We start from the raw sequence: 144,179 nt of genomic DNA, 5'->3' as shown, positions 1-144,179 counted from the left end.
GAGGCACCACTTCCACTCACCCTGCAGGGAGCCTGGCCTGGCCCGATTCCCAGGTTTTTTGCGTCAGCCTTTGCTGTTTTCCCAGCCCCACCTTGAGGCCCAGTTCTGACTATAGACCTTCCTAGACCAAATTGCATGCTCTGTCTCTGATATGAGAACTGGATGTCACAGTGTAGTGTTGACACCCAGCCTCGAAGCCAGGCTCTCAGCTCTCCCAACACCTTTGTCCTAATCACAAGTCATCCTCATTGTAGTTATCCCCATGGTAACCATTCCTATCACTCATCTTCTGGCAGGGGAGCCAACTGAGGCCCAGGGACGTCAGATCCTCTGCCAAGGTCACCCAGGTGTGTACTTCTGGGACTGCCACTGGTCAGCCACCCGCTCCCTGAGGCAATCCCCGTGGGCTTCCCAACCTCGGCCTTTGTGGACACCCCCTGATTCACAACTACGGCTCTGCCAGCCCCAGCTCTTGGGTCCTGGCCAGCACTCAGAGTAACTTAATTTTCCTGCCTGACACAGCAGCTTGCCTTTGTGTCTCCCATTCCCACACCCACAGCCACGTGGGTTCTACCCCAAGGATTCTGGCTCCACCCAGCAGGAGGCCCCCTTCTATAGGTAGCCTGCCCCTCACCTGAGTAGGCACTGCCCAGAGATGAGGCGGAAAGAGAGGAAGGAGGGGAGGTGCAGAAAGAAGGCACCTACCATGGGCCCAGAAGAGAAAGAAAGGATGTTGTGGCCTCAATGTCCCTACCTCCGTGTCTCATTGCCAGGAACAGCTACAGACAGGGCAGTCCATGACACCTGCCCACAAACCTTCCTTTCCTCGTTCAAGTGACCAAGCTGTCAGTCTGGAGTTATGCTCTGCAGAGACACTCAAGTTCCCAAGCTCAAGGCCAGGGCCTGGGGGACACTGCAAGGTGGAGCAGGCCCATCTGAGAGCCCGAAGCTCTGGTGTCAGAGACTCACAATGCGATCTTGTGCTCCGCTTTGAAAAGTAAGGTGTCATGCCAGTGCAGTGACCTTTCACTGATATTTACTTGAGCTGCATTAAAACTGGGATATTTTCCCTTTCTGTTGGTGGCACATCCTGGAAGAACAAACAGCATTGCTTAAAAAAAAATTAATGCCTCAGTGACGGGGTTGTGTCATAAATCAAGTGTTACACAAGCCTTCGTTCCTAACAGATCTCACTGTGAGTCTAAGTGGCAACACATTGAATATTCAGTCATGACACATGGCCACATGGAAAGTCTGGCATCAATGAACAAAGAAGGAAGGAGGTTGTAAATGTGTTCCTTTATTTATGGAACAGCCAACACCATGACTGCCACACCTTTAGCTGCTCTGTCTCCTAGACATAAAAGCCACCCCGGGTTTGGGGTGGGAGGAGGTTGACCGGCTGTGTGACTGATGCCACAGCCCCCACAGAGCCAGGGGAACAGCATTTGGGGCTCAGACTTCTTGAATGGCAGGTGCTCACCCAGGGCTTCACCTGCCGGCCCCTCTGGCCCAGCTACTCAGCAGAGCCATTCATCCCCTGAGTATTGCATGAGCTTCCTTCCCTATCACCCAGTGGCACATTCCTCTGTGTTCATTTTTCATAGTGCCTGTCTCTGAAATGATTATTTGAGAAGCAGAGAGATGAGAGAGGGCATTCCCAGGCACAGGTTGGGCCCTCAAATGCCTGCAATGGCCTTCCAGGCAGGACTGAAGGTGGAACCAGAAGCTCAGTCTGGATCTTCCATAAGGGTGGCAGAAACCAAATTATTCAAGCCATCAATTGCTGCCTCCCAGGGTCTGCACTGGCAGGAAGCTGGAGCCAGTAGTCGGAGCCAGGTGTTGAACTCAGGTATTCTGATACAGGTGTCTTAACTACTAAGCCAGAGGCCTTTCCCTATATGTTTTTCTTCTTCTTCTTCCCACTAGATCATAAACCTCATGACAGCAGGGAGTTGGGGGTCTTGTTCTTAGCTGAATCTGTCCAGAACCCAGAACAATACCTGGCAAGAACAGGAGAAGGAACACATACATCGCTTGGCAGGCCCCAGTACTGTGGCTGGCTTACTCCTCATTAAGTCAAATGTCCAATATTGTTGGCATGGACAATGGCAGAGAGTCCAGCATCCCATTGTCAAGATATAGTAAACAGTTTCATTGAGAGTCCATCTTTGATCTGGAAGTAGAGATGCATACTACATTGTATCCTCACATCTGGATATGATACTCTTAATTACACAGTTACTATATAACCCCTTACATGAAAAGTCACAATACAAACTCAACAAAAGGAAGAAAAATAGAAATGTACAATGCCATGAAGTTAAATAACACGCTACTGGATACGATAGTCTCCATTACACAGTTACTATACACCCCTTTAAATGAAAAGCAACAAAACAAAATCAACAACAGGTAGCAAAAAAGAAATTAAAAACGTTATGAAGTTAAATAACATGCTACTGAATGACTAATGTGTCACGAAGAAATGAAAAAGAAAATCAAGAATCTTCTTGAAAAAAATGATTCAACTGTATGATCTATGTCAGTGAAGAATTTAATGAGAAAGTATTTTGAAGAAATGAAACTAAAACAAAACAAAACAAAATAGAAAAAAAATATCAAAATCCGAAAGATTTAGTTTCCACTGATCTTTGTTGGTGAGATGTCTCCATGTAGGCGACAAATAGATGAGTTTTCGTTTTTTAATCCAGTTAACTAATCAATGATGTTTGATTGATGCATTTAATCAATTTACACTCACGGTTAATATGAATGGGTGGTACTTTGTTCCTGTCATTTTAGCAATGGGTTGTTCATTGTTTTGGTCTTCTGTTGTTATTTTACTGGGATGTTCTTCACATTTGCCTTTGGTTTTGTTGGGTGCTATTCCTCTTCTCTGTCAAGAGAACATCTTTAAGTATCCTGTGCAGGGCAGGTTTGGAAGAGGCATATTCTTTTAACTTTTCTTTTTTTTTTTTTTTTTTTTTTTTTTAGATTTATTCCATCTTTATTACAAAGTCAGATACACTGAGAGGAGGAGAGACAGAGAGGAAGTGGAGCTGCTGGGACCAGAACCAGCAGCCATATGGGATCAAGGCGAGGACCTCAGCCACTAGGCCACGCCGCCAAGCCCCTTAACTTTTCTTTACTGTGGAAGAATTTTATTTCATTTTCAAAGACAAAAACTTTGCTGGGTATGTTATCCTGGGCCAATAATTGTTTGCTTTTAGAATCTGGAATATGTTACTCCATTCTCTTCTTGCCTGTAGAGTTTCCTGTGAGAGGTCTTCTGTGAGTTTAATTGGCATTCCTTTATATGTCAGTTGATTTTTTTCATGTGCACATTTGAGGATCTTTTCCTTAGGCTTAATTGAAGAGAACTTGATTATCATGTGTTGTGGTGAAGAACACTTTTGGTCAACCCTGTTAGGAGTTCTGTGCCCCTCCTGGATTTTGTTTCCCAATTCTTTCTCCAGATTTGGGAAATTTTCCCTTATTATTTCATTAAATACATTTTTAAACCCAGCTTCCATTTCTGCACCTTCTGGGACTCCCATAACTCTTATATTTGGCCTTTTAATAGTGTCTTTCAATTCTTGAATACTTTTTTTGGCCTGATCCAGCTCTGCTTCCAGCTTTTTGTTTGCTTTCCCCTGGTGACAGGAAATATCTTCCAATGCTGAGATTCTTTCTTCTGCTTGCTTCATTCTGTTTTGGAGACTCTGTACTGTACTTTTGATTGGCTCCACTGTATTCTTCATTTATGATATATCAGCTTTCATTTGATTCATGTCCAGTGTGACATATTCCTTAAATTCCTTGAACACCTGCTTTATGTGCTTCTTGTTGTTGATAAGAAGTTTTATAATAAGTGTTTTGAATTCTGTATCCCCCATTTTCTCAATGTCTTCCTCAGTGAACTCTGAGGTTGGCACAGGGTTTTGCTCCTTTGCAGGGGAGTCTTCAGTAATATTCACTGTGCCTCTGTCTCATCTTTTCCTCTTGATCATTGTACTTCTGGCTATCAGATTCTTCTCCTTGGAGCAGGTATCTAAGCTGTGTCACCCACAGGTCTACAACTCAATTTTACTTATTGTGGTTGGTTCACCACTCTTTGTTTGCAGACAGTTGCGCCACTCCCTCCAGAGAGTTCCAGGTCTGGGTTCCTATGTTAGACTTCTACCATGAACTCCAAAGCCCCAGTTCTTTGCTCACCACTCTCCACCTCCTATGATACCATGCTGAGGTTCTGAGGCTGCACCATTGTCTGTACAACTTTTCTCCTACTTCTGGTTCAAACAGTTCCCAGAATTAGGGCGACACCAGGAATCCTCTATAGTTAGGTTGTTGTTGGTGCTGATTATGCCAGAACCTGTTGGCTGTTAGGTCTGAGGGCCACATGGACCTATTTTGACTTGTATGATGCCAAAGTTGGTATTATTTTTGCTGTGGGGCAGTGCAATGCACTGAGCTCAGTGAGTTCACTCCCAGCTCAGCACACATACAGCTGCTATTGTCCCTTCAGTCTTAAATTCTTTGCCACATTGTACAAAATGATGCCTGATGTGCCTCTACTAGAATTCTTGATCTGCTGGCTGTCAAGTCTGAGGGCAATCCAGACCTATCTTAAGTGGAACCTGTAGGATGCCAAGTTGTTGTAGTTTGCTGAGCCAGAAATGAGTTCACTCCCAGCTCAGTACATGTGCAGTCTTGTCCCATAGCCTTTGCCTCCCTACACAAAATGGTGCCCAATTCAGCTTGATAGGGCAGACTGGGCTGTGAAATCAACCCTGTTCCCACACTGCCGGTCTGGGACCTGCCATTCTGTCTCTGTTCCTAGTCAAATCAAACAGACCAGCAGGACGAGCAATTCTTTGTCTAGATTCACCTCCTGAACTCTTGGTGAATGTCCTTTCCCACCTTGTTGCTGGTGGAGTTCCGACTGCCAGTGGAGTTCAGTTCGTGGTGGTTTGCTGAATGCTGCTGGGGCATTGGTCACTGCAACACCACACCGTTGTGTCTGCTGCTTTCCTGTGTCTGTCAGTCTCCAGGTGCCACTCTGCTGTTGTTCATTCCTCTCCTATTTCCTGGAATATGCCCCCTCTGGTTCACACTGGCCAATGTTTCTCTGTCTGTTTAAGCATGTTCTTACCTTATTTCGCCATCTTGATTCTAAAGAATTTTTGCCCAACCTAAGATCCCAAATGTCCCATGCCTTTTTCTAGAAATTTTACAAGTTTCCCATTTGAGTTGATTTTAGTTCACATTAACATCCACCTGTCCCAGCACCTCTTCCTAGTCCTTCACTCATCGTTAGCCAGTTTCCACACATCTGTGCTTGAAGACTCCATGCCCAGTGCTCACTTCCCTAGGCAGGAAGCCCCTCTGTAGACCCTTAGGGTTCCTTCGTATACAGCTTTCTCTCTCATGGCTCCCCCAAACTCTCAGATCCATCTCCTGACTCAGACTGTAGGCTTTGCCTCAGTTTCCCCAGGCCACACTGCAGGCTGGAAAGCCTCGCAAGACAGAAAACTGGAGCAGAGGCATCCCTGGGCTCAGGAATCTCTTCCCTATCTGATCGCATAGCAGTGACTGGGAAGTCACAGTTTTTCTGCTGTCCCAGGTCTGGGGGAGGGTAATTCCTGTCCCTCAGACTTCATCTTGGCAGGAAGGTGTTGTGTAAGGGAGGTTTTGTTTTGTTTTGAGACTAAATATAAGGTCAGATTCTTTTATAAGCTCAATTTTCTAATCAAGTTCCAGGTCTGGAATTTTGGGGTAACAAAAGAGTCCACCACTGAAAGTCACATTACCCTGACTTTCAAGAAAATGAATGCCATTTGGCAAAAGCCTGGAATATGGTGCAGATGTGAGAGGGTCACACACACTCTAGTGGTTCCCTTCTCTTTCCTGGTGACAATCCTATTTGAATCCCAAGGAGAAAGCTCTCATGCAGCTACCAAGATGACTAAGCCACCAGCTACTGAAACCTTGGACTCAGGCATGCAGCATTCTCCCATGGAATGTAAATTTCAACAATAAATAATACATGTACCTGGACTCTATACCAATAAAGGAGACATTGCAAGTGGCACATCTGAGATAATACGAGTAGCATTTCACAATTCCTCATTGTGCTCGGTCTCTTGGCTCTACTCCTGACTCTTTGGCTCCCTTTGGTTGCTATTTCCCTCTGCTTCCTGCTCCTCTGCCATCAGGCCTACCACCGTTTCTCCTGCTAGGCCAGTTGGAGAGAGCCAGGGAGATAGAGGGGACACTTCCTCTTTGTCAGGCGTGTTGTCAGCTGGCTCCCCTCCCTCCGAGGCTGGCAGGTGTTAAAAGCTGTGTCCTTTTTTCATGGGCAAGAGTGGGTTCTTAGCAGACCTGGTCAGTGGATCTTGCCATCCCCTCAAGAAGAACACATGCTTATTCTTCTCTGCCAATGCCTGTCCAGGTCTCTGGGGAAGGACCTTCTCCCCCTTCTCCCCCAAGCCTGCACAGGGGAGGTAAAGGTAGGGGTCTGACATGGGAGTGTGTTGGGAGCAACAGCAAGGAGACCCCCAGAGCTGGAGACCAGCGTTAACTGCAGCATGTGGGATCTCAGCTGGATCCTGGATGGGATGGAAGGGAAGCCATGGGAGGGCTTTGATGGAAGGTCTAAAGGGATTAGATTCCTGTGTAGGGTGAAGGCTGAGCACATGAAGACAAGCAAGCTAGGGGCTTTGCACTCTCCGATGACCAAGCATGGCACATCAGACTGGGGGTCAAGCTGGAGGCTGTGAGTAGAGGACTTGGATTATGTTGAAGCTCAGAACCATAGAGAGCCACTTGGGAGTAGGCCAGACAGGAGAACTGAGGTTGACTCCAAGGACCTGGACTTCCACAAGCAGAAGGAATTCCACCTGGGGAAGAGACTGTGTGTTTGGGGTAGGTGGGCAGGGATAGAATCAGAGCGGAGCAGTGTGTATGGGGGTGTGGGTGGTTGGCTGGGGGGTGTTGGTTTCAACTTGCTAATGGTGAGATCCTGAGAGAGAGCCAAATGGCAGTCAGGCAAGCAGTTACATGCCTGGGAGAAGCACTTGGGCCAGCTTGATGTGAGCCACCCCGGGTACTCAAACGTTATAATGGGGCTTTTGTGGTTTGAGCAAGGATATGCAAAAACACAGGTGTTTGTGGCTAGTGAATTCAGTGTGAAACAACACTCACCCCGCCATAAGCCAGGAACACGTGTTGCTGTCTGTTAGCTGGCACTGCATGGGGCAAAGCGATGCTTCCTCCTGCACCAGGTGAGGTGACATCAACTCTTTCGTGCACCTGGTTCAGATGCTGGTTGCCATCACAACCCCACTTGCCAAACAAACAGTGCCTTCTTTTGTGAAAATCAGTGCTTTCAATATATTTCCAAACACCCTTGATTTCATTCACTAAGAATTTGTGCATCTATGTGGCAGATTTGTTGGGCATTAAGAAAGCAGAAAAGGAGAAATATCCTTGGTTTGAGTTCCTGCTTGGATAAGCAGCCTTGTGGTTGTATATGCCACATACCTACCTGTTTGATTTTTGGTGGGTAGATCCAGGGAAGGGATCCTTCTGTGACTAGGATTAAAGAAATAAAAAGAGTTGTGTGGCATGACTGATAGTGCATCTAAGAAAAATAAGAAACCCAGAAGAGAGGTCCCATGGCTGGAGGGTCCCTTGAAGAGGAGAGACGGAGAAGTGTTGCCAGGGCAGGGAGCAGGCAGAGAATGCAAAGAGAGTCTGGGGCAGCTGCTGCAAGGACAAGCATTGGGATAAAGGGCGGAGCCATGTGCAGCGAGGGCTGAACGTGCTGCTCTTCCGGGCGAGGCGCAACTCCCTCTGTGTCTCTACGGGCTATCACCATGCTTTTCAGCCTGCAGGAAGCTGAGCTTGTGCAGTGTGAAGAGACAGTTTCCAAGGGGAAAGCATGTGGCCCAGGTACATGGGCTGTGCTGCCACTGACCTGGGTCACTGCCAGGTCACTTACAAAACTCCAGAACAAGTGCTGCTTCCTGCTAACAGTCGGACAGGGACATTACAGGTGTTTGCGGAGAGGACATAGGCAAGCACTGGGGGCAGATGGTTAGCCAAGAGGGTGGGTGGCCCACCTACCTAGCCCCTTCCCAGCATTGCCTGCTGCCTCTCAGTGGGCCGCTTAGCCCAGCAGGCTGAGGGAGGTTGAGGGTAGAAAGAAACTCTCAGGATTTTTAGAAAAGCATCAAAACGAAACAAATATCAATGCATGTTCAATTATTCCCATAGAGAAAATACAAATTATTTCTGACCCTAGCTGATGAAAAATTCCTCTCATTTTCAATTGTATTAGAGAAATACTAACTGCTTTAAGAAGTAGACCAGTGGCAAGCATTTGGCATAGCAGTTAGAACACTGTTTAGGAGGCCTGGATCCCACATCAGCACCTGGGTTCAAGTGCTAGTTCTGCTTCGATTGCACCTTCCCAGTAATGCACACCCAGCAATGCTCAAGTACATGGGTCCCTGCTTTCCATGAAGATGGATGGGGGCAAGAACCTGAACTGAGTTCCAAATGCCTGGCTTCAGCTTGGCCAAACCCTGGCTGTTGTGGGCATTTGGAGAGTGAACCAACAGATGGAAGGTCTCTGTCTCTCCCTTTCTGGTCTGGGTTTACACTGCCATCTGGGGTCCCCGAGACTGCCCTTGTGTCTGCTGAAGTGGAAGGCAGTGGTGGGAGGATTCACAGAGAGAACCCGTGAAAGGATCACTCAGGGAAACCGCCAAGAACAGAGAACAGGAACCGCAGCATCCACAGGAACACCGTGGGGAGAGGGTTTAGCAGACTGTCATGTGCCCGGGCTACCAGGACTGCCAATAGCCTACAGCTTGGCTTGAATAGTGGTTAGAGAGTGTGTATGTGGTTAAGGCTGCATCAAAGAAACAAGACGAAGCTATACACCTGATATAATAATTACACGTATTCATTGTGAATTTTTCAATATCACAGAAAGTCGTCTGCTTCATACTTCCCATTTACAAGAGTTTTTCTCTTTTATTCATATGTGTGATCTCATTTATTTCTCTTAATACATCTGAGATGGAGGAGACACACATCTCTGCCAGAAACTCAAGCTCAAGTATATTGAATAACTTGCCTCAAACTGCCCAAGTGGAAGACATTAGAGTGAAGATCTGAATCCACTCTCTTGGTTGCTCACCCATCTTCATTCTCATCCCTCCAAAGTAGCAGCATTTCAGTTCATACTCCAACTGCAAAGCTTTACGAGTATAGTGCAGGCCCAGGGAAGCCCAAGAAACCCCTCACCGCTGTTCTAATGAGAACTCTTCTCAGTTCAGCTAAGCCTCTCTCGCCCCCAACATGCCCCAGGAGCTGTGGGGGTTGGGGAGACACACCAGCCACGCCATCTAACAGATTTTAGCTCACTGGGAGCATCAGGGAGTGGATGCAAGGTTGTTCATGTCAGAGACTGAGACAGGTGCAGTGCCAGAAATGTTTCCAGGTGGCGTTAATCTCATCCCTGGTATACATGGCCGCCATAAAAACCAAGCAGGGCCAGCTTGTTGCCTGGTTGCTGAAGACACTGCTTCTGTGTCTCCTCAGGTGATCTCTGCTTTCCTTCCACCCAAGCCCTGTTTCACAAGCCACAGGAAGCCTGGAGGCTTTGCCCATCCACTCCTTCCCCAGGAACCACGTGCTAAAACCTGGCAACGCTGCGCCTAATCACACACATGAGCCTGCCAGCCACTGGCTGCAAGCTGAGTGAGGACACTTCATGTCGAGGGCAAGGGGCAAAGGCTGTGAGATTTGCGCCTGATCAAAGGAGGAGGCCAGCCCTTGAATCCCACTGCCATGATCCTTACCCAGGACAGCATTCATAGCGGTGGCTGTGCCACTAACCCCAGCTGCCCCCCACACCTTCATGTCCTCATCTATGCACCAGGATGTCCCTGTCCTCCTGACCCAGCTGCTCAGAGGAGATGGTTGCATGTGGCACTGTTCTTGCCTGGCTCTGCATTCCTGCTGCCGCCAGGCTGGCTCAGAGCTCCCGGGCTTCATGTTCCCATGAGAGCCTTTGTTACACAGCCCTCTCAGGTGATGACGTCACGCTCCTCAAATGCTGGACTTGTCTATTTCAATATCAGGACAGGATGTCCTTACTCTTGGAGACCCCCAGAAGATCCATCTGGCAGGACGATCGTGTCACCCCCACACAGCCACAACAATGATGTAGCTAGAGCCCAGCCTTGTTTGATTTGTGGGCTGACTCCGCACGCAGAGGCGCCAGTTTGTGTGGCTACACCAAGTGCAAGTGGTGTTCGTGTCACTCAGTGGTTCAAGAGGCCCCCAGGGAGGCTGTGGAGACCAGGAGGCGAGAATAACCACAAGATAGAAAAAGCCACCAGGGCCACACCCACCCTGCCCTCAGAAAGACTTCTCTATACTCTTTGACAACTGATTACCTGTCTTTTAAAACAAAACAAAAAAATGAAAAAGGCCAGGGCAGGTGGTTACATTGCCCTAGGGAGGCCCTATCCAAGTGCCTGGTTCAAGTCTTGACTCCTCCCAATCAATCCAACTCAGCTGCACCCTGGGAGGCAACACGTGATGGCTGAAGTTCCTGAGTCACAGCCACTCACAGGCTGACCCAGCTCTGAAACCATGGGCATTCTGGAAAGCTAACTAGTAGATGACCCTGATCTCTTGTTCTCTTTCTCTCTTCCTGCCTCTCAAGTTGGAAATAGAAAAGTTTCAGGACAAAAGCGGCTCTCTGTGCACTAGGATACCCTCCAACGGATGAGTGTACCCTATCTAGACATCTCCTACTGACACCTCACCCAGGATCCTGGACTCTAGCCTTGGTGACGTGGGTAGCAGGTGACACCAAGTAGCATTACATTGCCCTACAATCTTGTTCTCCAGATTGCATAACTCCAGCCCTTTGAGTGAGGTGTTTCACCAACCTCCAACGTCACATGCCTCAGGTCCCACGTGGGCTGTGCAGCCACAAAGAGACTCAGGGAACAGGTGTCTATGCACCAAGGGCAGATACCCAGGCCAGAGGTCTACCATCCTGGGAGAAAGACATGGTCATTGTCAAGTACATCAGCAGGAAATGCTGGTATGACCTTTTAAACTGTGTAAATGCTTCTCTTGCTTTGTACCCAGGAGGGAAATGGCTTTGCCTTTTAAAAAGAGGGGTGGAGTTGGGGGAGTGCTTCTTCGAGTTGCAGATGAGAAATTTGGAACCACAAAAGGAGGCAGTGTTGCATGGGCAGAACCCACGTGCAGGCAACCTCACTCGTTTGCTGTCAGGATCACAAACTTCCCGCTGAGATGCACAGCCTGGCAGGGCTCCAAAACCTCTCCAGCAGCATAGCTGGCCAAGGAGTGGCGAGCCCTTGATTTTCTCAGCCAAGATGTAAACATTTTAAAAGGAGCCAAAGTGTGCTTGACCATGTGTGCTTGGAACTCCTGAGGCCATGACCTTAACCTGTTGTGTCACCTCTAGAGAGCCAGTTCTAATGTTAGCACAATAGATTTCCTTGGATCAAGGTGAACTTGGCTCGTCTGTGTGCGCCAGGCACAGTCTGTCCTAGATCGCTGGGGGTTGTGGTGGCTCTCTGAGGGTTGTGACGCTCATTAACCGCCCCCCCCCTCCATGGTACACATGCATCTCTTGATCTCACTGCTCCGATACTTGTTGATCTAATATGAAAGGTTTGTTCATTTAGTTCTCAGCTTTTTCATCTGTACAAAGGATGACTTCATTGGCCAAGATTTTTGAAAGCCCCGAAAGGCACAGAGAGCAGACATAGGAAGTCAGATGCCAGCGAGGCTGCCAGCCCACCTTCCAGAAAGATCCTGAACCCCATCTTGCTCTAAACTTTTGTGTTATACAGTAGGGTACATTTTAAGATGTATTTATTATTTATTCATTTATTTCTATTTCAAAGGTAGAGTCACTGAAAGAGAGAGGGGGACAGAGAGTGGGAGAGGTCTTCCACCTGCTGGTTTACTCCCCAAATAACCACCATGGACAGAACTGGGCTGGTCCAAAGCCAGGAACCAGGAGCCAGGAGCTTCTTCCAGGTCTTCCATGAGGGTGCAGGGGGAACCCAAGGACTTGGGCCGTTTTCTGCTGCTTTCCCAGGCTATAAGCAGGGAGCTAGATTGAAAGTGGAGCATCCAGGACTCAAACTTGTGCCCATGTGGGATGCCAGTGCCACAGGCAGAGGCTTAGTTTGCTATATCATGGCACCAATCCCTAAGCTTTCTGAGTTTGATTTTTTTTTTCCCCTCCAAGTCTGCTGTCACACAGCCCATCTCCGACATTGCACTCGGGCAGCCCTAGTTGTCCCAGGAAAGAGAGTCTGTCTTCCTGTCTCTCTTCCTCAGACTCCCCTCCCTCACGGCTCCCGGGGGCCCCTTCCTACAGCCCTGGGCTTTGTTCCCTTGGTCCCCTTGTCAAGCGAAGGTCACCCATGGGTCCCACCCCTCCTAGGCCTGTTCTTGGCCGGGCCTGGGCTTCCTGTGGCCAGGAATCCACAGCCCAGCCCTGACTCCTCTGGATCCAGAACAGGCCTTGGCCCTGGGCCGAGGACAACCAGCCACACACCCTTCCCGTGTGGTGCACGAAGCCCCAATGGCCAACATACTGCTATGCCGTGACAATGACAGTGAGGGCCAGGGGCAGGTTGGACTGGGAACTGCTCAGTCTTTCCAGTTAGGGCCCACATCTCTGCCACCTGTTCCTGCCAGTTCCTAACACACACCCATGCACACATGTGTGTACACACACACACACACACACTCTCACACAATGTTAGCCCAGAACCCGATCACTCGGAGCCTGAGGGATTTGTGATGTTAGGTTCTTTGAGTTCCAGAATTCCTACGCTCAACCTTTTCCCCTCCTGCCAGTCAGGATTCCTGAAGTTCCATCATTGGAGAGCCATTCCTTTTGTCCTCAAAACTCGTGCTCTTTGAAGACTTCTGCTCTCTCAAGATATTCTGTGCAGCTGGGGAAGAGCTGTTGTAGAACCCCAACCCCAAGGTTGACCCTGGGACGCAAGCAGGGGGACCCTGGGAGAGGACACAACCAACCAACCAACCCTCCACAGCCACCACAAAGCACAGCAGGCCTGCCTGAAGTGCGAACATGTTACTACTAACCAAGATGCATGGCCTTACAGAAGGTTCTCCCAAGAACACAGCACCAACCAGCCGACCGATCAAGGCTGGGGGCTGGGAAGGCTTGCTGAGAAAGTGACGCTTGGGCTGATCCTAAAGAATTACAGTTAACAGGTCTAGCACCGTAGCCGAGCAGCTAGAGTCCTTGCCTTGAATGCGACAGGATCCCATATGGGCACCTGGTCGAATCCCAGTGGGCCCCGCTTCCCATCCAGCTCCCTGCTTGAGGTCGAAAAGCAATCAAGGACGACCCAAAGCCTTGGGACCCTGCACCCATGTGGGAGACTTGGAACAGGCTCTAGGCTCCTGTCTTCGGATTGGCTCAGCTCCAGCTTGGGGAGTGAATCATTGGAAAGAAGATCTTTCTCTCTGTATGTCTGACTTTGCAATAAAAATCAATAAATCTTAAAAAAGAGAGAGAGAGAGAGAGAGAGAGAGAATCAGAATTAACTATGAAAAGGAAGCAGGGAGAGTGTTCTAGGGTCATGGAAACTACAAAGGCCCTGGGGTGGCAGGGAACCACCCAATCCTCCCCCAGGGACGTCTTTAACCTTTCATAGACTTTGAACTTGAAGGGGAATGTTGCCATATAAAGAGGTGCCTCCCTTTCCCTTTCCCGTTCCACTTAGCCCTGCTTTTAGTGCCCAGCCTCACAGAGGTGAAGGTGTTCCTGAGAAAAGCCTCAAAAAAAAAAAAAAAAAAAGAGGGGAAAAAAGCAGCTTGCAGACAGCAGCTTGGACAGCCACTTCCTGTTTGGTGTCTGTCACCATAAACCTTCCTAGCCAAATACATTAGCACAGGATGACATTTTGGAGAAGAGTGTAGACAAAACGGAAACAACCAAGGGGACAAACAAAACGCCGTCTGCTCTTCAGAGGAGAGGCCCGGCCGGGGCTCACTGGCAGGAAGGGCTAACCACCCCAGGACCTTTAGTCCCACTCTTGTTCTTAAAGCTTGAGGAGGCTGAGGCATGATGCCCAAGCTTGTCCCCTTCCTCCCTCTGGTCCCAGCAGAGCAAATGTGCCACCTTGTTCCACCAGGCAAGGAGCAGGGCAGCTGCCCCTGCCCTCGGCCGCCACTGGGGCTAAGGTCTTATCTCCTACAGCAGCAGCCCCGTCTCAGCCCTGGCCACTGCCTGGGGCTCTGGGATGGTGCTGGGTCCTCTTCCTGGAGCAAGGGATGCAGTCATTCTGGCTGTGTGTTACTCCCAGGATCAGAACAGAGAAGTACCAGACTCAACACCAGCATGGCACACATGACATTCTAGAATGATTTGATTCTAGAATGGTCTCCTGGATGACACCCTCCTGGTAACAAGTAAGCCATCTTGCAGGGGCCGCCTATCTGGCATTCAGGCCTGGGAGGAAGTGGCAAGCAGCGGACACCTGTGGAGCAAGGTCATCGGTGATGGCTTTGGCCAGGTTGTGCTCCCAGGAGCACTAACACGGCATGCTGGGCTCCACTGTGCCAGAGGTGACTGCTTGTCCTCCAAAAGCCATGTTCTTCCTCTCTCCATAATAACAGAGCTCTCAAACAATGGTTGAACACATACTCTGCCTAGCTTCCCTTGCATCTACAAGGAACATTTCACTAAGATCTGAACATGGGGGGCCCGGCGGCGTGGTCTAGCGGCTAAAATCCTCGCCTTGAAAGCCCCGGGATCCCATATGGGCGCCGGTTCTAATCCCGGCAGCTCCACTTCCCATCCAGCTCCCTGCTTGTGGCCTGGGAAAGCAGTTGAGGACGGCCCAAAGCTTTGGGACCCTACACCCGCGTGGGAGACCTGGAAGAGGTTCCTGGTCCCGGCATCGGATTGGCGTGTACCAACCCATTGCGGCTCACTTGGGGAGTGAAACATCGGATGGAAGATCTTCCTCTCTGTCTCTCCTCCTCTCTGTATATCCGGGTTTCCAATAACAATAAAATCTTTAAAAAAAAAAAAAAAAAAGATCTGAACATGGGAATGAGAGCAGAAATGAGGTTTCTCTTCCACTTGGAAATAAACAAGCCTATGCTTGACATGCTTCCTCTCCCTTCCATTGGATAGGATACAAATGTGATAACAAGAGCAAGAGCAGCCACTTTGCGCCACAGAGTCATCCTGCTGGGCCTGTGCTGCTCATCCCTGACCTATTAGTTTTTTTAAAAAAAACACATTTAGTTTGAGTCACTGTATTTTTGACTCTGTGATCCAGCATCTTAGACTGAACTCTGAGTAGTCTGCATAGAAATAAACATGATAAATCTCTATGTGGTATATATAGCATAGAGCATTTTTTAAAGATTTATTTATTCTTCTTGCAAAGTTAGATATACAGAGAGGAGAGACAGAGAGGAAGATCTTCCATCCGATGATTCACTCCCCAAGCAGCTACAATTGCCGGAGCTGAGCCAATCTGAAGGCAGGAGCCCAATGCTTCCTCCAGGTCTCCCACACAGGTGCAGGGTCCCAAGGCTTTGGGCCGTCCTCAACTGCTTGCCCAGGCCACAAGCAGGGAGGTGGATGGAAAGTGAGGCTGCCGGGATCAGAACCAGTGTCCATATGGGATCCTGGCGTATTCAAGGAAAGGACTTCAGCTGCTAGGCCACCGTGCAGGGCCCTTAATTTTATTTTTTATTAATGGTTACATGGTCGATCGTGGTAGGATAATCAAGGTTAACGGAAAATTGAGTGAACGTGTTGCTTCCAAATTTGCTATTTCTTCTTGTTATTTCTGGGGGAAGGGGGAGACACAGAGGAGGAAATCACTCATGACTTTCCACACATCCCAGGAATGAGGAACTGTCACCTCATATCAACCCAGAGTCTTAGTGTGCACATATTCCGAAGGTTCTGTCCAGGTGGTTTGGATAGATCTGGAATGTTGTCGATTTCACCGATCCAAAGATGATGTCACCCTCCCAATGTCAATTGGCTCCATTCACCTAGATTTTTTGCTGTCATCATTTGTTTGGGGTAGCTATCCAGTTCTGTTCTTCTTCTGCTACAGCAGCAGATGTGCAGCATACATTTTTAAAGTATAGATGACCTTAGTACCTTTTTTCCTTACTTGGGAAACTCATAAAACATGTTTTTCAGTGTTTCCAGAACTGTGACTTGGGTTCCACCCACTTATCCTTAAGTCATTATCCACTGAGGTTCATGCAGTACGAACTGCCCTCCCACACACACACATGAAAGAGCCTGTTTCTTTCCCCCAAGGCCCTGACCTTCTCCTCCCCCAGGCTGCGGAGCCGCACCCACCACACTGCCCTCACTGGGAGTCCAGACCCCAGATGCTCACAAAGAGCTGCCCCAGCAGTCAGCTCCTCAGTTCCAGCAGAGGCTGGCAATAAAGGTTACAGTGACAATGATGAGCCACTCATGTCCCGATGGGGGGTGCTGGCTTCCAAGAATTACTAAAAGCCAGGTCCAAGAAATGGAAACGTCATGCCTAGACAATCAGCCAAGGAAACCAGGCCTTGAGAACAGTGGCTAGGGCACCCCAGGACACATGTCCCCCAATCCCCCCATATGGGAGTGCTGAGCTCAAGTCCCAGGTCCGCTTCTGAGTCCAGCTGCCTGCTGATGCGCAGCCTGAACACTGTTCCACTGATAGTGGTATCAAAAAGAATACAAGACGTATAAATTTAACAAAATTCATGTAAGATGCATACTGTGAAAACCGTAAACCATAAATGGAAGAAATTCTAAACGATCTAAGTACTTGAAAGGCACTGAATGTTCACAAAATCCAAGGTTAATAAGGCTGTTAAGATGGCAGCAATCCCCCTAAGAAAGCCCTACGAAAATCGTTCTACCTCTTTAGCCAAAACTGATAAGTTGATACTAAAATGTGGAGATGCAAGAGACCCAGAACAGCCAAATTCATCTTGTGAAAGAAGGATTAAGTTGCAAGACTCAGACTTCCCAGTCCTAAACCTCGCACAAAGCTGCAGTGGCCGAGATTACACAGAACCGTGATGGAGTCAGGCATGAATCCGTGGGCTAGAGTGGAGGAAGCCCTAAAGAAACCTTTGTATTACAGTCAGTTGATTTTCAACAAGGTCACTAAAACACAAAGGAAACCTAATTGCTGGCTTTTGAAGAAACCAGTAAGCTTGTAAGGACAATCATATGTCACTTAATAATGACCACTGCGTTCTGAGAAATCCAACAGCAGGGGAATTTGTTGTGTGAACCTACGAACATAGGTGGTAGACTCCAACAATTGGGCATGACCTCTTGGTGCGATCGATGATCGATCGAGGGTTGCGGTAAATCCAAGATGTGGGAGGTCGCTGCTGGTGTTAACACAGCACACTGTTCCATAGTTGACCTAAAAACCACGATAAGACAGTAAGTCGTTTACAAATTTTATTTTTGTAACCAAATATTGCATGCTGTATTTTGTATGACTGGCAGTGTGATAGGCTTGTTGACCCTGAAATCACCTCTAGCAGGTGAATTATGCATCACACTGCCATTTTACCTGCCTTGGCTACAGTGCCATTCAGTTCTATAATTTATAGGTTGATCATTGCAGATGCACCCAATTGTCCATAGAAACATTGTTAGCAAGTGACAGTAGCTATGTTTGCAATTAGGGATACAAGCATTACAGATTTTATTTTTAAAACTTTATTTATTTATTTATTATTGGAAAGTCAAATATACAGATTGGAGAGATGGAGAAGAATATCTTCCATCCACTGATTCACTCCCCAAGTGGCCACAACAAGCAGAGTTGAACCAATCCAAAGCCAGGACACAGGAGCTTCTTCTGGGTCTCCCATGTAGGTATAGGGTCCCAAGGCTTTGTGCTGTCCTTGACTATTTTCCCAGACCACAAGCAGGGAGCTTGATGGGAAGTGGGACTGCTGGGACATGAGACATTGCCCATATGCGATCCCGACACATGCAAGGTGAGAACTTTGGCCGCTAGGCTACCGTGCCAGGCCCAGATTAGTTTTTAAATAGCTTTATCATGAGTAAGAAAATTGGAGCCAGTGTACTGGCACAGGAGGTTAAGATGCCACCTGCAATACTGGTATCAAGAATGGGCATTGATTCAAGTCCCTGTTTTTCCACTTCCAGTCGAGCTCCCTGACGCATCTGGGGAAGCGACAGAGGATGGCCTATGCACCCACATCGGTGATACAGAGGAAGCCCTCAGCTCCTTGATTTGGCCTGGTCCAGCCCTTACCACTTACCGTTTGGGGAGCAGAAGATTATTTCAGGCTCTCCCTCTCTCTGCAATGCAGCTTTAAATAATAATAATAGTAATAATAATAATAATAATAATGCCTGTTTGGTTTAGAGGAAGTTTTACAGACAGAAGGGATAAATGAGAAAGTCTGCTGTCTGGGTCATTGGCTTCTGCCCGCAATGCCTTCCTACCAACAGCCTTGCGTCTGGAGCCTGGCCCCACTGAAGCCACCTAGACAGCAGGCAGACAGCAGGCACCAAGGCCAGCATGTCAACTCTTTCTTACTGCACGCACTTTACATAAGTATCATAGCTTTGAATTCCTCCAGCCGCCCCACTTGCCTTTATGTCTAAATCCTGGGATTTCAAACACTCCTCATCTTTGCCTTAATGTGTACATAGAGTCCAAGATCCTTGCAAAAATGCCAAGATAGAAGGAGGGCAGAAACAGAAAGTTGACATCTAGCAAAACCGCATTCCTCAAAATTTCCCATTAGTCATCTCATGTCTTTCCCGCTAGAGCTCTGAATGCTTTCTGAAGCCGGCCATGCTTTTATCCAATGAAATCGGGTGTGGTCAGGGAGGGCAGCTGGAAGGAGGCTGTTGCTCCTGCTGGTGTAAGGAGGTAGATGGACTAACAGGCTGTTGGGAGGGGGCCCACTAGGATTGAGGAAAGGGGGGATTTCTTTAAGAGGGTGCAAAATGCACACTTCTCCCCAGCACCTGCCTCCAGCAAGATCAAAGGGCTGACCCTACTGCTCTCAGTTTCTCATGAGAATAGCAAGGACAGGGCCCAGCGCGATAGCATAGCGGTTAAAGTCCTCGTCCTAATCACGCCAGGATCCCATATGGGCGCTGGTTCTAATCCTGGCAGCTCCACCTCCCATCTAGCTTCCTGCTTGTGGCCTGGGAAAGCAGTCGAGGATAGTCCAAAGCCTTGGGACCCTGCACCTGCGTGGGAGACCCGGAAGAGGCTCCTGGCTTCAGATTGGCTCAGCTCCAGCCGTTGTGGCCGCTTGGGGAGTGAACCATCAGACGAAAGATCTTCCTCTCTGTCTCTCTTCTCTGTACATCTCCCTTTCCAATAAAAATAAATAAATCTTTAAGAGAGAGAGAGAGAGAATAGCAAGGACATAGTGGTAAGTTTTCAGCCTCTCATTAACACACCGTGCCTCCCCTCTGCTGGCTTTTCTGTTTACCATGGGTAGGCTAGAGGGGACTGCAGTTCCAGCCTTTGCGTAGGTTTTGTCCCCACCCTCTGATTGTGAACTGCTGTTCTGTTTTTTTCCCCAAAATTGTGCTTAAAGACTCAAACATCACAGCTCTTCCTCTCTTGGAGTTCCCACTCCTGGATGCTGCATCAGCAACAGGTTTCTGACTTCAGGAAGTCTTGAGTTGGTCCATGTCTTGTCCGTGTGGAAATTCTTCCTTCACATGACACAAGCACCAAGGTCACCTTTCATCACTGCTGTTTTACCCTGTCTTCCTTAGAGTGCCTGAGCTGGATTCCTGCCTGCGGCTTCCTGCTAGCGTAGACCCTACGAGGCAGTTCAAGTGATAGGTCTCCTGTTGTGTATGTGGGTGACCTGGGCTTCCAGCTGGCAGCCCTGGCTGTAAGGGACATTGGGGAGTGAAGCAGTGAATGGAAAACATGATCTTAAAAAAAATTATCATCTGAATTGAAATGTAATTGGAAAAATAACAGAAAAAGAAGGCTTACAAAACAGAGATTTCAGTTCAAATTTTATTTGTATACAAAAATATATTATAACGGGAAAAGCTTATCACTATTTCCAATTCTATATAATTAATTACAAATATTTTCATAAAAGCACTTTAAGTTATAAGAAAGCCATGTTTTAAAATACAACATTAGAGTGGATCAAGTGTTCTAACATGCTGCAAGCAGGCAAACAAAGTCAGTTTCACCCAGGCCAGGAGAGGGGTGCAAGGGCTGACTTGGAGGTGAGGTCATCTCACCCCCTCTGCCACGTCCGGGAGCTGGCTCTCTCAGGCTCTCCCGGCTCCCTGGGGCTCCTCTTTGATGGCCAGAACTCCTTGCTTCACATACCTGTTCACAAGCAGAGGGAAGGTCATCCACCCACCCCAGTCCTCAGTTCTATGCTAACCACATTACACAGCCACACACATCAAAGCCCCACGGCTAATGGCAAGCCTCCTACGCATGCGTGTCTGAATTAGTGGCACAACAAGGCGGCCCACGGCAACTTCCATGATCAGATGGGCTCAATCCACGGGTCAGACACAAACTGTGCTGCAACTGAACTCATCTTGATCAAAACAGGACTCGGGCTTTGGCTGGAGGAAGACCCAGCACATAAGAAAGGGAATAAGCAACTCTGGAGGTTAGCAGGAACTTTCTATCTGTTCTGAAAGTTTGCCTGAAAGAGTGGTAAGAGCTATTCTTAAGCAAGTGCCATTGGAGCTACTCTTGGATTTTACCCTGCCAGTTAGCACAGTCTAGTGTGGGAGTATTTCTTAGAAGAAATTAACCCTTTCCTTGAAAAAAATGAAAGGACCAGAAGCTCAAGTTGCTTGTCCTGGCTCTCAGTTCTATTCTGAAGCAGAACATGTAAGAGGGTGGTACGGGGCCCGTCATCCAGACCCCCTTATCATATTCCCATTGCAGTTAGGATCTTCATTCCCCAACATTCTTGTTCACCCCTTCCTGTCATGCCCACGGGCTGTGTGTTTAATCCAGGCCAGTTAGTAAACATTGTGGGTCTTTGGTGACAAGGTCTCCCCCATCAACACCCAGGTTTCTGAGTCCCAGCTGGGAATGGAAGCCCCTGGCTCATTGGAGTGAGGCAGATGTGGTCAAGGGGCTCGTTTGGTCTCTGAACAGCCTGGCAGGCCAGCACCATGGGAAAGCCGCTCCCTCCCCGGCTCCGGAACAAAGTGCCATTGTTCACCAGCGACCTGCTCCGCCTGCTCAGAGGGGCACACAGTCTGCTGCAAGGCGGGCTCAGCCTCCAATTTTCTTCCTGAGCCTTGGGGACCCTGTTTCTAAGCTTTATGATGTAACTCCCCACCCTGTGCAAGTGGGTGAGCGTAACCGCACTTCATCAAAGGTGTCAGTTGGTTCTCTGTTTGATACCCTTTCATGCCAGGCGTGTACTCACTTGCTAATGTTCTATCCAGATCGGCAATGAAGTCTTCCAGCTCCTTTGTGTCTCCTAATTTGGCTGTAAAACAGGAGGGCCGAGTTCAGTTTCCATATCAATGAAAGCCCCCAGACCCCAGGGTCAGGGAATGGGTATTTCCTACGGAAGGGTACCCGTCCCCAGTGCCTGCTCCCCTGTTTAGCTAGAGGAAATTTCTCAACTCCTGAAGACCGGGTCTCAACCACTCATTCTTTATTTTTTTCAAGACTTATTCATTTTTATTGAAAAGGCAAATGTACAGAGAGCTGATCTGAAACCAGGAGCCAGCAGCTTCTTCTAGGTCTCCCATGTGGGTATGGGGTCCAAGGCTTTGGGCTATCCTCTGCTAATTTCCCAGGCCACAAGTAGGAAGCTGGATTGGAAATGGAGCAGACTGGACTTGAACTGGCCTTCAAATAGAATGTGGGCATTTGCAGGCAAAGGATTAGCCAACCAAGCCAGCACACTAGCCCCTCAATCCTTCTTCTTTTTTTTTTAAGATTTATTTTATTTTTATTGAAAAGTCAGATATACAAAGAGGGGGAGAGACAGAGAGGAAGATCTTCTGTCCGATGATTCACTCCCCAAGCAGCTGCAATGGACAGAGCTGAAATGATCCGAAGGCAGAAGTCAGGAGCCTCTTCCACGTCTCCCATGCAGGTGCAGGGTCCCAAGGCTTTGGACCATCCTCGTCTGCTTGCCCAGGCCACAAGCAGGGAGCTGGATGGGAAGCAGGGCTACTGGGATTAGACCTGGTGCCCATATGGGAGCCTGGCGTGTTCAAGGCGGGGACTTTTGCTGCTAGGCTACCATGCCAAGTCAATCCCTCTTTCTCCCACCACCCTCCGCAAACCTGCCTCCATGAGAGTTGGGGGGAGTGGTGGTTGGGAGGATGGAGTTCCAGTTGCCTGGGATTTGAGTTGTCCATAAGAAGTAGTTGACCTGGCAGGGTACAGAATGGGCGGCTATACCTGCCTGCTGTGTGACACGTTCTTGATTCATCCCCCACAAAACAAAACGGTAGCCCTCAGAATTCCTCCACCAGGAAATGAAGCCCCCACCCCTGGCCAGAGGAAGGTGACAGAGGCTGCTGTTTCTTCCTGCACATCTTACTCTGTTCTCTATAACCCATCATGTGTGCCTTCCCTGAAGCACATGGCTGCATATTCTTATGAATTTAACCCCCCTCCCATATAAATGTTTGTAGATATCCCAATAAGTCTGCCACGCCAAACATTCTCTGCCCTCTTTAATTCCTCGGCCTGGAGGATCAAGGAGCCAAGCAAGGCACACCTTCCAGCACTCTCCAGGCTGCGCTGCCTCTGAAGGGCAGAGCACTAGCCGCTGGCCGGGGCTGAGGAAGCCTGGCAAGCAGCAGGCTCCCCTCTGGCTGCTCAGGGCGCTGTGTGGACAGGAGAATTTAAAATGTCTCTTTTGAGAAAAACAGAGGTTCTGTCTTAATGCCAGAGTAAAAAAAAAACCAATGGAATCTGCATATTTCTTTTTTAAAAGGATGTTCCATTTTTATTGCTTTCTGCAACTATTTTTAGCAAGGGTAACTTTTTAAGGGAAAAAAAAAAAAAGAAAAGAAAACCTTCCTTTTGTTCTCAAAAGGGCGCTTGTCCAGCACAGCAGAACATTCAGCTCTCTGGCTGAAAACACTTGGCCCCTTTCAAAAACCAAGAAACTGCTCATGCATCGTTAAAACCTTTTTGGATCTAAGAATATCACAGCAGAGACAACTAGGAGCTGCTATTTGGACTTACGACGGATCACTACTTGAATCACAATGACCACCCCAGCCAATGGCTAAATTGGTCACCTCAAAGCAATTGACTAGATCCCTAATGCAATAAAAATGAAATTCTAAAAAATACACTTTTGGCAAAGCAGCTTGTTTTCAATTCTAGAACCCATCAGCGTAGAAGGAACCCTAAGAAGGTCTGTCACTTGGCACAGGGGTGATGACCACACACAAGAAAGAACAGTCTAGAGCCTGCCAGGCCTCTTTTGCCCTGGGGATTCAGGTTGTCTGTCCCCAAACAATCTGCTTTCATTTTCGCACTTGTCAGAAATCTTGAGAAATAACAAATTCTCATCTGTTTGCTTTGCACATGTGGGAAAGACTGGCCAGCAAAAGGGGAAACAAATTTAAAAACAAACAAACAAGCCAAAAAACCTCACATTCCAACCTAGGAGCTTACCTCTCCGAGGAGGGACAGTGGGAGAGAGCGGGGCAGGGCCAGCATCTGTCGGGGAATTCAGCTTTTCGTCACTGAAGCTGAAGCTGTTTCTGTACAGCGAATCTGCACCTTTGGGGCAAAGAGAACACATTCATTGGAGAGAGCATGCAAGAGCAGACACCCTCAGCAGTCATGCTCAGCTGTGAGCCAGCAGGCTGGCTCAGAAAGCAGCAAAAGCTGCACATTCTACAGTCAAGAACACCCTGAAGGCTCTACCTTGCATCTTTCTGCTCCCAAATGACTTGAGACTGGGGAGTGTACACATACACACGTGTGTCACTGACCAAGCACACGCAAGTCCTGCACAACCTGCAGACTCCCTGCCAGCACACCTGCGCCTACCAGGCAGCATGGAAGGCACAGCCAACCCAACTTCATGATGGGCAGTGAGATTTGATTCTCCTGATTGAAGGCCTATATTTTCATTGATGTGAAAGACAAAGAGACAAAGAGACACAGAGAAACGAGACGGGGATCTTCCATCTGCTAGCTCACTCCCCGCAAATGTCTGCAACAGCCAGGACTGGGCCAGGCTGAAGCCAGGAGCTCGGAATTCCACCTGGAGCTCCCACCAAGGGGTGGTGGTGACCCAAGTAAATGAGCCATCACTTGCAGCCTTCTCAGGGTGTACCTGAGCAGGAAGCTGGCACTCAAGGCCGGCATGCAGGCAGCCCAGGCAGTGCTGCTATCACGGCCCCAAAATTTTATCTTTTTTTTTTTTTTTTAATTCTTTCACTTGAAAGAGTTACAAAGAGAGGGACAAAGAGAGAGAGAGATCTTCCTTCTGCTGGTTTGCTCCCCAGAAGGCTGCAGCAGCCAGAGCTGGGGCAGTCCAAAGTTGTGAGCCAGGAGCTTCCTCTCTCAGTCTCCCACATGGGTACAGATACCCAAGGACTTGAGCCACCCTCTGTGGTTTCCCAAGGTCACAAGCAGAGCGCTCTAACACAAGTGGCATCCATATGGGATGCCAGCACCACAGGCAGAGGATTGGCCTGCTCTATCACTGAGCTGGCCCTCTAAAATCTTCTCAATTTTCTTTTCACATGAACTTTCTGCTGTACCCTTGTATTAGTCACTTCAAGGGATTTTGCCATTCCTTCTGTTCTGATATTGCCCAAGACCAGAACGATAGCAAGCCAAGATCTTGGATTAAAACCAGCAGCCCTCACAGTCATACAATGTACAGGTAGACAGAATATTCACGCAGAACCCTCCCAGCTCCAATACTCTGATACTCTTCTCTTGAGTAGCACCGAGAGAAGGAAAGCAACCCAGGGACAGCCCCGTGGTGCAGCTGCCATGCAGAGCGCTGCCAGCTGAGCCACACACACAAAGGGCCCCAGGCAGCAGGCAGCGGAAGCAGGATGTGGCTACTGGGGTTGCAAGGGAACAGGCTTTAGCAGAGGCCCAAGCCAGCCACGGGATTGCGACCCTGGAGAGCTGGCCAGTGACCCAAGAGCTTTAGCAAGCTCTCCAGGTGAGACCAGGCCCCCCACTGCTCCCAGGCATTCCAGCACTGGAGCCCATTCCTTCCTGCCCAGCAAAAGGTGAAAATGTGCCGTTGGGCTCTCCTGAGCTATAATGGCTGGCCTAAGTCACTGAAACCACCTGTGCCCTGTGTAATAGGCAGCAAGGCTTTCGCACACGAAACTTTTTTGTTCTAGAGATAATTTGTCTTGATCCCAAAAAGCTGAGCAGGTGGCCCCCACTTCTAGGGTGGCTTCCTGGCCTGCCCTGCGGCTTGTCTGCTTTCCCCTAGGCTCCCCAGAACCCACTCCAACTCAGGCCCCCTAAAAGGATCACTATGGGGTTTCAGGCCTTTAGCAATGCTGAAACACTGAGCCTCAAGACTTTTTTATTTATGGAAAACTCCTACCCCACACACAGGGCAGGGGTCGTGCCCAGCGCAGACGCACGATGAATGCTCCTGCCTGTCACCCCATGGTAACCACGGGACTTGCCAAGCAGGAGGGGGTAAGATAAGGCGAGGGCAGACCAAAGAGTCACGTGAGGCAGGTTACCAGCCAGAAGGAAGGGACACATCCTTGGCACCTTATCTCAGGCTCTAAAGGACTCTGGGAGCATAGGCTCCGCCCCCCAAAAGCAGCCACCCCTGGTCTCTATCTCCCGAAGGCAGTGGGCACCTGGAGCCAGCTCCCATGCCACACCTCTCCCACACCACTGGGGCTTCTCCTACTACAGGGAAATTGGACAGCCATGTGTGCACATGCTCTGTTTACCTCACACAAGTGGATGAAGCACCAGTGTGTTGTCAAGAAAGGAGCAGTGTAGACATAGAAAAGGCCCATGCAGGGACTGGTATTGAGGCATAGCAGGTAAAACTACAGCCTGTGATGGTAGCATCCATACAAGTGCCTGTTCAAGTCCTGGCTGCTCCACTTTCAATCTAGCTCCCTGCTAATGTTCCTGGAAAAGTAGCAGAAAAAAATGGCTCAAACATTTGGGCCCCTGTACCAATATAGGAGACTCAGAAGAGGCTTCTGGCTTCTGGCTTCTGGTTTCAGGCTTCAGCCTGGCCCAGCCCCAGGTGTTGCTGCCATCTGGGGAGTGAACCAACGAGTGGTTCTCCCTCTCTGTGTCTCTACATAGCTCTTTCAAATAAATAAATAAATAAATAAATAAATAAATCCATTTTTAAGAAAGGACCCTTACAGATGGTAGGAAAGATGGTAGCAAAAAGACAATGCAGTGAGACTCAGGACGAGCTCAAGGTGGCTCAGGTGGCTTGGGGAAACTGGGAACAAGCATGAGCCACCATCTGTGGCTAACACCGCAGCCGACCCTGAGCCTGTGGAGCTCAAATGCCTCCTGGATACAAGCACTTTCCCCAAAGTCAGAAAATATAGACAAACTGACTTCTCCTTGACAGATACAGACAGCTGCAAACCCTCGGCGACTGTCCCGTTGCTAATGAACGCATGCTACTTCCACAAGGAGGGAAGAAGAGGGAAAAACACCAGTTACAATATCTATATATAAACATGCACAGAGACACGCCAACACGGCGTCTGCTCACTTCCCTCCTCCCTGCCCCAGCCACACACACACCCAGCTCACACCCTGGCTCGCTGCCAGGCTCCTCCTGTGCTCTCCTTCCAGAACGGGCACAGTCCAGGGCAGACCCGAGTCCAGGTTCCAAACTGCGTAACCTTCAACCATCAAGAGGAAATGAACCACCCCGCATGTCGCACCAGCCCGTGCTGTGATGTGGTACCCATGTCATTCATGACACATACAAAGCAGTGAGTTCCCGCCTCCTCCCCGGGGCTGTGTCTTGCTGCACGGCAAAAAGGCCAAGAGAGGACCATGGGGCCCTGTGTAAGTTCCTGACTCCAAGGAGAACAATCACTCAGGCACCTGTTGTGTGATGCCTGTGGTACTACCCATGTATCCTCAAGTCCCCAGCAAGAGGGAAGGGCAGCAGGCCCAGGAGAGTGAGAACATTGTGGAAGAGCCACAGCATCAAGGCTGGGGCCCGGGTTTGTTCCTCTCGCTCCCACAGTAGCGCAGCACTGAAGCTCCTCTCCATAGGCACTCCCCAGAATATGCATCCCAGAAAGGAGCTCCAACCCAGAGCCCCAACCCCTCACTCCTCTGCATCCTTTTCCCCAGTAGACTGTCTTTCTGTGAAATCTCATTAACAAACTGCAGTGAGCAAACTCTCACAGGGGCACATGGTAGATGAATGGGTGAGCAGGGGTCCACCACGTCCCTGGATTTCAATGCCTGGCTGAGTTATGGCTGATTCGTCTGATAAAACAACAGCGGTGTGTCATCAGCTGATAGCACAGTACTATATTATCGACCGCCCCAGTACCACATACTGCTATTCATAGGGATTCGATGATTTGGGGATCCTGGGCAGGTGGTGAGGCTACATATTTCAGGGTCTTACAACTTCTGCCTCAGGCAGCCCTGAAGCCCCGTCTTGCAAGCAGCTCACATCCCACTTGGAAACATCCTTGGAAAAGGCCCCTTGAAGTACTGCCACTAGGAATTTCAAATGCTGGGACCAGGTTTTCTAAAACGCCATCCAAGGGGGGAAAAAAAGCATGTTGAATGTGTAAGCTTCTCACCTCAGGAGCACTAAATGAGCTGGAGAAACTTAGCTAGAAAAACAGAGGCTTGTATAAAAGGTAGGGGTTGTGTTTTCTTCTCTCTCTCACTCTCTTTCCCCCCCCCTCCCGTCTGGAAGGTTGGGAGAAAGGTAATTTAGGGTTAGCACTGACAGGAAAACCACAGGCAGTAAACCTTGGCCAGAGTTCCCGTAACTATAGAACAATCCCTTACACTCAAAGCAAGCAAACTACAGTAATTCATGGACAAAGACAAAGCCTGGAACCTGGGTCTCTGACCACAGGTGATGGTGGGGAGCAGGGAGGCGGCATGCAGCACAGGGTGAAGGGAATGACAGACCTCTTCCCTCCCTGTCCCTACACAGGCCCAGCTCCCCACCTGGGACTGCTCCATCAGACCTCACAGTGACTGACACCTGTCACCTACTAGGATTCCTACCACAACACCACAACACCCTGTGGGCTCCTCCTGGCCTCATCCTCTCACAGCTTGAGCAAATTCAGGTTCAGTCCCAGTGACTCCCAAGCCAGATCTCCATCCCCTGTCCTGCCCAGCTCCCTATCCTGCTGGTGCCCTGGGTCCATAAGTTCCCCCATCTTAGGGCCCCACAGCAGTCTTAAGTCTTGCTCCTGCTACACCTGCCAGCTTCCCACCCCCTACAGGGGTCCCAGCATCTCCCAGTAGCCCCGGCTCACACACAGATGTGTCAAGTAGCAAATTATGTCCCTGCCAAAGGAAAACCGGTTGTGACATCTCGGTACATCAGCACTCCATAAGTTCACACCACCTGGTAAAGTTTGAGTGTCAAAAACTTTTCATAAAGCCAATCAGTGAGAATATGTAAGAATCTAGATATAATTTTATAGCTTAGAAAATCCTGAAAAAAATACATAGTATAAGAATAAACTCAAAACAAAAATACTCACCATTTCTAAAACGCCTCAAAGGACCACACTTGGAAAACTCCCTGAGCTCCTAACTGCATTGCCCTTCCACTGTGGAAGCTGAAATATTATCTGCTGGGGAGCCTGATGTTACCTGTTCGAATGCACATCTACACAAAAGGAACACTCCTTCTCTCCACTGCCATGCCATCCCAGTCCTTGGGTGAAGCCACCTTCCCTGGCTGCCTTGGTCCTGTCCACATCTCAGGTGGGTTTGCAAGTGCATGCAGGAAGGACCCTCTCCTCATTAAACAGCCATTCTTTTCTAATGAAATTCTGTCTATGTGGAAGAAGGGATATCTGCTTTAAAATCAAGCAATCTTAACTTTAGTTCTTAAATGCGATACAGAAATGTTCTTCCCAAATCAAGAAAACCATTTTGATCTGCCTTGAACAGCTGGAGCATGTGGCACATTGGGGACCCCAGCTTCTCACCAAATACTCTCCTAGTGGGCACTGGATCAACATCAGACCCCAGTGTGAGCATTCACATTCTCAAAAGCATCAGACAGACCAAATCTTTTCTTCCTAGTGGTGAGCTTCAAGGTGTTTCTAACAGCGCTTCAGGTGGCATCCTTTCCATTGTACAAGCTAGACAAGCCCAGGTCCCCCCATCATGCAGGGCCATGACAGGGCTTAGACCACCACCACGAAGAGACACCTTCAGACATGACCAGCCTCCGTCAGCACATCTGAGATCTGCAAGAACGGGATGTCAGCCTACAGCCAGGCCCCGGATCCCATTCCAGCCAGACATCCACAGTGAAAAAGTAAAGCCTTGGAGAGAAAGCCCATGAGCTTCTGCTGGGTTGTCATAAAGAAGAACAGTGCTGATCAGAAAGGACTGTGGTAGGGACCCGACAAAACCTGGGAACAGCAGAGATCACTAACAGTCACAGATAACAAGTCACAGTAGTGACGCCACACTACTGGCTGGAGCAGAAGTGAGCTGCTGTCAGTCTCATTACCGTGGTCCGCCCTCCGGGAGCTCTGTCAGGGGAGACTCGATGTCTCTCAAGCACATTCTTCTGCAGAAAAGCATTAGGTGGATACAAGAGTGCAACAAATATGTGCACAGCTCCTGGCAGCAGTCAACAAGCATGTTGTAGGCATCCTTAAGTCACTGCGTTCGGGACACACACAGCTCCTGCCAAGACTTTTCTACCCAGTCCTGTCAGAGGCAGACTGTGTATTTAAAGACAGACGTCATCTGAGCCTTCCTTATACCTCACCCAGGACTCCTCTAACCACAAAACCCAGGGTTAGTTTAACAGTTAACAAAAGCAGAAAGAAAAATACACACATACACCCTAAGGGAAAAAGCCCTACAGGCTCCCTCACCCACATCTCCCCTTAAACTGCTAGGAATGCTTTTTTAGTGCCTCCTTTCCCAACCCTCCGAAAACAGATCCCCACTCTGAAATCCCTAATGGGTCTGCTCTGCCGTCGCCTGGCTGAATGGGGCTGTGGTTTGGAAGAAGGAGCTGTTCTTGGCCATAAAGCAGCAGTGACAGAGCCTCTCGGTTTATTTTCCCTGCTCCCAAGAGACTTTGCATTGATGGACCACTTGCTCCAAGCCACGGGAGAAGCAGATAGATTTTCCTTTTGACCACTGATTGGTATTGAGACCAATTCCAAAAACAGTAAGGCATCTTGGGACATAAAAAAGGGCCGCTGTGCTCATCAGGATCCCAGGCCCATCTCTCCCACCCCCCAAAGCCACAGCGTGCTCCATTGCTCTGGCTGGGCTGCCAAGGAAACCCAGGTGAGTTTAGGCTTTGGACTCCAACCCCGAGCCGAGCGGTGGGCGTCTTCAGTCCCCTTCCAGGGATGTAGCTCTGATCCTCTCGCCCGTAACGGAGAAGAGCTCCAGATTGCAAAAAAAAAAAAAAAAAAAAAAAAAAAATCCAGGACATCCAGAGTCCAGGGTTGCATGTGAGCTACCTGGAAATTAGGGACCCCAGAATCACCTGGGAGAGTTTTTAAAGGCCTTTGAAAAACAGTGAACAATCCAGGATGTGAAAAGCAGATGCTTAGGATTTGCCAAATTCGCTGTGTGACACTGTTAACAGGTTATCTCTTCTTTCAGGACATTGGACTTCCTGTAAGAGCTGGTTTGTTTTGTTTTGTTTTTGCAAGGTTGCTGAGGGCCAAGAGCCTCTCCAGTAGCTTCCAGTGTGAGAAAGGTCACCCCACCCCCGGCCCATCTGCCTTCCCACCTGGGTGCCCGCCTCGGCTGCCTGCAGGCACAAGGGTCCTTTCTATATGACTGAGGCTGAACCTCCCACCGCATGCCATGGGGCAAGAGAGTCTGGGAGCTCGAGGCCAGAAGTGCAGCAAGTTGTTTCAAAAATTCCAAGAAGAACAGTTTAGGAAATAGCGCCTGGTTTCACAAACGGGTCAGGGCTGTGTCCGTCCCATTCATGTGGCACTTGCTCCACACATTCATAGGGAGAGGAGAGGGAGCGAAAGCGCTAGTCCCGGGACTCCTACAGGTGGCCGGTGGTCCAACTTGGCCCCAAAGAGCCTTCCTGGGTCTACTCCTCCCTCTCCTCCCTGAGACCCTATCACCGCTGCCCTCCCGGCTTCCAGAGAGGCAAACTGAGGCCAAATCCTTACTCTCTGTGTCGCTGAAGCCACTGCTGTCGCTGACGCTGGCGCTGCTGCGCCGCTTCATGCGCTCCAGGTGCTCCTCGTAGTGGAAGTGGCGCTCGTGGAAGGGCGACGCGAAGTCAGCCAGCACCGCATCAAACTCGCACAGCGCATCAGTCAGGTCGGCGGCCGCCGCCGAGTCCAAAGCCGGGGCTGGAGACAGGGGTCGGGGTGAGAGGAGCGGCGGTCTCTCCTTAGATCCTCCAGGAGGGGTCCTGGTCCTGCCCGAGAGCAGCCGCTGCCTCTCACTGCCTTCTCAATAGCCCTCCAAAGCGTGTTCTATTATCAAACCCATTTTACAGATAAGGAAACTGAGCCTGAGCCAGGGGAGCCACCCACCATCCCTCCGGCTATGCCGCCTGCCGGTTCTGGCGTTCGCTGTTTGGGACGCGGGCGGGCTTGCAGGCGGCGGGAAGATTGGGGCGAGATGCTCCCTAAACAGCCCGCCTCGGATCCCCAGCCCGGCTTGGGAAGAAGGTAGAACCCGGAAAGCGCGGGCGAAGCTGGAGCAGGTCCCGGACCGGGGGAAGATCGAAGGGCGCCCGTGAGCACGTTAAGGGGAGATTCGAGCCCTCTCTTGTCCTGCCCGCAAACTGGAGGGCGGGAGCTCTAAGGGACCCTCGGGATGGTCGCACTCACCTGCTGCCACGGCGGCCGCGGGGCTGCCCTGTGCCGTGGGTGGCTTCATGGCTGAGTGCTGCGAGCCGGGGAGGCCGAGCGAGGCCGAGGGCTCCGGGGTGGCTGGCGGCGCGCTCCGCTGTGCCGGTGCGCTCGGCCCGGTGCTCGCGCTGCACGCCCGCCGCCCGTCGGCGCCGCCCTCTTATAGCCACGGGCGGGGCGGGGCCGCGGGTCTGTCCCCGCCGCCCTCGGGGACGCCCCCGGACCCCGGGCTCCGCCCCGCCACGCGCCCGTCGGGTAACCGCGGGGCCTGGCAGCCCCGGTGACTGCCCCAAATATTTACCCGCCGCTGGCCCCTTGCGCCCTGACTACCCATCCCGCGGAAGTGGCTTTGGCGTCACCAAAGCCCCAAAGGCTGTGCCGCTTCCCGCCGGGCGACCTGCAATCAAGCCCATTTCACAGATGAGGGAGTTGAACCTGCCACCAGGGAAGCCACGCGGCTCCTGGAAGCAGCTCCGACCCTCCTTGAGCTTCAGTTTCCCCAGTCAGTCAAAGTGTGGGTGGAAAGAAATGCAGCCCACCTGTCCCCAAACCAGGGCTTGCTAAGGGGAAGTCGGGGTGGGGGAAGTGGGGAACTGACAGCCTGCGTGGGACAGCTGGAGCGGAGTTCGGGTCCCCAACCGCCATACCACCCCACTTCCCATCCGATTCCACTATGGACTTAAGAGGCTATGGGGCCCATGGGACACTAGAGGGGACAGGGATGAGCCACTGTTCCCGTCCCAGAGTGCAGGGGTTCAGGCCAGCCCCTACTTCATTCAGGAGAGGTTTGTGCATGTGCAGTGAGGAAGTGACTGCATAGACGCCACTGCAGCCCGGCGTGGGCAGTGTCCATGCCGACACACCATGGCAAGCGTCCTAGGTGTCACGTGGCCCAACCTAGCTGCCACTTGGCCCAGATGGTCATTGGGGTGAACGTGAGGAGCCATTCGGTACCCAGTTTGCACTAGCAAACGTCTCCAGCGACATGTGGCCAGCATCCAGGCGCCGTTAGCGAGCCCTGCGAGGGTCTCGGATCGCTCCTAACCCCAGGCTGGCCTCGGAGAGTTATGGAGGACCCAGACAGGCGCTGGTTTCTGGTCCCTGCACCCAGCGCAGCTGGGAGAGCAAGGTCTACTGTCCCCTGTTTTGCCAGTGAGAACATCCAAGGTACTCATCGGTCCAGGAGTTTACCAGTTGCGTGGGGTACAGAACAGCAGGTCTGTCTGGTTTCTGAGCCACTTTGGGCTCCACCACGCCCTGCTTGTACCGTTTAGTGCTTATTAGGGTGGGGGAGCCAAACAACTGAGAGAAGGTGGAAGGCAGCTAACCCTGGCCCTTGAAGCAACAGGGCCAGGCACTGCACCTGCCAGTCTGTTGCCCATCTCCCCATTTCCCTCAGCCTTTGCCGTGTCTCCTCTTCCCCTCCTTCCCTTCTGCTTGCCCCTGATACCTTCTGGTGATGCGCTATGGCCAATGAGGCAGTAGTCAGTCTGGGAGCTGAGGCCAGGGTGCAGGGAGGTAGACACCCCGGCCCGGTTCTGTTCTGATGGTTCCAGGTTCCTCTCGGCTAGAGTCAAGCTCATCTGCCAATGCGTCTAGAAATAGCTCCACTTTCTAGCACCCAACACTGGAAGGTTGTTTGACTCTTGTCAACCACACTTCCACTGTAGGGGAACCTGCTGGGCGAGAGGACCCAAGTTCAGGTGCTCTCTCCTCTGGTATGGTGCCACTTTAATTACAGAGGACTACTGCCCTCACTCTCTCCTCATTGTGAATGTGTTTTATTAGAGGATTCGATAATAACACTATGTTAAATGAAGTATAGAAACCTTGACTATTTAGTTTGGCAAAGTTTTTATGTCCCCATGTTTACATCTGATTACCATCCGCATGAAGCGTGTTATCATCTTGCTAGCAGAGCCCCTACGCCATTTTCTGATCAATAGCACTTGTTAACAACTGCTCTTCTGGATTCTGTCACCAAGAATTACTTTCTCCTCCTCTAGAATTCATTAAACAAAATCATAGCACCTGTGTTCTCTCGTTGCTGCCTTCCTGGCTTCACATAATACCGTGGGTTCTCCCACGTCACCGCAGCAGGTGAACCTTTGAGTTGTTCATTGTTTGTGACTTTTCTTGTACCTGTCTCCTTGTGTACATGGTTAAGAATCTTTGATATATTACTTTTAGGTGTACAGTAACAAAATTTTTGTGATTATGTTGGGTCATTGGCAAACAGAAAGCCTCTTTATGGATTTCTTTAGTTGACATCATCATTTTTCTTGAGTTTGTACCCAGAAATGGAATTTCAGCATCACAAGATGGGCATATGTTCCGTTTTCAAAGACACTTTCAGTTTTACAATGAATATGAGAGTTTGAGGTGCAGCCTCTCCATATCTGTGTGAACACGTGATGCGATTCGATTTGTTCATTTCAGCCGTTCTCCTGACAGTCCTCCTCACACCCTTCTTCTTCCTCCTCCTCTTCATTGTTTGGCTTTAATATACACTTCCCTAATAAGTAATTAAAGTGACCACTTTCTTGTAGGCTCAACCATCCCTTAATGAAATCACTAGGACAATACAAATAAATTTAAATGTCCTATGGTCTGACTTCCCAGTCCTAACCCCTTCTATCCCAAAGACAACCATGACCATAAATTTGGTAGGCTGGCTCCCAGTTCCTGTTTTCCTACTAAACTATACTAAATGGGTCCATTAAAAAGTTTATCATTTCTTTTGTTAAAGGTTTTTTTTTATTTGAAAGATACACAGAAAAAGGAGAGACAGAGAGAGAGAGAGAGAACTCTTCCACCTGCTGGCTTGCTCCCCAAATGGTTGCAAAGACTAGAGCTGAGCTGATCCAAAGCCAGAAGCCAAAAGCTTCTTCCAGGTTTCCCATGTGGAGTCAGGGGCCCAAGGACTTGGACCATCCTCTGCTGCTTTCCCAGGGAGCAGTAGCAGGGAGCTGGATTGGAAGTGGAGCAGCCAAGTTTGAAACTGGTGCCCATTTTGATGGGTGGCACGGGGTCTCTCACTGCTAACATGACTGCTACTCAGTGAGAGGCAAGGAGAAATGCCTTCCCCTCCTGCTGACTCTGAAATAACTGTCACACAGCTAGGTCCCAGAGGGTCATGGGGTCACACACAGATCTCCTCCCAGAAAGAGATTTGATGTGGCTTTTGATTTGATGAGGGCAATCACAACATCACGAGCTTGTAAGTCAGCCTTTTATCTTAAGGAGTGTCACCCAGAGGGGTGACTGCAGGCCCTGCTGCCCTTGAACCTTGTCCCACCTGCCTGTCCTCTTACTCCCACACTCTGCAAGCCATCTCATTCCCACTCCGGGTGACAGCATGTTTAAGCTTCTAAACATCTGTATGTCAAGATATGAATTTTGTCCTCAAATTTTAGAAGAATTGTTTGTTGTTGTTTGAGAGTTACAGCCACACACAGAGGTCTTCCACTCCCCAATGGCCACAATGAACAGGCCTGAGCTAGGCTGATGCTAGGAGCCAGAAGCTCCATGCTGGTACCTCCCAGGTGGGTGGCCAGAGTCCAAGCACTGGGTCATCTTTCACTGCTTTCACAGGCTCATTAGCAGGAAGCTGGATTGGAACCAAATTAGCATGGATCATAACTGGTGCTTGAATGGGTTGCTAGTATTACAGACAGTGGCTTAATCCACTGCACCACAATGCTGGCCTCTCTTCATATCTCTTGCATCCACTTAGGAGTTGGTGTGGCTCGTATTGGTCTACAGACAGCCTGATGTTGCCTAATCTCAGACTCCTTCATACTTAGTAATACTCAGGTAGGCCCATGGACTCCTGAAATAAATACAATACTCCCAGCTGGTTTTGCAATTAGGGTTGCTGATGTGTTTTCCAAACTTGACAAGCTTTAGAAACTATAGCTAGTTTAAGTTTGCATCTGTTTTTTTTAACATCTATTTTCTAGTATTTTAGAAATTATAAAAATATACCATGAGTTCTTATATGTGTTTAAAGTTCCTGCTGGATGATTTTATGAGGCATTCATAATACTAACTTAAACTTTACCAGGTGGTGTGAACTTATGGAGTGCTGATGTACCGAGATGTCACAACCGGTTTTCCTTTGGCAGGGACATAATTTGCTACTTGACACATCTGTGTGTGAGCCAGGGCTACTGGGAGATGCTGGGACCCCTGTAGGGGTGGGAAGCTGGCAGGTGTAGCAGGAGCAAGACTTAAGACTGCTGTGGGGCCCTGAGATGGGGGAACTTATGGACCCAGGGCACCAGCAGGATAGGGAGCTGGGCAGGACAGGGTGTGGAGATCTGGCTTGGGAGTCACTGGGACTGAACCTGAATTTGCTCAAGCTGTGAGAGGATGAGGCCAGGAGGAGCCCACAGGGTGTTGTGGTGTTGTGGTAGGAATCCTAGTAGGTGACAGGTGTCAGTCACTGTGAGGTCTGATGGAGCAGTCCCAGGTGGGGAGCTGGGCCCGTGTAGGGACAGGGAGGGAAGAGGTTTGTGTCATTCCCCTGAAGCCCCATGAGGCTGTCAGCACGCAAACCCTGAGGATGCACGCCCCGTGCCCCATGTTCCTGTACCAAATTTATATGAAGGAAGAGCCGCCCTGGCTTCCGACTCAGGCGCAGAACTCTGTCTTCCTTTTTGTCTTCTTGACACATGATAAAGTCAGTATTCGAGTCTCCTACCGCAGGAGGAAACTGCAATTCAAAGAGCCAAGCCTCCCCATGATCTGGCCCAGCTAATGGGCGGAGCCTGCGCACTACTCCGCATCTGTCTGACTCCCTTCCGCGACCCGCTCGCCCGCCACCTCCTGGACTCCCTCTTCCTCCACGTGGCAGAGGACACCACGGAACCCTCAGGAAAGAACACTTCTGAGTGACTTTTTCATAGGTTTCTCCCACTGTAACTGACATGCACCAAGCTGCACCGGTTTGAAGTGCACAACTTGATTCATTTTGACAGCAGATCAGGAGACAGTGTGTCCAGCCCCCCTCCAGGGAGATCCTCCTGCCGACTCTCATCTTCCTCCATGCCTTCCAGTCCCCTCCCCATTCCCAGGCAACAGCTGGCATCCTTTCTATTACCTCATCAGTTTGCATGTTCTAGGATTTTCTGTAAGTTAAATTATGCAGTGTGCACTCCTAAGATTAGTTTGAGATTTATCCATCCTGCCATGTGTATCGGTTGTTCCGTGTTTTCTCATCACAGTTTACCTTACAGCTAGATCCTAGTGTATTTACCTGCTCACCTGTCTGTGGGGATGAATTAAAGGAAGCTGATAGCCAATGATGTACAGATGGTGCTGTTTCTCCTGGGGAAACCGCTAGGAGTAGAAAGCCGGGATCATAAGGTAGCTGCGAGATCTACTTCTTCACTGTTAAAACAGCAAGGGCCTTTCATGAGATTTTCTCTTTTTTAAGATTCATTTATGTTTTTAAAGATTTATTTATTTTTATTGGAAAGGCAGATTGACACAGGGATACAGAGAAGAAGATCTTCCATCTTCCAAGTGGCTGCAACAGCCAGAGCTGATCTGATCCAAAGCCAGGAGCCAGGAGCCGCTTCTGGGTCTCCCACCTGGGTGCAGGGTCCCAAGGCTTTGGGCCATCCTCCACTGCTTTCCCAGGCCACAAGCAGGGAGCTGGAAGGGAAGTGGAGCAGCCAGGATACGAACTTGCAACTATATTGGTGTATGCTGGTGCATGCAAGGTGAAGACTTTAGCCACTAGGCTACCATGCCGGACCCTCATATGATTTTCAATCAAAATGTATTTCTCAACTTTCTACTGCCACCCTCTGGGACATGAAAGCAAAAAGGAGGCGTTCCCAAAAGGCTGCTCCCCATACTACATCACCTCTGCTTTCCCAGCCCCTTCAGCAATGCTCTCCATGCCCACCAGACCCACAGTCCGTGCACAAACCAGTAGAGCCATTAGTGCATGGTTGAGGGATGCCAGAGTCTTAGCTACAGACAGAACCCTGTGGAAGCCAGAGACTGTGGCCTTAACCTTGCCTTGCCATCTCCGTGGGGCCTGCTGTTATCACAGGAGAAGAAACGCATTTCAAAAGCTAGAAAGCAGTTAGCCCTCTTGCAGGTTGTAACTCGCGTCAGCAGGGTGTTTATACACTGGGGCCAGGCACGAGATAAGTGGTTAACTTGCCTGTGTTGATTGAATGAATGAGTAACTAGCACACTTATTCCTCTAATCAGCCACAGCAACCCTGAACATGCAGTGGGAGCATTCAGTGGGCAGAGCCTGGCAGCGCAGGATTCCAGCGCTGACCGTGCCCTTGAACCAGCTGCGTGCTTGCCTTGAACCTTTCTGAACCTGCAGCTACTGCAGTGAGATGAGAAGAGCCTGATGCCTTTAACTTGGAGACGCTTAAACAGGACAGCCTTCTGCCACAGATGTCAAACGTCTACATTGACAAACTTGCCTACAAATGCATTAGCAAATAAAAACATCCACACTGTGACATGTTAATGTCACCTTCCCAAAGTACAAATTTGCTTCACACGTGTAGCTCTACCCTGTTAGTGAGTTAGGAAGAACAAGTGTTTGCCAACTCTAGTAAACCAAGAAGCTGAGACACAGCGTAATTGTGTTGCCAAAGATCACCCGGAAAGTCATTTTGGGGCAGGGGAGCGAGTCGGGGTGTAGCCCCTCTTCTGAGGATAGGCAGCCCCTCTATCTTTGCACACGGACACACCCATGACACCCTGGCACTCCAGCATGTGGAGATGGCCTTTGGCAAGCTCTGCAGGACACAAATACAAATTTCTGCCTTGGATCAATGAGCATGGCTAACTATGTGCCTATTTTATAAGTAGTATTAGTTAAACCTTCTCAGGTAAGGACCACTTTGGTCCAATTCCTAGCTCCCTGCTATCACACTACAATAAAACTAACAAGCTACTCATTCAAGAGCGTATTCCCACTGTTACAGGAAGATCTAAGTCTTCAGAATGGGCCAAATGCTCATTTGAGTCTGCCCTCCCGCACCACCACCTCTGCTGCCCCCATCCCCAGCTGCCAGAATTTGTAACAGAGGAACATCTGCTTTGGTTTGGAGTTGGAGGTGGGGGCCATGACTGCAGACCTGAAGCAGGTAACGTGGGTTCTCTGGACAGTGGGCGTCCCATCTCATATTATCCCATCACACTGGACTGTTTTTAAAGATTCATTTATTTACTTATTACAAAGGCGGAGTTACAAAGAGAGAGAAAGAGATGAGGAAAAGTTGGATCCAATAACATGTTACATGGTGAGAAACATCTATGTGCGCACAGAACCTTCAAGCTCTCAATGCAATGGGGCCCAACAGCAGCAGCTGTGCGTTGGGTCGGCCCCAGCACCTGCGAGCATCACTAGCTCCAAGATTTTATTTTTGAACTTCACCGAGTAGGGAACAGACTCCACCACAAAGAGCAGCTGACTGAGGGGCTTGCCGAACATCTTGTCTCCAGTGGGCAAAGGTGCTTTGGGAAAACATCTGGAGTAGAGCAACTCAGAGTGGCTGCATGATAGCAACTTGGAGTCTGCACACCCTCTTGTGTTGCATAATGGAGCAGTTCTCAGACTTGAGGACACCTCAGAAACCCCTGATGTGTCAGAACACACTTGGCTGGGCCCTCCCCAGGAGTTTCTGACTCCGTGGGTGTGCAAGGGGCCCCAGACACTGCATGTCTAATGTGTTTCGGGGGGAGGGTGGCCAGCTGGCTCCTACTTTGAGAACTGTGAGTATAAATGATCTTAATTGAACAGATGAGTCTCTTGAGCATCTGAGTTCACTGTGATACTTAACAGAGAAAAAATATATATATAAATGTAAAGCAGATTTTATATTTATTAATACAAGTTCTTCCAAAAGTTCATACAAAATGTGTTCTATGTAAAAAAGACAGATTTCAACATTTTTTCAACAGATTAAACTTGTTTTCAATTCTATTTTCTTCTTTTTTTAAGATTTACTTATTTTTATTGGAAAGGCAGATTTACAAGAGAGAAGCAGAGACAGAGAGAAAAGTTCTTCCATCTGCAGGTTCACTCCCTGCGAGCCAATATGAAGCCCAGTGCCAGGAACCTCCTCTGGATCTTCCACACAGGTTTAGGGCCCCAAGGCCTTGGGCCATCCTTGACTGCTTTCCCAGGTGCACAAGCAGGGAGCTGGATGGGAAGTGGAGCAGCCAGGACACAAACTAGTGCCCATATGGTATCCTGGCACATTCAAGGCAAGGATTTAGCCACTGAGCCACTGCACCGGGCCCTTCAATTCCATTTTCCTTGGACTTTTGAAGTACTCTTTTATGTAGGAGTCTGCCTCTCTCTTGAAGCATATGTTGGCTTATATTGTTCTTTTAAAATCTGTGGCCAGCACAATGGTTCAATTGGCTAATCATCTGATTGCAAGTGCCAGCATCCTGTATGGGTGCCGGTTTGTGTCCCAGCTGCTTAACTTCCCACCCAGCTCCCTGCTTATAGCATGGGAAAGCAATGGAGGATGGCCTAAAGCCTTGGGACCCTGCACCACGTGGGAGACCCAGAAGAAGCTGTTGGCTACTGGTTTTGGATCACCTGAGTTCCAAACATCGCACCATTTGGGGAGTGAATCAAAAGATGGAAGATCTTTCTGACTCTCCTTCTCTCTGTAAGTATATCTTTACTTAAAAAAAAAAAAGTAAATCTTTTTTTAAAAAAGATTTATTTTTATCGCAAAGTCAGATTTACAGAGAAGGAGAGACAGAAAGGTCTTCCATCTGCTGGTTCACTCCCCAAGTTACCTGAACAGCCAATACTGGGCCAATCCAAAACCAGAAGCTAAGAGCTTCCTCCAGGGATCCCATGCGAGTGCAAGGTCCCAAGGCTTTGGGCCGTCCTTGACTGCTTTCCCAGGCCATAAGCAGGGAGCTGGATGGGAAGTGGGGCTGTAGGGATTAGAACCAGCACACATATAGGATTCTGGCCTGTGCAAGGTGAGGATTTTAGCAGCTAGGCTATCATGCTGGGCCCTTCACACTGCTTTCCTAAGGCATGAGGTTGTATATATATATCAGGCAAACAGGATCATACCTTATGTAATGTTTATAAACGTTACATGACCAATCTTCATGTGTTCAGGTATTGCTTCTTGTCATTTTAGTAGACCTGTGGGTAAACTGTATGTTTAAAAGGTTAAAAAATGTTAGATGGATTTTTTTAAAATTCCTGTTTATTGCTTCACCTTCTGCTGTTTCTTATTACGACCATTCTAGGAGCCAAAACTCTAGGCTCCTCCAGAACTGTTTCCTCGTAACTGCTGAGATGGTAGATTGCTTGGTCAAATACAATGTAAAATTCTAAGACTTTCAGTGCACAATTTCATAATATTTCCGCAAAGGTTATATACCAAATTATGGTCTAGCTTCCTCCAGAAGACAGAAGGCAGTGTTATCTGATTCACAGTTTCATTTAGCTAGTCTCCTGTTAACCAATATTCAGAAATACTCACACGTTACTCTGCTTTCCTGAGTATAATACATAAAATATTATGAGTTCACATTTTAGTAATATGATACAGAAGAAGTAACTCTTCTGAAATCTCCCCTCTATTAAACCAGCATCCTCTAAGATCTCCTTACAATGTGGTGCTGTTTTACAAAAGCATATCCAACTGACTCTGGGATCAGGAGATACAATGGCCTGCAGAGTTTCCCACCCTCTTTTCTGCTCTAACGTTCCCTGGCAATGCCCAGCACTTTGCTCTCGACCACGAGGGCCAGGGCTCTGCACAGCTATACCATGCCTTTTAGATTAAATCTGATTTTTTCCTTCAAGCACATGCTTTATTCTTATAGCCAACAGGCCGCAGAGTTCAGAGAGAGATCATGTTCTGTAATATTGAATGTCTTAAAAGTATGTGCCCATCTGTTCCAAGTCTGAGGGGAATCGAAGTGAGGCTTATCGAGTATCAGGCACAGTGAGTCAATTAATTCACCATTGCTGAAGGCCAACAGCAGGTAGCATGCCAGGGATAAACACAGTCTGAGAGTAAACTTAAAATACGTAGGAAGTATCCCACTTTCCTAAGATGTTGGATGTTTAAGCTTTCATTTTGCCTTTTTTAAGGTGTTAGTTTTCTCCGAACCTGCAGTAATAAGACCATAGTCACTATGTTTTTAAATTATCTTAATTTACCCTCAAAGATGCATTTTAAAATTAAGGCGATTGTCTCACCATCTTTGTGCTGGTTTTTAGTGTGTCTTCTGTGGAATGCCCATTTCTGTCCTTTGTCCATTTTTCTGTATTGTTTTATATCCTTTCCTTATTGATTTCTAGGAGTTTTAAAATATTTTATATGGACTGGTAAACATTATATGTCTTGTCTTGGTTTGTACGTTATCTTTTTACCTTCTGTAAGAAGACTTTTGGTGAGTATAGGTTGTTAATTTTAGCACAGTTACATTCACACTTACACAGTTACATACACGCTTTTATGTTTATGGTGGGCTTTTTTTGTGTTCAATGTTTAAGCACCCCCAAGATCTAAAGGAACTCACCCATATTTTCTTGGAGAAGTTGTAAAGTTTTACTTTTGATATTTGAGCTCTTAATCCATCTGGAGTTGGTTTGCATGTCTGATGTATAATAGAAATCTGATTTACTTTTTGTATGGATGACAATTCTTTTCCAGTTCCATTTATGGAATTCATCATAACTGATTCAAAAATGCAAGATCACTTAGAGATCCTAATTTACAACCATTTAATTGGCAAAAAGATTAAGAAATCCTACAATAGAAAGTGCAGAAGTGAATTGATGAGTTAGATAGCTTGCGCATCGCTGATGCAAGCATGAATTGCCACAACAGCTTTGAAAACTAATCCAGCATTGTCTTGCAAAGTTGAATATTCCCACAGCCTATAGTTGGCCCAGCATTCCATTCTTAGAGATAAACTGAAGAAAAATCAGGCTTGGATGCACCAAAGTCCCTTATGAAAATGCCCTCTGCCATGACATTCATCACGGCAGTGAGCGTGAAAGCTGAACCCCGAGAGTTCAGGAATGCGGACTGGCAGATTACAATGGATTTCCATGATGAAATATTATGCAGCTGTGAAGAGCAATGGATCACATCTATCCTCAGGAAGGTGAAATGGCTCTTAGGAACCGAGTGGATGAAAGACTCAAAAAAATATACACAGCTTGGTATATGCAATAGAGCCGAATGCCCATGCTCCCCCAAATTCCCCTATTATACAGTAGTGTTTCCAGATAGGGCCTGTGAGAGGCAATCAGGACATGGAGGTGGGACCTTCAGCAATGTGATTAGTGCCCTTGTGAGAAGACGGACAGTTAGCTCCCTTCCCACATAGGAAGATAGAGCAAGAGGGAAACTGGCTACCCTAAAACTCATCTCTACAGGCACCTTAACCCTGGGGACTTCTAGTCTCCAGGACTAAGCAAATAATGGACTACTGCTGTTTATAAACCACTATGTCTAAGGTACTTTGTTGCAGCAGCCCAAACTAATACTGTATCAAAAGTCACAATTACAACTAATCAGTTGTTTGCACACTGTTCATGCAATTCTTGTGTAAAAGGCAAATTTGGGTCTGTCACATGGAAGAAGGCAGAGGAGGTAAGACAGGAGTACAAAAATGTAAGCTATCAACCATCTGTTAGTTTTCCCATTGGCCAGCTGGTTCTCAGACGTTCCTTATCCTGTCAACAGATAAACACAACGGACCAAGCATGGGTCAAAGGTGAGAGTAGCAGGTGAAACGAAGTAATGAGGAGTTCCCCTTGCTGCACCCGAGGTCTAGTTGAAAAGCTGTCTGGGAGGTAACCAGCCCAGGCCCTTGGAGAAATGAGCCAGTCGTGAAATGAGGATGTTTAAAAAACAAAGACTGAAAAGCTGTTTGGTATCAGTAAGGTATATTAATAATTTAAAACTCCACACCTTAGTAAATTTTCACCAGTTCTTAAGAAGACGTTCTTTGGTAAACTGGCACCTGCCAAAACTCCATGTTCTTTTAGATCTGCTTGAACCACAGAGCAAAACAAATGAATAACTTCTCTACAGGAGGCCAGAGAATCCAGCGACCTAATACTACCCTACGTTTCTTCAAGGACTTCCATTATATCACAATAATGAGGTAAGGACAACATTATTCCCAAGCTCTGAATAATAAAAACAGTTTGCATTAGTTTTAGGATTTTACAATTTGTATAGCGATGAGAAAAAACTTCTGAGAACTTCCTAAAGCAAATTTGTTGGATGTATGCGACAAAAAAAAAAAAGTCCTAACTACCACAGCATGTCTGCTCCGCCAGCACAAGCCCCCAGCATCACCTGTTAGGAAGGCCTAGTTGGCATCACCGCTCACCTGGCGGCTGCTTGGGAAGGCAGCGTGTTGCCCAGCTGAAATCACTCAGCATTCAGGGCACACTCTCTGCTGTCGTTAGGTGCTCAAAGAAACCTAAAACCAGGGACCCTCCACAGCTCCCACAGGCCTCAGGGCTGTACCCAGGAAAGTTAGCCCAGTTGCACGCTAGCTGTCATCATCACATCTGGGGATAGCTGGGAAGAAACAATTTTTGCTAGAACGTTCCTTCAGCTTAGAGAACACACAAGCTTGCTGTGTGGTAGGTATGGTCTGCCGTATTGGTTGGGTTTGGTTTGCTGAACCGTCTGAGAGTACATTCTGCTTTGCTCTTCTAAGGCCACAGAAGAATACAGCTGGGAAATGTATAACAGGCAGAGAAACCCAACCCCCCTTGGGCCCAGCCCCCTCCTCCCTCCCACCCTGGGTCTCAGGTAACTGGCAAACAGCCCGCTGCCCTCAGCTGCATCCCTGGATCCCCTGGAGTGCTGTTGGAATCTAATCCCATCAGCAATGTTTAACTTGCATTCTCTTTTTCCTTAACTGTGATGAAATATTCATATAAAATTTAACTTATTTTGATCAATGTAATTGACACGTGAGGTGCACCTATGTGTGGGGTATATATGATGTTTCAATGCATGTGTATTTTGTGCCATGTCAAGTCGGTGGAAATGTATCTCCTCAAATACTTCAAGTTCTCTATGATGGAAACCTTCAAATGCCCTTCATTTTATATGGAGAAATATGCAATGCATGATTAACATGATCTATAGCAATCTTACTAAGTAACAGAAATTCTTCCAGGGAAGAAGTGATGTAAACCCTACATCCTAACCCCAGATTCCCAATCTCCGATTAGCCCAACCTGGATCACATCTTGCTCCTGGTGGAAGGTAGAGTCACCCAGCCTGCTGACCATGGCAATGAGGTGGATGGCACCTGCTCACCACTGTCTGAGGACTGGCTGGCTGGGAAAGCCAGGTTAGTTACTAAGGGTTCTTTAACATGCAAGTGTTCACACCTAGAACCCAAATGTCAAATCCATTCTTTTGAAAACATATCTGTTAAAGGCGTGAGCAGTGACTGGTCGGAAACAAACTGGCACTAAATAGAATGGCAGCCCGTGGCTGGCTCCCAGGGCTTTTGTCTCCATGTGGAATGAGGAGCAGACCCACCTGCTTGTTCATGGATGGAAGCACTCGGGGCATGAGGTGGCACATAAACCTGCCTTGTGCCGTCAGTTTGTTCCTTCCTGCCAGACATTGGCTCAGTGTGTATTTTAGATGGCTTGTTTTGCACTGTCAGCAGCTCTTATGCCAATCTATATTTTGCTGTTGTATTTTTAATCGGATTGAGTAAGGCAGCTACCAGCCCAGGTCAAGCAAGGGTTCATTTGCTTGTGACTGTGAGTCAGACACAAAGAAGGAAACATAGACAGTTTGTCTACAGAGCAGCACACGGGCTTCTCTGCACATCAGACTCCAGGTTGGAATTCCCCCAGCTTTTCAGACATCCACACTCCCTTCAGGTGTCTCTGCATCCACTTACTATTCCTGTGTCATTGTGTAACCGCTCTATTACACTGTAATTGACACATTTAACCTTTTAAGTATATTCGAGTTGTGCAACCATCATCATGATCTAATCTTAAGATGTGTCCATCCCCCACACAAGTCTCCACCCAGCAGCCTCTCTTCTCCTTCCTAATCCCTCCAACACACACATCCCATAGCCCTAAGAGCCGTGGATGTGTTTCACCTATCCATCAAGTTGTCTGCCACTTCTGCCTGATTTATTTCTTTTACAAATTTGTTGAGGTTCATTCGTCCACAGTACATATCAGTCCCTCATTGTCTTTCTTGACAAATAATATTCCATTCCATTTATTTATCACATGTAATTTATCTGTTCTTTAGGTGTTAGAAATTTGCAAGGATTCTACTCAGCAGTTCTGACAGATAATGTTGCTATAAACACAGTGTGTATGAATTGTTATGTGGACAAATATCTTGATTTCTCCAGGAAATTACGAGGTTAAGTAATAGCTCTCTGATCACATTGTGAGGAAGTGCCAAACTGCTTTCCAAAATATTCACATCATTTTACCACGCTCCCCCCAGCAAGCGAATAAGGCTTCCTGTTGCCTTGAAACTTTGCCCATCCTTTAGCATCTTTCTGATGCTAGCCATCCGAGTTAGCATAAAGTGGCGTGTCACTGCAGTTACCTTTTCCAGGTTTCTCCTGCTGGCTGACCTCTCTAGCATCCACACACGTGCTTGCTGATCAGCCTTTTGGATGCCTTCTTTGGAGAGAGGGCAGCTTACATCCTTTGCCTGTTTGTTAGTTGGACTCTGTCTCCATTATTGAATTGTACAGGTGCTTTCCATGTTGGGATTGAAGCACCACATCAGGGATACAGTCAGCGGATGTTCCGTGATTGTCTTTTCATTTTCTCAATGGTGTTTTTTGCAGCCCTAACTTCTTACTTTGGATAAAGTCTAGTTTATTTATGTTTTGTTGCTCTGCCTTTAGATTCCTACTGAAGGTCACAGAACATACTAGTATGTTTTCTTCAAGTTTTGTACTTGTAGCTCACATATCTGGGTCTAATTGTGAATTCATTTTATACAGTGTGAGAAATGGTTCTAACGTCATTTCACATATGATATATTTGGTTATTCCAGAACTACTTGGTGAACTTATACTTCGATTTTTTGTCTTTAATTCAACCAATTTTTTTACCTTAAAATTATGAATCAAAAATTTTATAGCACTATTATAAAGTAACACCAATATTATCTGCCATAAAAGCAGACACACACAAATAAATATTAACAAATAAAGCTATAAAATATTATTTAGAGGTATATATGACAGCTGAAGACTACCTCTGTTTGTTAAAAAGAGAGATGTGTAAATGCCAGGATGAAGTTGGGACCACACTAACTGGGCTGCACTTGGAGGGATTGTAAAGGAATCCGATGAAATCACGGTTGGTTGGTTGTGAGTACAGGCTGGGTCTCAGTGCCTGTTAGTGCAGGTGTCTCTCACTGGGTACTACTTCTCCATCACCAGCATTAGGAATAACAGGAAGACGCTGGCTGAGGAAGAGAGTCCCAGCATAGATTTTGCTGCAGTTTGACCATGATTTGCCTCTAACTCCTACAGACATTGAAACGCTCAAGTCATAAGCTGGTGGTGACAACCTGATGCAATGACGACTCTTCAAAGGTGAGCTGACTGAGAGGCCCCGCGGTCGCTGGTGGCTCACCCTCTCGCTAGAGAGTGGGTGATGTGAGCTTGAGTCTCTGCCTACTGCCTCTGCACTGGCTGCACTGCTACCGGCCTACAGCCTCACCAGACAGCCCCAACTGGCAGGGCCTGCCCTGTTCTGGCTTGGAAAACTCCAGAACTTAAAGCTGAAAGAAACCATGTTCATGAGTGACTTACTGTAGGCATTTAGTCTCAGTAACAACAAGCTGAATAAATGTGGTTTTCAGTCCCGGGCTCATCTCTAATTGCCTGTGTCTGGGCAGGCTGCTGCAGGTCGGTGAGCCTTGGCCTCGCCAAAACTTGTTCAGCTAAAGATAACCTGTTCCTAATAGGAGAGGATCCAGGACCATGCAAATGAAGGGCAGGCCAGTAGTGGATCCCACGCAGGAAAATGAGGCCAACTTGGTGTTCTTGCCACTGCCAGGAAAACCAAGACTCTGATATGTTGGCCATTTGCTCCAACTGATTTTTATTCAGTTCTTTATTCATTTTGTTCTGTTGTAGTAAGAACACAATGTGAGATATACTCTCTTTTTTAATCTGTTTTTTTTTTTAATAGAGCAGCAACTTTTTCACTTCTTATTGGAAAGTCAGATATATACAGAGAAGGAGGGACAGAGGGAAAGATCTTCCGTCTGCTGATTCACTCCCCGAGTGGCTGCAATGCTGGAGCTGAGCCACTCTGAAGACAGGAGCCAGAAGCTTCTTCCAGGTGTCCCAAGCGAGTGCAGAGTCCCAGGGCTTTGGACCATCCTCAGTTGCTTTCCCAGGCCACAAACCAAGAGCTGGATGGGAAACGAGGCCACTGGGATTAGAACTGGAGCCCATATGGGATCCCAGCCCAAGTAAGGCAAGAACTTTAGCCGCTAGGCTATGGCACCAGGCCCAAGATGTACTCTCTTAACATTTTCAATGTACAGTGCTATATTGTTGAGTTTAGGTGCAATGTTGTATGGGATACCTCTAGACGTTATTTATCTTGCTTAGCATATATTACACCTGTTCATTGTAACTCCTCATTTCTCCCTTCCTCCAACCTCTGGCACCCACCAGGGTGCTCTCTGATTTCATGAAGCTATTTTACATTTCACATATGAGTACAATCACGGATTGTCTCTCTGTGATTGGCTTATTTCTACCCCATACCAGTAATGGCAGTTACATAGATACTGCAAGTGTTGGTGAGAACGTTGTAAAGAAATCTGCATCCTTGGTCCTGTTGGTGGGACTGTAAAATGATGCAGTTGCCATGGAGAGCAATATGGTAGTTCCTAAAAAAAAAAAAAAAAAAAAAAGATTAAACTACCTGATGATTCAGCAATTCCACTTCCTATGTCTGTGCAAAATAATTGAAATTAGGATCTCAGAGAGACATCTGCGTTTATACTTTTACTTGGACCTCTTCTGGGTGACTGGCATCCCTGAAGAATGCACAGCAGTGGTCTCAGGAGGGATGGCTCCAGGTTGGGCCTCTGGTGCAACGGCTAGTCAGCAGCGTGGGCCACCTGCAAGTCCACATTGGAGTGCCTAGTTCGAATCCTGAGGCTTCCACTTCCAGCCCAACCCCCTGTCAATGCACATTCTGGTCAAGGAGCTGTATCTCTGTCCCCGCGTGGCAGACCCTGAGGAGGTTCTGGGCTCCTGGTTTCAGTTTGGCCCAGCCCTAGCCTTCTCGAGCCTTTGAGAATTGAGCCAGCAGATGAAAGATTCATCCTCTCTCTCTTTCTCTCTCATTCTCTGTCTCCACTCTCCCTGCCCTATGTGTGTACCTTTCAGATAAGATGAACAATACAGTGCTCGCTTCAGCAGCACATATACTAAAATTAGAACGATACAGAAAAGATTAGCATGGGACCTGCACATGAATGACACGCAAATTTGTAAAGCATTCCATATTTTTTTAAAGTTAACAATACAATCATCTTTTATGAAAAAGAAAGATGCATGTTTCTCTAACGAACTCTCCAGCCACCAGCTTGTATTCCAAATACGCATGTTCACCTTTCAGATTTCCTACTGTTCCACTTTATCTGGAAATTAAGATTCCTCTCATGTCTTCAAACAGTAGTTGACACCTGTTGAATCCTTCAAGGTAGTATGGTGCTACTGAAAATTATCTTAAGTTTGAGGTTAGAAAGAATCATCGACTTGGCTCTTGCCATGATTTATTATTCATCAGTAGAAGGTTTTTCTTTTTAACCTTCTCACTGCGCCCTCTGATGGTGATCTGGAGCAGGGTCCTGCAGGCTCCATGGACTTCCTAGGGCTTTTCTTCCCAGACGCCCAGTGTGATGCTCAGGGGTCTGAAACCCGCGGCTGAAAACCTGATGGTCACTGGAACGTTTGTGCGTCCCCAGCCCCCCAAGAGCAAATGATCCACGTCAGACTTTTCTTCCCTCGCTGCCCCCAAGAGCCAGTTAGTAAACGTTTACCAGCACTATATACCTTTTGGTATATAGTTGGCTGCTTTCTCTCGATTCTATACATTAATATGAAGATTCTGCTCTTGAGAAATCCCAAGACAGAGTGGAAGTCACAGCCCGGCTCCTATGACTTCAATTCTCTCCCACACTGCTGCCCGCCTCCCTTGCCTCCTCCTCACTCAACCCAGTCTAAGGGCAAGAGTGCTGGGTCAGGAAATGAGGTGCAAGGTGAACTGTCTATAACTTTTTAAACCTATACATATTTAAAAGTAGAAACCTAGCAAACAGAACTTCTAATGGACACATGAGTTCAACCTCACTTTAACTGCAGGGAAAGATCTTTTCCATCCACTCCTGCAAGTGCCCTAACAGGCAGACCCAGCCACGTGAAACCAGGTGCGCAGGATCCAGCTACCTCTCCTACCTGCGAGAAGCCATCTCCTTCCCAGGTCCAACAGCCAGGCTAAACGTCACACAGCATGTCAAAGGACGGCGAATGGCTGTATGAACATGGTTAGAAAAGGCTACAAATTTTTTCTTCAATGGCTTTAGCCAATATCGCACAATTTTCTTACAGTGTAAGAGTGTACAGGTTCCAGGCGTGATGCAATACCGGATGCTTAAAATCTGGAGTGAGACTGGAAGGTCCAAGGCAGGGGTCTTGGGTCTTTTTATTTATTTATTTATTTTATTTTTTTCATTTTATTGACACAGTTTCATAGGCTCTGGGATTTCCCCAACCCTTCCCCAAACCCTCCCCTCATATTGAATTCCGCCATATTGTTGCAGTCATGATTCCTTCATTGCGGGCATGGACCATGCAGAAAGGGTCTTTTTATTTTTCATGGCACCTAGGAGCTCAGAAAACAAAGAGTGAAAGAAACCGAAGTCAGAGCCTGTTGCTCTCTGTCGTTTGAAACACACACACACACACACACACACACACACAAAACCAGTGATCCTCCCGATTTCCTCCTAGTCTTTGAAGCTGCCGTGATTGCTACCCAGATCCACCCTGCTCCAAGCACATTAAGGGATCCCCCAGACTAGCTCAGGAAAGTCCTGGGTGAACATGGAGCCCAGGGGCAGGTGTGGGACACGGAGATTAAGGGGCTGCTTGGGACTCATGCATATCCCTCACAGAGGAGGGTTCTGCTTCCAACTCCTGCTGCCTGTCAATCCACACCCTAGGGGCAGCAGGAGATGGCTCAAATTCTTGGGTCTCTGCCACCCAAGTAGGAGAGGCAGATCAAGTTGTGCGCACCTGGCTTCAGCCTGGCCCAGGCCTGGCTGGTATGCTCAGGGGAGCCAGCTGCAGGCCCGGGCTGCACCCCTCTCCCCTCTGCCCCCGGTCAGAGGTTGCTATTTCGCATCCTGTAGATGAGAAACTTCGCATTTCTGTCAGCCAAAGGACTCTTCTGCTCAGCGGAGAATTTAAGAGACCGGAATCCCCTGTTGCTGTCCCTGTGGCCTCAGGCTGCAGGTGCCTCTTGTTTACTTGATGAGAACCTCGCTAATATGGTGCAGCGGGCTCCCAATTAAATCCTCTCCCCACAGAAAAGAGTGAGGACGAGCTGAGGGCAGCTACGATCCCCCCCACACACCCCACAAGTGACCTGGCTTTGCTTTGGAGACCAGCCGGCAGAAGCGAGGCTGGGAAGAGATGGTGTCAGGGTCACAGGGCGCTCATCCTGGCAACCATGTCCTGGCACTGTTTCACACTCCCCAGCAGGGCTGAGAGCTCAGTTCTGAAACTCTGGATTCCCATGTCATCCGTGAATCTGTCATGCTTTCTCTGAAACTAGACTTGGCTTCCAAACTCGGACAGATATGTGAGTCAGAAGTTAATAGTACCAAGAGGGTGGAAGCTTCATCTAATTGTGGTGTTTTAGAGCTGGCTAGCAGGAGGGCCCCAGAGCATGGGGGGGGGGGGGGCGTGCCCTGGAAAGGCGGTCCTCAAGGAGAAGGTTCGTTGTGCACTGGCCTGCTTCAGGCCCAGCTGACCTCTATTGGTTCCCTGGCTCAGCCAGGGCTTTTTCTTCCGTTCCCAGCGCTTCTTGCCATGCGCTGCTCTGCGCTCACGGGCTCGAGACTCTGCCAGCAAGATGCCGCCAACAGAGACCCTGCAGAGGGGGCTGTGCCATTTAGACTGTGACTCTCCCAAAAGGTGAGTGAAGTAAACCTCTCTTCTAAGGCAGTCTGTGTAATAAGGGAACAGGTTTGGTTCCTTCTGCTGGTTTGAAGGTGTGAGCCCAGCTTGACGCCATGGTGCCCGCATCTGTGCCTGGCCCTCCACGTTCAGTGAAGAGAGGGTTGCGGAGGCACAGCTCTGAGCCCACACTGGGCAGAACTGGGATGTTGTCATCTGCGTAACAAATGTGAAGTATGCGGCTTCCTGGCGCACAGCTCCCCAACCCCACGAAGCTCTGGAGCCACAGGTGTTTTGTATGTTCATGGAATGACGGGCCCAGGGCTCCTGGATGTCTTGGGTGGGGGTGGGGAAAGCAATCGAGAGATTAAAGAGTTGAAACTTTGAGTCCCGCCTGCCCCTTTAGGGAGAAGAGGGGTTGAAGGTTGATCTCTGTAATGCTAATAACGTAATCATCTGTGGTTGGTAATGGTGCCTCCCTGGGAATCAAAAAGGATGAGGATTTGGGATAATGAAGCAGGGTAGGAGGTGGGGCAACAGGAGAGGGCAGGCAGACCCCAGCTCACGGTCCCACGTTCCTTACCATAGATAGCTGCTGCTTTCTTCCTTTGGCTTTTTATCTGTGTCCTTTGCGATCAGCCCAGCGCACAGCTGTTTCCCTGAGTTCAGGAAGCCATTCTAGCAAATGATCGCACCCAAGCAGCAAGTGGTAGAAGCTCTAGTTAGAAGTTTGGCGTTAGAAGTTTGGCTGGAGGCCTGGGCTTGGCGGTTGGCATCTGCAGTTGAGCCTGTCTTGTAGACTAGCCCTGAACCTGTGAGATCTGATGCTGTCTCCTCATAGCATCAGAACTGGGCTGAAGGGTGAGACGCCAGCAGGTGTCAGAACTGGATCTGCTTGTGGGAGTGTTGAGTGCTGGAGGTTGTGAGTACCATTGCGTTGCAGCATCCACGAAGTATTGGTTCTAGAGCTGTCCTCAGCTGCCGAAACCTTGAACGCTTGGGGCTCCTACAAAATGGCCTAGTGTTGACTACAACCCATGGAATCTTCCTGTTTACTCTAAATCACCTCTTGGTTATTGATAATGCCTTTGGCACTGTAAGTACTATGTAAATAACTGCTACAACACTACGTTGTTTAGAAATGGTGATCAGGAAAAATTCCGCCCATCTTCAGTAAAGATGCAAAGTTTTCTCCAAACATTTTCAAGCCACAGTTGAGATGAACCTGCAAAGGAGCACCCACGTGAACACGGAGGGCTGGCTAGGGGAGAAGGAGGAGGGACTCATCTTGAGCCGGGAAAGGCACCTGGGGGATTGCAGACAGGGGCCTGCACAGGTGCCGACTCTTGGGGCCTTCTAGCTCGAGGCCGTACAAATGAGGGAGGACTCTGGATCCAGGGAAGCGTGGTCTGCCGGAGACGCTCCCTGTTGATTCCTCCCATACAAAACTCCTCAACTCAAAGCCAGCCACGCAGAGGTTTTTGGATTGTTTGGGTTTTTTTTTGTTTGTTTGTTTGTTTGTTTGTTTGTTTTTCATCTTGGCAGAGGGCAACATTAGCATCATGATACACTGGATCAGGGAAAATTGCATACAGCACATGGGAAGAATTCAATTTCTCTGAAACAAACATTCAAAACATTCGGAACATCAGAACATTCAGGCCCATGTATAGTCAATTTTTGAAATTTGTATTTTCCATGGTATATTTTTGTAGGTAAACTATAGTCCCATAGTAACAGTTTCAAGTTTAGCATTCTGCTATTTAAGTGTATCATAGCACTGTAGGTCTAGGCAAAGGTGGAAAATCTGGTATCATACTATTTTTAGCTGTTTCATTGAATTTTTTTTCAGGAGACACGTACTGCAACATAATCTTTCCTTCACAGTATGCTGGTCTCCGTTATGCAGTTCATCTATGAGAATATATGTATGTTTTGATTACCTCTATCTGGTTGATTTTGTACTTGACATAAAGGCTGTCATTTAAAGTTCCCAAGTTGAAAAGCTTGCCCTCTAGTGGAGAAACAACAAACTACACACACATCAGAATGAAAAAAATCTGCTAACCTGAATTTCCCATTGACCAGGTATGTTTAACCGGAAAATAAATACCAGGGAACAACACTTCTGGTGTAGGCCAGTGAGACAAAACTTTAAACATACCTAGGGCCAGACATATGGGCGAGATACCGTGTGATTGTCTAGAATCAAGACAGAAAGGGGAGGTATGCATGGTTCAAAGCTGAAAGGAACAGGTTTGAATTCTGGTGTGGGAAGCTGTGCAAATGGGGAACAACATATATCCTGATAGGTTGTGCCCTCTAAAATGAGGATGAAGGCAGGTCTCTCCCACAGGGTGATGGGAGGACGATTGAGAAATTCACCAAGTGCTCTGTGGCTGAGTGCTCCTCAGCCACGTTTTGTGATAGCTTCTGTTTTTCACACTCAAGACAAATCAAAGAAATAATGAGTGTCTGAAGTGATAGCTCTGCCAGTTACCCTAACCTCATTTACACATTCTGAGACGTCCTACTGTACTCCATAAACATGAGAGGGTTTCACTGAGTTCATAGAAGATTTGTGTTATGAAAAAACTATGCATGGATTTCAAACAAGTTTTGTACCAGGATTGGATGTTGTGGCATAACGAGTTAGCCCACCACTTGAGACGTCCACCTTCTATATTGGAGTGCTAATCTAAGTCCTGACTGCTCCCCTTCTAGTCCAGCTCTCTGCTAATGTGCCTCAGCAGGCAGCAGAAGGCAGCCCAAATACTGAATCTCTACTGCCTGTGGGGGAGACTCGGTGGTGTTCTGGTGCTCAGCCCTGGCATTGTGGTCATGTGGGGGTGTAAACCAGCAGACGGAACACTTCTGTCTCTCCTCCTTTTTGTGGCTCTGCCTTTCAAATTCATTCATTCATTTATTCCTCTTAAAAGAGTTAGAGACACAGAGATCTATGTGCTAGTTAATTCCCTAAATGGTCATAACAGTCAGAACTGAACTGATTCAAAGCTAGGAGCCAGGAGTCCCCATGGATTTTCTATGTGGATGTAGGGGTTTAAGGTGTCAAGTCATCCTCCAAAGTCATCCTCCACTGCTTTCCTAAGCTACAAGCAGGGTGCTGGGTCAGAAAATAAAGCAGCCAGGACCCAAATCAGTGCCTGTATGGGATGCTGGCATCACAGAGGCTTAACCAACTCCACCATGGTGCCAGCCGTAATTCCATTTTATCTTGACATCTTGAAATACATAAAATTATTATATCAATAAAAACTATTTTTAAATACAGAGGGCAAAAAGACCACCTCAGTGGCTTTAGGCAACTTCTAGTCAATAAATAAACATCGTCCAGTGACCAGGTAAAGGTGAGCCACTGCTGGCACAGACAGCTCGCAAGGTTTGAAAGGAGGCTTGTGTATGGATAGATGCCAAAATGATGCCCTTTCTGGGAAGAACTTTGAGACATCCATCATTGTCAAACATGGTAACCTAACTTGTAACTGTTTTATTTAAATTAAGATTTACCATTCAGTGCTCCAAATCCACATACAGCTAAAACTACTGGACATTGCAGATTAGATTAGGACAGATGGGAGATGGGTGGTTGGTACATAGGAACTTATTCATTGTCTTTACTTTTTCCCTTCTTTCTACCCTTTTTGGTCCAATTTTAGTATTTTTTTAAAAATTTCAACCAGCTTGTAATAATTACACACTTTGGGCCCGGCGGTGTGGCCTAGCGGCTAAAGTCCTCGCCTTGAACGCCCCGGGATCCCATATGGGCGCCGGTTCTAATCCCGGCAGCTCCACTTCCCATCCAGCTCCCTGCTTGTGGCCTGGGAAGGCAGTTGAGGACGGCCCAAAGCTTTGGGACACTGCACCCGTGTGGGAGACCTGGAAGAGGTTCCTGGTTCCCGGCTTCGGATCGGCGTGCACCGGCCCATTGCGGCTCACTTGGGGAGTGAATCATCGGATGGAAGATCTTCCTCTCTGTCTCTCCTCCTCTGTATATCCGGCTTTCCAATAATAATAAAATCTTTTAAAAAAATAATTACACACTTTATGGGCTGTGTTATATTTCACAGAGCATAAACCAAACATGCCAGGAAATCAGCCTTTTTATTTTAAAATGTATATTTATTTGTATGAAATGGACAAATTTCACTTATCACGATACAGGTTAAGGAGATTTGTGATATCACCACCATACCAACCATAAATCACTGGTTTAACATATCGTTAGACAAAGATAACACTTGGCAAGTAAAAAATAACAAAAAGTCAAAACTGTCCCTTGGGTATATAAACGAAGGCTGTGCACAATAATCCACAGAATGTCACTCTCACAGCTGGAGATGCCGTTGTTGTACTCTGTATTGTCACAGTTTAGGGAAAACATATTTGTCGGGGGGGGCGGTGACGGGGACTGGCTTATTTTCACTAAGCATGACGGTTTCCAGTTGCATGCATTTAGTTACAAAAGACAAGATTTCCTTGTCTTAGGACTGAGTAGTGTTCTGTGATATATGTATGCCACATTTTCTGTATCCGTTCATGGATGGATTGTGGGTGCATTCCACAAAGCTATTGTGAATTGAGCTGCTGTAAACATGGGGGTACAAGTAACTCTTTCATGTTATGATTTTATTTCGCCTGAGTACATTTCTAGCAGTGGGTTGGCTGGGTCATACACTAAAACTGTTTTCAGGTTTCTGGGGAATCTCCATTCTGTCTAATGGTTGTATTAGTTTACAGTTCTAACAACAGCGTATTAAGGTGCCTTTTTCTCGAAGTCCTCGCTAGCATTTATTGTTTCTGGTTTTTGGATGATAGTGATTCTAACTGGAGTGTGGTAAAACCTCAGTTTGGTGATTTTGTTTGCATTTCCCTGATGGCTAGTGAACCTAAGTATTTTGTTTTTCATGTCTGTTGGCCATTTGTATTTCATCCTTTGAGAAATACCTGTTCGTGCGTTCATGCCTTTGCTTTTTTCCTAGCTGGACTGTTGTTGCTAAGTTTCCTGAGCTTTAAGATCCTGTGAGTTGCCTGGTTTGCACACATTTTCAGCCATTCTCTTGGCACCTCTTCATTTTGTTGATGGTTTCCTTTGCGGTGCAAAAGCATCTTACCTTTATGTAATTCCACTTGTTTTTATTTTGATTGCCTGGGGTCCTTTCCAAGAAGTCTTTTTTTTTTTTCTTAAGATTTATTTTATTTGAAAGGCAGATTTACAGAGAGAAGGACAGATGCACAAAGACAGTCCATTATATTGTTACGAATAGTTCTATTATGAAAATTTTTCTTCAGCCATGGAACTGTTTCGATGTCCATAGTCTATTGGTTTTTATGTGTTTATTTTGTGTCGTTGCAACTTTACCAAGCTTTTAATAGTGTCTTAGAGGCTTTCATTTTCCTGTATTGAAAATCTACAAAAAGAAACAGCTTGGCTTCCTTCTTTCCAATGTGCAGCCCTTTGCCTCACCCCTCCCACTCCCATGGCTCTGGCTACAACTTCCAGGACTACCTTGAGTAGCGGGGTAAACCTGGGCATCCTCTGGTTCTGGGTCTGCGCCCAGCTTTCCCCATTAAATATGATGCTGGCTATGGGTTTTTATCTATAACCTTGATTATGTTGAGGAATTATCCTTCTTTATCAAATTTGCTAAAGTTTTTTTTAATTGTGAAAAGGTGTTTTAACAAATGCTATCTCTGCATCTACTGAGATAATCATAGTTTTTTTTAGCTTGTTAATGTGATATGTTTATTGATTCACATGTGTTGAACCAACCATCCCTGCATACCGGAGATAAATCACATTCAGTTCGAATGAATGATCTTTTTGATGTGTTGGATTTCATTAGCTAATACTTGTTGATAATTCTTGGATCTGTTTTCATTAGAGATACTGGTCTATACTTTCTTTGGTTTTTTGTTTTGATGTATCTTTCTGGTTTTGAAATTAATGTGATACTGGCCTCATAGAAGGAGTTTGGGAGGATTTCTTCCTTTTCGTTTGTTTTGAGTAGTTTGAAAAGAATTTGAATTGGTGGTTCTTGAAAAATTTGGAATTCAGTAAAGCCATCCAGTCCTGGGCCACACACACACACACACACACACCAGCGATGATGTGGGGACACACCAGCCCCTGCTCTAGCAGCAATCCAAACCTGAAACGAGTGCTGTTTGCTAAATTCTATGATCCTTGCTGTGACAGCCTGCCCCTTCCTGGCTCAGCGAGCTGCAGGGGTGTTTCTGCTGGGCACTGCCTCACTGCTGTGTTCATGTGGTCCCACAGTGTCTTTAAACTATCCACAGCTGTACTGAAACTTCAATTCACAGTGACTTGTGTGGACATTTCAATGGAAAATTTCTGTGGGCTAGAGCTGTCACACAGTGGCACTGGCATCTCATATGGGTGCTGGTTCAAACTCTGGCTGATCCGTTTCGATCGAGCTCTCTGCTAATGTGCCTGGAAAGGCAGCAGAAGATATCTCCACTGCTTTGGTCCCTACACCCACTTAGGAGACCCAGAAGAAGCTCCTGGCTTTGGTTCGGTCCCGTTCTGGACACTGCATTCATTTGAGGAGTGAACCAGTAGTGACTGGAAGGTTTCTCTCCCTTTCTCTGTAACTCTACCTCTCAAATAAATAAAATCCTTTTAAAAAAGATAGAGATTCTTTTTGTAAGATTTATTTTATTTTTCTATTGGAAAGTCAGATATACAGAGGAGGAGAGACAGAGAGGAAGATCTTCTGTCCTTTGATTTATTCCCCAAGTGGCCACAACAGCCAGAACTGCACCAATCCAAAGCCAGGAGCCAGGAGCTTCTTTCTTCCAGGTCTCTCCCACGTGGGTGCAGGGTCCCAAGGTTTTGGGCCATCCTTGACTGCCTTCCCAGGCCACAAGGAGGGAGCTGGATGCGAAGTGGGGTCATCGGGATTAGAACTGGTGGGATCCCGGGGCGTGCAAGGCGAGGACTTTAGCTGCTAGGCTACCACACTGGGCCTGATACAGATTATTTTAATCCATGAACAGGGTAGTATTTCTAATTTTTGTATCTCCAGTTTTTCACAAATTATAGTTCTCATTGAAGACTGTTTCACCTCTAATGAAATTCATTCTTACATGCTTTTTAAAAATTTGTACTGTAAATGTGATCTCTCCTTTTTCATATAATTAGCTACTGGTGTATGAAAATGCTACTGACTTTTGTATATTAAATTCCTATCCTGTGGCTTTTCTAAATTGTATTACTTGCTCTAATAGTTGTTCAATGGATCCTCAAATTTACTATGTATACGATCATGTCATCTGAATACAGTGGCAGTTTGATTCCTTGATTTACAATGTGAGTGGCCTTTATTTCTGTTTCTTGCTCGATTGGTGCACTAGGACTTTCAGTACTATCTTGAATACGAGTGGTGAGAGTTAGCATCTCTGGTTGCAAGTCCCAAATGGAAAGACTTCAGCTATTTCTCATTCAGTTAAAAATTAGCCACTGGCTTATATGTAGGTTTTATTGCTGTGGTACGTTCTTTATACCTAATTTTTTCAGAGTTCTTATAAAGAAATGCTGAATTTTATCATTAGATTTTTGTTCATTTTGTTGATACAGTTTATCACATTTATTGATTTGCCTATGTTGAACCATCCTTGCATCCCTGTGACACACCCCAGTTCATCTCCGGTTGACAATAATTCATGTGCTATTGGATTTGGCTTGCTAGTATTTTGTGAAAAATCTTTGCATCTGTGTTGTTCAGTAATGTTTTGTTGCAGTTCCTGTGTCGGTATGTTCTTGTCCAGTTCCTATGTCAAGGTGATACTGCTTTCATAGAGTGGTTTCCTCCAAAGAATTCTCTCCTCTCCTACATTTTTGAAATAATTTAAGAATTGGTCTTAAATCTTTAAATGTTAATGAGACTTCAGCAATGAATCCATCTTTGGGCCACTCTTGCTGAGACACTGTTGATTATTGATTCAATCTAACAGTTCCTAAATGGTCTGGTTGGTATTCTATTCTCTCATAATTCAGTCTTGGTAAGGTATATGTATCCAGAAATTTGTCCATTTCTTATCAAACTGTCTCTCATATGTTTTGCATTTCTGTTATCAAGTACAATGATTTTCTTTTCATGTCTGATATTATTTATTTGAATCTCTTCTTAATTTAAGGGGTTGTCAATTTTCCCTCAAAGAACTGACTTTTCATTGCATTGATTTTCTTTGAGGGGGAATGTATTTTCATAGTTGCTATAGCATTTATTTGTGATCTGAGTTTTACTCTGCAAGGTTTGGATTTGATTGAGTGTTTTTCTAGCTCCCTAATGAACAGCACAAGCACTTTGAGATTATTCTCCTTTTTTGATGTAGGTATTGATAGCTATCAATATCGTATTGATAGCAATACTATAAAGTTTGGTATTTTGTGCTTCCCTTTTCATTCATTGTAAAAGTCTTTCAATTTTCTTTCTTTATACCTTTGTCCATTGGTAGTTTAGGAGTAAGTTATTTAATTTCCATGTATTTGTAGTTTCTAAAGTTTTTTTTCATTGCATTATAATGAGAAGAAATATTAAATATTTCTCTTTAAAATGTATTGACTTGTATTACAGCTTTACTACTTGATCTGGAGAAATTTCATTGTGATTTTTGTTTGTATTTTCCTAATGAACAGTGATCCTGAGCAGTTTTTTCATGTGTCTACTGGTCATTTCAATTTCATCCCTTGAAAACATGCCTGTGCACATCCTCTGCCCAATTAATAACTGTATTATTTGCTTTGATGCTGAGTTTCCTGAGCATTTATGAATAGTGGATATTAAGCTTTTATCAGCATAACAATTGGTAGATATTTTCTACCATTCTGACTGTTGCCTCTTTATTGATTTCCTTTTGCAGTTCAGAAGTGTCTTAGCTTAATATACTCCCACTTGTCTATTTTTGCTTAAATTTTGGATTCTTTTCCAATAGGTTTTTGTCTGCACCAATGTCTTGCTGAGTTTTCCTGATGTTTTCTTCTAGCAATGTGATAGTATCAGGTCATAGGTTTAGAACCCAGGTCCGTTGATTGTTGTCTAAGGTGAAAGACAGGGCTTGTTTCACACATCTGCATGTGTAGATCTAATTTTCACAATATCATTTGTTGAAGAGACTGTCCTCACTCCAGCAATTTTTAGTTCATTTGTCAAAGATTAGCTGATTATGGATGTGTGGATTACTTTCTGAGGTTTCTATTCTTTTCCATTGGTTTGCACGTCTGTTTTGTGTCAGTACCAGGCTGTTTGGATTTTTTGTTTGTTTGTTTTTTGTATTTTGGGCTGTTTGGATTTTAACTGTCACGTAGTATGTCTTGATAATCTGCTGTTGTGATACTTCTAAGATTTCTGAAGCTATTCTGGGTCTCTCATATTTCTGTATGAACTTCAACATCATTTTGTCTGTATCTGAGAAGAATGTCCGCGGTAGTTTGATTGGGAATGCACTGAATACGTATGAATCAGTATGGGCATACTGATGATGATATTCCGTTCCATAAGCATGGAAGATATTTTTTTGGTGTCATCTATTTCCTTAATGTTTGGTAATTTTATTTATAGGATCTTTTACAACCTAGGTGAACTGTATTTCAAGATATTTAATTTTTTTAACTATTGTGACTGGTGCTGAACTTGCAAGTTCTTTCTCAACCAAGCAATTGCTTAGATATATGTGTAGTCTATTGATTTTTGTGTATTGATTTTTTTATTATATTTTTGACAATCTTTACATAGTTAATTAGGGTAAAAAGGTTCAAGGGCTATAGGAAAGTGGGTAAGACTATTATCCCCATATTGTTTCCTTCATGTATCTGAGGTAAATGGGGATATTGAGGGAGAAGCCCCAACCAGTCTCCCACCCACTCCAGGTTCCGGTGCGGGGCATGCTCCGAGATTCTTGCTCAAGTGGTTTTTTTTTTATTAATTATTTTGCATTATGTGACAGTTTCATAGGCTCTGGGAATCCCCCCACCCCTCTCCCTCCCCTCCCCCCTGGTGGATTCCTCCACCTTGATGCAGTATTACAGTTCAAATTCAATCAAGATTCTTTCCTTGCAAACATATACCAAGCATAGAGTTCAGCTACTTATTGTCCAGATAGGTTGAACAGTTTCTTGGGGAGACCATTTCTGGTCTGAAGTTAGAGCTGGTAGAATATCATCACAGTCAATTAAGAGTCCCAATATAACATCAACAGCAATTTGCAATATTATGGAATTGACATGGTTTTGAGTAACCAGTATGTTAAAAAAAAAAAAAAAAAGCAAGTCCTAACCACAACCTATGATTAGCCCATTGACATTTCAATTTTAGTTTACATACAGGATCGGCTGCTATATACCTTAAAATGGCTATAGGGTACCATTCAGCTGTCTCGTGTCTATTTCATTTTAGTATTTAGCCATTTGTTGTGTTGAAGTATAATTTTGCTGATCTTGGCAGATTTTAGGATAATCTAGACTGGCTTGTAACTCTAACAAGATATTTGTCGACATTTAAGGTGCAGAACATTTTTTCTGGGGGGGGGGGTGTGCAGGAAAATCCTCAACACCATGGTGAGGAGTGACTAATCTTTGTGTCCCACCCAGCGAGGCATGAGCCAATCCACGCCAGCTCTTTCCTGTCAGATTTCAAGCTCTGCTTTCTGTTGTTTGTCTATTTATTTTAGGGTTTTTTTTAGTTTGCTTGATTGTTTGTTTGCTGTGAGGGGTTTTCAAAGCGATCCCGATGATCATTGCGAGGGAGGGCGGGGGTCCAGAGGTGGAGCCAGGCTCTCGGACCAGAGAAAGCTCTCCTCCCTGGTCCCAAAGGACATTTATTGTTCTTCTGTTTCTGCGGACCGCTCAGGGCTTCTGGTTGTCTTTCTGATGACGTTGGTTTCTGCGCAGTAGTGTTTGGACTTCTTCCATCCCCTGCGGAAGCTCTGGTTGGGGGTGGGTGACCTCAGAGTACTCGGCCTCCGAGGGCATCCAATTCCCTGTGGCCTCCTTGGCAGTTGGGGTATAGTCCTTGTTGCTCGTATTAATAGTTTGTGGTGAAGGTCTGGGAGTCTTCATGGTTGGAATCCAAGCTTCCTCCTTACCACCTGCTCCACTCTGGAGTGCCCCCCTGCTCCACGCACATGACCTCCTGTTAAGAGGTTGTCAGGATTGCACCCGATTCCCCCCTCATGCATTGGTATAGTAGTTTTATTGTTGTTTAGTGCCGCTTTGAGTCTGTTTGATCTTGATATTGTACTTTTTTCTCATTCTTTTTATGGTCCTGAAAGATTTCCCTGCACTCCCATTACAGGTTAACATAGCATATTGAGGGTATAGTAGGTTTTACAGTTTTTCAATGTAGATCTTAAGTATTCTAACATTAATTGTTGGTTTATAGATTATATCGCGTTATCTTATTGCATTGGATACAGGTTGTTAGAGATTGCACTAATATTACAATATACAGGTACAATCTTCCAAGTTGTCATCTTTTCATCTCAGATTAAGGCAAACATGTGGTATTTAACCTTTTGGGATTGGTTCATTTCTCTTAGCATGATGGATTCCAGTCAGGCCCATTTGACCACAAAGAACTGCATTTCGTTTTTTTGGATAGCTGAGTAGAATTCCATAGAGTAGATGAACCATAGCTTTCTTATCCAGTCTTCTATTGATGGGCATTTTGGCTGCTTCCAGGTTTTTGCGATTGTAGATTGTGCTGCTATGAACATAGGCGTGCATGTTGGCTTCTTGTGTAGGAGATGTTTTGGATATATCCCTAGGAGTGCTATTGCTGGATCATATAGTATGTTGATTTTCAGTTGTCTGAGTATTCGCCAAACTGATTCCCATAGAGGCTGTACAAGTCTGCAGTCCCACCAGCAGTGGAGAACGGTTCCCTTTTCCCCACATCCTCGCCAGCAAGTGTTGGTGGTATCATGTATGTGTGCCATCCTTACTGGAGTTAGGTGGTACCTCATTGTAGTCTTCATTTGGATTTCCCTTATTTCCAGGGAACTTGAGCATTTTTTCATATGCTTGTTTGCCATTTGGGTTTGTTCTTTTGTGAAATGTCTGCCCATTTCCCGTGCCCATTTCTTGAGCAGTTTGTTCTGGTGTTTTGGTTTCTCTGGAGATCTTTGTATATTCTGGAGATCAGCCCTCTATCTCCTATGTAGTGTGCAAAGATCTTCTCCCATTCTGTAGGTTGTTTTCTTACTTTGTTGATTGCTTCTCTAGCTGTACAGAAGCTTCTTAGTTTGATGAGGTCCCAATTGTTTATTTTGGTCTCAATTTCTACTGCTTTTGGAGTCTTTTTTAGGAAGTCAGGGCCTACCCCTAAGTGTTGCAGTGTGTTTCCAACATTTTCTTCCAAAAGTTTGAAGGTTTCTGGATGTAGGTTTAGGTCTTTTATCCATTTAGATTTGATCTTAGTGTATGGTGAGATATGTGGGTCTATCTTTTTGTTTCTGCAGGCTATCAACCAGTTGTCCCAACAGCATTTATTGAACAGACCTTTCCATTTGCTTGGGTTGTTGTCTGTCTTTTTGTCAAAGATTAATTGACTGTATCTGTGTGGGTTTCCATCTTTTGTTTCTATTCTGTTCCACTGATCTTCCTCTCTATCTTTGTGCCAGTACCAGGCTGTTTTGATGACCACTGCCCTATAGTATGTCCATAGATCCGGTACTGTGATTCCCCCTGTTAAGTTCCTGTTCTTCAGAGTGGTTCTTGCTATTCGTGGTTTTTTGTGTTTCTGGATGAATCTGTGTATCATTTTTTCCAGTTCGATGAAGAATGCTGTGGGTAATTTGATTGGGATTGCATTGAATGTATATATTGCTTTTGGTAGTATAGACATTTTGATGATATTAATTTTGCCTATCCAGGAGCATGGGATGTTGTTCCATCTTTCAAGGTCTTGTTCTATTTGTTTTTTGAGTGTTTTGCAATTTTCTTCATAAAGGTCTTCTACGCTTTTGGTTAAATTTATTCCCAGATATTTCATGCTTTTCTCTGTTATTTTGAATGGTAGCTTGTTAGTTAGATCTTCTTCCATCTTGCGGCCGTTTGCATACACTATGGCTGTTGATTTTTGTTCATTTATCTTGTATCCTGCCACTCTGCCAAATTCTCGTATGAGTTCTAGGAGTCTTTGTATTGAGTTTTTTGGTTCTTCTATGTTAAGAATCATGTCGTCTGCGAATAGTGAAAGCTTGACTTCTTCATTTCCAATTTGGATTCCTTTGATTTCTTTGTCTTGTCTTACAGTTTCTGCAAGTACCTCTAGGACTATATTGAATAGCAGTGGTGATAGTGGGCAGCCTTGTCTCGTTCCAGATCTCAGTGGGAAGGGATCCAGTTTTTCTCCATTTAGTATGATTTTGGCATTGGGTTTTTCATATATTGCTTTGATTATGTTGTGGATTGTTCCTTCTATCCCCACCCTGGTTAGGGTTTTTAACATGAAGTGGTGTTGAATTTTGTCGAAGGCTTTTTCTGCATCTATTGATACTATTATATAGTTTTTGTTTTTCAGTTTTTGGATGTGATGTATCACATTTATGGATTTCCTTATGTTGAACCATCCCTGCATTCCCTGGATGAAGCCTACTTGGTCTGGATGGATGATCTGTCTGATGTTTTTTTGTATTCTATTGGCTAGGATTTTGTTGAGCATCTTAGCGTCAACATTCATCAGGGAGATCGGTCTGTAGTTTTCCTTCTCTGTTAATTCTCTATTCGGTTTGGGGATTAAGGTGATAATTGGCTTCATAGAATGAGTTTGGAAGAGCTGCTTCCTTTTCTATTGTTTTGAAGAGCTTGTAAAGGATTGGGGTTAGCTCTGGTTAGAATGTTTTGTAGAATTCTGTGGTAAAACCATCTGGGCCTGGGCTTTTCTTTGTTGGGAGCTGTTTAATCACTGATTCTATTTCTGATTCGGTAATGGGTTTATTCAGGTCTTCTGTTGGTTCTGGGGTGAGTTTTGGTAAGTGGTGGGAGTCTAGGAATCTTTCCATTTCCAAGTGGTTATCGGATTTGTTGGCGTATAGTTCTTTGTAATAATTTCTAATTATTTCCTTAATGGTAGTAGTGTCTGTTGTTATGTTGCCTTTTTCATCTTTGATGCTGCTAATTCTTGCTTTGTCTTGTTTTTTCTTTGTCAATCGGGCCAGTGGGGTATCTATTTTGTTTATCCTGTCAAAGAACCAGCTTTTTGATTCATATATTTTCTGAATGGTTTTTTTTTAATTTCTTTCTGATTTAATTCTTGTCTTGTTTTGATAATTTCTTGTTTCCTCTTGTTTGTGGGGTCCTTCTGCTGTTGCTTTTCCAGTTCCTGGAGGTGTGTGCTTAATTCCTGCATTTGTTGCCTTTCTTGGGCTTTGACGTGCGTGCTAATTGCAATAAACTTACCACGTAACACTGCTTTGGCAGTGTCCCATAAGTTTTGAACTTTTGTATCTGGGTTTTCGTTGGTTTCCATAAATTTTTTGATCTCGTCTTTAATTTCTTCTCTAACCCATTGTTTGTTTAATAGCATATTGTTCAGCCTCCAGGAGTTTACATGTTTCCTGGGACATTTTGAGTTGTTGATTTCCAGTTTCACTCCGTGATGGTCTGAGAAGGTACATGGTATGATTCTGATATTTTTGTAGTTAGTTAAACTTGCTTTGTGTCCTATTATGTGGTCTATCCTGGAGAAGGTGCCATGCACTGCTGAGAAGAAGGTGTAGTCTGTGGCCTTAGGATGAAATATTCTATAGATGTCTACTACGTCCAGTTGTTCTATTGTTTGTGTGAGTTCTGTGGCTTCTCTGTTGAGCTTTTGCTGCGTTGATCTATCTATTGGTGTTAGTGGGGTGTTCAGGTCTCCCAGAATTATCGTATGTTCATCTATGTCTCCCTTTAAGTCCAAGAGTAGTTGTTTCACGTAGCTGGGTGCATCCGGGCTAGGAGCATAAATGTTAAGAATGGCGATTGGTTCTTGTTGGATCCTCCCTTTCAAGAAGGTGTAGCACCCTTCCCTGTCCTTTTTGACGTTCGTTACTTTGAAGTCCGTATCATCTGAGAATAGGACTGCCACACTAGCCTTTTTTTCTCGTCCATTGGCATGGAATATTTGTTTCCACCCTTTCACTTTTGGTTTCCTAAAGTTTCTTCTGGTTAGATGTGTTTCTTGCAAGCAGCATATAGTTGGGTCCTGATTTTTAACCCAGTCTGCTAATCGGTGCCTTTTGAGTGATGAATTTAAGCCATTTGTGTTGAGGGTTAATATTGAGAAATTACAATTTTGCCGTGACATATGCCTGTGTTTTTGAAGTTGTTGGTAATTGATTGTCGTTTCTGTGGATGGACTTTATTGAGATCTCCCTGATTGCCATCCTTGCTTACGACTTGCTTCCTTTTTCTCTGGGAGTAGTGCATTTCTAAGGAGATTTTGTAGAGTTGGTTTTGTGTTGGCATATTCTTCTAATTTCTCTTTGCTGTGGAAGTATCTAGTTTCGTTCTCGTATACAAATGAAATCTTTGCTGGGTAGAGTATTCTTGGTTGACAGTTGTTCTCTTCAGTACTTGAAAGATTTTGTTCCACTCCCTTCTTGCTTGGAGTGTCTGTTCTGAGAAGTCGGCAGTGATTCTGATGGTCCTGCCCCTAAATGTAAGCTTCTCTTTGGTTCGTGCTAACCTTAGGATTCTTTCTTTGTATTCATTGGAGGGTAGCTTGATTACGACATGTCTTGGGGAGGATCGTTTTGGGTCCACCCTGTGGGGAGTCCTCTGGCCTTCCTGAATTTGGATTGGGTTCATGTTCCAGGTATTTTGGAAGTTCTCCTGCATAATTTCCTCAAGTACTGGTTGTATGCCTGTCTCTCTTTCCACTCCTTCTGGGAGCCCCATTTTCTGAAATTTGACTCCTTGATGTTGTCGTTCATCTCCTGGATCGTCTTGGTTGCCTTGTGTAGTTGTGACTCTAGTTGGTTAATAATCTGCCTGCTTTCATTCTGGGAATCTTCCAAGTCGGATATCCTGTCTTCTGCTGCTGTAATTCTGTTGGCTAAGCTCTCAACTTTGTTCTTCAAGTCTAGGATCTCGTTTGAGTCATTTTGTTTCTGTGATTATGTGGTTTTTAAAATCTTTGAGCTCGTCCCATCGTTTTTCATTGTCTCTGAAGAGTTTTATAATTATTTTTCTGAGCTCCTTATCAGAGATGTCTTCAATTTCTTCATCTGTAATCTCTGCGATTGACCAGGCTTTATGGTGGCTTTTTGGGGTGGAGCAACCTGTGTCTACGTCACTCTCTTATTCCGTCTCATATTTGTGGCCCAAGGTGTTTCTGGATTCTCACCCTTGACCTCTGTTGCCATACTGGGGGTCCATGAGCCAGTCCTACTCAGTTCACCTCCTGTCCTAGCAGGAACAGTGGCTTTTCCTGACTGGTCTTCAACCCATTTTGGTCCTTGCTGTTGGATGGTTCAGCCCAGCCACGGCTCATCCATACCCACATACAGCTCACACATGGCTCAGTAGGGATTGAGACCTAGCCTAGTCCATCCCACATCTACCCTGGTCCTCCAGAGCACCAGACGGTGTTGCAGTCTGATCCGGCTTGGTTTGATGTAGATCTTGAGTATTCTGACATTAATTGTTGGTTTCTCCTCAAGTGGTTTTGATAGTTCAGCAGTTATGAATCGCTGCCAATCTCGCCACTCCAAGCATGATGAGGTCATTGAAGAATCCACTGATTGAGACAGTCCATCATAGAGTCTCCGTTTGCCCAGTATTTCACTGCCAACATTGAGCTGCGGTGGTTGATTGACTTGTTCTGTCTTCTGTCTTTTCTTGGTTAGGGTTCCGAGTCCAGCATTCGATTGGGGAGATCTCAAAAGCAACTTTGTCTGAGGTGTTCCCAGTCCAGATTCTTGTATGTACTAGCAAGTACAGGGCCCGGCACAGTCCATTACCCCAATCAGCTGGTGGTTGGTTCTGTTTTCAGCCCCGACTTCCACAGGAACCAATGGGTGTGGTAGTCTAGCCTGGTTCTGCCCTCACACAAACCAGTCAGAGCTTCAGCCTAGTCAGAGCGACCCTCAATAACCCCACCAGGCCCACCCCCTACCCTGGTTTGCCAGTATGTGTAGCAGATTAGTCCAGTCTGTCCCACATCCCATTCGGCTCTCGTACATGTCAGTGGGTATTAAAACCTAGTTCCATCTAACCAGCTCCACTATGCAGCCCTCATGGATGTTGTGGGGTGCCTCTCTGTCTAGCCACCCCAGCCCCTGACCTAGTTTTTGTGCCCTCCCGTGGGAGTGGTAACCCAAGAGGAGTGGTAACCCAAGAGGGAGGAGCCCACTATTTCCCTTCCAGGCCTCTCCCACTCCCGGATTACGCACTCTCCAGGTGGTTCTGTGGTTTGACTTGACAGAATTAGACCCCAGTGCCAGCTTCTGCCACCTGATGCTGCAGCTAAGCCCAAACAACCCTCACCCACTCTAATTTTGTTTGCACCAGTAGGAATAATCAGCCCAGCCTGGCTTTTCCCTGACCTAGGCTGCATGAGGCACACAGGTGTTATAGCCCTGCTTAGTTTGGTTTGCCCCCATCCCAGCCCACGCTCTCCAGTGGGAGTAGCTGTCCAGCAAGGGAACCACCCCAACATTCCCCATGCCGGCTCCGCCCCTCCCTTCCTGGTTCTCTGGTTGGGCACTGTAGTCACATCCGGTACAGGCAACCTCACCTTGGCATTCCGTATTGTGCACTGGTTTTTGTTGTGACCAAACCTGGCTCAAACCACACTCTGTTCTGGTGCTTGGATTTGCCAATGGATGACGGGAACTGATTCAGCCTGGTCTGCCCCCGACCCAGGCCAAATGTATGCCAGTGGGAAACTTTCCATGGCCTGTTCTGGGCTGTTTCCTATCATGCTTCTTGCGCTTACCTGCAGGGTCTGTGTCCTGCCAGAGGAATTGCCCAGGCTCCTCCATCAGAACCTCTCCCAATGCCAGATTTTGTGCATACCGGGGGTCCATGAGCCAGTCCTACTCAGTTCACCTCCTGTCCTAGCAGGAATAGTGGCTCTTCCTGACTGGCCTTCAACCCAAATTGGTTCTTGCTGTTGGATGGTTCAGCCCAGCCACGGCTCATCCATACCCACATACAGCTCACACATGGCTCAGTAGGGATTGAGACCTAGCCTAGTCCATCCCACATCTACCCTGGTCCTCCAGAGCACCAGACGGTGTTGCAGTCTGATCCGGCTTGGTGCGTCCAGTCCCAGTCCACACTTGTGCCAGGGGAGACTACAACCGTTTCCTGATCAGAACACAGCCTCCATTCCAACCCACATACCCCTTGGTGGGAACCTCAATCCAGTTAGGGTGTCCCCTTAGCTCCCAACCGGGCCTGTTCCCAGCCATAGATCACACACACGCCAGTGGTTGCTCGGACTCAGCTTGGCTCAGCCCCTCACCTGTCCTGACCTCTGCCTGTGGCTTAGCATTACTGGCTCATGCAAACCAGTAGGTGCAAGACCTGTGCTCCATCCTGGTTTCTAGTTTTGCTTGTGGGGTAAGATTTGCTCAGTCCTGCCCAGTACATCCTGTTCCATTACCAAATTACACATTAGCCAACTGTTGGAGCTATTTTGCCCAGCTTGTCCGACCCCCAGGTCTGGACCACATGTTCACCAGCGAGAGCTATGACTCACCAGGGGAGTTTCCCAAGTTCCTCCATTTGATCCACTCCCAGACCCAGTTCTCATACATGCCATTGGGTTTTAGGCCAGTGCCCGGCGCAGTCTGACCTTCCATTTGGCCTTATGAGCTGGTGAACGTTACATCCAAGCCCACCCTACACCCTATTCAGGATGCATATTCAGGTGCTGCTGCCTTGACCAGTCCAGACTGTTGTCAGTTCCTTTACCTGTGATTGATGGCAGGCTCCTTGGTCACACCTGGCTTAGTCCATCACCACCCCAACTCTTGAGCTAACCAGTGAGGCTAGACTTTCCACAGGGTTTGGCCCACACATCCCCCACATAATCTACCCTCAGATATGGTTCTCCAGTGCTAGTTAATGTCATGGCCCTGCCTGATGTGACCTGTCTCCTGATCCATCATCATGTTAGGTAATAGGATATAATCCTGCTGGACAAGCCCCAAGCCTTAGCTTTTGCATGGACTGGTGTTCGGTGGTCAGCATTATTCAGTGATTACAAGTTCTTCAAAGGAAGAGTTACTGTCATTGGGAATCTTTAGAATTGATTCACATCCCAGAAGCACAGTGGGTTCAACCTGGAGCTACCTAAGTAGCAATTCAAAGAACCAAAACCCCAGAGCTCCTGGCCGGGTGGCCAGAAGGTGGAGCCTGGCGCCAAATGGCACACTGGCCGCCCAGGGACAGCTCACCATGTGCACGTGGTGGCTGGCGTCAGGGATCCGGGCATGAGACGCCCCGTCCTGAGACCCCCCCAGCAACCAGCAGGCTGCTGGAAATTCCAGCCCACAGGCCCAAGGTCACAGCCCTCCCCAGTCCCATCCCCCACCCAATGATGCTGGCAGGTGAGCCCTGTGCCTGCCCGGGCCCCATAGACTACCCCCTCGGCATACTCACCCCGAAGAGAGCAGCCCCCGGAAACCAGGCAGGCCCGGGAACAGCTCACCACGTGTACATGGTGGCTGTAGTCTCGAATTTTTGTGTATTGATTTTATATCTTGCAACTTGACCACTCTTCTGAGTCCCAGTAGTCTTTGGCAGCCTTTTCCCCCCTATTTTCAAAACCTTATCTCAAACAGGAATAGATTGACTTCTTCCCTTATATATTTGCATCCCTTTGATTTCTTTTACTTGCCTAATGGTTCTGGCTAACAATCCAGGACCACATTGAACAGCAGTGGTGAAAGTGGGCTTCCTGTCTAGTTGTACATTTTAGAGGAAATGCCTCCAAACTTGCACCATTCAGTATGATGCTGGCCAAAAGGTTTTTTAAAGATTGCCTTAATTGTGTTGAGGAATGTTCCTTCCATAATTGACTTGCTTAAAGGTGTGGTTTTTGTTTTTTGTTTTTCTAATGATGATTATATTGTTGATCAGGGTAGGAAGGATCAGGGGTTAGGGAAAAGTGGGTGCAATCACTGTTTCCAAATTTTCTATTTCTTCTTCTTGTTTCTGGGGGAAGGGATGAGATAAAGGGGGAAACCACACCCAGCCTCGCAAATGCTGCAGTACCCAGGGATGGGGAACCACCACCCAATATCAACCCAGGGTCCCAATGTGGTGCATGTTCCTAGGGTTCTGACCAAGTGGTTTGGATAGTTCTGAAATGCTGTTAATTTCGACAATCCAAGAATGAGGCATCCTCCTGATGTCCTTCAGCTGACATAATTGACCTCAAATTTCCATTCACCCAGATTTTTGCTGTCATCATTTGGCTGGGGTAGTTGTCCAATTTGTTCTGTTCTGCTACAGTACCAAATGGGCTGCTATATCATCCATGTGCATCAGGATCTGTGTCCACTGCACCGCCTTTTTCACTCACAGGTGGATCCAAAGACCCAGGCCAGGCGACCAGAGCCCCACCGGATCCCCTGCCCTTGGGGCTCATTAACCTGGCACCCACCTCACAGGTGGTCCCAAGGACCTGAACCTCATCTAATTCCCCATCACCAGGGTTCACAAGCCCAGTACCCACTGACCCCAGGCTGGCATGGCATGCCTCACCTCAGCATCCATTATTGTTTTAGGCAGTCTGGCTTAGTCCAGCCTGCCCCCAGTTCCAGCTCATGCTGGTGGGTGCTGCAGCCTAGTCCAGCCCAGCCAAATCCCTATCCTGGCCCTAATGTGAATTGGCTGGTGTTGCGGCCCAATGTGGCCACCCCTGTGCACTGTCCTGGTTCTTAGATCTGCCAGTGACTGTTATGAACTGGCCCAGCCTGGTCTATCCCCAGACCTGACACATATGTATACCAGCAGGTACGATAACCTGACATGGTCTGGGCTGCTCCCAGCCTTGGTTCTTACACTAACCTGCTGGGACTGCATCCTGAGTTACCCAAGCTATTAGGTCTCCTCCCAGTGGCAGATATCACGCACACCAGTGGGTTCTTGGCCCAGGCTGACTTTGTCCATCTCTTGTCCTAGCAGAAACAGTGGTCTTACTCGACTGGCCCAAACCCATTCTGGTTCTTACTGTTGGGTGTTACAGCCCAGCCATACCTGGTCCATACCCAGACACAGCTTTCGTGTGGTTCAGCGGGATTTGTCTTAGTTTCATGGTGGTCAGAAAAGCTACATGGTATGACTTTTTTTTTGTTTGTTTTTGCTGAGGCTTCATGAACTGATGAAAATAATGTGTATTCTGTAGCCTAGGAATGAAATAATCTCTAGATATCGATTAGGTTCACTTGATGAGCTCTGTTGCTTTTTTATTGATTTCCTAATTGACCTATCCATTGATGAAAATGAGATGTTAAAGTTCCCCATAACTATGGTATTGAAGTCTGTCTCCATTTCATATTCTTTCCTTTTGTTTTAAATATCCAGGCATCCTGAGATTGCATGCACATATGTTTACTATTGACACATCTTTCTGTTGAATTGATCCTTCACTCATTAAATGTCCCTTTCTTTTAAACAGGTTTTTGTTAAAGTGTATTTCTACTGACATTAGGGTGGTTGCCCTGCTTATTGTTTTCTATTAACATTGGATATCTTTTTTCCATCCTTTCGGTTTCAGAATGTGTGTATATTGGTTGGTGATATGTTTCTTCCTAAAGATTTATTTTACTTTTATTAGAAAGTCAGACATACAGAAAAAAGGAGAGACAGGAAGATCTTCCATCCACTGATTGACTCCCCAAGCAGCTGCAATGGCTGGAGCTGAGCCAGTCTGAAGCCAGGAGCTCTTCTGGGTCTCCCACGCGGGTGCAGGGTCCCAAAGCTCTTGGCCGTCCTCGACTGCTTTCCCAGGCCACAAGCAGGGAGGTGGATGGGAAGTGGGGCTGCCAGGATTAGAACTCGTGCCCATATGGAATCCTGGCACATGCAAAGCGGGGACTTTAGCCACTAGGCTGCCACACCAGGCCCAAGATGTGTTTCTTATATGTAGCAAATAGATGGGTCTTGGTTTTCTTCACCCATTGAGCGAGTTTGAATCTATTAATTGAAGAATTTAAATCATTTATGGTCAAGGTTTTTGATGAGTAATGATTTTGTCCTGCAAGTTTCCCACAATTATTCCTGTTGGCTTTCCATTAACACTATTTTTAATAACAGATTTTTTAATATTTATTGTTATTGGAAAATCAGATATACGGAGGGGAGAGACAGGAAGATCTTGTCTGCTGATTCACTCCCCAAGTGGCTGCAATGGCCAGGGCTGAGCCCATCTGAAGCCAGGAGCCAGGAGCTTTTCCAGGTCTCCCATGAGGGTGCAGGGTCCTAAGGCTTTGGGCTGTCCTCCACTGATTTCCCAGGCCACAAGCAGGGAGCTGGATGGGAAATGGGGCAGTTGGGAAGTGGGGCAGCTGGGACAGAAACTTGTGCCAATGTGGGATCCCGGCACATGCATGGCAAGGACTTAGCAGCTAGGCTACCATGCCGGGCCCCTTCCTTAATGCTTTTACTAAGATGTCTTCTGCTCTCACATAGTTGCAATGATTATCTTTCTTAGTCTCTTTGTGTAGCACATAGTTAAATATATCATTTGTAAGGCTTATAGGGTGCAAATTCCTTCAATTTGGTTTGTAAGGTTTTTATTTCACCTTCACTTATTAGATTTGTGGGTAAAACACTGAGTTGGCAATTTCCTTCCTTTAGGACTTAGAACATGACATCCCTCTCTCCTAATCAATAAGCTTTCTGATGAGAAATCAACTGTTGGTGTACTCGGGCCATCCTCTGAAAGTAACTGGCATTTTTCTCATGCACATTTTTAGAGTATCTTCTTGGTTTTATTGTTTCACCGTGATGTGCCATGCTGAATCTTATCTGGTCATGTCTGTCAGGCATTCTGTGTGCTTTCTATACCTGGATGTCCCCTATCTCTCCAAATTAGGAACATTTTCTGATATGATTACACTTATTATGATGCATTTATTTTTATTGAAAAGTCAGATATACAGAGAGGAGAGAGAGAAGATCATCCATCTGCTGATTCACTCCCCAAATGGCTGCAGTGGCTAGAGCTGAGCCAATCCAAAGCCAGGAGCCCAGAGGCTCTTCTGGGTCTCCCACACAGATGCAGGGTCCCAAGGATTTGGGCCGTCCTCAACTGCTTTCCCAGGCCACAAGCAGGGAGCTGGATGGGAAGTGGGGCTGCTGGGATTCAAACAGCTGCCTTATGGGATCGTGGAGTGTTGAAGGCGAGGACTTTAGTAGCTAGGCTGCTGTGTCGGCTCCAAGATTTATTTTTAAAGCTAGTCACACAGCAAGGGAAAGAGAGCTTTTATCCATTGGTTCACCCCAAAATGGCATCAATAGTCAGAGCTGAGCCAGTCAGAAGCTGGAAGCTAAGACCTTCCCCTTGTTCCCCTTTGCAGATGCAGGGACCCAAGGCTTTGGGCCATCCTCTGTTGCCCTCCCAAGGCCATTAATAGGAAGCTGGATTAGAAGTGGAGCACCTGAAACTAAACCAGCACTCACATGGAATGCCGGCACTGCAGGCCGAGGACTAAACTGTGCACCGCCACACCAGATCGAGGTTTTCATCTTTGACATATGCCTCTGTGACTTAGTGGAGTCTCTGCTCCTTCAGTGGATATTGAGAGGTATCCTGGGTGGGGTCAGACCTCTGGCCAGTGCTCAAGGGTGGGACAAGAGTCCGTGGTGACACCCATGTTGGGAGTGGGAGGTTTCCTCTAACTTCACAGCCTGAAGGGTATAATCACATCTGCTGTGATTACATCAGCACCTCTCTGCCAAGATGAACTAACCATCCAGGGTCAGCCTGCTTTCAAACTCACAGCACACAGGCATCTTACCTTTGAAGGGAACTGAACTACACAAAGGATCTGGACAGTCCTCAATGTGAACACAGAACCCCAAGCTTCTATAGCTGGATACAGCAACTGGCCAAAGGCCTGGCCACACCCTATTGCATAGTCACAAAATTCTGTCACAGGTTGTAGTCTCTTCTAGTCCCAGGGAACAGGGGATCCACTCTGTCCTACAAGCCTCCTTCAGCTACTGAAAACAGTGTCCTTCTCAGAACCAGCTGCCTGGTAGGGGTTGGTCAGTGCTCTACCTTGGCTTGATTAGTCAGGCAGTGTGATAAGATGAGGGGCAGGGGAGAGCTTTTTGAGTCTAAGCAGGCACCCTGCCTCCTTCCAGCCTTCCTGGCAAGACTCAGTCCAGATCCAGGAGCTGCAGATGTATCCAGTTACAATCCCTCAGTGATGCATGGGCTGCAGTAGCCTCTATTTGCCTCAAGATTGCATGCTGGTTGCTGGCTGGCATCTCCACCAGCTGCTGGCTGTAGGAGTCACAGCAGTTTCTGGCTCAGTGTTGCACATAGTATCTCCCTGCTCTACAGCACCTTATTTTTGTAGACTTATACTGTAAACCTCCTTTCAGCTGTCCATCGGGAATGTAAATACTTCTTGTGTTATCTCCTTATGGTCAGAATCAGCACATCTCTCCCTTAGTTGAAGTAATAGTGTCGACATTTACTGTGAAGATAGGAAAAGGTAATACTATAGATATTAGGTAAGACTAAAGAATTCTCCATTTGAACTACATTTTGAGTTTTTGATGTCACATTTTACCCTTCTTTATTGCCTCTTAACATTTTGTCTTCATAATGAAGATATAGTCGGTGTGCTGCACTATGGAAATTAGGGCATTGTGAATTTGTTCAATCAGTCTTGCCAGTGAGTTCTCAATCTCCTTTTTTAAAAAATTATTTTTAGGGCCCGGCGACGTGGCCTAGCAGCTAAAGTCCTCGCCTTGAACGCACCGGGATCCCATATGGGTGCCAGTTCTAATCCCGGCAGCCTCACTTCCCATCCAACTCCTGCTTGTGGCCTGGGAAAGCAGTGGAAGATGGCCCAATGCCTTGGGACCCTGCACCCGCATGGGAGACCCGGAAGAGGTTCCTGGTTCCCAGCTTCGGATCGGCGCACACTGGCCATTGCGGCTCACTTGGGGAGTGAACCATCAGACGTAAGATCTTCCTCTCTGTCTCTCCTCCTCTCTGCATATCTGACTTTGTAATTAAAAATAAATCAATCTTTAAAAATTTATTTTTATTGGAAAGTCAGACATAGAGAGAAAGGAAAGACAGAAGGTCTTCCATCTGCTGATTCACTTCCCATGTGGCCGCAACAGCCAGAGCTGAGCTAATCTCAAGCCAGGAGCCAGGAACTTCCTCCAGGTCTCCCACACGGGTGCAGGGTCCCAAAGCATTGGGCCGTCCTCAACTGCTTTCCCAGGCCACAAGCAGGGAACTGGAAGGGAAGTGCAGCAACCAGGATACAAAGTGGCACCTATATTGGATGCTGGTGCATGCAAGGTAAGGACTTTAGCCACTAGGGTACCACATCAGGCCCTCTTTATTTTCTCATTGCCTAGTGTCTCTAATTTGAAAAACTTGTCAGCATTCCTTGTAAGGCAGGAAAACTCCAGTCTCTTTAGTCTTGTTTACTAATGCCTTTGATATTTCTTCTACTCCTATCAGGAAACTCATATCCTGAACAGTGGTGTTGGCAGGCCCACTTTTCCTTCAGTGTTGAATGTCCATGCCTGTGAGCTTTCTGCCTGTCCTCTCCTGTCCATGTGTGTGAGCTTTCTGCTGAGGCCTGTACTTACATGGAATTGAGCAGTTTTTCTCTTGAAGCTCTGAAAATCCTGTTAAGCACTTTAAACCTGGCCTGTTGCTTTCCCGTATCTGGATAGTTGCATCCTTCTGGCTGGGAAATCTTGCCATCTCCATGAATATGCTTTCTACCCTATTTGCATTCTCGAGTTCCAGTTGAACCCCAATAGCTCAATATTTCCCATTTGTTATCGCAACTTTTCCACAAGCTTTCTTCACTTTTCATGGTTTTTTCTCCTTTATGTATTTTCAAGTAACTTTTTGTTCTGTTTAATCTACTCTGCTATTGATATCATAGTTTTTATTTTGTAACCTTTCAGAATAAGGATGCGATTTTTTTTTTTGAAGCATTTCCCTTTCAGTATGTTAGGAGCACTAAATCATTTGTGTCCCCTTGATGTTTTTCTTATTTTCATCTAGGTATCTTAAAATGTCAGTTTCTCGTACCTTAAGGTTTGATGTTTGTTGGTGTTAAGACACCTGCACATCAAAAGACTGGTTACTTACCTAGCTTCACTGATACCTGTTCTTTCAGAAGTGCTAAGCAACATGCTTGTTTTCTGAACTTGTGCTTTTCTGCTATGTTAGCACCAGATGGCGCCCTGTGTGGAGGACTGCTGAAGTTCACTTTCAGTGGGTGCACCTCGAATTGAGGTCTGTTACAAATGCTGTGTTGTTCATCTTGAACATGGACATGTCTTACAAGGGACAGTTTCTTCCTATGAGTCTTTCCTCTGGTGCTGCAGTGGGTATCCACACAACAAGTAACACTTAGAGCCTACAGCTTGCTAAAACACAGGCTAAACCCTACACTAGGTTTATCTGCTGCAGAAATGGACTCTCAGCACAATCAGGCCACCCCAAACAGCCGCAAGTGACACTGGCTTGGTTAGAAGTCTGACTGGGATCATGGGACCCTATGACATCAGGGCAAGTCCAGAGTCGCCACCCACAATCCTGGGGACGGGGACATTAGGATTTCTCTGGTGTTGGGTTTTACCAGGCCCAGTCTGGTGAATACTTCCTGCCAAAAGTTGCTGGAGGGATTAAGAGCAATCCCTCGGCTACCCAGAATGGCACTAAGGTAGGTTACAATCTGGGAGGTGCGTATCAGGCCTACAAGTAGCTGTCATTTGAAATATTTCTCTTAGCACAAAATAAATCACTGATGCCAAGGTCATTTGGAGGGATCTTTTTTTTAAAAGATTTATTTATTTTTATTGCAAAGTCAGATATACAGAGAGGAGGAGAGAGAGAGGTAGATCTTCCGTCCGATCATTCACTCCCCAAGTGACCGCAATGGCTGGTGCTGCGCTGATCCGAAGCCGGGAACCAGGAACTTCTTCCGGGTCTCCCACACGGGTCCCAAAGCTTTGGGCCGTCCTCGACTGCTTTCCCAGGCCACAAGCAGAGAGCTGGATGGGAAGTGGAGCTGCGGGGATTAGAACCGGCGCCCATATGGGATCCTGGGGCGTTCAAGGCGAGGACTTTAGCTGCTAGGCCACGCCGCCGGGCCCTGGAGGGATCTTTGTAAGTTCTGACCCAGAAACTGCAGGTTTTTGGGCTTTTCGTGCTGGGCATCACAGGGGGTGAACCCAAGCTCTGAGTTCTAAGGGAAAAGTCCTAAATTCCCTTTCCTGCTTTACTCTCCAGCAGCAGGAATCCTTTATTCACTGCCAGAGGTTGAGAGGGGTGGTGCAGGCAGATCCAGTTCCTGGCCAACTGAATAAGGAAGTTCCAGGCACTTGGTACAGGCCTGGTCAGTTTTTCATGGAAATTTGGTCCTGGATTTCTTACTCTAAGATTTGAATTTAATTCTATCTTCGTCTCCAAATTGTGAGGTGAGGCATCTCAATGAGTCACTTGGCGAGGCATCTCAATGAGTCACTTGGCTAGGCCAGAGGGTGTTGCTGCTCTTTGCTATCTTATTGGATACCTCGTTATACTGAAGCCAGGCACTGGTGGTGTCCCACCTGGCTTCTGTAGCTGTGGTAAAGGAGACTTAGTATGTCAACAGCAGGTTCAAACTGGAGTGCCTGAGGAGAAACCACTGCCACCACCTTGTTCTGCCTCCCCTCAGGTACGTCCTAGTGTAACAAATTTTGGAGTTCCCTTCCCCACTACTAATGAAGGCACTTTCCCACAGCACAGACAACCAGCTGAAAAGGCTCAGGATCTTCAATAACTAAGTAAGTTACAGACCCAGCAGTGTCTATAAACTAGAGCCAGGGCCTAGCCATGAGCTGGTGGACTGACAATGAGGTCTTTGCTGGGACTAGGGCGGATCCACACAGCGCTCTAGTTTCGGCTGATGTGCCCTGGATCCATTCATGAGGGCAAATATTGGCAACTGAAATGACACGTTCTTGGACAGTGAGGATGTAAGCCAAGCAGTTGTCTAGGTAGGCTGCACCACAAACTTCTGGATTTTTGCACATTTCAAACTTATGGAATGAATATATTTAGTGAATCAGGTTTAAGTAAGAGATTTATGTTGTGGTTATCTCTTCTAATTGCTTTTAAGACTTGAGGGCCCGGGCCCAGTGGTCTAGCAGCTAAAGTCTTCACCTTGCACACACTGGGATCCTATATGGGCACCAGTTCTAATCCCGGCAGCCCCATTTCCTATCCAGCTCTCTGCTTGTGGCCTGGGAAAGCAGCAGAGGAAGGGTCGAAGTCTTGGAACCCTGCATCCTTGTGGGAGACCTGGAAGAAGTTCCTGGATGCTGGCTTCGGATTGGAGCAGCACCAGCCGTTGCAGCCACTTGGAGTGAATCATCGGATGGAAGATCTTCCTCTGTATATCTTTGTGTAACTTTTTAAGATTATTTTTTATTGCAAAGGGGGCATCAAAGAAAGATCTTCCATCTGGTGGTTCACTCCCCAGGTGGTCTTCCACAGGCAGCACTGGACCAGGCTCAGGGCAGGAGCCTCTTCAGGTATCTTGTGGATGGCAAGGACCCAAGCACTTGGGCCACTGTCTGCCTTCCCCAGGCCATTAGCAAGGAGTTAGATCAGAAGTGGAGTAACTGGGATATGAACTGGCACCCAGAGTGTGGCAGCATTACTTGCTATACCACAATGCCAGTCCCTATGTAGTAGTTATTCTTTACAATCTATCAAGGGAGGCCACATTTAATGAAAGCTTAGTTCTTTTCATCATGGGGATATGTTACATCCCTACGTTCAATGTTATTTGCACCATCCTGCATATACATAAGACAAATTTTTCTTGCTACCAACGCAAACCTACCTGCTTCCATCCAATTCATTCCTTCATAATACAGGTATTTCTTGAGTGACAAGGTAGTGACTGTTGAAAGGTAATGGTTAATTTGTTTGATATGTGGAACTGACCTTTATGGTTTCTTCACAGCATGTGTATCACCTTACTGACTGAGGTCTATGTAGTCCGCATCCCACCCTTCGGTACGTAATGCAATTCACAAGAAAGTTACAACCATATCTTGATACTGATAGCAAAGTAGTACACACAACTATGTACTGTGTACTCTGAAAGAAAACATTTATGTATTTGTATTCCTATGTCCCCAAATCATATTATAAATGCCTAATCAGTTATTCAATAGAACTCTTCAATCCTGTTATAAGCAGTGATGTGTATTACATCCTGTTTCCAACGTCTTACATTTTTAATTTATATACATATGTAATACTTTGAAAATGGCTACTGCTAAAAGTATAACTTGTCACTGAAAGTAACAGAACTACACATTTCTCTATTAATAACAAAATATGTAGTATTTAGCATTATTAAAACCCTAAGGAGAACCCAGGGTGCTATGACACAAGAACAAAAATAAGTTCTCCCTTGAACACTTTGCCAAAAATGGTTTCATAGCGTGAAACAGAAAACACAAGTACAAATTAACTGTACAAAATAATTTATTCTAGCATTTTTAATGTTGATTCTTTTACAGTTTTTTCTTCAATAACTGAGTAAACAGGTAAGATGAAGGAAATATATTTTAATTAGATCTGTTTGCCTAAGTAAAATTTCCCTTTTTGAATTGATATTAATGTATTCCTTATAGACATATTTACAGCGTTAAAATCTACGGAGTAACACCACTGTTTTTCTGTACAGGATCCAAAAACTATTTGTCCCAAAAATACTGTTAAATTTTGTCTTACTACAAAATAATGATAAATTCTCATTTTGCTGATATAAAAAAGCATTTAGCACAGTTATACGGTAATAAGGCTTCATTTTAATTTGTATTCTACCCTGCACACTCTTGAAACAGATCTGAGTATAAACTACTTAACATTCATACGCATGAATTATGCTCTTTTTATCTAGTTGCCTTAAGAGATACTCAAATTCACCAGTGAATTTTCACATTCTAAATCATCTACGTGAAACTGGAGTACCCTTTTTAAACTAGAAAATGTCACTTTAATTGATAAAGGAAATGGTAAATAATGAAAAATTATGATGAAAAGGGCAATTTAAGATTCATTATGTGCCAAGAGAAATTTTATATTGCTATAGTTGAAACCTTGAAAGGCACAGAAGCAAAGCAGTAAGACAGGGGATCAAAACGCACATCCTGAAACCAAATTAAATTTAACACACCGGAAATCTATACAACTTAGCCTAATTATAAATTATGATATAGAAGCAATGGCAGCTATCACAACGCTGATAACGTGTGAGTTTAAGAAAAACTATACAAATACACAAATCTTAACAGGTGTTCATGTAAACTAGCAGAATCAAAGAATAAAACCAGCTTATAGAATACTCCATTTAAAAATTCAACCCAAGTATCTCCTTTCACATCCATATTAAATGTACCCTAGAAATGACACCCTGATCATACTGAATTGAGTCTGTAGCAGTCGATCTTCTGTGAGATTTCACATCTCATGTGCCAACATATCACAGTTCACAGTGAGCTTCAGTGCTGCAGCAGGACTGTCCACTTTGTTCCCCACAGGCAGGAAAGCAGGTGTGAAAGGAAGAAGGTGATGGCAGGCCATCCTGTACTCTTCGTATTGCGAACCACAGTTCCCAAAGCTGCCATCAAGCAGTGCCTCAGAAACCTTTATTAAGGTCTAATGAAACAAGGAGAAAATACTAATTAAGAAGATTCATTCTGATAGCTCTTTGCTATCTATAGTAACCGTCTCAAAAAAGGAACATGAAACCCCATCTTTGGAAAAGGTAAGTGCTGCCAGAGCTGTGGAGAAGGTTTGGAACAGCTGACACTGGGGAGAATCTTCATTAGCACAGCCAGAGCAGAAAATATGCAGATTCCTTAAAACTCCTGTAATCCCACTAGCTAATACACAGATTCTTTTCCACTGGATATGTTCAAAGACATTTGCATGAAATGTTTATTTACTGTGGCACAATTTTTCAAATAACCAAGAAATGAGATTAATTTAAGCAATACATCAGTGGGTGAATATTTAAGATGTGGTACACAAAAGCATTGGTTGCTTCAAGGTTTTTGATTTTCATTTCTTCAACACATTTCAATAGCAGGCTATTTCATTTCATGTTAATTTTCTAATTCTTTCTGTAGCTGATTTTAAAGTGAGGTATAGTAACTGTGATAGACTAGCATATTGATATGAAGATACAATGCAGCATGACTCTACTTCGAAATCAAAGATGGACTCGCCCTGAAACTGTTAAATAGATCTGCCATTGTCCATCCCTACAATGTCAGGACACATAAAAAGCTGAATGATGGGCTTACGACTGCTTATGAAGGACTATACTATTGTAATGATACAGGAAATCAGCATGCGGGGGAGCACAATCCCAGAGCTGATGGAAAGCAGTATCATCACATATTATATATACCATAACTTTTTAAAACTTAAAATATTTCTAAGGCCCAATTGTATAGTCCATTGTCTAACACATGGATCAAAGTAAAGGAAATGTTAAGTGACATGAGCCAGGTATTGAGACAAAAAACTACATGATCTCATTCATCTGTGGAATCTAATGTTAAGTTCACAGAGGCTGGGAGGATGGAATGGGAAAATGTTAGTCAAGCAACACTAAGAAAAAAATTTAACACAAACAGGTATGTAAGCTTAACCTGCTGGGAACATGACACCCACTAAATGTTGTAATTTTAACGTAAATTTCACATAACTGCAAGAAGTATTTTGTATAAAAGTGGTAAAAGTCTAATACTTGAAAACCTCTCCAATAGTGTGCTTTAGGAATAACAATAGCCCACCTCTATTGAGCACTTACTGCTCACCAGGCCTCTCACAAGGACTGAGGTAAACAGAGATAAATGCCTACAGTGGCATTCCTCTTACTGATGGAACTGTGACTTACAGCCAGGCATAACTATGGCCATGCGGGACTGTGTATGATTATGTGTTTTATTTCATCAGTCAGCATCCACAGACTGGCCTGTGCAGAAAAATCTTACCTTTACGTTTTTATCTTTTATAGTTTCATCCAGTCTAGTGGCTATTGCAATTGCTTTCTCCTGTCTTGACTTGTCCAGGAAATACATCATTTTAGCACCTGAAATATCAAGACACTTAAATGAGTGAACTCCTGATTTTCACATTTCATCTGGTTTCTCCTAATCAGTACCATAGAAGATGGGGTCAAGTGTCCTATCAGTAGTGGCTCTTACCAGTTCTCATAAGCCCACTGTGTTCTCTTCTCAGACTAGCTTATGCTTCTCATGCAAATACTTGTTTTATTGGAAATAGTTACATAAATTACCTTTTAATCAGTTACAACTAATCAATTATTCTCAGTTGGACTTTCTTTACAATATATTATGTAGTAAAAATTCTTATCCTTCGGAAAAACAATTCACAACTGAAAGCAATTTTCACTATCCACTGCTCTGTCCGTTTTCTCGTTGTTTGAGCTGTATTTACCTGGAAGGAAGCATTACAGTGAAGGAATCAAGAGACAGATCTTTCATGGTCTGATTTGCTCCCTAAATGGTCACAACAAAGCCAGGAACCTGGAACTGCATCCAGGGCTAACAGAGTAGCAGGAGGCGCAAGCACTTGGGCTATCTTCCACTGCTCTCCCAGGCCATTAGAGCAGGGAATTGAACTGAAGTGGAGCAATTGGGACACAAATTGAAGCCCATACACTATACAGCTGGTGGCTTAACCCATAGAGCCAAAACCCCAGCCCTTGAAAAGAAATTCCTTAGCTGCTCTTTCAAGAAATAACTTTTCCTAATAATCATTTCCACAGACATCATAACTGAAGTTTTCTTTTGGCAAGAAAGCTTTTAGGTTAGTGTAAATGTAAGTACATGGCTTAAAAGCATGGTTAAGTGTGGCCCATCCTTCATTTTGTGCCCAACTCCCTTTCTCTACAATCTTCGCTTCTTATACATATTTTCATTTTTAAATGTGTATACACTGCCTAAAACCTTTCCTGTAGCAAAGCAGGACAAATAAATCCTCAGGATAGAGAAGCTGCTGACTCTGGATCAGCTCAGCTCCAGCTATTGGGCCCAGTTGGGGAGTAGACCAGCAGATGGAAGATCTCTCTCCCAATCCTCCTCTGTATATTTGACTTTCAATAAAAATATTAACTGCTTTGTATTTTCCTTTTAAATAAAATCAGAATGACCATGAAAGGCTGCATTAAAGGTATGATGTATACTTTCTCTCAGCTTTTCCCATGCACATCTATTCCCCCATCCACATATACAGTTGAAATTATACTGCATGTCCAATTCTGCATTATGTATTAGAGAAGTATTTACCCCTATAAACACTTCCAAAAAAACATCTTAAATGATGACCTGGTATTCATCCTATGAACCCACCTCTATTTTCCCTTTTATCAGACATACATGAGATTTGACAGCATTTGAGTACCTTTATACATCATGGTTTGCTTCTGATCAGTTCTTTAAATTTACAAAACTTTTCACATAAGATAAAACTATTAATAAAACCAATTGTTTCCTTAAATGGCTTAGCCAGTTTAAACTCACAGCAGCAAAGTACAAGAGTTTGACTGCTATATCCTTCCTACATTTAACTCTCCTTTTTACTAACACATGTTGGAGGATGGGCATTTGGTACATCATTTAGGTTGCCACTTTGGGCACCCACATTCCATATTTAAAGGCCTGGGTTCAAGTCTCTACTCCAATTTTAAACCAGCTTCCTGTTACTGCGCACCCTAGAAGGTAGCAGGCGAGGGCTCAAACACTTGGCTCTCTGCTACTCCTGTGAGAGACTTGGACCGAGTATCCACTGCATGGCCAGGCCCTGGCTACGCGGAGAGAAAACCGGTAGACAGGAACTCCGTTCATTTTTCTCATTCCACTTTTCCAAATTTTTTCATCATTCTTTTACTATAAACATTTTAACCTCTGGGAGGTAAGTACAGACCTGAAAGTAGATGCTGAAGAGAGGTAGAATTATGACTGAGAAAATCTTCATTAAAGCTTTCTAAATCCTTGTTGATAAATATCTTCTGCATTTCTTGAGACAGAACTCTGCTCACAATGTCTGAGAGATTACTATGATTAGATACTGTAAAAAAAATTTGAATACTTTTCAATAGGCCCTTTAGAAAAAATAGAAAGTATTGTTTATTACATTTGATATTTTTCAAAGTAAAAATACTGCTTTATATTCACACATATCCTAGAGACTAAAAATGTACAGATTTCTTGGCTGACATGTTTATAGTATTTAAATAGATATATTTATAAATATTTCCTCTTAGCTGCAAAATGGAAAATGGTCCTATTTGCTTCTATATAGACTACCTTTTTATACTTACCAGATTTAGAAAATCTAATTAAACATTCATGCAACCACGGGTTATTCCTATTGATAGCAAAAGCTCGTTTCACAGACTGCAGCATTAGTAGAAACTTTCCTGTGTCATGAAACATACAATTAAATTGTTATAAAATATGACTTTTTTTTATAACACTGATGGGTAAAATTCAAAGCTAATAACTGGTTATCAAACAACAATTTTGGACCCAGCCTGGTTGCCTCATAAAGTCCTCGCCTTGCATGCACCAGGATCCCATATGCATGCCAGTTCGTATCCCAGCTGCTCCACTTCCCATCCAGCTCCCTGCTTGTGGCCTGGGAAAGCAGTAGGAAACAGCCCAAGGCCTTGGGACCCTGCACCCACGTGGGAGACCCAGAAGAGGCCCCTGGCTTTGGATCAGCGCAGCTCTGGCTGTTGCTGCCACTGTAAGTCTAACTTTCCAATAAAATTAACAAATCTTAAAAAAAAAAAAACTATTGGCTTTGAAAAAATCATCAAGAGTTTCTTTGGGTAAATCAACTGTTCTTCAAACTGAATTTTATCTTACTATAATCTAGTGAAAATTTCTTTTTTAAACAGGTAGTACACAGAATTTTAATGGACTACAGTGCAATATTTTAAAACATGTATATTCCATATCTGATCAAATCAGGCAATTATGTTTCCCTTCATGTTTGGAGTTCCTTTTAAGCCTTCACGCAGCAGACACAATAGTGTGAACCACTGTTACCGCACTGTGCTGTGTCAGCAGTTTTGATGAGCAAGGACAAGAGCCATTGTGAAAGGTTAAAAAGGAATTCAAACAAATAAAATTGGTCTGACAAAAATTGCCATAAATGTAGTCACCAATATAATTAAGGATTTAAAAAATTCAAACTATTACCTTTTCTAAAATATATTTCAAATGCTAATAGGTGAGTGTTAATATTATCAGCAACAAGATTCTTAAGAGGTATAAGGAACTTGATAGCTTCTTCTAATGGATTTTCTACCTATTTTGGAACAAAATACAATTATTAATGTTAACATTCCCTTAAAATGTTACATTAACACATAAGTGCTTGAGATAGCTTTCACAAGACATTTTAAAGTACAGGGTCAAATTTTCAAATAGATATAATTCCATTTATTTCTGATTATGAAACCAAGGTACTTGTTGAAATTCAAGAGCATATAAACTTATTCCACATACTTAAGAAAATGGTACTTTACAGTCCCTGTGTATCACAAACATTTCAAATAAAATTGGGAAAAAAGTAATGACCAATTCCAAGTACTTATACTAGATTCACAATGACAGTAAGGCAAAAGGTATTTCATTAAATCTAGTCCTAAAACTATTAACATTAACCTAAAAGACAAATTATTCTGCCCACAGGCAGTTTGTAAAAAACAGCTTGAGTATCTAAGGAACAGCAGGGCAGACTGTGTCTGTAATCTTGAGCTCAGATTGCTGGCGCCCAAAGTCCAAGACCAAACTGGAGGTCTGTGTATAAATGTCCACAGCTGGGCAATGGTCCAAGGTCGTAGAACTGTGTGCCTTAAGGATATTCTTGAGGCACAGTCACCCACCTCTAAACCTGGGTCCCAGTGTTGATTCCATAAAACATTCACTGACTGACATGAAAATGAGTGACTACTTAGTTTGTGACACCATCATTTTCTGTAATTTGACTACCTCAGTAGTTCAATAAAAGGATGATACATCCTGTTCATACTGTGGTTAGTCATGGTAGCAGGCAAGTATTTTATTACCAAAAATTTAGTGATTTAAAAACATATTACGGTTCTGTCATGCTGTTGTAAACACAAAGGTATTGGCAAAGCTGCCATTTTTTGAAGGTGTTTGGGAAGAATGTGATTCCAGACTAAGTCAGAAACAGCAGGCCGAGTCCTCACATCACCCTGACCTCTTCTGATCATACTAGGTCACACGGATAATTCAAGTTCAAGCTACCTACTTTGGGATCAGCTAATTACAACCTTACTTTCCTTTTGCCAGGTAAGATCCCATACTCACAGATTCTAACATTCAGAGCACAAACACCCTTAGAGAATCCTTTACTCAGCTAACCACAATTCTGTGTGTAACTTGCATTGACCAGAATTTATGTATTATCTCTCAAAAATAACTGATGTGCATCTTGAAACACTGCAAATGACTTCTAATTTACAGATTTAAGAAAATCATGTTCATCATCAAAGGAATCAAACAGTATTTCTACTAAAAAAAAAGTTCGTCTCACCCTTTCTAATTTCTCAGGTACAAGTTCCTCCTTGAGTCCATTCGCTTCATCTTCGTCATCATCTCTTTTTTTCTTTTGATTTTTTTGACGTTCCTTTTCCACATGCTTCCTCTCTTCTTCCAATTCAGCTTTTTTCTGAGCTCTTCTCTGTTTGCTAAGCATTTTCTTCAATTCTTTGGCTGACAGATTTTCTAAAAGCATCCAAACAAAAATTCTACTTGAGTCAATGTCTTCATTTTTCCTCATTCTTAAATATATATTACTAGTATCACTTTTATAAGAAGGGCTACTACATAAAAATTTTCAAGAAGTGCACAGCTACAACTAGCACAAAATCTGACCCACAAACAAAAGCAACTGGTACATGCTGCATTGATTATAAAATTAAGAGACAGAACCAGGTTCATTTTATAGACAATGCATAACCTTTCAGTCTCAAGCCCCAAACACTGTAGAAGGTGCCTGATATAATCAATATCCTCTTAAAATATTTCAAGAGTAAGTGAAATGCATTTTAACACACTTGTGATCTTCAAGTACAATGTAAACATTAAAAAGGAAAACTTAAAAATTGACCTCTATGCTAGTATTTCTCAAATACTCGTAGATACTAAAAGCCTAGGAAATATAAGGCTGTACAAATAATCTTACTGGCATTCTTATTGTGAATAAATTAAGTACTAAAAGTTTTAGGAACACGTATTTTCCCTAAGATGATCAAAGCTATTTTCATATACAATTCAAGAAAAAAAAAAAAAGAAATGCAATCATAGGGCATTTCTAATTGCTCTGAACCAGCCTTTCTAAACAATACAAGTCATTCCACTAAGTTGATTAAGAAGCACCAACTCACAACAGCAGCAAAAGGACCTATTCAATCTCCTCTTTCTTCCTTCCCACTGATCAAGTAATCTGGAATTTTCAAACCTATGTGACAATATACTTTTCTATGTATTGTTTATATAATTAGTGTTTTTGAAATCTTTTAAATCAGTTACCTGAATTTATTTCTTGTTGTTTGCTTTCATTGGTTAAAGGGTTATCATACAATTTCAAGTATATTTCAATTGCTGATCTAGCAGCCTTGAAATAAAAAGCATGTCTTCTGAGTATATCTTCTAACCTCAAAAGGTCAACATAGGCACGGAGAGTCATCTTTCTCATGCAGTATGTATGGAAGTCAAACTGATCATCGGTTATCTCAAAAAAGTGCTTGAAAACAAAACAAAAAGATTACCCTTAGATTTATGTCAGTCTACCTTTTAAAAGAAAGCAGTAAAACAGCCCCCAACAAAACAATAATGCCATAATGACACTTAGTTGCCCTCTCTTTTGTTTAACAGTAATGAAGGACATCATATTGGAAGCTTTCTTCTTAGAATCTATCCCCAAACCCTGAAAGTTTTGTGATAATATTTAATGAGTCAAATGATCAGGTTATTTTTTTAAACTCAGATATTAGTGAATTTTAACTTTAAAAACTTTAACAGACCATTTCACCTGCATATTTACTAAAAGCCAGCATGGCAAAGTTAAAATCAAGTCCGGATGAAGACTAAACGTCCAGATGTTCACACTACATCTTTACAAGTCAGACTGCCCTACCATACTCAGCTCTTGGTGGGAAAGCCTTATTTTCTCCATCCCACAACCTGGCACATGGGCCTAACGCTTGGCAGACATTCAGCAACCCTAATATCTACCAACTTTCAGAGATAAGCAGCTTACGAGGCATATAACCTTCAGTAAGTCTTGCAATGTCCTGAAGTCACATTTAAGTAAGGAGTAAAAGTCTAACAATTCATTTCTTTTTTTTTTAATATTTTGATATATTTCCTTTTATTTGTTTTTTTATTATTAATTATTATGCATTATGTGACAGTTTCATAGGCAACAATTCATTTCTTAAGGCTCATTCTTAATAGTAAACTGCTAAGCCAGTGCACAGCACTATGGTTTCCTTCTATTAGTAAGCACCCTTTAACTCCCTAAATTCTATTTTAGACCATTATTCATCCAGACTGTATGTATAAATAAGCATAACTTCTTCCCAAGAGCTCAAAAGATATCATTCAGCTAACAAAGACTCCATGGCTCATAAGAGGTTATGAGCATTTACTATTTTACATGGAAGGGCACCAATGCCTCATTAATGCCTAGATGTATTTACATATTTGAAAGTCAAAGTTAAACAGATCTTTCACCTACTGGATCACTCCCCAGAGACCCAAAAAAGCCAGAGCAGACCAGTCCTGCAGCCTTGAGCTTCATCAAGGCTTCCCATGGGGGCAGCCCAGGCCCAAACACTTGGGCCTAGCCTATGTTTCTTACAAAGGAGCAGAATCAGAAGTGGAGCAACCAGAACTTGAACTGGAGCCCATATGAAATGCTGGCACTGCAGGCAGCAACTTTACACACTATACCATAATGTCAGCCCCACCAACAGAATAGTTTAATGCAAGTATTTTCTCCCCTCTATGTATTTCTACCTCTGATTCTTTGTCTCCCTACTTTAGCATCTCTAAAATCACACAAAAAAACTAATGATTCCATCTGTCAACACAGGTAAGAATCATCTATCAACACAGGTAAGTTGTTCTTGTACTTTATGGTCCTGGGGGTCTTGGAAATCCTCACAGAGAAGACACATTACTAATCATTGACATAATGATTTGACAGCCTCAACTGACTTCAGGATCATTAAGAACACACTACAAATGAAGACTGTTAGATGTCTGAGACTAAATTTTTCGTAATAAAATGATGTGGAGGGAAAGAATTAGGAAAAAAACATTTTATGATAGTTAAAAAAATCACATTTTAATGTTCTATTTGAGTACTGAATTATTTCCACAAAGAAACAACTCAAATTTCGTTTTAACTTTTAAAAATGAATGTATTATTGTCTAAGTTAGTGGCTTTCCTTAAGTGACATAAAAGCATCATTATCTTAATATTCAATACAAATAACCAAGAAAAAATAGCAGTGTGTCATGGCCACGTAATGATATGAAAGAGATTATAGGATGATTTTTAGGTTAAAAAATGTAAAAAGACAAATGACAAGCTTCAAAAGATATTAGCAGCATCAGTAGACACAGATTTTAAGTCACATATTGAAAATAATCATATGGAACAAAACACCTTGATGCTGCCTCTATTATCAGTAACAGTCCATAGGCTGCCTCTCTCCAGTTCTTGTCTTCCATACATAGGGTGACCAACTTGTTCAAGTTTGCCAAGGTTTTTCCAGTTTTTGCAATGAAAGCACTGGGTTCCAGGTACTCTACCACAGGTAAACCTGATTGGTTAATCACCCTATAATAAGCTGTTGGTGGTATCAGATTTAGAAAAAGTAGAAAATGTCTAGATCTAGAAAAAGTAGAAAAATGCAGCTATGCCTTATTACTTCTGGTTTTCAAAGAAATTATATACTGCAGAATACTAATCTTGGGTTGATCTTTTTAACCTTTTCTTTTGGAATGCTTATAGAGCGATGTTGCAAAGTTAGTATACAGAGGTTCTACAGACCGTCCTCTTTTTTCCCCCAAATGTTCCAGCAATAAACCACAAGGCAATATCAAAACCAAGAAACTGATATTGGCACAATATACACCTATAATTCTATGCAGTTTTTATCTTGTGTGAATTCACAAAACCTCCACCAACATCAAGATACAGAATGATCATCATGAAGTTCTCTCTCGTACTATCACAGACTGGACACCGTAGTCTTCAAACTCATAAAATCTGAAAAAATGCTAGACAACAAAACTTGTTCACTTTCCAAACACAAAGTGCATCCTAAGTCATCTTAGGAGGACTGCAGAAAGCCAAGTATCAAAATCTTAACACACAGCTCATACCCATATATCTTTTTGTTTTGTTTTGGGGGCAGGCTATGCTGGCAGGAAATGCTGAAGATGCCAAATATGCTTGAATCACAGACTGGCAGAGGAAAAAAAAAAACACTGTTTCATACAGTGGTCTCATTAGGAATCCCTGCTGGGCTTTATCTCCTGTGCCAGATAGTCCTGTTCAATAGTTCTCCTTCCCAGGTGAGGTTTTATACACACACACACACACACACACACACACATACAACAAAAATCTCTAGAGTTAAAAAGTAATTAGTCGGGCCCGGCGCCATGGCCTAGTGGCTAAAGTCCTCGCCTTGAACGCCCCGGGATCCCATATGGACGCCGGTTCTAATCCCAGCAGCTCCACTTCCCATCCAGCTCCATGCTTGTGGCCTGGGAAAGCAGTCGAAGACGGCCCAATGCTTTGGGACCCCGCACCCATGTGGGAAACCTGGAAGAGGTTCCTGGTTCCCGGCTTCAGATCAGCATGCACCAGCCGTTGCGGCTCACTTAGGGAGTGAAACATCGGATGGAAGATCTTCCTCTCTGTCTCGCCTTCTCTCTGTATATTTGACTTTGTAATAACATAAATAAATCTTTAAAAAAAAATAATTAGTCAATTAGAAGAAAAAGCACCTCAATATTCTTTATACAGATTCTATTACTAACAAGTATATACCAACTTGATAAAAAGTTACAAAGTATAACTTTATCAGAAGTCTGAGATCTTATTAAACTGGTGCCCTGATTCAAATATAAACCAGCAGATACTTAGAACAAATTCCTGAATTCTGTAATTATAAATCCTTTCAGTGTTGTTAGAAATTCTTACAATCATTAGAAACTAATCTAGAAGCATCATGCTATTTGCATTAAACATCCCATTTCTACATACTACCACATGTAGATGTATCAACTGTGTAAGTCTTTTTTACTTGTAGTAGAGATAATGAAAAAATATCCTACAAGTGGCACGAGAAAAGGTTGTTTTGTAGTTTTTCTGTGTCTAATTTTTGTTAATCTGCTTACAGTTCCTTCCACTCAAATTTCAAATAGTTCAACTTTCTATCAATAATTACGTCAAATGACCAAGTTACAACTTCTATAATGTTTATAACTAATGATTTCTTGTATTTTACTCAAATGTTTCCTATCGATTGAGTAATTTCTTTGAACTGAAAGTGGTTTACTTGACAGAATCTTATTCAATGTACTCATCCAAATTCACTACCTTAGAAGAAAATATAAATAAATGTAACTTGATAATGGAATAAACTCAAATTCTAACAATTCTGAAAATATTAAAAATATAGTTCTTAATAAGTAGAATGCGTTTTTAAAGTAATGCTTATCTAGCAGCTGTCAAAACAAAACAGCAGTCAGATACGTAGCACAAATTGCAGCATGATTTAAACTAATCTGCTTGAATAACTCATATCAACCAAGAGCTCCGTTTTTAAAGGAGAAAATGACAAGGATTTTCACCCAAAGAGACAGCCATCAAGCTGAGGCATCAAATAGCAGCAAACAAAACAAAACAAAAAGGAAAAAGATCAGAATGTTCCTTAAAAAGCTCAGGTTTAATCCTATGTTCAATTTCCCTTCCAAAGCCACCCCTTAACAGTAAGCCTTCCTTTTGGGTAATTTGAGAATTTTCATATGGAAAAAGGCCAAAGCGACTGCCACGGTGCAGACATCAGGCTCACCTGACTATGATGCCTGTGGTTTTATAATGCTTCAGCAGGGGAACAGTGGTGCCGATTGCCCCCACAACTGGGGGCTGCTGAGGACTGCCTCAGGGGTGCATTTGTGGCTCTTTTCCTCCTGTGGTCCATGTGGAAGGAGAGTGCTTCAGAGATGACAAAGAACAGGAAAACAAAAATTCACACAAAGGAAAAGAAAAGTCCCCTCACTAAGGCACATCATACATAATTCTAAAAGCAAGTAATAAAGTAAGCCTGCAAACTGACCACAGACTGCCATATGGGGTACTGAGTGTGAGAACAAACAGCCTGGGAAGACCAACTGGAGAGAGGCTGACTGTGGATCAGATCCTAAGGCTTTATGGGGGAAGGGGTTGCCATCAGCTGTGTGTTCTCCTAGGCTAGTGACAAAAATCCAGCAACAGCTCAGTTCAGGGACAGACATTTTGAACTTAAAATGTTAACAGCACTAATGATTTACTAATTAACCTTTCCCCTTTTTCCTTCAGATAACAATTTATACACATGAGGATCAACCATTTGAGGATCAGAAATGCAATTATTTGTTCACAACTTTTTATTGAAAGGCTCAACATCAATTATTCATTCTTCAGGATGAAGCTCTCAAAGCAGTTAGTACAGGCAGATGATCCGATGCAGAATCTACCCATTTTCATCACATTCCAGGAGAGAACTAAACACAAAATTCTAACAACCTACCCTTTCTACTTCGTGGCACTTTTTCAAGGCATCCCCATATCTGCCCAGACGCTGATAAGCTGAAATGCATTCAGTCTGAAACCACATACACTGCATTTCATTTAAATTTTCCACAGGAGACATTCCTTCCTGAAATGGAAGAATCATAACTATAAGGAATAAACAGTAAGACCTTAAAAAACATTTCCCTTGTACAATTTTGTTATATAAGGGTACTGACAATTATTAGCAAATACGTTAAGCAAAAAGCTCCTACTTCTAAATTACATCAAGCCTTCTGTACAGTGTTAGTCTGATAATGTCTGTCTAGCTCTGTTAGGGTGTTCAACACTGTACATAAAAAAAGATTCCAGATTAGTTTTATTCAAGTTGAGCTTCTGAACACTAAAGCTTTTACTTAGTTCATTTAAAAGAGTAATCTTGTGAAGCACTGCCTGTCCTCTGAGTTTTAAGCAGACTACTTAAAGCTCCTTGGCTAACTCAGGATCAGCATATGTGATCCAGTATTGTCAAATGTGCTAAGTTTTTGGCCTCCTGTTTCCAAGACTCCTGTCTCCAAACTCAAATAGCCACGGTCTCTTAGCTTCACTGTACAGAACACGATGGGCAATTCTAGGTGGTTAACTTTTTGAACAATAATGTTCATTTCTTACAACATGCAGACATTAAAAACATCCCAAAAATTCAAAACTGGACAATCTGTAAGAAAACAGGAACACTTTACTTGTTTACTGGCAATCAGATAGAAACTCATCATGCAGAGTTACCAGCAGAGCAGTTTTCTTCTGCTAGCTCAAGTATGTTGACCATCACACTCTGGGTAAAACTACCAAGCTCTATAGAGCACAGCAATCTGCCCAAAGCTGACGACCAGAGGCAATAATGATGAATAAGCTGGGCCAGAGTCTGACAGCTAAATCCCTCAATAACCAGTTCTCTCACTTCTTGCTCTGTGCTTTTGAAGACACATCTGTGATTTTTGTTTTCTTTTAGTCACTAGATTTATTTAGTGTAAGTTCCATATTCACACCTGTAACTATACTTTACACCTGACTTTTACCAGGCCTTCCAGGTAGCATTTTTCTCCAAAATTTTTTTATCTATTCTGTACACTCTTGTCTCATCTTCAAACCTATGCAACAGTGGAAAGGGCAGTGAAGAGCTTGAAGCCCATCACTACTTAACCAAAAAATGATTTGTCAGAATTTAACTATCTTGATATAAAAAAGTTTAAGTACTAAATGAACATAAAAGTGATTTTCCTTAGATTTTTCTCCTAAATGATTTCTCATTAAAGTAAATACAATCTCATTCTTTATTTTGCATTTCTGTAGCAAAAGGTTTTTCTGGACACTTCATTTTCCACTTCTGTGGAAATATATACTATATTTTTCTTGTTGACTTTTAACTTAGTGTGTTTGCTTCTTTGATCTCCTTTCAAGTTGTTCAATTTTCACAACTGAAGTTTAAGCTATTCTGTGGAATCCTAAATTTTAAGAGGCTGCCAATAAATACTAAATCTAGCATCCAGTTACCATTTAAGAAGATGACACGCTGGTACATCACTGCATATAGCATTCAGCATCACTGAATATAGCAATAACTTATTGTCATGCTCAAATGTGTATGGGTGGGGCCAGTTATGTAACGCAGCAGTTCGGTTGCTTCCTACCACACTGTCATCCCTTGTGGGCACTGGTTTGCAACTGACTGCCGTGCTTAGGATCCAGCTCCCCATTAGGATGGGATAGGGGTGAGGCAGTGGTGGTAGTGGAATATGGCCCAAGCGTTTGGATACCCTGCACCCAACTGGGAACCCTAAAGGACACTCCTAGCTTCAGAATGGTCTAGCCATAGCTGTTGTACCAATTGGAAGCTCTCCATGTCTGTGGAAATACTTAAAAAAAAAAACTTAAAAATACGTTCCATCTCAATCTCACATGTATTATTTATTATACAGCACTCCAATTAAGAGTTACTAAAAATTTTTTCATTGAGGGTTGGAAATATTTTCAACTCCTTTAATCTCACTTCACTTACTATTATTACACATAAGCCTAAACTTCTAACCCTTATTTGTCAATACAGTTCTGGTGCAGTGGGTTAAGTGACTGCTTGGGACAACTGCATTCCTTATGAACTCATTCAGGTCCCTGATCTAGCGTCCCACTAATGCATCTTGTAAGGCACATCCTGTAATGCATCCTGTAAGTGCTCGGGGCCCCTGCCACTTGTGAGAGATCCAAATGGAGTTCTAGGCTCCTGGCTTTTGCCTAGCCCAACCCTGGCTATCCAGGCATTTCCAGAGTGAAGCAGCATGCAGAAGATATCTCTGTCACTTCTCCTTTTCAGGATACTTTAGATTTCCTGCATCCAGCAAAAACAAAGTTCCTTATCCTAAAAATTTTATTTTCTTATAATTTCAAATGCATTCTTTCCATAGTTGGACATTTCATCTACCTGAAATTAATTTGTACACAGTATAAGCATAAGATAGGGATGTCATTTTTTAAAAAAGTTAATAGTCCCAGTAATCTTTTCATTTCTGATTTTTAAAGCTATCTCTGGCTATACAGGTTTCTAAATATCAGCCCATCTATTTCTGAACAACTCTTTCTGATTAGTCCACTTTTGAACAAAAAACATTTTCATATTATAGCATGAGAAAGAAATAGTTGTCTAACACAAAGCATCAGAGAAAAATTCTACAATATCAGACACTAGTAGTGCACATAAAGAAAATCTGGATAGTTTCAAAGACTAAAAATTAAAAAGTCATCACAGGGCCTGGCAGCGTGGCCTAGCGGCTAAAGTCCTCGCCTTGAATGCCCCGGGATCCCATATGGGCGCCGGTTCTAGTCCCAGCAGCTCCACTTCCCATCCAGCTCCCTGCTTGTGGCCTCGGAGGGCAGTTGAAGATGGCCCAAAGCTTTGGGACACTGCACCCACGTGAGAGACCCAGAAGAGGTTCCTGGTTCCCGGCTTTGGATCGGCGCGCATTGGCCCGTTGCGGCTCACTTGGGGAGTGAATCATTGGATGGAGGATCTTCCTCTCTGTCTCTCCTCCTCTGTGTATATCTGGCTGTAATAAAATGAATAAATCTTAAAAAAAAAAAGTCTTCACAGATTACTTGCAAGATTAAATTGATATAAAATGAATTTTATATTAGAAGTGCAGAACTACAGCACACTGCTTACATTTGTAACAAGGCATTTTGCATCTGCTACTGCTTTTCAATAATCACAGGTCAAACACACAAAACCACAGGAAAAAACAATCATTGAAACATGGGCTAATTGGGGCTTTCATAAAACTAAGAAATTAATTCTTATAAACTTCAGAGGCAAGCTTTCATCGAAGTTAACTAATTCAGAGAACTAGATAAGCTATATAAACTGTTTCCTACCCTTGTGAACTTAGAACACATTTCCTCTGCTTCCTTTATCATATTTGCTCGAAGCATATATTTTGCACATTTGGAATTGATGAATCTGTCAGCTGTGTCCAAAGACTGTGCTTCATCCATCCACTTTGCAGCCTCTTTGAGGTTACCTATATGCTGCAAGAGACAAAACCATTAAGCATACATTTAAACACCAGCAGGTTAAGCCTGTTAGCTGAGGGACTATGCTTTAGAGATAACATGGGGACAAAGAGTGGAAAGGGAAAATTAGGGAGAGAGGACGGAAAAGGGAGGGATGAACCGCTATCTGTGAAAAATAACCATTTTAAAAAACAGTAAGGAAACCAGAATATATATATGTATTTGGGAGAAGTAATAAATTATTTGCTACAATTTCTGTCAAATTTATTCAAAAATTTAGATAATTTACTAAGACCTGAAACACGTACTGAACACTGCTAACACAGTAATCTAATGTAAAACTCCTTATGATTATTGGAGTATTAGAAAAAGGTTATCAGAGTGCCCTAGAAATTATTTCTACCTAAAAAGAACTCCAAGTCTTTTTAAATTATTGAATTCTGTAAGAATACATGGGTAAGAATTTACCTTGTAAATTTTTGCTTTCATATAGAATAATTCTATTAGAGTTGGAGTATTAGCAATTGCAGCGTTAATATAATCCAAAGCCAAAGAGTGTTGTCCAAGTTTATCAAAGTGCTGTGCCAGGAAATACTGAACCCAGAGTAGTGTGGTTGGGGGTTCCTTCTCTCCATTCTCTGTGAGTAAACAAGCAATAAATTAAGCAGAGAAAGGCAAAGTCAAGCAAATTGTTCTGTTCTCAGTAATTTGTAATAAAAATAACCATTATTACAATAGTAAGTGAAACTCCAGAAAAATCAACAATTTCAATAAATTAAAAGGAGGCAGCCAAGTAGGAGAGTATGCTCAAAGAGATTCCCTAATAACCACATCAGAACTGCAACAGGAAAATACCATTTTCTAGACCTCACTACGTAAAGACACAAAACTGAACGATATGGAACTAACCCTGACAGAACACATATCAAACCTTCTAACAAAAGCCCTTGATTGGTTGGGTTCTGTTTCCTATCCTAGATCTTAAGCTAAAGAAAATTATGTAAGAAATAATGGGGTTTATAGGAAACAGCCCAGAACAGGCCATGGAAAGTTACCCACTGGCATACATTTGGCACAAGTCGGGGGCAGACCAGACTGAACCAGTTCATTTCACACACTGACGAATCTGAGCAACAGAACAGAGTGTGGGTTCAGCCACGTTTGGTCGCAACAAAAACCAGTGCACATTACGGAATGCCAAGGTACCCGTACCAGATGTGGCCGCAGGGCCCAACAGCACACGTGAGAACCAGGGAGGAAGGGGGTAGAACCAGCAGGGGGAATGTGGAGAGTTCCCCTGCCGGACAGCTACTCCCACTGGAGAGCATGGGTTGGGATAGGGGCAGACCAGGCCAGGCAGGACTACAACACCGTGAGCCTCATGTGAACTAGATCAAGGAGAAGTCAGGTTGAGCTAACTGTTGCGACTGGTGCAAGCAGAAATTGAAGTGGGTGAGGGCTGGTTGGGCTTTGGCGTGGTGTCAGCTGGCAGAGGCTGGCACTGGAAGCTAAATCTGTCAAGTTGAATCCCAGAACCACCTGGAGAGTGCAAAATCCGGGAGTGGGAGTGGCCTAGAAGGGAAATAGTGTGCTCCTCCCTCTTGGGTTACCACTCCCACTGGAGAGCACAAAAACCAGGACAGGGGCAGGGGTGACTAGACAGAAAAGCACCAAACAGCACGTGTGTGGGCTGGATAGTGAAGCTGGTTACGTTGAATTAGGCTTTAACGCCCATTGACATGTATGAGAGCTGAATGGGATGTGGGACAGACTGGACTACTCTGCTGCACATACTAGCAAGCATGGGAACCAGGGCAGGGGGTGGGCCTGGTGGGGGGTTATTGTGGGTCGCTCCAACTAGGCTGCAGCTCCCACTTGTCTATGTGAGGGCCGAGTGTGTGCTGGGCAGAATCAGGCTGCACTGCCACACCCATTGGTTCCAGTGGAAGATAGGGCAACCACCAGCCCATCGGAGCAATGGACTGTACCAGGCCCTGTACTTGCCAAGTACATACAAGAATCTGGTCTGGGATCACCTCAAAGTTTCTTTTGGGATCTCCCCAATCGAACTGCCAGACTCAGAACCCTAGCCATGAAAAAACAGAGGACAGAACAAATCAATCAACTACCCCAATCATATGTTGGCAGTAGAAAACTGGGCAGAGACGCTAAGATGGATTATGTCAATCAGTGGACTCTTCAGTTACCTCATCGTGCTTGGAATGGCGAGACTGGCAGCAATTCATAACTGTTGAGCTATCAAAACCACTTGAGCAAGACCCTTGGAGCATGCCCCACATCAAGGTACTGGGATGGGTGGGAGACTGGGTGAGGCTTCTCCCTTTACTTCCCCCTTTTCCCCAGATACAGGAGAAAAAAAATGTGGAAATAGTATATAGTCTTACCCACTTTCCTGTAGCCCTTGAACCTTTGTGCCCTAATTAACTATGTAAAGATTGTCAAAAATAAAGAAAAAAGGATTAAAAAATAATAATGGGCTTTCAAAGATTTTAGAAAGGAGTGAGGCTGGCGTTGTGGGCATAGCATGTTAAACTGTGGCCTGCAATGCTGGCCTATGGGCACCAGTCCCTGTCCTTGCTGTTCCACTTCTAAACTGGCTCCCTGCTAATGTGCCTGGGAAAGCAAGCAGTGGAGAATGGACTAAGTGCTTGGGATTCTGCACTCATATGGAAGACCTGGAAGAAGCTACTGGTTTTAGCCTGGCCCAGCTCCCCACCATCATTTTCACCATTAGGGGCGTGAACTAGTGCACAAAATATTTTTTCTCTCTGGAACTCCACATTTTTAATAACCATTTAAATTCACTGTATGCTCTCAGGGAAGTCACCAAACTCCCTCAACGTTGTTTCTTCATGTTCAAATGGGGCTAACTCTCTCCCACCCATACAATTATAGGAAATTTAGATAAGACTGAAAGTATTCTCTAATTTAAAACCTATCTAATATGTAACATTCATGTAGTACATGCATAATAAACATAAAATACTATTACTGTACATGATTAAATGGAAGTGAGTGCATTAAAGTTTATGTTCAATCTAAACTTACCACAAGGGCTAAATAAGTCACAAGCTTTAAGAGAAGCTTCATAATTAGTAACAAGTTCTTGAATTATAGAAACCTGTTAAAAAACACAAATTTTTAAAATTTCAAAAAATTTTATCAAAACTAGTTTTCCTTATTATTAGTTTGATTTGGGAAGCACTCTACAACTTATTTCAGAACTACCATTTAACGAAACTACCAGGTTGTTTACTTCCACCACTCCCGTTGAATATGAACATTTCCTTGTATAGGCTGAGGGCAGGAAAAAAACAAATAATAATAAAAATCGTGAGATTTTGAAAGACATTTTCACTACTTACTACAAAAACCTATTTTCCTTTGTTAGTAAACACATCCATATAGCCTATTAGCAGTTAATTTTCCCCTTGCTCCAATATTGCGAAATAGTAAACCATTCTATTCAGATTTTCTAGAATTTCATTCATTACAGAAAAGAGAAACTGAAAATGACTTATTTATTGCTGTCATCCTGAAGAAGTGCAGAAAGAAGAATCTTTAGGCTCTTGATCAGAACTGAAGTCGGAGTAGAAAGAGACTCTGTAGCCAACAGGGCTCACAGTCCTCTACACCCTTTACAGTCTGCTAATGCTTCGAAAAGGCCTCCAATGTGACAATGGGAGAGGGTCTTCATGATGCCTCATCTCCTCTGCTCAATGGCTTTTTGAATAAATTGAATTCATTGCATCAACTTGTTTGTTTAAGAGGATGAGCAAGCACCTGGGCCTGCATTAGCAAGGAGTCTACCCAGAACAATTAGTCAAGAAAAAGAAATTTAAACGATACAGACTGAAAATAAAGACGATTTCATATTTGCAGATGACATGACCTTAAACACAGAAAATTCTAAGGAATTCCAAAAAATGGCCAAGTTGCACAATGTAAGATCAATATCCAAAATCAATTATATTTCTATATGCTAATAATGAGCAATCAAGAAAATATAGAGAACATCTGGAATAGCATCAAAAATAATAAAAGGAATAAGTTTAACAAATATATTCAAGACTTGTAGACTTATGACTATTTATAAATAACTATACTATTGTAATAGTATAAAGAAAATCAGTGTGGGAGAGGGGGGGATTAGGGAGGGAATAAGGAAATCCCAGAGCATATGGAACTGAGCCATAAAATACTAATAATAAAAACAAAGAAAAATATTGCACAATAATATTCAATACTGTTAAAATCTAAGTACCAAGATTTCAAGTGGTTTCACTGAAGATATAAAAGAATTTATCCTAAAATTGAAATAGGAATAAAATGAATCTGGAATGGCCAAAATAATCTTGAAAAGGAAAACAGGAGTACTCACACATCCTAATTTTAAAATATCTCAAAGCTACAGCAATCAAGACAGTATGGTGCCAACACAAGTGTATATTAATATACTCAAGTTTCACTATCTTAAAAAAAACGTTTGTACCTATTGAGAAACACTCTCTCTCCAGGACCTAGACCATTTTTAAAGATCGTAAGTAGCCTAGCAAATCTTGAATATGCAAATTAAAAATTGAGAACAATGCTTCCTCTGCCTGGTCTCCAGGAGGCAATAAGCATTCTTTTGCCTTGGTCATCACAGGACCAAGTGAGGCAACTAGAGATGGACCACTCCTACAGCTCACCACTCAGACAAACTATTCTAACTAATCCTACACTGTTCACCCTATACTGATCTGCCCTTCCTTTCCTCAGAATACCTTTTCTTTATTCCTGTTTTCTGCCTCCCAACTAGCATGACCTTGAGGCATGCCTACTACCTGTAGGACATGTGTTTATTCCCAAGCCTCTGCACCTAACTGACCATCTTACAAGATACAAAACAATAAGGATGGACAAACTGATTAGCAGACAAAGCTGCCTAGACCAATCAATGGAGGTAAGAACACTTGTTTCAACTATCATGCTGGGAAACTGGACAGTCACAAGCCTAACAATGAAGTTATGTTCCTATCACATACAAAAATGAACTGCAAGTAAAATGAAGTCCTTAATTTAACAAGTAAAAAGTCACCAGCGCCTGCAGTGCGTACTGGCAAGCATGGGAACCAGGGTAGGGGGCAGAACTGGTGGGGGTTATGGGGAGTCGCCCCAACCAGGCTGCAGCTCCAGCCGGTTTGTGTGAGGACCGAGTATGAAGTGGGCAGGATCGAACCAGACTACAACACCCATTGGTTCGCGAGGAAGACAGGGCTGGAAACAGAACGAACCCAGCAATCCCAACGACCAGCATGAGCATAAGCTGATTGGTGTGACGGACGGTGTCGGACTCTGTACTAGCAAACTCACACAAGAATCAGGCCTGGGATCATCTCAGATGAAGTTTCTTTGGAGATCCCTCCAACTGAACTGCTTATCTTAGAACCCCAACCATGAAGAGACTGTCAGCCAGTGGATTCTGAATAGGATTCATTGCGATTGGAACTGAGAGACTGGCAGCAATCCAGAACTGATGAACTATCAAAACTGTATGAGCAGGACCCTCAGAGCGCGCCTCCCGTTGGGGATCTGGGATGGGTGGGGGGTTGGGTGGGGCTTTTCCCTTTGTTTTTTTCCCTGACCCCAGATACAGGGTAAAATGATATTGATGTGGAAACAATGGTATTACCCACTTTCACCCTGTAGCCCTTGACACTTTGTTCCCTAATCAACTAAGTAAGATTATTAAAAAATAATTTAAACAAAAATACAAACTACTAGAAAACTCTTCATGGATTTCAGACTTTTTGCACCAAAATAAACAACTTTTAATTTCAAAAAAAAAAAGTCACCAGCACCTGCTGCTGCTCAAGCACCAGAATGTGTGCAGAACAGACTATGCCAGGCTGCAGCACCTGCAATTGCACACGAGAGCCGGGCCTTGGGGCAGGCCAGGCAATGCTGGGCTGTTGCACCCACTAGCAAGAGCTGGAATGGGTGTAAGCCGGTCCAGCAGGGCCACAGTACGTACTAGTGACAGATCAGGCTGGACTGGGCTAAGCATTAACCAGCACATGCACAAGACCCTTGGGTGAGACCAGGCCTGGTAGTGGAATATGGGAAACTCCCCTGCTAGGTCACAGTTCTCACTGGTGAGCACAAGCACCAGGTTTGAGAGCAGCCCAGGCCAGGCCAGTCAACAGAAACCACTGGCATGTATGGGAGACAGGACAGGGTGCAAACTGGACCAGGCCCCAACACCCACCAGTTCACACGAGGGCCAGGGCTGACAGCTGGACGGGCAGGGTAGCACCTACTAGTGTGAGGTGGGATGGGGGCAGGCCAGGCACAGCTAGGCCGCAGCACTTGTACGCAAATGCCAATATGGGGCAGGCCATGCCACACTGGGCCATCGCACCCACTTATACCCTCAACACCTAGGGCTGGAAGCAGGCTTGGTAGGGGAGCTTCAGGGATTTCCCTATTGGTCTGTTGCTTCCACTGTTGAGCATGGGAGCTTGGAATGGGAGTGAACCAGCAGGCTACAATACCTGTTGGCTGGTATGTGGGGCTGGACCTAGGGGAGAGCTGGGCTGGGCTAGGTTGCTGCACCACATGGCACAGAATGAGAGCCAGAATAGGTGCAGGTCAGCAGGGCCTTACCACAGCATTCACTGGCACAAGCTGGGACTAGGTGCAAATCATGTCAGGCTCGACCACAGCCACCCCTGAAAGAGTCAAGATCCAGGGCTGGGAACATGCCACAGTTCCCCTGCCAGGAGACAGAACTTCAACCCACTAGTTCACTACCCAAGTGGCTGCAAAAACTGGGGCTGGGCCAGGCAGAAATCAAATGCTTCTTCCAGGTCTCTCACAGGGACCAGGTTCCAAGTGCTTTCCCAGATGCACAAGCAGGAAGCTGAGCAAGAAATGGAGTAGGCAAGACTCAGACCAGTGCCCATGCCCATATGGGATGTGGGTGTCACACGCAGTGCTTTACCTGAAACACCACCACATCAGCCCCAAATTTAAATAAAGTATGTTTCAAAAACTTAATGAAATTACGAAAATCAAACATAGGTTTATATTCCTGTACAAAAATGTCAAAATTCATGTTGTCATAATATGAATTTGTATACATTTTTTGAAAATAATATGTGTAAATCTTCATGACGTTGAATTTGAAAATATTCTTAGGTATAGGTAAGACAAAAAAAATAAGCAACCAAAGAAAAAAGGTATAAACCAAATCTTTTATGCATGGAGTAACACTATCAAGAAAGTAAGGACAACTCAGAATGGTAGAAAATAGTTCCTAATCGTGCATGAGAAGAAACTAGAATGTGAATTATATAAACGACTTCTTACAACTCTAATGAAATAATCGAACTTAAAAAATGGGCAAAAAGATCTGAATACGTGTTTCTCCAGAGATAATAGCAGCACATGAAAAGATATTTGACTTATCAGCCATTTTTTAAAAGATTTTATCCATTCAAACATGGGGGCCTAGCACAGTAGCCTGGTGGCTAAAGTCCTCGCCTTCCATGGGTCGGGATCCTATATGAGCACCATTCATATCCTGGCAGCTCCACTTTTCTTCTAGCTCTCTGCTTGTGGCCTGGGACAGCAGTCGAGGACGGCCCAAAGCCTTGGGACAATGCACCCACGTGGGAGACCCGGAGGAGGTTCCTGGTTCCCGGCTTCGGATTGGCACAGCTCTGGCCATTGTGGCTGCTTGGGATGTGAATCAGTGCACAGAAAATCTTCCTCTCTGTCTCTCCTCCTCTCTGTATATCTGACTTTGCAATTAAAAAAAAAAGAATCTTTACAAAAATTAAAAATAAAAGTTCAAACATGGGGTAGCTTTGTTGCACCTGGGAAGGCAAAGGAAAATGGCTTAAGTGCTGGGGCCTCCCACTAAGTTGGGAACGCCACATGAAGCTCCTGGCTTCAGCCTGATCCTTTCCTGGCCATTTCAGCATTTGAACAGTGAACTGCAGATGCAAGATCTTTGTCTCTTTGCTACTCTTTCAAAGAAAGTTTTAAGCACTGAGTTACAATTTGACCCTGCAATGCCATTCCCTGATATATACCTAAATAAAAATAATATACACAAAAGACTTTATATACTTATGTTCACAGCAACATCATTCATAATAACCATTGGTACAACCAATACTACATCAATTAATAAAATGCAGTATAATCTCTTAGGAAAGAAGTTGAAATTTTACTTATGTAAAACGGAAACAAAGCATTTAGGACAGGAATGATGCCTAAGGGAAACAAAGCATTTAGGACAGGAATGGCGCAAGCTTCTAGCACCTTGAAAGCAGTCCACTACCAAGTCCTGCCTATTTAGCAGTAGTTTTGTATGTGGTCCCAGCTATCCTGTCAAGGTAGGCCGCTCAAGAGAATTTTCTGTGCAGCGCCAAGTGGGCTACCTGATAATCACGAGGTAATAAAACCTCAAAGTCTTCCTCTAGGGGGAGTACCCAAAGAGAATCCTCTCTGTCTTGCTAAGTCTGATAACACTGGATAATAAAACCTTGGAAGGAATTTTGCTGTTTTCACATCTATCAAATCGGTAAGAAGTGGGAGAACAAAAACAGCAGATCAAACTGGACCGATTCCCTTGTTAAGTCCTGTCTGAACGCAACCCACCATCAGCTTCTCCCTGAGATCCCCGGGTCTACTTCAGTGTACTCTCAGCTCTCTAAGCTCCCAATCCTTTGCTGAGCTGCCCACCTGGCCTGTCAGGTATATTCTCTCCATGCAACCATGGAACCATGCTCACTTCACTCTGAATGGCTGGGCACTTTCACTCAGATTTTGTCCTAGCCTGTTATACCTCGCTACACTACCTACCAATACTGATTCACACTTGGATTTTTTCTTGTATGAAGTCAAGAATCTGCTTCAGCCATCATCACAAATATATGATGATTATTTAACCATAAGAAGGTATGAAGCATTGATTCAAACTAGCTGATGGATGAAATTATAGTAAACATTAAGCTAGACCAAAAAAAGACCACATAACATGATTATATTTATTTTTTAAAGATTTATTTATTTTTATTACAAAGTCAGATATACAGGGAGGAGGAGAGACAGAGGGGAAAATCTTCGGTCTGATGACTCACTTCCCAAGTGACCGCATCGGCCGGTGCTGTGCCAATCCGAAGCCGGGAACCAGGAACCTCTTCCGGGTCTCCCACGTGGGTACAGGGTCCCAAAGCTTTGGGCCGTCCTCGACTGCTTTCCCAGGCCACAAGCAGAGAACTGGATGGGAAGTGGAGCTGCCGGGATTAGAACCAGCGCCCATATGGGATCCCGGCGCGTTCAAGGTGAGGACTTTTAGCCGCTAGGCCACGGCGCCTGACCCTACGATTATATTTATAATAACCTGTCTATAGATTGAGAAATCCATAAAGAAGGTAGACTAGTAGTTGCCAAGAAATGAGAAAGGGAACATTTGGGAAATTATGTTTTTGTAGAGAACATTTTCTAATTAACAATTGCTGATACTGCAGTGGCACTTTCATAACTGAATAAAAACTGCTAAATCATGCAATACTTTATATATGTAAATTACAAGATTTATGAACTTTAGCTCAATAAAACTGTAACCAAGACAAAACTACTGTAGAAATGTTACTGGCTTCTTGTGTCTCTACAAAGACAGATGTTAAACATCCTGAAATGAACAGGACAGCCACCCACAACAATTACTGAGCCACACACGCAAGCCTGTCAAGAAGAGAATCCTTGGTGGTGGGAAGCTAGCCTGTTTGCGGGGGAATGTTTAGCAGCATCCCTGACTCCATTTACTAAATGTCAATAGTGTTATCACTCAAAAACCTTTCCAGGCACTGTAACATGGCCCCGGGGGAACAAAATCCACACCTCAATGCTGCCATTGACAAGTACTGCTGTAAAGAAAGAGGACTCTGGTTCTAAAACAAAAGATGAACTTCCAAACAGAAATGAAGACTGACATATGCAGTTCCACTAAATATTCAATTTTTCTATGATGAAAAACAAAACAAAACCCACCACAGAAAAGTAAACCCAGGACAGGAAAATAACTGCTGAAGACAGTATAGTGAACTTTTCATCCAACACAAACTGGTGCTTAAAACTTTCTGGAAATTGGGCCCGGCAGCGTGGCCTAGCAGCTCAAGTCCTTGCCTTGAACACCCCGGGATCCCACATGGACGCCAGCTCTAATCCTGGCAGCTCCGCTTCCCATCCAGCTCTCTCTGCTTGTGGCCTGGGAAAGCAGTCGTAGACGGCCCAAATGCTTTGGGATCCTACACCCGTGCGGCAGACCTGGAGGAAGTTCCTGGCTCCGGATTGGCACAGCACCGGCCGTTGCGCTCACTTGGGAGTGAATCAGACGGAAGACCTTCCTCTCTTCTCTCCTCCTCTCTGTATATCTTTGTAATAAAAATGAATAAATCTTTAAAAAAAAAACTTTGTGGAAACTATCAAGAACCAGAAAAACGTAGATACCATTTTACCAATTCCATTGCTCTGGGAACTTGAACTTTAAAAGGAAATAATCCTAAACAAAGCTATCGGTACAAAGTTCTGTATAATGTGTTTTTATTTATCTAGTTACTTATTTGAGAGTGTATGTGAGTGTGAGTGAACTATTCAACCTGCAAGCTTACTACCCAGATGCAATGGTGAAGAGCAGCTGAAGGCAGGAACCAGGAACACAATCTAGGTTCTACTTGGCTAGCAGCACTTAACTCTGTAAGGTGTAACTGCTCACTTCCACAGGTCACACTAGCAAGAAGCTGGAGTCAGGCATTGTAGATGGGAATTGAACCAAGGCACTCCAACACAGGATGCACACATTTTAACAAGAAACTCACCCTGTTAACAGTTTAATAATGAAAACTGGGCAAGTGAAATTCAACAACGCATGTAACGATTCTGACAAAAAAAAAATACAGTCATTAAAATGGAAACTAATAAATACCAGGCTATAACTTGAGTATCTGTCTTTCTAAACTCAGGTATTTGGTCTCTCAAAGTCTCAGAACAATGGTACAGAGGACAGAAACTTAATCCAGCTATAGTAGAGATGAGGGTTCATGGGAGATGAGTATACTGTGCTGCTAGAACAGTGCTCCCAAGAACTGAAACCTGGTAGTAAAAAAGATAATTAAGAAAAAAAAAAAAAGGTAGACTCACACAAACACACAAACTGTGTATTCCCTCAGGTCTTGTTACACAATTATGCTTCACCTTCAGAACACCAACAGCACAATTATCAGACACCAAACCAATGGGGCGAACAGATCCTGGACTTGAACCCATAAAACTGTGTGCTATATAATTTTTTTTCTACTTACAAAGCTTGTTGCCTTCATTATTTCATTAAGTGATAAAAAGTTATGTACCAATAGAGCTATACACCAACATATCAAATAATTATAAAATTGTCATAGAGAAAAGACAAGCACAAAATGTTGTGGTCAAAACAACTGGTTTAGCACAGCAGTTAAGATGCCCATGTCCCAAGTGATAGTGCCAAGTGACAATTCCCAGCTCTAGCACTTGACTCCAGCTTCTTGCAAACCAAGTGACACTAATGTAGCATTAACGGTTCAAGTAATCCGACTCCTGCCACCTGTGTGGGAGCTGCACTGTGTTCCCACCCAGACCCAGTCCAGCTGGAATTAAGGAGGGACTGTTGCAGATGGGATCCCTCAATCTTCACAGTCTCAGTTGTTGTGGGAAGATGAGATATTTGTTTCTGTGATTCTCTCCCTCTCAAAAATTAGTGCAATCCAAGCTTTAATAAAGTAACAATAAGTTTTGAACACCCATATAACGATAATTCTGGAGAAATTTGGAAAACTTTTTTTAAAAATTAAACTATGCTCCTTATAAAACTGATACAGACTGTGAGAGCTCAGTGACAGCTTAAACAAATCCTTTAAAATGTCAGTAGATATTGCAAGATAGTGTTGAAAATATTCCTTGACATAATTTGTATTTTATTAGACATTTCATCTCCCTAGCAAAAAAAAAATTGTCAAATATTAAGTAATCCACAAGAATTACTAGAAGGCACTAGTACACATTTCATACTAAAAATCACTATTTCTCATAAAGTTGTTACCACAGCCATTGACGACAGTGAAATAAAGCATGCTATAGAACTAAGGGACCAAGATTTCTTCTAAAGACTTATTTTTATTGGAAAGGCAGATATACAGAGAGACAGAGAGGAAGATCTTTTGTCTGATGATTCACCACCCAGGTGGCTGCAATGGCCAGAGCTGAGCCATTCTAAAGCCAGGAGCCGCTTCCAGGTCTCCCACACACATGCTGGGTCCCAAGGCTTTGGGCTATCCTCAACTGTTTTCCCAGGCCACAAGCAGGGAGCTGGATGGGAAGTGGAGCAGCCGCAATCAGAACTGGCATCTATATGGGATCCTGGTGCATACAAGGCAAGGACTTTAGCCACTAAGCCTCTGCGCCGGGCCCAGGAACTAAGATTTTTTTTTTTAAATGTATAATCATGCTTTATATTAACCAGGTAGCTTAAGAAATCCGCTGCCTCAGGGAGGAAAATGTAATTCAGTTATATTTATTACTGAACTAGCTCTCTGCATTCTATTATTCACAACTACTGCTATTTAACATATACAATAAAGGTGAAAGCTAAATAAAGCTTAGTGATAGAGTTTTCACTAAATACTTATCTACCTAAGTAGATACCTAAGTAGTAACTTTCACAAACATTGACTAAAGATAAGATTTTAAATCTTAATACTCTAGAATAAAAGTGTAAGTATTAATACTTGGTAATCTGCTTTTAAGACCAAGATTTAAACCTCTATTTTTAAATAAAAAAAATTGATAGAATCAGTGGTACAATGGGCTGGTGTTCCGCCTGTAGTACCACCACCCAATATGGGTTGTGGTTCAAGTCCTGGCTGCTCCACTCCCAATTCAGCTCCCTGCTAGTGGCCTGAGAAAACAGCGGAGGATGGCCTAAGACCTTGGGTCCCTGCACCCAACTGGAGATCTGTTAGAAATTTCTTGCTCCCAGCTTCGGACCAGCCCAGCTCCACCTACAACCATTTGGGGAATGAACCAGCGAACACAAGTTCTCTTTTTTGTCTTCTCTCTCTCTAACCAATTTCAAAGTAAAAAAAAAAAAAAAAAAGCATTTTCTTCAAAAACTGGCTACAGGTATTTTTATTAAAATTTATTGTGTTCAGAACTCGGGTCACCTTGCCCAGGTCATGGGGCCCATCTGTGAGGTGGGTGTAGGGTTTGTGAGCCCAGGAGGTGGAGAATCCGGTGGGGCTCGAGTAGCCTAACCCTTGGTCCTTGGTCCTGTCTGCAAGTGAAAAAGGTGTAGTTGTGGATGCAGATCCTATGCACATGGAAAACACACCATCACAGAAACAGAACAGAGCAAACTGGACAACTACCCCAGCAAACGTTGACAGCAAAAATCTGGGTGAATAGACACTCTAAACTATGGCAGCCAATGGACATTGGGAGAGCTTTGCCTGGATCGGCGAAATCAATAGCATTTCAGAACTATCCAAACCACTTATGCAGAACTCTCACAACATGCAATTCAGCAGGACCCTGGGTTCACATCGGGTGGTGGTTTCACATCCCTGGGTACTGGGAAATTTGGGAGACTGGGTGTGGCTTCCTATTTTATCTCCACCATTCCACCAGAAACAAGAAATGGAGAATTATGAAACAATGATTACACCCAGTTTTTCCTGATCCTCAATCCTTGCCATCCTGATCAACCCTGTAATTATCATCAAATAAATTAAAAATTTAACTTAAAAATTTTTAATAATTTTAAAATTTGTAATCTATTAAAGCTAATAAATCAAATGACATTTTACTATGCACAAGCTCAATTACCCATGCTCTAAGTTTAAAAATAGGCATAACAAGTAGAAAAATCTGGGCGTGGCGCAGTAGCCTTGCACATACCAGGATCTAATACAGATGCCAGTTCTAATTGCGGCTGCTCCACTTCCCATCCAGCTTCCTGGCACCTGGCTCCTGGCTTTAGATTGGCTCAGCTCTGGCCATTGCAGCCGCCTGGGAAGTGAGTCATCAGACGAAAGATCTTCCTCTCTGTCTCTCTTCCTCTCTATCTGCCTTTCCAATAAAATTAAAGAAATCTTTAGAAGAAAAGGAGAAAAATTCATAACTATACCACAAAATAGACAAATAATCATGTAGTGAAATATAAAACGCAGTAAGATGAAAAATCCAAAATTCTAACAAGTATTAAAAATAAACCGCCTTTACGGTACTTTACTTTAAATTTCACAGGCTTTTATTTTGACATTACTTATAACACATGCATATTTCCAGTATATTTATTCAAAACAAATTTTAACAGTGAACAATCTTACTAAAATAAACTAATTACATCATAGCATACTATTTATATTGAAGCCTTTCTACAGATATTAAATTCATAAAATCTAGAGCAAATAATAAATTAAATTTTACCTTTTCTGTATTGTAATATAAAGATTTCAAAGTAGTAAACAAGGGTGGGCAGCCTTTACTGAAGTTAACCCTCAGGAACTTATCCATTAGGTCTCTGCATTTCTCACCTAGAAACAAACATGTACTCAGTATATTTCACTGATGTAACTACTTATTAAAATAACTGTATAAATTCCCTCAGAAACAATTATTCCCTTACGCAAATTTTAAATCCAAAGTCAGCATTATTTCTGGATACGCCCAAGAAGCTAACACCAAATACCTCAGTTGATAACTTTATTTTCCTCTAGATCTAAACTGAAAAATAACATCAACAGGTAAATACTACTGTCTAAGGTTCAAAACACGGACTACTCATTAAGTCCTCCAGAGAGGACTGTTCTACACCACCACTGTATTCAAGCAGTACTGATACACCGCTATGGCTCCTGGTATAATCTCGTGCTTTATTTCAATATTCATTTCTTCATCTATTCCACAATTAGGTATCAAGTCCCTTCTACATATCAGAAACCATTTTGGGTATGGCTGACAGAGCTGCAATTAAAACAATTTTTTAGAAAAAAAATCTGCCCTCAGAAAACTCAATATTCTATAAAAACAGTTAATAAATACATGTGTTAGACATTATATCAGCCCTTGAAGCATTAGAGTTAAAAAATTCAATTTGCAACATATTGGAAGTAAACCACCTAAGGAAAAATCACACCGACTCTCCGTAACTCTGCCTTTCAAATAAACACATTTTAAGGGAAAAAAATACCGTATACTCAACACTCATTCCGCCACAATACTGAAAACCTCTCCTCCCAGTAAGCTGTTTCTGAGACTGCAGGTAGAGCAGAAGACTGTTTATATGCTAATGGAAGATTTCTTCAAAGACAGGAGTTAAAAAGAAAATACAGATGTAGAACAGTCCATGTCATCACTTTGTTTTAAAAAAGGGACTTGAGAGAGCAGAAAAAAAGAAAACCTCCCCACAAACCTCTCACATACACTTCTGCCTGTACACAATGTGCTTTTTGATGGAATAAATCAATAACTGATGATAACTGCTGACTTAAAGAAAGTGAATTTGGCAGAACAGGACAAACGACAGTTAAAGAATTCACTTATAGAATCAAGATGGTGGAATTGGATAAGGACACGTTTAAACAGAAGGAGGAATATTAGCCAATGTGAAGCAGAGAGGGCATATTCCAGAAAACAGAAGAGGACAGAACAATAGCAGGGCGGCACCTGGAGACTGACAGACACAAGAAAGCAGCAGACACAACGGTGTGGTGTTGCAGTGACCAATGCCCCAGCAGCATTCAGCAAACCACCACGAACTGAACTCCACTGGCAGCCAGAACTCCACCAGCAACAAGGTGGGAAGGGAAGTTCACCAGGAGCTCAGGAGGTGAACTCAGACGAAAAACTGCCAGTCCTGCTGGTCTGTTTGATTTGACTAGGAACAGAGACAGGGTGGCAGGTCTCAGATGGGCAGTGCGGGAACAAGGTGGATTTCATTGCCCAGTTTGCCCCCCCACCCAGAGCCTAATTAGGCACCAATTTATGTAGGGAGGCAAGGGCTATGAACAGTACTGCACATGCACGGAGTTGCGAGTGAACTTATTTCTGACTATGAGAACTGCAACAACATGGCATCCACAGGTTCCACCCAAGACAAGTTCAGGTAGACCTCAGACCTGACGGCCAGCAGATCAAGAACACATCAGGCGCCATTTCTTACAGTGTGGCAAAGAATTTAAGACTGCCGGGAACAATAGTGAGCTGTACATGCCCTGAGCTGGGAGTGAACTCACTGAGCTCAGTGCATTGCACTGGCCCCACAGCAAAATAATGCTGACTATGGCACTGTACTGGTCAAAATAGGTCTGTGTGGCCCTCAGACCTAACAAGATCTAGCAAGATAAACACCAACAACAACCTAGCTATATAGGACACCTGGTGTTTCCCTAATCCTGGGAACTGCTCCAACTGGAAGTGGGAGAAAAGTTGTACAGACAATGGTGCAGCCTCAGAACCTGAGCACGGTATCACAGGAGGTGGAGAGTGGTGACCCAGGAGCTGGGGCTATGGAGTCCATGGTAGAAATCTAACATAAGAACCCAGACCTGGAACTCGCTGAAAGCAGTGGCACAACTGACTGCAAACAAAGAGCCATGTGTCAACTGCAATAAGTAAAATCGAACTGTAGACCTGTGTTTGACAGAGCTTAGAAACTTGCCCCAAGGAGAAGAATCTAACCAGAAGTACAATGACCAGAAGCAAAATAAAGAAACAGAGGCACAATGAATATTACTGAAGACTCCCCTGCAAAGGAATAAAACCCTGTGCCAACCTCAGAGTTCACTGAGGAAGACATCAAGAAAATGTGGGATACAGAATTCAAAACACTTGTTATAAAACTTCTTAACAATGAGAAGCACATAAAGCAGGCATTCAAGGAATTTAAGGAATATGTCACACTGGACATGAATCAAATGAAAGCTGACATATCAAGAATGAATAATACAGTGGAGCAAATTAAAAGTACAGTAGAGAGTCTCAATAACAGAATGAAGGAGGTAGATGAAAGAATCTCAAAATTAGAAAATATTTCCTGTCACCAGGGGAAAACAAACAAAAAGCTGGAAGCAGAGCTGGATCACACCAAAAACAGTATTTAAAAGTTGAAGGATACTATTAAAAAGCCAAATATAAGAGTTATGGGAGTCCCAGAAGGTGCAGAAAGAGAAGCTGGGTTTAAAAGTGTATTTAATGGGGCCCGGCACCGTGGCCTAGAGGCTAAAGTCCTCGCCTTGAAAGCCCCGGGATCCCATATGGGCACCGGTTCTAATCCCGGCAGCTCCACTTCCCATCCAGCTCCCTGCTTGTGGCCTGGGAAAGCAGTCGAGGATGGCCCAAACCTTTGGGACCCAGCATGTGTGTGGGAAACCCAGAAGAGGTTCCTGGTTCCCGGCTTCGGATCGACACAGAACCAGCCGTTGTGCTCACTTGGGGAGCGAATCATCGGATGGAAGATCTTCCTCTCTGTCTCTCCTCCTCTCTGTATATCTGGCTTTGTAATAAAAATAAATAAGCCTTTAAAATAAAATAAAATAAAAAAACAATTTGTTTTAAAAATGTGAAGTGTTTGGAACTCCATAAGTAGAAGCAAGTATGTGGTCAAAAGTAAAAATACAAAAGTGGTCAACCCTGAGCAGAAGGCCTTCAAAAGGAATGGCGAAGCTCTCTTAAATACTGTGGTGAGCACAAAGACCTCACAATTTTTTACTTGAATTCATACTTTGTAAAGATGACATAAACTGAAACTTCCACCATTTAGATTGTAATACTAAATATATAAATTTATCAAGTCTAGGGAAATTACTATCCATGTATTTCCTTTAGTCAATTAAGAAGAAAGTTTTATACAGGTTAACTTCTGATATCAAACTTCAAGTGTAACATTCAACTAATCACACTCCTACCCACAAAAATAGCATAGATGTAAACTCTACATTAGGAACAAGTTTTGAAAATATAAACAGAATTTGGTAATTTCAACTAATTACTAGTGTCACAAAATATACCTTAGCATTACCTGGGACAAGATTCAAAGGTAATCTTCGAGGTGAAATTGCTCTGGGATGCTGTTTACTAATTTCTTCATAAATCTGAATCCTCTCTTCTATAGTGCCTATTATCAGTAAATTTGTATGAGTCACGGCAACAAAATTTACTTAGAATAAAATGATAAATCTTTAAATTGTTATAAATAAAAACTGCACTGATATTAAAGCTGTTTTCAATTTCTGCATGACACTTATACTTCTGTGGTGGTAAAATACTATCATTACTGTATCATCATTTTAAACCCAAAATAGAGAAATCCAACGCTTCTTTCATCACAAACTTAATACCAAATTCAGATTATACACATCAACCCACAGACTCAAGATACGCTGAACTTCTCAGTTCACAATCCTTGAAAAAGAAAATCCTCTTCATACCCACCATACCTTTGTGTACACTTTAAGAAGTCTATATCTGCTCCTCCCTGCCCCAATGTATTCAACATCTAATCAGACAATTCATAATCATGACTACAAATGTTTTACAGTTTAAAAGATGAACTACATTTCTATAATAGCTTTGACATTTAAAATCTTGGATAAAACTCCAATAAAGAATCCTATCAGGGTCCGGCGGCGTGGCCTAGTGGCTAAGGTCCTCGCCTTGAATGCACCGGGATCCCATATGGTTGCCGGTTCTAATCCTGGCAGCTCCATTTCCTCTCTATCTCTCCTCCTCTCTTGTATGTCTGACTTTGTAATAAAAATAAAATCTTAAAAAAAAAAAAGAATCCTATCAGCCCAATCATTTTCCTCAACATAAAATACACTTTCAACAGAAAAGCAATACCTTCCCATCTAAGAATCAACGTTTTAAAAACAATTTAAGGGCCCGGTGCAATAGTCTAGTGGCTAAAGTCCTCGCCTTGAACACACCAGGATCCCATATGGGTATCTGTTCTAATCCCAGCGACTCTGCTCCCAGCTCCCCTGCTTGTCGCCTGGGAAAGCAGGTGAGGATGGCACAAAGCCTTGGGACCCTGCACCAGTGTGGGAGACCTGGAAGACACTCTGGGCTCCTGGCTTCGGACTGGCTTAGCTTCAGCTGTTGCAACCGCTTGGGGAATAAACCATTGGACAGAAGATTTTTCTCTCTGTATATCTGCCTTTCCAATAAAAATAAGAAAGTCTTTAAAATTTTTTTTTTTAATTTTTGAGATAATTTCTAAATGACATTTTAGTCAAAGGTTCAATATCACTTTTAGAGTTCAACAGGGTCTAGTGTGGTGGCTTATAATAATCCTCCACTGTGGCATTGGCAGCCCATATGGGTGCTGGTCCATATCTTAGCTGCTCCACTTCCAACCCAACCCCTGCTTGTGGCCCGGGAAAGCATAGAGCATGGCTCAAGTCTGTAGGTCCCTGCACCTATATGAGAAATCTGCAAGAAGCTCTTGGCTCCTGGCTTTGAACTAGCTCAGCTCTGGCCATGGTGGTCATTTGAGGAGTAAACTAGCAGATGGACATCTATCTGTCTCCCTATCATTCTTACTTTAAAAAATTCAAAAATAAAAGTAATCAAGAAGGACCTAATTTATAGTTTCTCTGCAACAATTTGCACAGTAAAATCTGGGTGCTCGTTATTCTAAAATAGTACATACATATAATTTACAAATAGCTCATATGCCTTATACAGAACAAACAAAATACAAAATTTTCAAGACAAAGAAATCAAACACATTTTCACATTATAAAGACTTAACAGAGTGTAGCTCAGAATACAGCAACATGAGAACCACCTCTGTCTGGTCATTATTTTAAAGATCTTATTTTAAAAGGTAAAGTATGATCATATATGTGGACTCATTCCTTCCCCCAATAATATGTTCTGGCGCTCCAATGTGATTATATATGAAAAACTGGGAAAATAAAAAGCAGTTCTCATTCTCTATTTGATTTGAAGACTACGAAATATCAAGTATCCTTTTATAAAAACTTACATGATTGCATATATTATAAGATAGTTCTCCAGCTTACGCTAATCTTAGAGAAAGGCAAAATTTAAGTTAAAAAAAAAAAAAGGTCCACTACCCTAGTTATATAACAGGGCTTATAAATATAGTTAAATTAACAAGACGAGAAAACAACATTACAATGTCCTATGTGAAGTCACAAATTGGAGCTCCAGAACTTACCATGGGGGAGAAAATGTCCTTATAGGAACCTAAAAAGATGAAAGTAATTTCATTAGTTTCAAATGAACACATTTCACAGACACGGACCCTGACAGAATGTTACAAGCATTTCACCTTCACTATTAGCAATGTCAATAACTGATAATTTAAAGAAAAAAATCACTTCTCTCCCACTTTAATCTTTAGGCATATGACTTTCACTCATTTTCCTCTAGACTACCAATCTAATAAATATTTTGGTCTTTTTCTAAAAACAGGTAAAAGAACAAGAACTTACAATAATTTGTAAGTTAATTTATAACAAACTAGAATTTAGCACACTTTCCTCACAATTCATAATACAACATAACTAGAAAATGAATACCTATTCATCATACTTTACACATTTAGAAATTCTGTTCATCAGCTTTAAGTCATTTGCATAATTAATTCATACCTGTTATTTACCCATGAGTGAACATTTTAGGAACTGATCCTACCAACATTCTGAAAATATTAGGGAAAACCGAACAGCTCTAGATTTCTGAGAGGTCAAAGCTATGTGATTTCAAATGAAGATGAGTAACACTTTTCTACAGATACTGTCCTCATTTGAAATTATCAGAATAATTTTCATGCCAATGCTATATATACTACCTGCCCTCAGCAGGTTTTTCTGCCCCTATTCTTACATTTAGAGCTTGAAGTTAACAGGTCTCTAATGATTTAAAAAGTTTAAGCAACTGTAACATTTTGGAGAAACAGAATCCCCATCTCTCTGGCCAAAATGATTTGAGTCTGATGGAGCAATGAAGCTAAAATTATCTCCATGATTTTACCACCTAACTATAAATACCTAAAATCACTTTCACGGTTCAACCTCTAACTTTACTAAATGGAAAAACAAATATGAATGCTAAAGTTATCTGTTCTCAAGCATTGCAACTTTGCATTTTATCATACTCAAACTTTAAGTGAGGAAAAATTCATTACGTACTAAGTTGGAGAGCTTTTTCCAAGCCTTCATAGTAACACCAATTTTCTGCATTCCGATCAATCAACTTTTTGAATACTTCACTGGCTTCACTTAATCTTCCCAATTTCAACAGTATTTCGCCTAAAATTAAGTTTAAAGTCATATTCACTTAATTTAAACACTAAATTCCTTGATTCCACAGACTTCACTAAGCATTATCAGTGAACAGAGGTCATGAAGACAAGATTCAGTATTCCCCATGGTGCATGTTGCAATTCATATCCCACCAAACAATGCGCAGTTTGCCTCTGGAAATGAGCCTCCATTTAACAAATAACACTAACAGTTACTTTTCTACTCCTTCCAAATATATATGTAAGAAATTAATTTGTAATTAAAACAAACTCTGCATTACATTTTTTACACTTCTTGTGGTAAGTAAAGCACTCTCACATACCCATAGAGCAAAATTAAGTGGCCAAAAATTCTACTGAAATATACCCACCTTTCTATGGCAAAACTTGAAAATACCTTTACTAATCAGTAAATTCTCCACTCAAATTATAACTTCCTTTTCAGGTCATTAAACCTGAAAAGTATTAATATTCTATAACTAAACATTTTATAGGAAGAAGGCACAAGACATAGTCTGAGACTCCTGTAACTCCAAATCCTTTCTACTAATAACTCACACTAATTGAAAATGAGTACAGACAAGGAGGAATCTTTCCCCTAACTGGAAGCACAGCTAACCCAAAACAAAACAGATTCTCCAAAGAGAACATATTTTAACTTCCATCCCCCAAAGAATCCATTTTAAACTAATAGCCCTTTGAAATCTCTTCCTACCATCTTCAGCATTTATCATGTTTCAGTATATTAGTCATTTTATACACTATTATTACTATTTATATACTACTTTCAAGTAAATCTTTTTAAAAAGTTTTAAATCATACAACTTCTTACTAATTTTTTTTTCTATTAATGGCACAAGACAAAGACAGACAAGTAGCAATTTGGAAAAAATATCAAGACTGAATCATGAAATAGTGATAGTATACAAAAATCAAAACATAACCTTCAATTTTCCTTGTTCTCATCAACTGTGGTAGTGAAGAAAGAAACCCCAAGCATTTATTTGGACTGCATCAACAATTTGAAAAATAGTGGTGTCATCAACATTAACTGAAAAGCTAACTCTGACAGATATTTTACATTAACAAGACTTAAGAACAGCCTACAGCTAAAAGTAAAAGCTCATGAAGATATGGGCTATCTTAAATGCTATCATTAAGTGAAAATAAAAATGCAAAAAAGCTCCCATGATTCTAGCTACACAAAGTAAAACAGAGTATCTATATTATCCCATAATGACAGACTTACTTTTTATATTTGTAAAATCCCAAAGAACATGAGAATGGGAGAAGCTAGGTGAACTCTCTGTAATTACTGCTCAATTTTTACTGTAAATTAAACATGTTCTGAAAGTCTATTCTAAAAAAAGATAGGTGCAAGCCTCCACCTGCAGTGTCAGTACCCCACAGAATACAGCTTAGAGTCCCAACTGCTCCACTTCTAACCCAGTTCCCTGTCAGTGCACTTAGGAAAGCAGCAGCAGATGGCCCAACTGTTTGGGTCCTGGCACCCACAAAGGGGACTCAGATCCAGCTCCTGACTTCACTCTAAGCCAATGGATGAAAGATTCTCTGTCTCTCCTTCTCATTCTGACTTTCATAAATCTTAAAACAGAAAAAAAAAAAAAAAACCCACAGAGGCAGGGAGCTGTGAAACCAAAATATGTTGATAATGTTTAAAAAATAACTCTCCCATGTCAAAGGCTGGGAACATTAGCAAGTCCTTAACCTCTCTAATCCTCCATTTCCTAAACTATAAAATGGGAATAGTAAATAGTATTCACTTTAAAGCGCTAAAAAAATCAAATGAAACAAAAAGTTTAAAGCAATTTAAGCAATTATGAAACACAGCCGAGTAAAATGTCAGTGTTTTCATTAATTTTATAAGTCCCTCAATTCTATGAAACTTCAGTTCTAAACTATTATTTAGTGCTATTTAGGAAATATAAAACTGATTTGTAAAGTTTTGTTGGTTAACATTGTATAGGGATTCCTTCCTTCACAAGCCCATAGTGAAAGTGCCTCCTGCTCTCATAATGATCTCAGTGTCATCACTTACTGTTCTCTGTACTGATCACATGTAGACACGTACATGTATGATTCTGGAAACTGTTAAAAGTTCAGAGGGGACACTGTGGTTGTGCTGCCTCCTACAATGCCATCATTCCATATTCGAGCACTGCTCTGAATCCCGGCTACTCTACTCCTGACCCAGCTCCCCACTAAAGTTTCTGGGGAAACAGAAGAAGGCTAAAGTAACTGGGCCCCTGCCACACACATTAACTACCTGGATGGAGTTCCAGCGTCCTGGCCTTGGCCTGGCCCAGCAATGGCTGCTGCAGTCATTTGGGGAATGACCAGTAGATGGAAGCCTCCCTCAGCTCTCCCTCCCCTGTCCTCTCTTTCCTTTTCTGTTGTTCTTATAAATAAATAAAACCAATCTTCAACCAACCAACCTTACAGAAATGGAATTAATTTCTTTTGGTGCAAAAAACTGCAAAATTCACACACAGATTTTTCCTAAAATTCATTTTCCATTAAGTTTGAGAGCTGCCCTCATTTATTTGATGAAAAGGCAGTATAACACACTGCTTGAGAGAACAGAATCAAGAGGTTAGCAGCATTATGGGTAAAGCCATAACCTGTGGTGCCCCACCCCTTATGAGCTCCAGTTCAAGCCCAAGCTGTTCCACTGTCTATCCAACTCCTTGCTAAAACACCTCAGAAAGCAGAAGATAGCCCAAGCACTTGTCACTGTCACTCATGTGGAAGACCTGGATGAAGTTCCTGGCTCCAAATTTCATCCTAGTCCACCAATGCTACTGAGATCATTTGGGGAGTGAACTAGTGGGCAGAAGATCTCTATCTCCCTCTCTGTTCGTAGCTCTTAAATAAATACAGCTCTGAAAGAGAGAAAACATATCAGGACTCAAATCTAAAACTACCCAGTTTACTAAGCTGTGCAATTCTGACCAAGTCACTGAATTTTTGCTCCTCAGATTTCCCATCTGTAAAATATATTTAACAACTACATCATCGGGTTGTTATAAAGCTTTAATTAATTTTAGTGGTGTTTAAAAGTACTTAAACTGCCTGATACACAGCACTGAATGATTTAATTTAATAATGTAAGCATTATTTAAGTGTAAAAAGAGTTTTTTGAGACCACTAAAAAAAATTCAATGTACCTTTAATTTCTTCCACAAGCAGCTTATCACATACTTGTTTCTCATATGTTTCTATATGTTCCAAAGACTGCTGAAATAGATCCGCCTCTCTCATCACTTGGTTCTGGTATAAAATAAGTTCACTATATTCATAATCTATTTTGTTAGGAGGAATCTGGGGGGGGAGGACAAAATTAGCTTATTTGCATAATTGCATAAAGCAGGTACAAATCTTCAGAGAAATTTCATCCTCAGGAATCATTCACTCAGATTCAAGAAACGAACCCACAACCAGTTATAAACAGAAACATGACAGCACAAATGAATATGCCCTTTAAAACAAAAAGGGTAAAACTTCTGTGAAACTTATACAACCAAATGAAGAGGCCAGCAACTCTGATACCAAAGCACAAATATGACTGATGTTTTAAGGAATCCACCCCTCAAAAAACTGAAATTTTAAACACACAAAAATCAATCATTTCTATATAATAATGAACACCCAAAAGTTGTAATTTCATTCACAAAACTGAACTATAAAATATGCCAAGAAATATTCAATATCTAAATGCGACAGATGTTTGTTCTAGCAGGTAAGATACCTAAATCTCATCTACTGGAGTCCCTGAGTTCAAGTCCCAATTCCTAATGCAGGAGACGAGTCTGGTGGCTAAGCCTACCAACCACGCAGGAGCATCCCACATGGGTACCAGTTTGTGTTCCAGCTGTTCCACCTCTGATCCAGTTCCCTGCTTGTGGCCTGGGAGGACAGCAGAGGATGGTCTAGTCTAGGTCTCTGGAACCCTGCACCCATGGGGAAGGTCCAAAGGAAGTTCCTGCCTCCCAACAATGGATCAGCTGTGCTCCAGCCACTGTAGTCATTCGTAGATAAAAGATAAAAGAACGCTCTCTCCTTCTCTCTGTAACACATGCCTTTCAAGCAACAAATATACCTTCACAAAAAATAAAATATAATTTGCAAAATCCACCAGAATTTACCTCTTCACTACTCAGGAAATCAATTAAAGGCTTACAGGAATCTAAAGAATCTTAATCAACTAATAAAATGTAAGCAAAGTGAACTCTGACGCATTTTAAACTGTCCTAGTCATATGCATGCACTCCAGTCTCAAATAGCCTTGAAAATACCAGCCTGTACTCCAAGATTAGCTTGCAGACAATGAAGAAAGTGAAACAGATTCTCAAAGGATTATAATTAACAGACTCGGTACTACCCAAGAAAAATCATGCATCAACCTCTACCTCTGACAGGCCAGCATTGCAGCACAGAGGGTTAAACCACCTCCTGAAACACTGACACGCCACACAGATGCCAGTTCAAGACCCAGATGCTCCATTTCCAATTCAGTTCCCTGCTTATCTGCCTATGAAAGCAGGAGACGTTCCAATTACTTAAGCTCCTGCACTCACATGGAAGACACAGAGCAACTCTGGGCTCCTGGCTGCCAACTGGCACATACTAGCCATCTAGGGAGTAAACTAGCAGATGGAAGACTTTGCCTTTTAAGTAAAAAACCAGGTCCAACTTTGTAGCCTAGTGTCTAAAATCCTCGCCTTGCATGCACTGGGATCCCATATGGGCACCAGTGGCCCTGTTTCCCATCCAGCTTCCTGCTTGTGGCCTGGGAAAGCAGTTGAGGACGGCCCAAAGCCTTGGGACTCTGTACCCATGTGGGAGATCCAGAAGAGGCTCCTGGCATCAGACCAGCTCAGCTCTGGCTGTTGCACCACTTGGGAAGTGAATCATCAGACGGAAGATCTTCCTCTCTGTCTCTCCTCCTCTCTGTATCTGACTTTCCAATAAAAATTAAATATTAAATAAAATAACACATGGGAGCAGGGTTTGTACCAAGTTTTACTTTCTTATTCTTCCAATTATTTCAGAATATACTTCAAGTTTTTCCATACGTTTCAAAGACACTGACTCAGTTATGGACAGGAAGAAATTCAGAAGTTAACTATCTTAGCTTACAAAGGTAACAGAACATGTTAAAATGTAGTTCTTACATGCTGAGTTTGTCTAAACTCTTCCAGTAGTTTTAATGCCATATCATAATCTTTCAGTAAATGGTATGCAATAGCATATCCAACCCAGGAAGCACGCTGTGTTGGGCGCAACTGAAGAAGCTGGTATCTTGTCTCCTTTTAAAAGAAAAATTTAATTTTTAAAAACTTAGCATTCCGTATGTTTATATTAATCAGTTTTTTTAAAATGCCTCAAACAGCTAATGAATTTCAAAGAATACTGATTTTTTTTTGTAATGTTATTTTTTTTTAATTAATTAGTTTGCATTATGTGACAGTTTCATAAGCTCTGGGAATCCCACCCCACACCCCTCCCCCCTGGTGGCTTCCTCCACCTTGATGCAGTATTACAGTTCAAATTCAATCAAGATTCTTTCCTTGCAAACATATACCAAGTATAAAGTCCAGCTATTTATTGTCCAGATGGGTTGAACAGTCTCTTGGGGAGACCATTTCTGGTCTGAAGTTAGAGCTGGCAGAATATCATCCCATTCAACCAAGAGTCCCGACATAACATCAACAGCAATTTGCAACATTATGGAATTAACATGGTTGTGAGTAACCAGTGTGTTACCAAAAAAAAAAAAAAAAAAAAAAAGAAAAGAAAGTTCTTAACCACAACCTATGATTAGCACATTGACATTTCAGTTTTAGTTTTATATACAGAACTGCTATATACCTTAAAATGGCTATAAGGTACCAGTCAGCTGTCTCGTGTCTATTTCATTTTAGTATTTAGCCATTTGTTGTGTTGAAGTATAATTTTGCTGATCTTGGCAGATTTTAGGGTAATCTAGACTGGCTTGTAACTCTAACAAGACATTTGTCGACAATTAAGGTGCAGAACATTTTTTTGTTTGTTTGTTTTTGCGGGGGTGTGCAGAGAAATCCCCAACACCATGGTGAGGAGTGACTAATCTTTGTGTCCCACCCAGCGAGGCATGAGCCAATCCACGCCAGCTCTTTCCTGTCAGATTCCAGGCTCTACTTTTTGTTGTTTGTCTATTTATTTTAGGTTTTTTTAGTTTGAAAGAATACTGATTTTGAAATAAGAACCACTTTTTGTATTGATCTGAAGTACTTGAAAGAATTAAATTCTAGAATATTCTATAAGGCTGTTTCTGAAAACCTGTACTTGGAGCCCATGTCTTTGGCTGCCTTATGAAATCATATAAACAAGAATTTCTTTTGATAACTTTACAAGACAACTTTTTCTAACACTAGCTTTTGTCAATTACATGAAATTAAAACATATTTACATGATTGTAGCTGGTCTCAAGTCCAATGGGACACAGTCAGAGGAAACACTCCAACCCCCGTTGGGCCTTCCAGCAGCAACTCTCAACAGTTTTACCACAACATAGCTCTATCAGAACACTAAGGACAAAACACCAGCAATTCTCCCATGGTTGCATAGAAGCAACAAGTTCTCTTCCCCCAGAAACCAAACCTCCTTAAACAAACTCCACCTTTTAAAATTCAATTACTCCTTCTCCAAGTTTTAAGCAAACACCAATACTACTGATGAAGGAGCCTGCAATGCAGTGTTTAGCTTCAATGACTCTGTTGTAGATGGTTAGGGTTGGTATGGATTGAGACAACCTTCGCTGTAAGCAAAGGGATCCTCTTCAAGGAGGTAACCTTGGAGATAGGCATTTGGCCAAGTGGTTAAAACACTCACATCCTGGGCCTGGCGGCGTGGCCTAGCGGCTAAAGTCCTCACCTTGAAAGCCCCAGGATCCCATATGGGCGCCGGTTCTAATCCCGGAAGCTCCACTTCCCATCCAGCTCTCTGCTTGTGGCCTGGGAAAGCAGTTGAGGATGGTCCAAACCTTTGGGACCCTGCACCCGCATGGGAGACCTGAAAGAGGTTCCTGGTTCCCGGCTTCGGATCGGCGCGTACCGGCCCGTTGCGGCTCACTTGGGGAGTGAAACATTGGATGGAAGATCTTCCTATTTGTCTCTCCTCCTCTCTGTATATCCGGCTTTCCAATAATAATAATAATAAATCTTAAAAAAAAAAAAACAACACTCACATCCCACATCAGAGTGCCTGGGTTCAGTAGCCACCTCTAGCTCCTGCCTCCAGTATCTTCTAATGCAGTTGGAAAACAAGGGTAATGGCTCAAGCAACAGGATTCCTGCTCCCACATAAAAGACCTGGACTGAGTTCCCAGCTCCCAGCTTTAATCTCTTAAGCCCGGTTACTGCAGACATATGCATTGTCTGTCCATTTCACAGAAAACGGAGAGGGGGAAAAAAAAAAGTCTAAGTTTTCTTCATTCCACAAAATCCTGCTAATCTCTGGGCAAATAAAACATGTGTATCAACCATCTAAAAACTAAGTTGCATAATTTCCTCAACTTTAATATTCTTCTCCACTTGTTTTAAGAGAACTATTCCCCCAGATACATCCTAGACCTCACTGCCACCCCAGAAATCACTTAGTTATCTTTCTCTAAACATAGTACCTATGTGGCACAGTATCATTCAGTGACACTTCTACCCTCGTTTTTTTGTTACCTACAATACCAGCTCCTTCAATCTTTCTTGTTCATCACTGGCTCTTCTCTTTTCTGAAAAGATTTAAGAAAAAACAGAGCAACAAAGTGACAGAAAGAGATGTTCCATCCACTGGTCACTCCCCAAAGGGCCAGAAAAGTCACCTCTGGACCAAGTCAAAGCTAAGAGCCAGGAATGTAAGCCTAGACTCCCACTCTCTCAAGCGTATCAGAAGCAGCTAGATTTGAAACACAGCAGCTGGGACGAGAAAATGGCACTCTATCATAGGATGCTAGCATAGCATCCGTTGGCTAAACCCTGTGCACAACACTGGTCCCTCACCAGCAGCTCTGAGAACTTATTTTATAACCCAGCTTAACAACCACTGTCTTATCAATGTCCTTAATTTTTATGCCTCACTATTACAGACAACTGGTTTTAACTCTGCTACCACACTCATGTTGGCAGCCATAGCTAAAAACTACAGTGGTTATGAGTTCAGCATAAGCCCTGTGGCTACTGCAAAAATTTAGCCAAAACTGGCAGTGTAGGGAAATTCCTGTTGACATCCACATCCCACACTGGAGTGCCTGGTTTCAAGCCCCACCTCCACCTCAATTCTAGCTTCCTACTAAAATGCTGCACTCTGGGGACAGAATACATGATTGCTCAAATTGCTGAATTTCTGCCACCGACCTAAAAGATGTGGACTAAGTTTGGGGCTTGCACCTTTGGCCAGGAAGCAGCTCCTGTTCCTGACATCAGCCTGCCCCAGCATCAATCAGCACGGTCATTTCAGAAGCAAACCAGAACATGGAAGACCTCTGCCTCTCTCTTGCTTTATGTCATTCTGCCTTTCAAAATCAATGTGTTTTGTTTTTAAGTAAAGGATTTATGTAAACAGAACTCTTACAAGAGTTGATTGTTCCAGCACAACTGGAAAAGCCCATGGAGACCCACAGCAGAGCACTGAAGATGTAATCTGAAGTGATCTCAACAATTGAATGACTGATTCAGGCCAAGACTCACACTATATTTACCAATTCTTAGTAAAGCAGCCTAGTTTATCTTCTTGTGTTGAAATTTCTATTATAAAAGCTAAATAGGGCCCGGCGGCATGGCCTAGCAGCTAAAGTCCTCGCCTTGAACGCCCCGGGATCCCATATGTGTGCCGGTTCTAATCCCGGAAGCTCCACTTCCCATCCAGCTCCCTGCTTGTAGCCTGGGAAAGCAGTCGAGGACGGCCCAAACCTTTGGGACCCTGCACCCGCATGGGAGACCTGGAAGAGGTTCCTGGTTCCCGGCTTCGGATCGGCTCGGATTGGCGCGCACAGGCCGTTGTGGCTCACTTGGGGAGTGAATGATCGGATGGAAGATCTTCCTCTCTGTCTCTCCTCCTCTCTGTATATCTGACTTTGTAATAAAAAAAAAAAATCTTTAAAAAAAACTAAATATCTGACTCATCCTTTATCAAAATCTAAAGTGTTAACACCACAAAAAAACTAGTTCAGTATTTTTACACAAGATATACTTTAGTTTCTCTAGAAAACAAAAATCAAATAGTTTTCAATACTTGAGGCTTAACTACAAAAGCAATTCGAAAAAGCAAGTGTCCCTAACTTTCTGTGTTAAAAAAAATAAATCTTTGGTATCGTAAAAAAAAAAAAAAAAAAAGTATGTGGTAAAAATGAAATCAAAAGGTGCAAATATTCTGAGATCTATCTGTTAAGTTTTTTGAGAAGAAGAATCTCCCATCTGCTACTCACTCTACAAATTCTTGAAATGACTAAGGCTGAAGATGAGACTGAGGAAGACAACTCTGGTCTCCTGAATGGGTGGCAGGAGCCCAAGCCCTTGAGCCATCACTGCTGCCTCACAGGGTCTGTGTTAGCAGGAAACCAATCAGAATCTGAAGTTAGGAATTCTACACAGATACTCTGAGTTGCCGGGGCCTTAACCCCTAACCCAATGCTCACTCTCCATATTCACACTACACATATCATTCATAAATTTTTTTTTAAAGATTTATTTATTTTTATTACAAAGTCAGATATACAGAGAGGAAGAACTTCCATCCGATGGTTTACTCCCCAAGTGACCACATGGCCGGAGCTGAGCCAATCCTAAGTCAGGAGCCAGGCGCTCTTCCAGGTCTCCCACATTGGTGCAGGGTCCCAAGGATTTGGGTCGTCCTCAACCGCTGTCCCAGGCCACAAGCAAGGAGCTGGATGGGAAGCAGGGCTGCCAGGATTAGAACTGGCGACCATATGGGATCCCGGTGCGTACAAGGCAAGGACTTTAACTACTACACTATCGCACCGGGCCCACCCTCATAAATTTTTAAAATGATTCTGACTTTGCAATAAAAATAAATAAATTTTTTTTAATTTTTTTAAAAGATTTATTTTTATTACAGTCAGATATACAGAGAGGAGGAGAGACAGAGAGGAAGGTCTTCCGTCCGATGATTCACTCCCCAAGTGAGCCGCAACGGCCGGTGTGCGCCGATCCGAAGCCCGGAACCAGGAACCTCTTCCAGGTCTCCCACGTGGGTGCAGGGTCCCAAAGGTTTGGGCCATCCTCGACTACTTTCCCAGGCTACAAGCAGGGAGCTGGATGGGAAGTGGAGCTTCCGGGATTAGAACCAGCGCCCATATGGGATCCCAGGGCGTTCAAGGCGAGGACTTTAGCCGCTAGGCCACGCCGCCGGGCCCTAAATAAATATTTTTTTAAAAAATCCTGTGAATGAACTTCCAGAAGTAATACTGAGAGGAAACCTGCGAAGTGATCGTTCCCTTTTGCCACCTATAGTGAACAAATACAGGACCTTGGCTTATGCCCACCTCATTCTAAATTCACATACTTATATATCTGTTGTAAAAATAGGTACATTCAAAGCTAAAGTACTTACACGGTAACCTTCCAGGTCTCTCATTTGGATCTGCAACAGAGAGAGATCCCTCAAGATTTGCAAATTATCTTTATCTAATTTGAGGGCATTCCGATAGCACTTAATGGCTTCATCATATTTCTTATCAGAACGCTGAAGAAGCCCATATACATGCCAACCTATTAAGTTAAGGAAACAGACATTCACAGAACCTATAACATACTATACTGTTATGAAAAGCAATTAACATAATTATATTTAAGCTGAGATTTGTTTCATAATGATTTGAGGTCAGAGGTCAGAAGAAAAGGATCAATGAGAGGTAATTAAAAAAGAAACCAGATTAAACTTGACTGACAACTATTAATTTTTTAAAGCTGAAGTAATATTCACCATTCTTCTCTATGTGTTTGTAGTTTTCATTTTTGAAGTAAAACTAAAAACCTTTGAAAATTCTTGAAAAAATTCTTCACATTCTCTACTTTACCCCTTACTTTTTGACTCCAGCAACTTGAAAATTTACTTACGCTTCTCTGTATATTTAAACACTAAATTGCAACATAATAAAACAAAAACTGCAATTATCTTTTAAAAGGTTATATTCAGCTAATTCTAAAGTTAGAAACAACTATCCTTTAATTCATTAGTGACATTAAAGACCACAAAACAAAACTGGGCCCAGCGCGATAACGCAGAGGCTAAAGTCCTCTCTTTGAAAGCACTGCGATCCCATATGAGCACAGGTTCTAAGCCCGGCAGCCCCACTTCCCATCCAGCTCCCTGTTTGTGGCCTGGGAAAGCAGTCCAGGACGGCCCAAAGCCTTGGGACCCTGCACCCGTGTGGGAGGACCCAGAAGAAGCTCCCGACTCCAGGCTTCAGATTGTTTTAGCTTTGCTGTTTTGGCAGCTTGGGCAGCGAATCATTGGACGGAAGATCTTCCTCTCTCTCTTTCTCTCCTTATATCTGCCTTTCCAATAAAAATAAACCCTTTTTTTTAATATTTATTTTTTTTTATTGCAAAGTCAGACATACAGAGAGGAGGAGAGACAGAGAGGAAGATTTTCCATCCGATGATTCACTCCCCAAGTGAGCACAACGGCCGGTGCTGCACTGATCCGATGCCGGGAACCAGGAACCTCTTCCAGGTCTCCCACACGGGTTCAGGGTTCCCAATGCCTTGGGCCATCCTCAACTGCTTTCCCAGGTGACAAGCAGGGAGCTGGATGAGAAGTGGGGCTGCCGGGCTTAGAACCGGTGCCCATATGGGATCCCAGGGCGCTCAAGGCGAGGACTTTAGTTGTTAGGCCACGGTGCTGGGCCCAAAAATAAATAAATCTTAAACAAATCTAAACTATCATACTTACATGCCCTCTTGCTTTCACTCTAGAGTAAGCACTGTTATAAAGAAATTAGTATTCAGTATTTTGAGAACACTAAGCTAACTACCCATGTTCACTATGTCCACTCTTTGTGAATTATACCTAAAAACTTAAGATGTTAGACCAATATGTGAAAATACTGTGCATACAAATAGGCAAAACAAATGGAAATCAATTTTAGTAATGCATCCCTCCAAATTTTTCTAACTAGAACTGCCCCAAGACACACACACAAAAAAATCCAGTGAAGCAAGTTATGTCCCTATATTAATATAAATTAAGCTAAAAATCAATATACTTAATACTAAATAAAATTTGTTTCAAAGTAAATTGCTTTTTAACTTTTCTCCTACAAAAAGTTAAAGCAACACAAATTTTATACAAGTAACTTAGAGTGATTATTTAGAACAGGAAATAGAGTTCCAAAGCAACTTTTCTCTAACACTAAATGCAAATAAATCAACTACACACATTTTATAGCAAATTTCCTTAAAATGTTCCAATAAACAAGTAGTGACAAGAAACTTAAAAATGAAGTAATGGAAATAAAAATGAAATTGAACTATTTACTGCAAAAGGATACAGACATGACTCTTCACATCATTACGGAGTCCTTTACGTACAAATTCATATGCTGCTTCTTTTTTTCCCAAACAGTTCAGTGTTAATCCTTTCATAGCCAAAGTCTCTGAAAAAGAATTTTGGGCTCTATTTACATATAAAAGACTCAATTTTTCTAAACAATGTCTTAATATTTCATCTTTGGAGGATTGCAACTGCCCCAATGCTTGTATTACTCCTCTTTCCTCACCCCACAACACTTCTCCATTATATCGAGAATAACCAACATGGTACTAACATATATAAACATTAAACTTTTAATAATGTTTGTTTACTCATCTTTTTAATCTCCTAATTAAACTTCTCTCCAAGTACAAAAAAGTTAAACTACACTTTACCAGTTGCTTAAAGCTTTTAATCCAAATCCTTTTCTGAAACCCCTTATATAATGGGACAAAACTGCTAAAATGTTTTCTATGCTTCAGAGTACAGACGGTACTGATATTCTGCTGAAAAGAAAAATTAAGGCAGGAAGTAATTCCTGCTGACCCAAATCATATACGTGCTTGTACAGTTTTCGGTAGAAATAACTGTAATCAATTATCTTATTTACAGTCCACAAACATTTATTCGATCCAGGGGCTGGCATTACGGCACAGCAGAGGCGAGTCCTGGCTGCTCTGCTCATGATCCAGCCTTCTGCTAATTGTCTAGAAAAGCAGCAAGGATGGCCCAACTACCTGGAATCTATCACCCACCCATGGGAGACCTGAATGGAGTGCCAAGCTCCTGATTTCAGCCTGAATCAGCTCTGGTCTTTGCAGTCATTTGGGGAATGAACCTGAGTACATAACATATGTCTCTGTCTCTCTCTTTTTATATTTCAAAGTAAACAATTTTTTTTTCTTTAAGCTTTCTTTTTATTGGAAACACAGATCTACTCAGAAGAGAGACCTAGAGAAAGATCTTCCATTTACAGGTTCACTCCCATAGTGGCTGGAGCTGAACCAATTCAAAGCCAGGATCCTGGAGCCTCTTCCAGGTCTCCCACATGGGTGCAGGGTCCCAAAGCTTTAGGTCATCCTCTACTGCTTTCCCAGACCACAAGCAGGAAGCTGAATAGCAAGTGGAGAAACCAGGACATGAAATGGTGCTCATATAGGACTCTGGCACTTGAAAGAGGAGGATTAGCCAATTAAGTCATTGCACCAGACCCAAAATAAATCAATCTTTAAAAAAAAAAAACTACCTTAACCGAGAGATATACGCAATTTCAAAATTAACTTATTCAACACTGAAAAAGACTTCATATTGGGCAGATTTATTCCAACTGACTTTAGTTAAGCTAATTAATCTTCATACTACATCACAAAAATGGTCCAAATTTCATACCCAGGAAACCAAGATATAAACTGAAATTTTACAAATACGGAAAATCAAATACACAAAAATACTTACACAAACACACACTCAATTTTCCCCCAACTGATGAACCAACCACTTAGCATCTAAACAGAAAGATGCTCTGTGTAATCCTAAGCATAATAAAAACAATCTAGAATAAAGTTCTTACACGAGTAAGAATGTGGCACATCAGTTAAAGATGTCACTTAGGGCCAGGAGCAATAGCCCTGTGGCTAAATCCTCGCCTTGCATCTGCCAGGATCCCACATGGGCACTGGTTCACGTCCCAGCTGCTCCGCTTCCCATCTAGCTCCCTGCTTGTGGCCTGGGAAAGCAGTCCAGGATGGCACACAGCCTTGGGACGCTGCACCCACGTGGGAGACCTGGAAGAAGCTCCTAGTACCTGGCTTCAGATCAGCTCACAGCTCTGGCCAATGTGGCCATTTGAGGAGTGAACCAGGGAACAGGGAATCTTTCTGTTTCTCCTTCTTTCTGTAAATCTGACTTTCCAATAAAAATCTTAAAAAAAAAAAAATCATTGAGATGTCACTTAGATCCCATAACCGTTTCCAGCTTCACTTCTGATTCCAGCTTCCCCTAAAGCACACACTGGCAGAGAGGTAGAAATGGCTCAAATTACTTGGGTCCCAGACAACTACATGGAAGACCTTGCTTGAGCTGCAGTCTCCTGTCACTGGCTTGGCCCAGCCATGGCTATTGCAGGAACATATTAATGGACAGAAAAATTCTGTGTCTCTCCATCTCAAAAAACTTTGTAAATGCATAAAAAGCACAACTAAAAAAAACCTGAATACTGATGCACTATAACGGAGAACTACAAGGTTCTTTTACTGTTAAGAATTTTTTCTGCGGGCCAGTGTTCTAGACAGTGAGGTTAAGTCAGGCCTGCAGTGCCAGCATCCCATATGGATGCAGGTTCCACCTGCTGGCTGTTACACTTCTGATCCAGCTCCCTGTTACTCCAAGCAGGCAGCAGAAAATGACCCAATCCTTCACACCCTGCATCCACGTGGGAAAGCATGTGAAGCTCCTATCCCAGTCCTGACTGCTGTGGCCATTTGGGGAGTGAATCAACAGATGAAAGACCTCTCCCTATTTCAAATAAAATCTGATTTTGGAATTAATCTCCCCAAAGCAATCTCTCACAGATAAGACAATACCTCCATGTTCAGCAAATTTCGGATTTGAAAGAATCATCTTGCAAAATTTGAGGCCATTTTTGTACTGCTTCTGTTCATAACATTTCTGTGAAATAAGACAAAAGTTATAAAATGAATAGACAATGAAGTTAATGTTTCATTAAGTTATTCAAATTCTATATTTAAGAGCCAAACATAGGTTTAAAATTTATGTAATGAAAGTTTTAAATCACTTGTAACAATAACTGTACTTTTGTTACTTATGCCTTGCCAAATTCTAGAATCTGAGCATTTTCACATTCATATTTTTAAAGACATTTAATAAACAGAGAACTGTCAAATTAAATTGACAATTTAGAATTCAGAAAAAACCAAATACTAAAAATTGTACTAAAACTCTTTGAATCTTCAAGAATGTACCAACACAAAAATCCTGTTTACTGAGTACTCCCATGCCGGTACAAAATTTGCTCTCTTACTCTAATTCTTAAAATTCCTTAAAGCAGGTGTCACTAACACCACTGTACTGATGTACATACTTGAACTCAAAACTTCAAAAATCTTGTTGGAGCAGGCCCTGTTAGGACACCAGCATCCCGCATCCAGTGCTGGAGGTGCCTGTGTGCACGTCCAGTCCAGCTTCCTACTGACGTGCACTCTGGCAGGCAGCAGGTAACAGCTCATGTACTTGGGTCCCTTCCACAGACAGGGACTCAAGTTCCTGGCTTCAGCCCTGTCCAAACTCCACTGTTACAGGCATCTGGGGTTAAACCCTGCAGAGAGCAGCTCTTTCTATCTTCCCATTAAATATTTCTTCAAAACAAAAAAACTGCTGGGCCCAGCCCAAAAGCCAGGTGGCTAAAGTTCTTGCCTTGCAGGCACCGGGATCCCATATGGACACTGGTTCATGTTTCAGCTGCTCCACTTCACACCCAGCTCCCTGCTTGTGGCCTGAGAAAGCAGTAGAGGATGGCCCAAAGCCTTGGTGCCCTGCTCCCACGTGAGAGAACCAAAGGAGGTTTCTGGCTCCTGGCTTAGTATCAGCTCAGCTTCAGCCACTGCAGCCACCTGGGGAGTGAATCAGTGGATGGAAGATCTCTGTCTCTCCTTCCCTCTGTATATCTGTCATTCCAATAAAAATAATCGAAGGAAAAAAAACTGCTATAGGTAAGTAGTTCGGCTTAACAGCAAACTTACTCCAAAAACAATGCATGGTGTATCCATCATTAGTCTAAAGAAAGCATCAGCAACACCTCTTTTCCTCAGATGCCATCAGCCAAGCTAACAACACCTGTCCTTGGCAGCCACTAATACTAGGAACATCTCAGGCCCAGAACCCAGCACAATGGCTCAATTAGCAAATCTTCCCCTTGCAAGCACCAATACCCCAAATCGAGCTGGTTTGTGTCCTATATACTCCATTTCCCTTCCAGCTCCCTGCTTGTGGCCTGGAGAAGCACTGGAGGACGGCCCAAAGCCTTGGGATCTGCACCCCTGTGGGAAACCTAGAAGCAGCTCCTAGCTCCTGGTCCCTGGCTTTAGATCAGCTCAGCTCCAGCCCAGCTTTGGCCACTGTGACCATTTGGGCAGTTAACCAGCAGACAGAAGATCTTTGTGTTTCTCTGTAAAATCTGCCAATCTGCCTTCTCCTTCCCCAACACACTCACAAAAAAACAAATAAACAAACAAATCTCATCTTTTCCCATTCTCCCCCGCTATGATTTGAGTATAGTTTAAATGTATCTACCAAAGTTCCTGTGTTGGAAATTTGGTCTCCGAAAGGATAAAATCATTCATTCTTCAAGCACCCTAAATTCATGCAACCTATAATAAACATTACAAATCCACATAAGAACAGTCCTGGGGCCAGCACTGTGCTATAGCATGGTAGGCTACACCCTGCAGCACCAGCATCCCGGATGATTGCCAGTTCTATTCCACCTGCAATCCAGCTTGCTTTTCCTGCACCTGGGAAGGAACAGCAGCTGGCTCGAGTCCTGGCTCATCCCAGCCACCACAATCACCTGGGGATGAACCAAAGGATGAAAAATCTTTAACAACTCAGCCTTTCAGCTAAATAAAAACAAATCTTTGCAGAGAGAGAAGGAAACAAGAACATGCCCAGCATTCTCTCATTGGCTTGGGGATAAAGTTAACTCAGCAACACCTTTAGCTTTCTTGAAACCTGAGAGGAATAAAAGTATTTTTATGGACAACAGCATCTGAGCTAGAAGAAACCCATGTAAATAAAGTGTGATTTTTAGATACAAAACCAACATCTTGAAACCAGGGACCAGTGTTGTGGAGTAGCAGGTAAAGCCACCAGCACCCCATGGTGGGTGCCCATGGAAGATGGTCCACGTTCCGGGGCCCCAGCTTCTTAAGTGGGAGATCTGCAAGAAACTCCTGGCTGGGGCCTGGCCCAGTCCTGGCTGTTCCAGCCATTTTGAAAGTGAACCAGAGGAAGGAAGCTCTCTTCCCCCACCTCATCTCTCCCTGTGTGTAACTCAAACACATATTTTTAAAATTCTGAAACCAATAATGTATAGTTTTCCAATGACATTTGATTACCTGGAGCCCCCCCCCCCCAAAAAAAAACCCTACACGGACCAAACCAAAGGTTCACTTCCACACTGTGTAAAATATTAGGATATAAAAAAAGGGTCAAAGTAGAAGTTATTAACAACTTCAAGGGTATTATAAAAAAGCCCAGTTGAACAATCTGCTGCAACGCTTTATTATCAGCTAAACACATTTGCTTGTTTTTATACTTGGCTTTTGACTATTCGCTCAATACTAAGCACTACCTGAAGGTCAAGGCTTGACATCTTCATCCCATCCATCCTTTTAACAGTTCGAAGACCAAGTGCGAAGGGTTAACGGGTTTTAACCATAACAACTACTTAGGAATTTGTATAAGCCGTGGACAATTAACACTTAGAACGATAAATTAGCAACGGCTAGTGGCCAAGCAGCAAAACTAGCCCAAAAACAAATCTAGTCTTGAAAGTCTAAAGGCTCCTTCTCCGCGCGGAGGAGAGCCAAGGCTGCGGAACCACCGCGCCGGCCAGCGCCCCCCATCACCCTGGCCCTTACGCGGGAGGCCGTGCTCGGAAACCAACCAACCACTTGCCCCGAACCACTCGGGCAAGGCAGGCACGACTCAAGGCCGCGAGCTGCATTGCGGTGTGTGACAAGACACCGAGGTTCCTCCCCGCAAGGAGGTGCATTTTCAAACAGGCAGATATTCTCCCCAGGGCAGCTCGTGCCGGCTTCGCTACCCTCCCCGCGACCTCCCACAGAACTGCGTCCGGCGGCCCCCAAGCATCGCCCGGCGGCGAGGGACCCCGCGGTGGCCGCGCACTCGCTGCCCCCGCCGCTCACGAAGCAGAGCATCCAAGCACCCAAGCCCGCAGGCGGCGAGGCCCGGCGCCGCAGAGGGCAGGGAGCGGCCCGGGCAGGGGCTGAGGGGGGCGGCGTGAAGGTTCTGGAAAGAACCCAACTCGGGCTAGGAAGTCGGGGTCGCCGCGGGCAAACCAACAGCGGAACAGCGAGCCGAGACCGGGCTGCGAAGCCCACCTTCTCGCCGCGCGGGGCCCGAGGCCTCCAGCCCCCTGGCCGCCCCCACCCAGCCACTCACCAGGACGCGTTTGAAGAGGTTGCTCTCCTTGGGCGGCAACTGCACGTTCGGCATCGCGGCCGACCGGGAAGCGGGCACCCCTTTTCGCTAGGGTCGGCTGCGGGGCGGGCCGCTGCCAAGGGTCGAGCCCCGGAGGAGAGTGGGCTAGTTCACTGGCCTAGCTATGGGACGGGCCAGCCAGGACAGGGCGATATTTTAGCGTCAGCAGTGGAAACGGATAGCGGTGTGAAACAAACCAGCGTTGGTCGAAGCCCGTTTTGGAGCGAGTGCGCACGGCAAGATGGCAGCCACGTCCCGCCCCACCACGGGCCGGGGCGCGAGGCGCGTGCGAGGGGCGATCCACGGGGAGGGCGGGGCGACGCGGCGGGAGGGCGGGGCGACGCGGCGGGAGGGCGGGGCGACGCGGCGGGAGGGCGGGGCGACGCGGCGGGAGGGCGGGGCGACGCGGCGGGAGGGCGGGGCGACGCGGCGGGAGGGCGGGGCGACGCGGCGGGAGGGCGGGGCGTGGACTGTGGACGTGAGGCTTGTAAGGTGAAGCTGTTCGAGGTCCATTTTTTCCGGCGTTTCTCTCGCGAAGCGCCCACGCATTGTGGGTTATTGATGCTGATCACCGCTAGATTTAACTCTTTTAAGATCGAAATGGTATTCCCAGCCTAGCAGACCTCCTGACTCCAAAGCACTTTCGAAAAAAAGGTCAGGAAGCACCACTCCTGGTAGTTTGGAGCACTTAATTGTTGGTGATTTTACGGGACCACTCATCCTCCAAGTCTGCGCAAATTGTTCGCTTTCACACAAGCCCGCTGAGGAAGGGAGGAGCAAACCCAGGACTCTGCCATCCAGGGCCACTTTCTACAGTACCTAAAAGGCAGCATGATGATAGTGATGTGCGAGTTTGAGAAGATGTGTACTACCTCATGGTATTAAGGTGCATATGAACATTGGCCACGTTTATTTTTTTTCTTAACGTTTGTTTATCTTAACAGCAGAGTAATACAAAGAAATAGAGATCTTCCATCAGCTGGCGCACTCCCCAAAAGGAAGAGATAGGGCTAGGCTGAAACCATGACCCAAGAATTGTACCCTGGTGTCCCACAGGGGTGGCACAGACCCAAACTTAGGCCATCTTCCATGGCCTTTCCAGGCACTTTGGAAACTGGGTTGGAGGTAGAATGGGAACTCCCAATACTGGATCGCAGGTCTCAGCCAGCTGCGTAACCGGTTGCAACACACCCGCACCCCTGGGAACCTTTATTTTTACAAGTGCTGGATCCTAATTTGTGTATTTTTTTATGAAACTTGGGTAATTGCCTTTATTGGGCTATAATGAAACTGGGCTGGCACTTTTGTGATTTTTCTTCCTTCTCACCTGAGTTGGTTGGGGATGGGAGAAAATATCACAGGAATCTTTTAAACTAGAGAAGATACTGTTAGGTCTGTTAGTATAAGAGTGAGAATCCTGAAGGGGAGAAACTAGGCTGCCCAGGCTGATGGAGAGGAACTAGCAAGGAGGGCTGCATGGGTAGCTTCTCTGAGCTGCACGTGAACCTGACAGGACAGCCAAGCAAATGCAGAGAGGCTCCTGCTCATATCACACACCTACCGAACCACTTGCCCATACTGTTTGTTGAGTATGGCACTGTTCATTCCAGAATATCCATAGCTTCCAATTCATCCACTCCCACAGGAGCAAAAATTTACTCTTGGTAAGAGCCAAAGCTCTGTTATTCCAGGCAAACCATCCCTTGACTGGCATACAACATGGGCTTTTCAGGAAATATACCCTGGCCACTTCAAACCACTTTATTTCATCTCAGTTCCTGTTGCAAATTCACAATGATTTAAAAAAAAAATGGGGCAGTGGACTGAAGAGAAACAAATAATGCCAACTGTAAGTATTTTGTAACTAAGGAATATTTACATTCTAAGACTTTCAGTGGGCCTTCTCCAGCCCTACTATCCATCATTAACCACTAATAAATCAGGCAGCTCACAAGCTGCTTCATTTGCATTTTGCTGCCTTATACCCAAAGCCAAATCTCCCCTTTCCCATCAGCTCCACCCCAGCATCTCCCAGGAAAGCCAGCCTTCAATTCCAGACATAGAAAGCAGGAATTTTCCTCTTCTCTCTTCCATTCACCTTGGTTTCCTAGACTAGAGTAGGGGTGAAAAGAGAGAGGTGGAGAATTGATTAAAAAGACAGGTGTGCTGCTGGAGGCTGTCAGCCTGAGACTTCAAGTGTATAAAGAGTTCATCTAAGCCAGCAGAGGATGAGGAATACCTTGTCAGAGGATGGAAAGCAGAACAGGTTGGACCACTCTCCTGGCCATGCTTTGCAGTATGTTCCTGGGCCTGTGGGCACACCAAAATGGACTTGGTCAGCCAACAGACCTTGGGAAGATTTTCTAAACTGAAGGAGCTGAGTGCACCAGTGGACAAGGGAGCCATTTGCAAGCCATGAACACCTGGGCTTGTATCTAAGCTTGGAACACCAAGCAGCAGACCAAATTCCTTGGTGCTATCTCTTCTTTGTGCCTCCCTCTGGTTAAAAATAACAGAAGAGAGAGTCCCTGGCCTCAATACTATCTTTTCTTCTTCTTTTCCATGAGTTACAAGTAATGACCCAAAGCATACCAATTCTCTGTCTTCATGTCTTCTCCCTATTCCAAGAATTGCTAGCTTCACATAAGGTAAGAATTAATGAAAGCTTTGTATGGCACCTGGGTTCTTTCTGGGTACAAAAGGCTATGCTTTCCTAGGCAAAGGGCGCCATTCTGAAAGTGTGGATGATGACGACAATGTAGATTAATAAAATCATTTATCCATTAAGCATCTTCTTATTGTCTGTTAGATTAATCCTGACACTCAACCCTGGTGCAACAAAGCCAACAATATCTCAGAACTATCAAAACTACTCAAGTAACACCCTCAGAACACTCTTCCCCACATCAGGTCTTTAAGACATCATCAAATGACTATCCCCCATTCCCAGTTGCTGATGTAGTTTGACTGAAAGGAGTAGTCCCCTCCCCTTCTGGCTGTGTGGACACAGCAGGGAAAAAAATGGAATGTTTGTCCCACCAACCTTCCTCCATTCCCACCCTAATCAGAGGCCCACGTGGGCATGCATCCTTCTCAATTACTGTAAACCATGATAAATAATAATAATAGTGAAAAAAAGAGTAAAATGTAAGGACAGCCAGAAAGCTGGGGCTAACTTAAGGTTATAAGTTTATTACTGACTTACTGTTTTGTCTGCGTCAAATCTTATTTCCAACATTCATCAGAAAATAGAATTACGGTAACATTTTTATTTTTTTTTATTTTTATTTTTTTTAATATATTTATTATTTAACTTCAGTAATTACATTGTATTATGTGACACAATTACATAGATACTTGGGTTCTCCCCACCCCTCCCCAAACCCTCCCACCATGGTGGATTCCTCCACCTTGTTGCATAACCACAGCTCAAGTTCAGTTGAGATTCCCCCATTGCAAGCGTATACCAAACATAGAGTCCAGCATCTTATTGTCCAGTCAAGTTCAACGTCTTCTTAGGTATACCCTCTCTGGTCTGAAGACAGAGCTAGCAGAGTATTATCCCAGTCAATTGAAAGCTCCATCATACCATCAGCAAAAATTTACATCATTATGGAATTAATTGACATAGTAATGAGTAACCAACATGTTAAAAGTAAATGCGAGTTCCCAGTCACCTTCTGTGACCACCTCACCTATACTTCAATCTTAGTTTATACACAACATATAACATTCAAAACATAACATGTTATACATAACATCATATCATCTTAAATTAAGGCAAACATGTGGTATTTAACCTTTTGGGATTGGCTCATTTCCCTTAGCATTATGGTTTCCAGTTTGGCCCATTTGGCCACAAAGAACTGCATTTTGTTTTTTTTAATAGCTGAGTAGTATTCCATGGAGTAGATGAACCATAGCTTTCTTATCCAATCCTCTGTTGATGGGCATTTTGGTTGCTTCCATGTTTTTGCAATTACTGATTGTGCTGCTATGAGCAATAGCACTCCTAGGAATATATCCAGAACGGTAACATTTTTATAATTTGTTCCACAGCAAGGTTATGGGAGTTAAGACTTCTTCATTTCAGAGCCTTTGGAGTGGGGCAGTAATGTCTAAATCAGAGCTCACCGTGTCTTAAGAAGATGCTGAGGCCCCCGGGGGACACCAGGGACATTCACCACCACCACCCTTCCCCTGCACCCTCCTGGTACTTCAGACAGGATAGACCTCCCTTCACAGCCATACACTAAGGGAATTAGCAGTAAAGGCATCTGTAGAGACCATCACAACTCCTCAAGCATTTTTGCCATCTGTGCTGTGAGTCAGTGATTGCTTTCCGAAGCCTAGTACAGCCAAGGAGAACAGAGCTGGAGAGAGATTCTCTCTACCCCATGAACATAGTGTATCTTGCACAGCCAGCTGGCAGAGTTACATGAGTTACTGTTATTCCCACAAGCAATTTAACTGTAACTAAAGGCTGATGGGAAAAGAGCTTAACCCAATTGCATAATGTTTTCCACCTCAGATTTCCAATCTTTTTTCTCTCTTCTACCTCATTTGCCTTCGATTCCTTTTAAAAAACCTTTCAAAAAAGTAGGCATGTTGGGCTCGTCGCCGTGGCCTAGCAGCTAAAGTCCTCGCCTTGAACACGCCCCGGGATCCCATATGGGTGCCGGTTCTAATCCTGGCAGCCCCACTTCCCATCCAGCTCCCTGCTTGTGGCCTGGGAAAGCAGTCAAGGACGGCCCAAAGCTTTGCGACCCTGCACCCGTGTGGGAGACCCGGAAGAGGTTCCTGGTTCCCAGCTTCGGATCAGCATAACACCGGCCGTTGTGCTCACTTGGGGAGTGAATCATCAGATGGAAGATCTTCCCCTCTGTCTCTCCTCCTTTCTGTATATCTGACTTTGTAATAAAAAATAATA

General features: G+C 44.0%; 2 protein-coding genes, 1 long non-coding RNA gene and 1 other non-coding gene across 8 annotated transcripts; 2 read left to right on the top strand and 2 right to left on the bottom strand.

The window, feature by feature from the left end:
- Positions 1 to 20,124: 20,124 nt before the first annotated feature.
- RGCC (regulator of cell cycle) lies at positions 20,125 to 32,303 on the bottom strand. The gene is made up of 5 exons (XM_012927161.2): positions 32,135 to 32,303; positions 31,463 to 31,648; positions 23,763 to 23,870; positions 21,538 to 21,600; positions 20,125 to 20,465 (listed from the first exon to the last, which is right to left on the bottom strand). The coding sequence occupies exons 1-5, from the start codon at positions 32,181 to 32,183 to the stop codon at positions 20,458 to 20,460; spliced, it is 414 nt and encodes a 137-aa protein (XP_012782615.1). The 5' UTR covers positions 32,184 to 32,303; the 3' UTR covers positions 20,125 to 20,457.
- A 15,281-nt stretch (positions 32,304 to 47,584) lies between these two features.
- LOC131481561 (uncharacterized) lies at positions 47,585 to 95,453 on the top strand. Of its 2 annotated transcripts, none has more exons than XR_009246390.1 (4): positions 47,585 to 47,773; positions 90,288 to 90,417; positions 91,767 to 91,838; positions 95,323 to 95,453. It is a non-coding gene; the product is annotated as an uncharacterized LOC131481561 (long non-coding RNA). The 2 variants fall into 2 exon arrangements; XR_009246389.1 differs by lacking the exon at positions 47,585 to 47,773 and adding an exon at positions 88,894 to 89,006.
- Positions 49,609 to 49,715, top strand: LOC118758021 (U6 spliceosomal RNA). The gene has a single exon (XR_004995488.2). It is a non-coding gene; the product is annotated as a U6 spliceosomal RNA (small nuclear RNA).
- On the bottom strand, positions 82,509 to 139,427 carry NAA16 (N-alpha-acetyltransferase 16, NatA auxiliary subunit). 4 transcript variants are annotated; one of them, XM_004577452.3, is made up of 20 exons: positions 139,211 to 139,425; positions 135,592 to 135,676; positions 133,029 to 133,133; positions 131,087 to 131,244; positions 125,656 to 125,790; positions 123,649 to 123,802; positions 120,348 to 120,467; positions 117,206 to 117,301; positions 113,614 to 113,720; positions 102,148 to 102,220; positions 99,547 to 99,716; positions 98,941 to 99,093; positions 95,534 to 95,662; positions 90,249 to 90,462; positions 89,251 to 89,441; positions 87,888 to 87,996; positions 87,002 to 87,100; positions 86,605 to 86,748; positions 84,651 to 84,748; positions 82,509 to 83,304 (listed from the first exon to the last, which is right to left on the bottom strand). In XM_004577452.3, exons 1-20 carry the CDS (start codon positions 139,262 to 139,264, stop codon positions 83,107 to 83,109), a joined length of 2,592 nt encoding a protein of 863 aa, XP_004577509.2. In that variant the 5' UTR covers positions 139,265 to 139,425; the 3' UTR covers positions 82,509 to 83,106. The 4 variants fall into 4 exon arrangements, 3 of the variants coding, with proteins under 3 accessions (XP_004577509.2, XP_058526671.1, XP_004577510.2); XM_058670688.1 differs by lacking the exon at positions 125,656 to 125,790 and having other exon boundaries at positions 139,211 to 139,427; XR_009246388.1 differs by lacking the exons at positions 82,509 to 83,304; positions 84,651 to 84,748; positions 86,605 to 86,748; ... (1 more) ...; positions 87,888 to 87,996; positions 89,251 to 89,441 and adding an exon at positions 94,817 to 94,959 and having other exon boundaries at positions 90,328 to 90,462; positions 139,211 to 139,424.
- Between the last annotated feature and the right edge of the window lie 4,752 nt (positions 139,428 to 144,179).

Source organism: Ochotona princeps, chromosome 12 (genome assembly GCF_030435755.1).
Source record: "Ochotona princeps isolate mOchPri1 chromosome 12, mOchPri1.hap1, whole genome shotgun sequence".
NCBI lineage: Eukaryota > Metazoa > Chordata > Mammalia > Lagomorpha > Ochotonidae > Ochotona > Ochotona princeps.
This window is presented reverse-complemented; position numbering and strand designations above follow the sequence as displayed.

Bases quoted from the DNA above. Each gene is read 5' to 3' on its own strand.
- RGCC (XM_012927161.2), bottom strand. From the start codon at position 32,183: ATGAAGCCACCCACGGCACAGGGCAGCCCCGCGGCCGCCGTGGCAGCA. The intron at 31,649-32,134 runs GTGAGTGCGACC...CCCTGTCTCCAG, and splicing joins CGCGGCCGCCGTGGCAGCAG to CCCCGGCTTTGGACTCGGCG. The intron at 21,601-23,762 runs GTAAGCTCCTAG...CCTGTTTTACAG, and splicing joins CACTGTCCCTCCTCGGAGAG to CCAAATTAGGAGACACAAAG.
- NAA16 (XM_004577452.3), bottom strand. From the start codon at position 139,264: ATGCCGAACGTGCAGTTGCCGCCCAAGGAGAGCAACCTCTTCAAACGC. The intron at 84,749-86,604 runs GTCTGTACTTAC...TTGATATTTCAG, and splicing joins TCTTCAGCATCTACTTTCAG to GTGCTAAAATGATGTATTTC. The intron at 83,305-84,650 runs GTAAGATTTTTC...TTGTTTCATTAG, and splicing joins TAAAAGATAAAAACGTAAAG to ACCTTAATAAAGGTTTCTGA.